Raw genomic sequence first — 130212 nt, 5'->3', positions numbered from 1 at the left:
TTTAGAAATACAATTAAAAAAATTTAAATTAACGGAATGAATATATATAAAAATACTATTTTTCTTTTATTTTCGTATTAAATAAATTTAAATAAAATATGACACGATTTTTTTTATTTTTCTTAAAGTAAGATTTCTTTTTTCCTTTTTTGTATTTTTATTTTTGAACAAAGAGCTAAAAAACTAATTCGAATGGAGAAAGTAAAATATTTATAAAATATTATTCTTTTTTATTATCATATTAAATAAATTTGGATAAAAATTAACTTGATTTTTTCTAAGTAAGAATTCATTTTTGCATATTTTTTTTAAAGAACTAAAAGATTAGTTTTAATTGGAAAAATTGATTATTTACAAAATATTATTCTCCTTTTTTTTTATTTAGAATGGGATAAATTTAAACAAAATTTGAATTTAATTTTCTGTATAATATTCATTTTCATATTTTTTAATTTTAAATAAAGAATTAAAAAAATTAATTTAAAATAGGGAAATAGATTATTTAAAAATATCATTCTTTTTTTTATTTGATTAAATTTAAACAAAATTTAATTTAATTTTTCCTTTTTTAGTAAAATATTCATTTTTTTATTTTTAAATAAAGAATTAAAAAATAATTTAAATTGGGAAAATAAATTATTTATAAAATATCATTTTTTATTTTTCATATTAAATAAAATTTAACTTGATTTTTTGAGTAAATATTTATTTTTTTATTTTTATAAAGAAACATAAAAATTTAATTTGAATTGGGAGAAGGGATTAATCATAGGATATTATTGCTCTCTCTTTCTTTTTTTTCCTTTTTTACATTGTTTGCATTGATAAAAATAGTCTTAAAACATTTTTTTTATATTATTTACTTATTCCCTTTTTTTTATAAATAAACATAAAAAATTTGTTTTCTTTTTTATTATTCTGAATTGCTCATAGTTTAATTTTTTTTTAATAATTGAAACCTGAAAAAAATAATTTTTTTTTTGGACTTGACGGGTTAGATTCTCGCTCCTACATATCCTCCATGTGTAACGTAAGAATTAAAGCAGTCACATAGTTCTTTTGAAAATTAGGTTTGAATAAGTTTCAAAAGTGTTATTTTTTTAGCTTGATTTTTACTTTGTTATTATTTTTTGTAAATTCACTCTTGCACGTTGTTCAAGTTAGTACACGACTACTCAATAAACTCTTACGATCCAAGTCATGTTGAAGGTAGATCCACCACTCTATCAAAATCACTTGGCCATTGCGTGGATTTAAAAGACTCTTTTTTTTTATAACCAAAATGTCTTATTAATATTGGATTATATATATATATAAGAAATAAACGAGAAATATATAGAACAACAAAAACAAACACAAGCAAACAAAAACAACAAGAAAATAATTATTGTTTGATTTAGGAATTAGTTATTTTTGGATTTGCAAAGAAATTGAAAATTTTAAGATTTACAAAGAAAGAAAGAATTTTAGGGTTTGGAAAATTTATACTTTTATAATTTGTGAAATAGTTAGAGTTTAAAAAAAGGCTATTTTTTTAGGTTTTGTAAAAAAGAAATACTTGGGATTTTAAAAAAAAAATATTTTTAGGGTTTTAAAAAAAATAACTCTTTTGGGTAGAACATGTTTTAGGGTTTGCAAAAAGATACTTTAAGGTTAAAAAAAATGTTTAGGGTTTGTAAAAAAAAGAATACTTGGGATTTTTTTAAAAATTATTTTTAGGATTTGCAAAAAAAAGACACTTTTAGGTAGAAAACGTTTTAGGGTTGGCAAAAAGGCAAAGCAAACAATGCCCTTTCTTTTTAGATTTTTTAGGGTTTGGGAAGACTAGGGTTTGCAAAAAGAGACAATTTTTATTTTTTTTAAAAAATGATACATTTAGTGTGAACAAACAAAACAAGGAAAAAAATAGAAATGTAAGCAAAGTACACATAATAAAACAAAGATTTTTGTTTAGAAATGAAAATTTAGATTTTTAATATGAACAGAAGGAAGAAATGAGAGTAAAATAATAAATGAAGTGATATTTCATTTAGAAACAAAAACTCGAGACTTTTAATATAAATAAAATATACAAGCAAAAAGAAGAGCAAATAATAGATGAAAAACAAGTCACAAAAGGAAATCTTACTTGTTTCGGAGAATTTATCCTTCAATTTTTTTGGTTTATTCTCTGTTGAGCTCGAGTGTGTCTTAGTATACTCTCAGTTGATTTTTCTTTTAGCTCCCTCCTCATTTTCTTCGTTTCCCGAGCTCTCTCTAAGATTCTCTTTTTTTTTTCTCCCTATGCTCTCAAAGTGTCACGTAAAAATATGAAGTGTCTAGGTCACTCTCTAAAGACCTAATCTTCCTATTTATAGCCACGACTCCTAACCCTAGATCCTATTTTATTTATTTATTTATTTATTATTTATTTTTATTTTAAAAAAAGGGGATCCACCTTCCTATTTTTCGATGGCCACCTCTCACATTTTTCTTAAATATCTCACTCACTTCCCTTAAAATCTATTCATTAATCCACTAACCTAAATATCAACATATTTAAAATTTAAAATTTAAAATCTTAATCTCTTATAGACCTAAAATTTAAAATCTTATCTAATTTTTATTTTATTTTTATTATTTATGTATTTATTTATTCATTTATTTTTTAGATGAGACTCGGATAAAATTGGGTATTCACAATTTTAAAAATATAATAATAAAATTACCTTGAAATTCTTTTACAATAGTGGATGTGAATATTGCAACATTACTTTTGAATCCTTAAATGTGTTATCTTTTATTATCTCTTCAAATAGTGTAATATAATCATCCCACAGTGTTACTTTCACTCTATTTCCCCTGCAAATGATTTAACCAAAATTATAAGATTTTTCAATTAATAATAACTTTAGAATAATTGTTTATACCTCATGTCTTGCAATTGAAGCGTCATGGCACTAGACTTTCCTTGAACAGTTATTTTTTCTTCAACAGAACTTCTATACATTACCACTCCAATCACATATATTAATAAAATAAATAATTTTAATGAACTAGCTGATAAATTAAATACAAATTATATAATAAATTCTAATAAAGTTTTACAGCAAAATACCCGTTAAGACATTATTTTCACAACGACTGTTCAAATTTTCAAAGTTCACAAGCTCAAAGATATGAAAAGGATTATGTTATCATCATTTACTTCCTTAATAATAGTTGTGGCATAGAATTGCAATACGAAAGGATTGTTTTCAACCACAATAAATCTATCTTTTTTCTTTATCACTGTAAAATTTGTTATGGAGTATATTTTTCCTTCCTTTAGTTAGTATACCTTTGAACCTGTAAGAAATACCTCGTCTTGTGGAAGCATGTATGTAATTGTTCTATAAAAAAAATTAATCAATTAAAAAATTTAGAAATAAATTTAGTTAGTTATTATAGAACAACATATAAAAGACAACATAATTATAACTTATAAAAAATAATAATTATTTTATAAGAAAAAACAAATCTAATACCTTTTAATCAATCAGTACCATATCAGTACTAATTAACTCTTTCTTGCGATTTATGTTTAGTGTATCCCACAGTCGTGATATTTGCACTTTTATTTTTCAATCATCTATTGTTAAATTCAGATTGTTAAGAAAAGTCTATTTATCTTCATTGGAACTTATTGTTTTTCTACAAAAGCATGAAAAACATCAAAGTAAATAATTACATGTGATGAATATTAAAAAATAATAATATATTTGATACAAATTAATTATTTAAAAATAAAATTCAATACAGAATATCAAGGCTAAAACAATAGAGCTTTATACTAACTTAAAAAAATAGATTGAAATATACTACTCATTTCATAGTTCAATAAAATAAAAAATATCAAACTCAAAAACACATGTACTTACGTTGATAGGTAATTCTTGATTGATATGATTGCAAAATACAAAGAAAAAAGATAATAATAGAAAGAAAATATCAAACTCGAAAATACATGTACTTACGCAGATAGATAATTCTTGACCGTTGATATGATTGCAAAATACAAAAAACAAATGACAATAAAAAAGACGGTGAACAAGTTTTTAAAAATTGTGTAAATAACTAAACATGACTTATATAAGTAAAGATGAAGTCTTACTTAGAAGTATATGAAAATTCATAAAATAAATATAATATAATAAAATTTGTCCTTTCATTTACATAATAGTTAATAATAAAATATAATATATAATAAAATTTTTAATAAAATAATTTAAATATATAATTTTTTTGTTAGAAATTTAAGTTAACAATTTTTTTACTTCAAAGTAAATTTTAGTTTTTGAAATATATATTGAACTACATATTATATTAAACTAATTAAATTGATAATTTAAATATATAACTTATCTTTTCATTGAAAATTTAATCTAACAATAATCTATAATAAAAGTAATTTATTCATAAATATGTTTTTTTTAATTCAAACTACATTTCATAAAAGTAATTTTTTTATAAATAATTTGTATGTAAAATTTAATTTAACAATTTATAATAAAAGTAATAATCTTATAAGTGTAATTTTCTATTAAAAATGTAATTTAACAATTTATAATAAAATTAATAATCTTATAAGTGTAATTTTTTAATTCAACTCATACTTTAGTATTTGAAGTATATATTAAATTATAAATTATTTTAAACTTACAAATCAGATATAATTTTAAATCATAAATTATAAAAAATATTATAATTATTTTTAATAGATGATAATTTAAAGCAATTTATAGTCACCCTTATTAGATATAATTAAAAATTTGATTTAACAATCTATAATAAAAGTAATTTTTTTATAAATGTGTTTTTTTCTTAATTCAAACTACATTTCATAAAAAAAAATTGTTCATAAATAATTTTTTATTAAAAATATAATTTAACAATCTATAATAAAAGTAATAATCTTATAATTGTAATTTTTTATTTTGATTTTAATTATAAAAAAATAATTATTTTGACATTACTCAATAAATTTTTTTAAGTATTCGTTCATTTTTGAACTAATTAAGTATTTTCTATTACAATAAAAAAATATTCTAATATAATATAACTATCAATTCTAATGAATATTCTTTAAATACAATTAAAAGATAATAAATATGTTAAATATAATTAAAAGACAATAAGTATGAATAAAATTTAATTTAAATACGTAAGTTGTACGTTTCAAATTTTAATGCATAGGATAATAAGTAATTGCAGTCAATAGGAGTGACTTTATAGGTTTCATTTTTTAAAGCAATAAAATATTATTTTAATTTAAGAACATATATTATAAACTAATAATTAAAAAAAATAATTATTGTGAGATTACTCAATAATTTTTTTAAAGCATTCGTTCACTTTTAAGCTAATTGAGTATTTTCTATTACAATAAAAAATTATGTTAAACTAATTAATAAAACAATTTAAATATGAAAATTTGTCTTTTATTATAAATTTAGTTTAATAACATCTATTATAAACTAATAATTTTGTAAGTTTAATTTTTTTAATTTAAAATATATTTTAGTGTTTGAAGTACATAATAAAATATAGATTAAATTAAAATACATAATAATTTTAATTCGTAAATTATGAAAAATATTATAATTAATTTTAATAACAATAATTTAAGCTAATTTATAGTATAAATATTTATGTTGCAGTTTGTAACATAATATATAGGGATGGCAATAGGTAGGGTATGGGTAGGGTACTATGGTACCCATCCCCATATTCGCGTTTTAAAAAAATACTCGTACCCGGCCCCATACCCGCGTGGGTATGAACATTAATCCCCGTACCCTCTGGGTACCCGCATACCCGTCTTGTACCCATTACCAGCGCTTGTTTGAGAAAAAAATATTTATAAAGAAAAATATGTTTATATAATTTCACATAAGTAGCTAATAATATAAAAATTCAATATATAGTTGTCGAACAAGGTACAAATATAGATAAAAAAACAAATATTCAAAGATCATAAATGTTAAATGTATCTTAATATAATAATTTTCTAAACTAAAATTCTTAGAAACAATAAGCAAAACTAAACACACAAGTTATTTGTCAGTGATAATCCTATCTTATATGAGATTTGATTGATTGGTAATGTCAGAACGACAACGAAATAGATCTGTACAATGATTGTCCCTTCGTGTGGGATCACTTAGTAACCTCTTGGGACGACATTAACAACTAACTCTAATGAATAACATTTCATAGTTATTAAGTTTTAGTGAGACAAACATTGAGAATTAGAATAGAGTTAGAGTAGAGAAGTTCAATACTAACAATAGAAAGTTGATACATAAAATATTTTTTTTAACTTTTGAATTTGAAATTGTAAGAAAAATAATAGATTTAATTAAAATAATATAATATAATTAATATATATATATATTAATACAAGTATTTTTTAACTCATATACTATACGAAAGTATTTTATCAAAAATATAAATTTTGGAAAAATTATTTTAGTGAATTAAATATTTATAATGTATATAAATTAAAAAAAAAAGAATTTGAATAAAAGATAAATAGTTACAACAAAATTTTATAATAAAAAAATATACGTGTATATTAAAAAAATTATACTTTTTTATCTTAAAAAAATTAACAAATAAAAATTAACAAAATTTTTTTATATTTATATCTTTTCAAAAACTTCTTTGAATGTGAATAAATAGTAAGAATAATATTATTTAGATTCAATAGATTATAGTTGTGCTTATAATACATATGTTGCATAGAAAAATATTATTTTAAATTAAAATATAAAAATAAAATTTAAATATTATTAATAAATAATAAGTTTACAGTAATAGTAGGTGATTGTAAAATTTATAAAATATTTATAATATATTTATTATTTATCATTCACTTTATGATTTAAACATCAATATGATTTTATTAATTAAAATATTTGTGTAAAAAATATTTTATGTGTCATATATAAATAATATTTTAAAAAAAAGTCAATCTCATATTAACAATGTAATAATTAAATTGTGTTAGCCTAATTAAATGATATAAAATAGTAAATAAATTTTTCTATTAAAAATATAAACCAAAATAAATTTTTTGGTTTACTTTATTATTAAATATATTTTTATATTAATCTTATATAACTTCACATAAGCAATATAATAATACAAAAATTCAATTCATAATTGTAGAATAAAGTTCAAGCATATATACATACATACATATATATATATATATATATATATATATATATATATATATATATATATGCGGGTATAGGGCGGGGTAGGTACTTAGATACCCATACCCGCACCCATCCCTATTAAAATTTGCGAGTTTTTACCCACACCCATACCCGTACCCGTATAGCGGGTAAATACCCTACCCATTGTGGGTAAATTTTGCAGGTGCCCATCGGGTACTTTACCCATTGCCATTCCTAATAATATAACCATCAATATTAATAAATATTTTTTAAATACAATTCAAGCTATATATACTAATAAATAGTATATAGGTAAAATGTTGTCGTTTGTAACGTAATATAACCATCAATACTAATAAATATTCTTTAAATACAATTCAAATATAATAAGTGTGAATAAAATATTATTTTAATTCATCAATTATACGTTTTAAATTTTAATATACAGAGTAATAACTAAGTGGAGTCAATAGAAACGACTTTATATATTCTGAATTTTAATGTATAAAGTAATAAGTAGATGAAGTTACGTTTCAAAATTTAATATACTCAGTAATAAAGTAGGTGTAGTCAATTTTACACACACACACATATATATGTGTATATATATATATATATAGATTTTTTTTAAGCATTTGTTTTTTTTTAACTACATAATATATTAAACTAATTAAATAGATAATTTAAATATGTAAACTTATCTTTTCATTAGAAATTTGATCTAAAAATCTATAATAAAAGTAATTTTTTCATAAATATTTTTTTTAATTTGAACTACATTTCATAAAAGTAATTTTTTCATAAATAATTTGTATGTAAAATGTAATTTAACAATCTATAATAAATGTAATAATCTTATAAGTGTAATTTTTTAATTCAACTCATACTTTGGTATTTGAAGTATACATTAAATTATAAATTATTTTAAACTTATAAATCAGATATAATTTTAAATCGTAAATTATAAAAAATATTATAACTATTTTTAGTAGATGATAATTTAAAGCAATTTATAGTCACTCTTATTAGATATAATTATAAATTTGATCTAACGATCTATAATAAAAGTAATTTTTCTATAAATGTGTTTTTTTTAATTCAAACTACATTTAATAAAATTAATTTTTTCACAAATAATTTTTTATTAAAAATTTAATTTAACAATCTATAATAAAAATAATAATCTTATAAGTTCAATTGTTTATTTTGATATTAATTATAAAAAATAATTCTTGTGACATTACTCAATAATATTTTTTAAGCATTTGTTCATTCTTGAACTAATTGAGTATTTTTTATTACAATAAATAATTATGTTAAATTAATTAATCAAACAATTTAAATATACAAAATTGTCTTTTGTTATAAATTTAATTTAACAACATATATTATAAACTAATCTTGTGACATTATTCAATAATTTTTTTTTAAGCATTCGTTCATTTTTGAGCTAATTGAGTATTTTATATTACAATAAAAAATTATGTTAAACTAATTAATAAAATAATTTAAATATGTAAATTTATCTTTTATTATAAATTTAATTTAATAACATCTATTATAAACTAATAATTTTGTAAGTTTAATTTTTTAATTCAAAATATATTTTAGTGTTTGAAATACATAATAAAATATAGATTATATTAAAACACAATAATAATTTTAATTCATAAATTATGAAAAATATTATAATTAATTTTAATAACGATAATTTAAGCTAATTTATAGTATAAATATTTATGTTACCGTTTGTAACATAATATAACCATCAATACTAATAAATATTTTTTAAATACAATTGAAGTTATATATACTAATAAATAATATATATATAAAATGTTGTCGTTTGTAACATAATATAACCATCAATACTAATAAATATTTTTTAAATATAATTCAAAGATAATAAGTATGAATAAAATATTATTTTAATTTATTAATTATATGTTTTAAATTTTAATATACAGAATAATAAATAAGTGAAATTAATGGGAATGACTTTATATATTTTAAATTTTAATATATAAAATAATAAGTAGATAAAGTTAAGTTTTAAAATTTAATATACTCAATAATAAAGTAGATGTATTCAATAAATTACTAGTTATATAAATATGGGTTCAAAGCCCTACATTTGAGTAAAAGTAAAGTTTAATTATAGACAAGGGGGTCAAAATTATTTTATCTTCAATGTTCTCTCCTTGCTCCCAACTGCCTCCTCTCACCTTCTGTTATCCCTTCTCCACTGACTCCACCTCCTATATCACTATTTTGCCCCAAAAATCTCTCACCACTTCTCCCATCTCTCTCTACATTAGAGTAATTGTTGTAACTATATCTTCAATTCTTCAATGGTGGTTCATGTCCAAGAAAAAATGAAACTCACTTGTGATTTATTGCTGGTTTGTGTGTATTTTATTCATGATAAGTATGAGTGAGTATGGGCGTTTAGTTCGTAGCGGAGGGGTTGAGGAGGATGAAATGAGCAACAACTTTGGCCTACAATTTGCAGGCTCTTAGCATTCGGATGAGAATCCTATGTTTCGAGTCTTGATGGTGGTTGAGGAAGATGATAGGAACAAAGAACAAGGAGAGGAGGTTATGGGACAGAAGGACGTATCTCTGTGAGAGGCTTAGATACAGTGGCGCGTGACTCCAAGAAGGGTTAGAGAAAGAGAGGTGATAAAAGTTTTAAAGGTATTGACCACTACAAAGTGAGGGGTAGAGAGAGAGAGAAAGGGAGGTGGGGGATTTAAGGGCACCAACCACTTTGAGCAATATGACTCCAACGAGAGAGGAAGAGAGAGAGAGAAGAGAATACGTGAAACAATCTGGTTTTAGAATTTATGTATTACTCAACTACAAAAATTAACATCTTTTAAGCATCTATTAACAGTGAGGACTTAAATGTCTAATGACTTATGTAAAAGATTGGCAAAACAATTTAAATAAAATACTAATATGCACGCACTGCTATTATAGAAGGAACTAATTTGTATCTTTAATATATATATGTTATGTTTCCAATTTATAACAATAATTGTTATAATTATATATTATTTTCCTAATTTATAACAATAATTATTTTAACTTAAGTCTTAAGTAAAATATTATCTCGTTGTAGGAGTGGATGTTGGCTAATCAAATTTGGTGACTCTGAAGAACTATCAAAATAATTTTGACTACTAATTTCACCTGATTCAAAAACAAGAATAATTTAAAAGAGCATTATCTTCCAGTTGTTAATGTGTTGCTTTTCTTTAATTTTGATTGGTAAAACGTAAAACAAATTTACGGATGATCTAATGAAAACTGCAGAGAGATCCAAGCCCTTAAACCATTTGGTTATATTATAAACCCATAAATGACAAGCTTATCTTATAATAAACATGGACAATTGGATGAGAACTGCATGCACCTCTGTTCGGTTTTTTCAGAAATGTTAGTGAATCTTCATCCAAAATTTACAATCACGAAATCTAAGACTCCCTCACTGTTACATCCTCCCATTTCAACTGGGGAAGGGCAACCTGAAACGACCAAAAAACTTGTTAACATATACTAATTGGTAATTATATGTAGCAAATTTTTGCGGCAATAAATAGTTGATTGTCAAGGACTCAAATCACTTGTTACCATTTCCGATCCCCATCAATGTTTGTCCAACTAAAAACCCACATCTCAATAACAATAATAATAATAATAATAAGAAGAAGAAAACTAACAATAAAGAGAAAGAACATTATATACTTATAGTAATTTGTCATTTTTCAATGTACAAGTAATGAGACAACAAAAAGAATGCATGGGAACAAGTGATTTCGATCCAATTAACAATAAGGGTCAACACGGTTCAATCAGGCTTACCCTAACTTAAGAAATGTGTCAGAGGAATCATCCTCAAGAGAAGGGCCACTATTGCAGCTACACACGTTTATAGAGTCTGATGACACAACTTCTTGCATGGTAATATCCGAGTCCACCAGTAGAGAACTTTTTCCCTTCCACAGCATAGCCGTCTGCGACCCAGTTAGCTAATTTATTGTTGTAGAGTCAATGAGAACAGACCATGATCATACGAAAACAAAATAAACTGCAGAAAATTAAAAATACACAAATAAATCTAAATCATGGTATCTCACTTCTCATATACCTTTTGCTTTAGCTTCCTGTTCTCTTCTTCTAACTTGATTCCCTTTGTTGGCATATGGTTAAAAAGAATACACAACAAATTAAGCAAAATCCTCAGAATATATTCAATCTGATGTGACTGTAAAACTTTAAAAAGAAAAAAAGATCTTTGACCAAAGTCATTAGTTCACTAAATTATAATGATATCCCAAAACTGAAACATATGCACACAATATAATTTGACCTCGTACATATATACATTATGAGGAATAAAGTCAGTTTCATGTTATACGTGAAACAAAAATATATAGGAAGTATATATATAGGTCTGCCGTTACTCGCCAGTTTTTGTGATGAAGTCTGTCATGTAGAAGTACTTGGATCAGTGTTCAATTTCTAAGTAACTCTACTTGATTACTTCCAATTACATTAATTAATAATTCAAACCCCACTTAAACACAGACATTTTTCATTTTTATAAAAACTTGTGTGCTAAAAATAATGATATCTCCAATTATAATCTCTTTAGTGTAAAATATATTTTTTCTCACCAGAGAGAAGAAAATCTTAGTCATAGAATAAAAATGGATGGTAAAGAAAATATTTAAATAAAACAATATAAACCATTTTTATGTGATTCTGAACTCTTGCTTTCACTTAACATATACCCCAACAATATTCATACGCACGGATGCTTGCAAGTGCGCACATAACTACGAAACTAGACAAGAAGCTTAGCCTTTTAGAGGGGTCAAAAGCACTATGTACTAAGGCAAATTATAGTTCTATTATTTTCATTAAAATTATTATTATCAGAAATACTCTGATTAACATCATCATCATCATATAAGCTATCAACAAACCTTTTGCTGAAGTGCAATGATCTCACCCATAATACGCGTTTCCTGAATGTAAAAATCATGCATTGCATTATAGTATATGTAATCAACATGCACCAGGCCTTTGTCCAAATTAATCAAATCACCCCCTGCATATACCTTAGTCTCAACCACGTGCTCGAGTCCTGTTTCAAGTGTTTTCTCCAGTTGCTTTAAGTCATCTAAATTTAGCCCTTCAAAATCCTCACCACTCATCTGCCTGGTCAAAATATATAAACATTGGATTTTACTCAAAAACTATAGGCATTTTATTTTTCTTATATTTTAATCACTTTAAGAATATTGAAAAACCTTAGTTGTTGGGTTTTATCAGCTACTTCCTTGCTCAATTCAACGTAATGCTCTAGCTGAAATCAACGATAAAAGTGCCAATTATTAGTAAATTCTATGTCATATATAAATTAGTTAAGTTACTTCACAGAATTCATAACTATTTTAAATGAATAAAAATATTTTGTCTATAATTTTTTTTAAAAAAGCTTATATTTAACTTTACTAATTCATTTAAAATAAATTATTTAGCCCATAAAAAAACTTAGACAAACTCATCATAAATTAATGGTCTTGAAAGCATAAAATACACAAACATTAATAGCATGTTTGGTTCCGCAATAGAATGCTTCAATGTTAATAATTGTAATTTCTATGTTAAATCTACGTTTAGAGATTTCTAACATGTTTTCAAACAGCAAAAATTTGATCACGCAAGTCACTGTCTCACAAACCAAAAATAGTTTAAGAAAAAGATATACAAGTGCATAAATAAATATGATGATAGACATCTCAGCTAAAAATAAATTAAGGCAATTATGTCAAGGTATTACAATTACAGTTTAGACTTGAGTATATACGTTAAATTTAGAAAACAAGCCCATTTTATAATTAAATAAATATTTTTTTATAAATTAATAAGTATTATAATACGTTACTTTATTTTAAAGATATTATATTTTTAAAATTAAGTAAATATTAAATTTTAGATAACATATCTACAAATATTGAAATTGTATGAGATTTGATATACATAATTATAAAAATAACATAATATAATTTAACAGTTAAATTAGTTAATTTTGTATTTTATAAAAAAATATTAAAAAATATAAATATAAAATTTAACACTTAGTCTCACTAAATTCTATTTCACTGTAAAATTACCTGCAGCTTTTGGGATCTGTCCGATTCGTTGGTGTCATGTAAGTGCTGATTATACCTTGTAATTATGTCCTTCATACTTTACCAAACCAAAACAGTAAGGTAAAAAGCCACGCACTTGTTGAATCCCAAATTGCACACCATTTCAGTATGTAAATTTAGATTTGGATTCCATCTTATTATTTTGAGTAAAAAGACATAATTATGTTAGAGAGAAAGGTAAAAAGATAAAATTATGTTAGAAGGAAAGATACAATTTAATTACAATGGAGAAACGTAGGAACACGGTAGTTCTAATACACCCTGTAAATAAAAATATAACTAAGAAATCGTAATAATCATTTTTTTAGGTCTTTTCTACCATCTTGATATAAGAGAGGATTGAAATCCAATAGACCTAGCCAAACTGAAAACCTAATAGAATTGATGACTTTTAATAAAGCTTTAAAAAAAAAGTAATTTATTTAGCTATCCTTCTTGGATAAACTATCAATTAAAATAGAGGAGATAAATTTCTTAGTCTAAATCCAGATTAAAATTTCGTCAGCTTCAATCCATATTTCTGATCATCATGGTTTCATTGCAATAGATGCATTCATGCTTAATTGCAAAACTTTATAATGTCAGTGGATTAATTCATAATAGATCAAACCATTGTTCAATACAGTCTTTGTATCAAGGAAGAGGAGGATGTTGATCAACTATTTTTAAAGTCTGACATAGTTAGGTTAGCTCACAGAAGCGGGAGGAGAGTTAATAACACTCTTATCAAATTATGCGCCGTGATAACAGAAATTGGTGGCGTTTTTTATGCTCTCTTTTACAAGCATGCCATTTTTCGGTGGCGGCGCTATAACAACCATTAGGCACATGGCAATAATGATGATCATGGCAGAAAAATGGCGGTTTAGCCAAAATAAAATAAAATATATCATCGCCTCTCTTCTTCGTTTCTTATTTCTCTCTTCTTCAACATGTGTTCTTTATTCATAGTTCACCTTCCATCTTCTGCTTTTTGTTTTTATTGAAGTTTTGAGTTTTCTTTAACTCCTGATTTTTCAGCAATTGTTGCTATTGCAACTTCGACACCTAATGATGAAAGCAAAACAGAGATAGACGAGGAAATGGAGCTACCCTCAAATCAGAGATAGAGACATACCCACTTAAAAAATAGAAAGAGATATAGATATTGAAGAAGGAAACGTTAAACAAAAGTGAAGAAGAAAATGGGTTAAAGATATAGCTTGACAAGACTATTTTATCTTTAAAAAGACTTTAAATAATGTTATTTTGATGGCAAAAAAAAGAAAGTTAATTATTTATTAAAAGAGAAAAACCTTTTATACCTTTAAAAATCTTAAAAACTATGGGACAAAAAGAAAAATAGATATTTTTACCGACGCTATTACAGCGTGTGTGAGGACAGAACTCAAAATGGAGTAACATAAGATGAAAAGATAAATAAAAACAAAACAAAGAAGACAACATAACACAAAAACTCAAAGCGGACATCAAAATATGTCCCAATTTAATAGTACAAAAAACATTTTCTTATTCTTTTCTCCTTCAACCATGATCAAATTCTAGTTTAAATGTATTGTTGCGGTACATAATTCAATTTTTAAATGCCTTTGTTAGTGCCTTAGCTCCCTCCATGGTATTGCCTTTGCATGGTTAGTGATATGAATAGGATATCTACTAGGGTGAAGTAGCCAAAAGATATGTCAGTTAGATCCCCTTGAATTGTCTGTCTATTAGAGTAATCTCCACATCTCTTCTACTCTTGTAATTTCTCTATACAAATTTGGTATGCTTTCTATTTCTAGTTTGGGTTTTATAAAATGGTTTGAATTATACATCTCAGTTCACTTATCATTTGGGTCTATTAAAAGGGAAAACTTTAAAGAATTTGGATTATAATTTGGGTGGTTGGTAGTTGGTCAACATGACTTAATTCATAGAACTGAAATAATTTTTAGTGTAGAGCAAATGAATTTGAACAAGGTAAAGGAGGTAATCTAGATTTGAAGTCCTCTTTATTTTCTCAACGGTTTCTTAGTCCTCTTCATTGTAAAGGCTTCTTCTTTAGCTTTTGACGTTGTGTAACGGATTAGAAACTATCCTTTATATATACTTCTTTCATAACATATATAATAAAACTGTTCAGTACTTTAAGCGTCTTTTTATGCTTGTTTTTTTCTTGTTGAGTGGCATTTTTGCTATTCCTATGCTGTTGATTTTTCGCTGCAGAAGACAGGTTTTGTGACTTGGATTTTATAAAATATATTTCCTTTTGCTGATAAAGAAAGTTGCAAATGAAGCTAATGAGTAACAACGTAAAATTAGCATCTAAACTTGTATATATTCTTGCTAGGTGCAAATAATTTTACTGATAAAATATTATAACACACACAACTAAGAAGTTGTGGATGTGACAGACATTCAAAAATTTATATTATTTTAAAAATAAATTTATGCTTACACTATATTACAAACAATGAAAATAATTGTATCATGAAGTTAAAAGAAACTTACGATAACATTTTCAAAAATGTGTAAGAATTCAAACCAGCAAAGCACTAAAAACCATCACCATGCACGCAGAAAAGTACTTGTATGCTAGTTAATACTTCCCAATTCAAAATGGTTAGCTTTTAATTTTTTTATTTAGAAAAAAAAAATCAGGTGATTTTTTTTATCAAGAGAAATTAAGTGCGTGTTTGGATGCCAGATAGAATCACATATACATATGTTTTAGATTCATAAACTACTCACAGCTGCTTCATAAAGTCGCACACACCGACATTGAACCAAATATGCATTAAGTGTATGAGTTGAGAGGATTTTTTTCTCTCCTTTTTTTTTTAATTAAGTATAAGTTGCATGTATATACATACCGGTTTGTCTAACTAATGAAATATTACACATAATATTCATGTCTTAAATTGCATTAAACTTTATAATAATAAAATTTTATTATACAGAAATTATTATTATGTGTAATGTTTTACAGCTAAAAAAAAGTTGGATCGATTAGAGATTTTTTAGAGTTGACCCATCTCCGTTATGTACAAATTTTATTATTAAATAAAATTTATGTCAATTTTCCTAAATGATGTATTGAGAAAAGAGTATATTATTAACATCGTGCATGCAGTATATCTTGATATTGACAACGTTTGGTTATGTACAGAAGACAAAACTAGTTTATTTGGAGTCCATTTGAATGACATTTTAGTATAATTTATTTTGAATGATTTAATATTAAAAGGTTTAATTTTTGAAGAATTGAAAATATTATGTTAAAAATAATATTTTAAAAGTGAACTTAAAGAAATGGATTCTATTCGTATGATATGGTCCAGCATCCAAAATTAGTTATATTCACTTTAAAAAATTAAACATTTTCACTCATCTGAAAAATAATTTTCTTCACCCAAAAGTTAAAAGAGGTCTTGGTTGTTATATATCAAGAATCAAATAATCAATTCCTCACACTACATATAAAATTTATGTTTCAGATTAATTTGAATAAATATTATAATTATATTTAATAAGTGGTTTTATTAAAATGTTAATATAAATAGACACCGCAAAAAAAAAATATATTTATCAATTGATTACCTTATCAAACATTAGATTTGTCGTTGTTAATATAACCTTTATCAAATGAAAATTAAATTGTTAAGATCTACTATATATATAAATATACACACCGATGATATACATTGATATGTATTTTTACACACTAATAAACTTATTTGTTAATATAGTGTAATACAGTTAGTATAATTAAATTCATTTAATTATATTTATATTATAGTTTAATTTTATTAAAATAATGACAAAAGTTAATTTATATTAAATTATTAGTGAATAAAGAAATTATAGTAAAGTCTTAAACAAGTTGGTATTGAAAACCATTTTATTCACTAAAAATAGACAAACTATATATTACTGTAGAAAAAACATATTAGTAGAACTATTAATACAATAAAGGCATGTTTAGATGCACATTAAAATATTATAAAATTTACATTTATTTAAATATTTTTATAAGAAAAATAATATGTAGATACTTTTAACTAAAAATAATTTAGCTTTCAATCTGGTATTTAAATTAGCATGGTATATAACTCCTGTATTAAGTTAAGAAAAAACTTATACTAAAATTTGTTATAAAAAAAAGTTTTCAAAACTACTTTAAGTTTACTATTAAACACAATTAATTTTAAAAAACCTACGCTTAAAATGGTAATCCAAACACACAGATCTAAATAAAGCCTGTCAACTGAGGAGATCCAAGTACCTTAGCTTCTAGCTGATATATTCTGAATTTCAATAGAATATTATATGTTTCCATAAAACTATTAAGAGTGTGATACGGGATCGCCATTCATAGATTAGACACTAACACTACATCCAAGATTATACATATGAAACGAAAACTCAAAAGGGTGTGCAATATCATACCTGGAGCTGGCGTATTCAAAGAGCTTCCCAGTAGCTGAGAAAATAATGAGACCAACCTCAGCATCGCACAGTACTGAAAGCTCTTCAGCTTTCTTGAATATCCCTCGCCTTCTCTTAGAAAACGTCACTTGCCTCGCCGTTAAATTATCAATTTTCTTTATCTTTATTTTCTGTCTTGCCATCTCAACTAAATCTGAAAAAGAAAACACAATCAAAATTCATTTTTATTATTATTTTTCCCTCAACCTTTTTCATAATAATAACACACACCATACGTACTAAGAAAATAGTATATACATAACAAAAACTTGGGATTTTGCTAAATATTTCTCTAGTCAAGTTGAAGTCAAGAAACCCTAATGAAAACCCATCTTCAGATCTGGGGAAATCCAGCAAGAGAAAACCTAAAATATAAAAGTAAAGCTAAGATGGAAGCTTGTTCTAGAGTGGGATAGCCCAAAGAAGCTTTGGATAGAAGGGTTTTTTTATTGTGTTGATTGGACCCGAAGTAGCTCGTTGATGCTGGTTGTGTAATCAAAAGCTATCCAAACAAGTGGAAGCCAAAAATGTTTACCATTAATAGAAAGAAAATAATATCCTAAATAATTCGGAGAGAGGACATGGAAGGAGATAAGGAAGGGAGAGAAAACCTGAATAAAATGCTGGCTCGAGTTCAAGAAAGGAAAGGACACTATACTTCCAACTCTCCCAAATATAGCTAAATGATGGAACCTTCTTACCTTATTACAAAATTATCTATCTTTATTCTTTCGGATATTTTGTTAAATAAAAATGGGTATAAGTCTACCTGTAGTCAAACCGTCCAAAATCGAGATTGCGACCCCTTTTTATTCAAATACTTTTCACATCTTTTTTTCTCTGTCTTACATATAAAGATAGAATATGAGAATCGTATAAAGAAAACGAGTGTTAAATTGTATTTTCTATCTTTGATTAAGTAGACATTCCAAGATATATATTATTATGATGGGATTTAATTTCTTTAAAAAGATTATATGTATAAAATGACAAGTAAAGAAAACAATTATTTGAGGAGCTTTAATTTTCAAAATAAATTTACATGTATTTTTTAACAAAATTCTGTAAATTATTGGATAATATTTTTTTAAAAAAATTTAATCATATAAATTAGAAGCCGATCATTTATGAAACATGAAAGTCAATAATTTTTTTCTTACATTACAATAACTATTTTCGTAAAACAAAATATATTTATTATTGTGTGGACGACGACTTTCCGAAGATAGTAACATAATTATAAATCTGCCTAGTGGTGTGTATTATCACATCGTTGCCGTCAAATCACTGACATGTCCAATCATATTTGTACGGCTGTCCTTTTTCACCTTAGATATTACCCCACGTGTCAAGCAGGTTATATGTTTTTAAATGTCTATATGATTTAATTATTTTTTTAACTTCAAATTTTAAGTTTATTTATTTATTTAATATTTTTTAAATAACAAATAATTAAAATAAAGTAAAAATAAAATAATTTTTTTAAGCCGACAGCATATGATATATGTTGTAATGTATTTAACAATGTCTTTCGTCCATAACTTAATATTAAATTTTTTTATACCTAATTAATGTACTTTTATAGTTGCGTTGATTTTTGTGAAATTTTTTTAACTTCTTTTTGAATATAACTTTAAAATAAAATATATTAACAATATAATATTTAAAATTAATATTAAATTTCTACAAATATAATTTCAAAATCTTTTATATTAACTAATTAAAAAATACATTTTATTTCAACATACATAAATATTTATTATACTAATTACACTTATTTAAATAAAAATAACTTAACAAATATTACAATATTTAAAATTAAGTTAAAATACTATTAAATTTCATATTAATTTATAAAAAAATTTAAATTTTTTGTAAATTTCTTTTATGTAAATCTATTTTACATTTTATAAATAATTTTTTTTTAGATAATAGAGTATAACTACATCACTTTTTTTTTTAATAGTAAATAGAGTCAAAAGACCTAGCAAAACAAAACTCAAACTACAATTCTAAAATACTAAGCACCACTAGTATCAAAAGACCTAGCACCATTCAGATTCAAAAAGGAGAGAAGGGAAATAAGGACAGCAGAAAACGCAGTATATGAAGATATCTCCTCAAGACCAAGCTTAGCTAACAAATCGACACACATATTGGTCTCTCTATGAATATCTCTAATCCTAACAAACTGAATGGACCTAGGCAAAAATTAAATTGAATTAATGAGAAATCACAGCGGATGGGATGAAGATTGAGGATGGAGGATGAGGCCAATGGCATCCTTGGAGTCACTCTCAATCCATATCATATAAATGTGAAGATTAACTGCCAAATGGACTCCCAAGAGAATTTCCCAAAGTTTAGCCATAAGAGGAAAATAGGAGGAGAAAGTGTTGTAAAACCCAGCAATTAAATGCCCTTGATCATTACGAAGGAGACCTGCACAAGCAAAAGCATCAACTCTAGAGATGGCCACTGCCCCATCAATATTAAGCTTGAACTGGCCAGTTGGAGGAGGGCACCATCTATAACACCTGTGATTAGAAGCCGATGTAGAAATGGATCTGGAGTTAAACATGAAACAATAGGAAAGGTAGTTAGCTTCGTACAAGGCTTTGAAAATAATTTCTCTAGGCTGTGCAAAATGATTTGAGAAAATGAAATTATTTCTATTAGACCAAAGAAGTCAAACAACATAACCTAAAACAAAGTTCCAATTATGAAAAAAAAAAAAAATAAGGGATGAATTAGATAGATTCATATTTAACCACTCAAACAGGCCTAGACTGAAAAAAAGCATTCATTGAGTTGGAAAAATTAAATGGTCCCAAACCTCCCTAACAAACTCACAATCTCTCAAAACATGCATAACAGATTAAAAAATATCACCACATCTAGGATAAGTTGAAGAGGTAGACATATTCTGTCTGAACCTTTCTTCATTAGTAAGCAGTCTGCTATAAGCAATTGTTTACAGTAAAAAGACAATTTTTGGGGGGGCCTTTCCAGCTCTAAACCAGCTTAAAAATACTATTATAGGAGGGGTGAGTATTAGAGGGAGCAGAGAGTAGTTGGTAAGCAGTTTTAAGAGAAAAGATTCCATTGGTCGTTAAAGAACAAAACACATTATCAGGGCCACTAGAAGATTCAAGGGGACTAACAGGCCTTATAGAGTTACAAATGCTATCAAGAAGAACCTCCTAAATTTTGGGCCAGTCCCAAACTCTATTGGCAATAAATAAAAACACAAGAGAGGACAAATCTAACTTAGAGACAGAATGCTTAGAGTAACTAATAAGATTACTGACTTTAGAGATCCACTCATCAGACCAAAATTTAGCAAATGTGCCATCCTTAATAATCCAACCCAAACCCTTAGAGAAAATAGGCCAAATAGAAGCTATATTTTTGCAAAGATAGGAAACATATTTACTAGACTTAAAACTAGGGTATTGGCCCAGGGTAAATCTATACTTATGCCTAAGAATTTGGACCCAAAGATTAGAAGGAGATGAAATTAATCTCCAGCAAAGTTTCATGAGGAAAACTTTATTAAGAAGCTCAAGGTTTCTGAAACCCAGGCCCCCGCATCTTTAGATTTACAGATTTTCTTCTAGCTAATCAAATTGCATTTTCTCCCACTCAAGGAGCCTCAAATAAACTTCCTACAAAGGCTGTTGATATCATTACAGACAAAGAGAGGAATTAAATTAGATTGCATGACATAGGAAGGGATGCTCATAAGGCTGGACTGAGCCAAAGTCACCCTATCAGCTAAGAAGAGAGTGTTCATCTTCCATTGGAAGAGTTTCTTCCTAATTTTATCAACAAGAAAAGTAAAATTTCTCCTATTAGGTTTAGTGTGGAGAATGGGAATACCTAAATAACTCCCAATCTGGCTAGAAATATTAAAACCTAGGTACTCAGAGATGAACTCTACAAGAAAAGGGTCAGAGTTCCTAGAGAAGACTAGAGATGATTTATTTGTATTGATTTTTAAACCAGAGATAACACAAAATTCCTCAAGAACATTCCTAATCAAGAACATTCATAATTGTCACAATCTGATTAATATCAGCTTTAGCAACCAGAATAAGATCATCAGTATAAAAATGGTGAGAAATTTTAGGACCCTGAGTACCAAAACTAAAAGAGGACCAATCTCTACTAAGAATCCTATCTTGAATCATATGGACTAGTCTTTCTATGTAAAGAACAAAAAGATAGGGGGATAAGGGGTCCCCCTGCCTAAGGCCCCTATAGGGCTTAAAGGAGTCAGTAACCCCATTATTCTAGTTAATATGCATAGAAGGGAAAGAAATGCAGTGAGAAATAAGGCTAACCAGAGAGGATTCTAAACCAATTTGTTGAAGTGTTTCAGTTACAAAATTCCATCTTAGCTTCTCATAAGCCTTCTCTAAATCTAATTTGATGATCATGAAGCTACTTCTACTTTTTAGATTATGAAAAGAATGTATGAGTTCCTGTAAGACTAGGGCATTATCAATTCCCTGCCTGCTAGGAATAAAGCTGGACTGATTAGTAGATATTAGATTGGGAAGAGATTCTCTTAACCTATTAGCAAGAAGCTTAGTAATAATTTTGTAACTTAAATTACAAAGAAAAATAGGTCTAAAATTCTTAATAGAATCAGGGCTATCAACTTTAGGAATAAGAGTGATACCAGTCTCATTAACTGCTGAAATTTTAGTGGGATCATTAAAAATATCCAGAACCACACTTTAAAATAAAGGGGGCCAAGAAGTCCTATTGATTCTTAAAAAACAGAGCATGCAGACCATCAGGGCCATGGGACTGAAAGTTCCTAATATTAAACAAGGAGGATTTGACTTCTTCTAAAGAAATAGAGGTAGAAAGCCTGCACTTATTTGAGTCCCGCAGAGGGAGAAAAGAACTAAGAGTAACCAATCTAGAGGTGGTAGGACAGGGATCAGAGTAAAGGTCCTAAAAGTAATCGAGGGCTAGGGCATGCAACTTAATGGGATCATATTCAAAATTACCTAACTCTTCTTTCAAAGCTTCAATTTTATTCTTTTGCCTTCTAATTCTAGCAGCAGAGTGAAAAAAACTTAGTATTTCTATCTCCAAGGTTAAGCCACCTAGCCCTACAATGGTGATACCAGTAAGATTCCTCCTGGTCAAGGATATGCTGATAGTCCTTCCAAATATTAATCATAAGATTACACAGGAAGGGATTATTCCCATTGGTTAGTTTGCAAGCAATTCCCTCAATCCTATTTAGAAGGCGTTTCTTGTTATTAAAAATATTGTCAAAGTTGGATTTATTCCAATTAGAGATGTTCGATTTGAACCTTTGGATGTTATCAACCCAGGACATAGAGCTAACCCAAGAATTATGGACCTGAGTTTGGAAATCGAGGTGGGAGATCCAAGGAGGAAGAAATTTAAAAGGTGCACTATGATAAGGGGGCATTACTATTTTGAATTCTAAGTCAGAGGCCCATACTGTTAGATTTCAATAAAGAAAGGTGTATAACAGAGCTATACTAAAAGATATTCCTCCATCCCTTATTCACAACTACCCTATCAATTCTTTCCTTAGTATTACCTCTCTGTCAGGTAAAAAAAGTTCCCTTTGAAGCCCAAATCCTACAACTCATAATTAAGGAGGCAATCAAAAAACCTTTGGATTAGACCAAGGTTGGGAGAACTACCTCCAAATTTTTCTATTTCATAAAGAATGGAATTGAAATCTCCAATAACACACCAAGGGTCAGAGATGGATTGGCTAAAATGTCTTAGTTTAGTCTAGCAATCATTCTTAAGATTTTCTTGAGGACTAGCATAGACGGAGGATAACAGCCACTCAACCTGACCATGGCTGCAAATTTGCAAGTGGACCAAGTATTTGGATTTAGAGACAACAAACAATTTAATCCTATTATGGTTTCAGAGGCACCAGATTCCACCTGCGAATCCTACAACATCCACCTTAGTAACACCTTTTAAATGAATTTTGTTAAGGATATTATCAGCTCTATCCAAACCAACCCTAGGTTTAAAAAGGGCTAAAAAATCCAGATTATACATAGCGATCAAGTCATTGATAAGTCTAATAAAAGTCCTACCTTCAACTCCCTATAATTTCAAAAAAGACAATTTATAATGGAAAGGAGGTTATTGATTAGTATTGCTAAGATACTGGGAGCAAAGCAGGCTAGAGTTCAGTTTATCAAAATTAGCAGGGAAAGAGGATTCTTCTATAGGTAAATTATCTTTCAAATTTATATCCATAACATGAGTTCTCTCAGAGGGTCTATCAATAGGGATTTGGACATGATCTTCAAGATTTATCTAGTGTCTGTCAAGGTAATACCTAGCAAGTCTTGAATGGAACTTCCATTAGAGATATTGTTTTTGATATTTTGTTCGAGTATCTTCATTAGAAAAAGAATTTCCCTGTGATTTTGATTATGAGGCCCAGATCTATTTTGTTCAATTAAATTAGGAAGTAGATCAGTATCTTTTATGTTCTCATTTCTAACCTCCCATGATTTGTTATTTTTAGGTTTGAGATTTATTCTATTGTTTTTCTTAGAAATAAAGTTGGGAAGATTGGAAACATAGGAGCTTTTAGCTATAGGCTTAATAGTTAGTGGTTTAGATTTACTTTTTCCTGCAAAATTTTCTAAACTATGCTCAGTAACTAAAGTACTATGATAAGAGGAAAATTTTTGCCCTTCATCTTGAGTAAGGGTACTCAAAATCTCAAATTTAGAACCTAAGGGATACTCCTTACTTTTTTCATTATGGACAGGTGATCCTAAAGCTCTAGGGTCCCAGAATTTTTTTCTCAAAGGTTTCTTGGCTAACATCCATGGGCCAAATTTGCTCGGTTCATTTAAGTTTAAAATATCCTAAGAGTTATAACTATCATGTCCATCTTGGCCTACTAATGTAAAAGGCTCCTCATCATTAGCCATTATCGACACACAAGAATTGGATTCTTGGTTGGATTTATCATAAGGACACTCCACCTTATCTAAGCAGTTCTTTATCATATGACCATACTTACCACATTAAAAAAAAATAGATGCAGGCCCTCGTATTCCACCCTAAACTCCTGCCCCAGGACCTTAAAAGACAGAATTAGTGTTTTGTTTAAGTCTAATTCAATGCTAATTCTTGCAAACTTACCCCTAGACAGAAGGGATGTATAAGGATCAATTTTAAGCATCGTCCCTAAGCAGGCCCCAACTTGTCAAAGAAATTTTTCATTGTATAGTTCAAGAGGGAGATCTGGAATCCTAACTATTTTTCTAGGGCTATACTCCTTAGGTCTAAATAAAGGCTTCAATCGCTGAACTAGTAGATAGTGATCTAAAATAAGCCATGGTCCCTCGAATAAAGCTATTTTATAATCCTCAAGATTATCAAATTTGACAAGAAAAAAGTCATTATTCAAGTCTAGAATATTAAGATGTTCATTTTTACCCCAAATAGTTTTTAATTTTTGGCTAAGAAAATTAAAACTTATTGATTTACCTAGAGGCTTGATAATTAGGGTAAATTTCTATGGATTACACCATAATTCATAATCTTCTAAGGGAATCTTGAGTTCTGGACACAAGTTCTAGGTCATATTCTCCCCATCACTTTTAACAGGTTCAATTTCTTCATTATCTAGAGGAATATTTAAATCCTCCATCATTGATTTAATAATTTCATCATCATTTTAAAGTCAGATTTATGTTATTAGCAGCTAGGACTTTTTTCTTATAAAACATACATATATGGGATTTAGGAATAGAAGACACCTGATTTGCAGGGACTGCAAAAATGTATTCTTCGTGCATGTTAGTGGTCTGATCCTCAAGGCCTGATTCGGGGTCCATCTTAACTTTTTTTCGTGCTGCGAACCATTAGATCCATTTCCTAGGGTGAATGTTTCTCTAGTTTTAGTTGGTCCATCACCTGATCGTGCCTTACTCCAAAGAAATCTTAAAGAGAAGCTAATTTGAAAACCTACAACGCTGTGCCGCCACAAGAATGTTAGGATTAAGAAAACTCTAACAGCACAAAAGTATATTTCTTTCTCCACAAAATAAAGAAAACTAATCTTGGAGAAAGTATTTGAACATTCGCAAAAAAGTATTTTACTACATCATTTTAATTAAATAGTAATTACATGTATTAATATTTACCTAATTTTGTCACGGTCACTAATAAAATTCAAAAAATGTTGTAACATTAATGTAAGGACAGTTTTGTCTTTGTCACAAATTAAATTAATAGAATATTAACACGTGTCATAATATGCAAGTTTTGTCTAAAGTATAAATTTATTATTAATTAATTATTATTAATATGCAAGTAAGATAAAATTTAAAAATCTAAAAATATATTTATTATTATTAATTATTTAAATTCAGTATAAAATTAACTTATTATTTATTATTCATTGAGTTTTTAAATAATTATTAAAAAATATTTATTATTTACTTTAATTATATATGTAGATTCTAACGCTTCTTACTAAGATTTTTTATACGTACTCTTTTATATAATATTATAATATATTTTTTGATAATTTTTTTCTTCATCTAAACTAAAAATATATTTCGTTATCCAAAATAATTTATTCTATAATTTTACAATCATGGCATGTCGCCAAAGATTGCATAGTTTCTAAATAAAACTTTCATTTATGTGTGATTTTTAAAAATTTCTTATTATTCCCTGTAATTTTATAAAAAAAAACATATTTTTATAATTTCAAAATAAAAAAAAAACTAAAAAAAGAAGAGGGCCAAAATTTGCATTTAATGGAGGCAATATTCTTAAAATTCAAAAATAAAAATTTAAATTGGATGGTTGAGAAGCATTGCACATGTGCACCACGTGTAAAATCACTTAGATAATGACATGACAAAAGCTTCCCCTTTATTGCTTCTTTCTTCTACCTTCCCTGTTATCACTTCAATTTGGCATTCTTTGAAGCTTCCCTCCCTCATTCATTAACCATTTGTGTCCATATTCATTGATATTAATATTGTCTATTTAGCAGGCAATACTACATGGAGTTTCCTCAGATTGTGGCTCGTGAAAGTCATCCATATGTTTTGTCTTTACAGTAAGACTTTTTTTTTTATTATTATTTATATGGGATATGTTGGGCTTGGCATGGCAAAAAAGCTAATGAATTATTAATTGTTCTCAAACTTTATTTTATTTATTATGGACACAATTAACAAAAAAAAAACTAAAATTTTAATGATCAAAAAGTTGTTACAGTTGGCAAATAAAATCAAATTTAAAAAATAGGAAATTAAAATAAAAAAATTAAATTAAAAACTAAAGTATTACTTTTACTTAAAAAAATCTAATCCAATCGTGCAATGATAAAATTTAGGTAATTCTTTTGAAAAACATATTATTTATAAATTAAAAATAAAAATTTATTTCTGTAATTTTCAACAACATTAATATTTTATTCGATTGGTAAGATAAGACAAATATGATAGGCTATATTTTTATTTTATTTTATCAAGAGTGTTTACTTCCTAAATTTTATATATATATATATATATATATATATATATTATATTATTATATTATACTTATAGTATTTATTAAACTTATGAAATATGATAACTTGTAATTTTAAGTTATTCTATTCTATTTTTATAATAAAAATTATTATTTTAAAAAGTACAAGTTAAGAAGATTAAAATATTATATATTTTTTTTCTGACTCCCGTCGCATAACTTCTTTATTATTATTGTTGTATAAAATGTTAATTATTTATAAAACACACTTTTAATTTATTTTATAAATATATTATATGAATATTATATTTATAAAAACATTTTTTAAAAATAGTCTTATAAAACATATTTTACTAATTTATAAATATTTTTAAAAATATTTTATTTTGTACAAATAAATTTTAACTGTCAAAAATTGACTTAGAAATATATTTTAATTTTAATTTTAATTTTAATTTTATTTGTATAATTTTTAAAATTTTAAATTTTTCATGTTTATATATATTATATTAAAAATATTAAATTAAATCAAGAATTATTTTTAAAAAATATATTAATTTAGATAAAAGATAGTTTTATCATTTTTGTATAATTTATACCTCATGCTATTATTATCTTTGTTAATTTTAAACATTAAATAAAATTGACACAATGTTATCTGTTTTATCATCATAATATGTTGTGTTAAATATATAATATAATAAAAAAGTATCTTATTTTTATCACATTTTAACTTTATTAAATAATTTTTATAAATTAGGATAATAAATATATATAATTTGTGATTTTAATAATTAATTAATATAAAATAATACAATAAATTATTTATTATGATCATATTATATTTTTACCTAATTTTAACACATTGTATTTTCTTATTTAATAAATAAGTTATAAATTCAAAAATTTTGTTAAAATAAAAAAATCAATTTTAACTATTATTTTTAGTTCTATTTATAAAAAACAAATTATTAATTAATTTATTTTAATTATAAAAATTAAATATTATTTTAAATGAGTTAATCGATAAATTATTTATATAATATTATTTACTATAAAATTTTACTTACCTATTATTTATATATTTCAATATATTTATTTTTAAAACTATTTAATATGAATTTTTTAAAATAAAATATAAATTTATAACATATATTTATTTGTTATTAATATTTTATAAAGATGACAAAAAAAAAAAAAGAATTGGATAATAATAAAAAACTAAATTTTTATTTAAATATAAAATATTGTAATTATTAAACACGTTAAAAAAAATTTAGAAATTATTATGAAATATTTGTCAGACACATACATTGGTACGGTGACAAACATAAATTAAATTGGTACATCAATGGATTAAGATCGGGGAAAGGAAAAAAAAAACGTTTTGGTTAGTATGCGGGCGAGTAACATCGCAGAATCTGCAATCCATTTCGTGGAATCTCACTCTCATCACTCACTAACTCACTCACTCGCGCAGCAAAAGATGCAGAGTGGGACGCGCGCGGAGGCAGAGCGTCTGCTAGGAATCGCAGAAAAACTCTTACACACCCGCGATCTCATGGGGTCAAGAGAGTTCGCCGTCCTCGCTCAAGAAACCGAACCCCTTCTGGAAGGTTCCGACCAGATCCTCGCCATCGTCGATGTCCTACTCGCCGCAGACAAGCGCGTCAACAACCACCCCGACTGGTACGCCGTCCTCCAAGTCGATCGCCGCTCCGACAACCTTGAACTCATCAGAAAACAGTACCGCCGCCTCGCCCTCCTCCTCCACCCCGACAAAAACCGATTCTACTTCGCCGACCACGCCTTCAAACTCGTCGCCGACGCGTGGGCTCTACTCTCCGACTCTATAAAAAAATCCAACTACGATAAAGGCCTCTCCTTCTTCTCCCCCGTCGATTTGTCCATCCCGAGCTGGGTCCAGCAAGATAAATTACCCGTCCGCAGGACCGGCCCAGTGCCTGGGCCCGGGCCCGGGATTGGGCCCATCGATCGCAATAGCGCTTCCGCTAGAGACGAGATTTCGGCGGACGAGAATTCGCGGCAAAGAAACTCTTCTTTCTGGACTGCGTGTCCCTATTGTTACCGTTTGTACGAGTACCCGAGGATTTACGAGGGTTGTTGCTTGCGGTGCCAGAATTGTGAAAGGTCCTTTCACGGCGTTGCGGTGCCGTCGTTGCCGCCGCTGGTGCCGGGCCAGGACGCTTATTATTGCTGCTGGGGATTCTTCCCCATGGGGTTTGTTGCCGGGAGTTTTGATTCGCCGGAGAAAGAGGCTGCGGTGGGGGCGACTCCGCCTCTGCCACAGGCTTCTTCTTCGTTGCCGAATTGGATGCCGGCAAATGGCGGGGCCAGTGCGCAGGCAACGCCGGTGGCGGCCAGGGTGGCTAAAATGGGGGTTTCGAATGGGGTTGCTTCGGGGTCAAAGAAGCGAGGGAGGCCGAGGAAGCATCCTTTGCAATCCTGAGGTGGAAGCGCCTTATGGGTTTTTGAAGATAGAACCTAAAAGTGCTGTTGTTAGGTACTGTTGTGTTTGTTTAGTTTGTTGGTTTTGTAGATATGGTTAAGTGTCTCTTGATTGGTATATTTTACTTTGTAATTTTTCCTCTAGGGTTGATTATAAGCCTTATTGTTGAGGTGGAGAACAATGTTGCGTGTTTGCTATAGTTGAAATTAGATTCACATAAGTTTTCTTAAATCTTAACTGCTAATTTTATTATTTTAAGCGGTTTTCTTAAATTTTTTGGTTTTGAAGTAACCTTTTCTATCATCAGTGATAGTAAGTTAAGTTTGGTGTTTGGTGCTGCGATTATATTTTGATTGTTAAGTGTTGAACGTGATTGAGATGCCTGGTCAAATTAATTTAAACCATAGGTTTTATATTGGAATGTTCGTCCTGTATATGGAATTGATTCTGGGTGCTAAACAAACAAGAACTACTGAAAATATGGGAAAATGCTTGAAAGAGAGAATGAGTGTACCTTCGCATAAAGAGGCAGTTTGATATTTATAGGCTTTGAGTTGAGTGACAGTGATCTTGAGCTGACTAGCCTTTTGCCAGATAGTTACAAGGTCTTCTCCTTGTTGGGCTGTGTTTTGCAACTCAAGCCTTCCTTTTATCATTGTAAAATCAGACAACTTCACAGCAATGGCCATTTACGATGACTAGTTTTGCAGTAATGAAGTGCTATGTAAATGTATGAGTACATTATATAGCTTAATGCATATAAAAACTTAGGCTTTGTTTAGGAGTTTGGAGGGGGAGGAAAGGAAAAGGTTTGAAGGGAGAAGGAGGAGAAGGGAAGGGAGGAGGGAGAAAGAGGTTAAGCCCCTCCCTTGTTTGGATGTTTAATATTAAGACGGGAGAGTGACTATGGGGTTTACTTATATAAATAATTTTAAAATTAATATTTTTATTTTTTAAATTTTTTTTAAAAAAATTATCACTTGAAAAATTAACATTTAAAAAAACAGTTAAAAAAATCTTATTTGTAAAATAATATGAAAGAGTGGGAGAGAGAAAACTCCCAAAATGAGGAAACTAAAAAAATAAGCTTTTAGAGGGTTTAGAAAAACCCTCAAAACTTTTCCCTCTTAATTAAGCAACTCCCAAACAAGATTAATTCCCTCTTAATCCCTCTGCTCCCTTCCTTTTTCCTCATAAACTTAACTCTCAAACATAGCCTTAATGAATATCAATGTTGTATTTGTTATTACCATGTATATAAAAACTTAGTTTCTTATAAATTAGTTGTGTCCTGTTATTAAGCTTACTTACATTGTTCAGAGCATTTGTTTCATTGTAATTTCTGTTACTCAAGAAAATTCTATTTAGAGTACTTCCTTCTACATTCAACCCAAGATTTAGGCATTGAGAATCAGAACCAGCTTTTGAGGATTTAGAGGTTATTCATGAAGCTTGTGTGCTTCTCACTGATAATGAACTTTAGATTTGGACTGACTGACTAGGAGCTTTTGAAGAACTTAACGGAGCTTTCATGCTTTCAAATCCAGAAATCTCTGTTTTGTATCCAGTTCACTGTGTGAAGAAAAACTCAAAATGGTCTAACTCTGTTGCAAAAGGAGAAGCAAACAGGCCCCAAGGTCCCAAGGCTCTCATTAGTAGCACACGAAGTCATTACTTGGGTGTTAAATTACATTTTAGAAACTGATATTATGTACTAGTGTACTGAGGACTAATCAAAATCCATCTCAGTGTAGCTTGATTCTGTGCTGTGCTCAAAAGCTGATAGTGAGATCATCTGGTATTTCCTGTTCACGTTTAAATGAGCAGAATCCACATTTTTCTAAACGTTACTGTATGTAGTTTTGCGTTGTATTCATGTTGGTAGGATTATCAATGTGTTAGGTGTGGTAAGAAGTCATTTGTTTTCTTTCCGTATGTAGAAAGGGGTCATTTGTACACATACAAATTTGTCATAAATAAATATCATACAAGCACGTCGGTACTCGTTCATATTTGATTGTAAATCAGTATTCCTATTCTAATCACTTTTGTCAAGAATGTGATTCTCGGCTGTGGCATTTATAAGAATACAGCAACTCAAGCTCAAATTTCAGCCACTAGAGCACAAATTCTCTTTTGAAGATAATTATTTAATACAAAGAAGTTGCGATCAATATACTTAAAATTATTCATTGGCATAAGGCATAACCCAAACAGTTTTCTGTTGTTTTACTTTGGTGTTGTGGTCATTGAAACCAATCATTGTTGACATGTTGAGGAATTCGGGCGGGGCTAAGGTAAAGAGGGACAATGATTACTGCTATAGTCAGTGACAAGGGAGGTGACTGAGATAATGGTTCCAAGTCTGTTTTGCTACATTTCACTGTCTCTGCATCCTCTTTTAAGTTTTCATTTTTGTTCAGAAACATCATATAGTGGAAATGCCCACTAGTTGAATGAATGAATCAGGAGATTTTATGATTTGTCCATGGAGAGACCTACATGGCCATCCACAATAACGACCGTGGAAGAACCGCAGGCATGTTCAAAATCTTAACACAAATGATTCCACAATTATTATGAATCCAGGAATTACATATTCATGATGAATCATAACTGAATGCCTTGACTGAAATGAAAATCAATTTTGGGTTGGATCAATATTTTATGCTACTTGGTTGACTCTGATTTTCTTTGAATTTGATGAGCGAGGAGGATAAACATGACTCTGTCAAACAACAACCAGCGTTATAGGTATATTTTTATATTATTTTTAATTAAATTAGATTTTTAGATCAGTAATTTATACATTAAAATTTGGTATTAAAGGTTAACGTGAGATACTGATGTAAAATTCTTATTTTAATTAAAGAATTAAAACGCAAGTTTTAATGATTTAAAAAGTGAAAAAATGTTGTTTAATAATATAACTTTATTAAATATTTGCAGAAGAGTTTTATTATGTATATATAATATTTCTCTCTATTTTTCGTGGTTGGGCTTCTCCGTCTTAAGTTGAATGAACAGCAAGAGGTATGATAAACACCGTTGATTTTATAATTTTGGAAGATTGACTTTAACATTTTGCATTTACAGTTGCAAAATTATAAGAGAAAAGTTTCTTTCAAACGCCTTTGAGCCTCTGAAATATAATACATTTGTTACAGTTGAACCAAAAAAAATGCTTAATATTAAACCCCCTGTTTGAGGTAATCAATTTACATGTCTCTTTGTATTTTTTTTTATCTTGTCTCTTTAATTGAAAGATAAATTTTCAAAAAAATGCTTAATAATTAAGGGAGAATGTTATTATTTAAAAGAGATGTATGGAGTGTCTCCTTGCTATACTCTTTCATTTTATACCATTTAATTTTAAATTATTTCAAAAATTTGTTACTTAAAAATATTAAGCATTATTTTTCTGTCAAAAATCTATATGCGGTGGTAGTGGTATCTCGTGCAAATATTTAATTAATTTTCAATTGCATTCTAATTCTTTTCATAATGACATTTTAATAAAAAATTTGTTACAATAATTAGTAATTATTATAAAGGTTATCTAGGTAATTTTTTAATTTTAATTAAAAATAATATTAAAAGTATTTGAAATACTACATTGCATTTCTATTTTTATGCCAGAGACAGGATACGGATATTTTATACGCTTTGTCATCCTTTTTAGTTAAAGATGAAAATATCACTATTTTACTTTTATTTTATATTTTAAAAATATTTATTTTCTTTGCCCACAAGTTTCATTACCGAATTAAAAATCCAACCAAAATTGAAGGACACGCATCCAAGTGGGCTCCTAAAGTTATCTGCTGGGCTTGTAACAATTTCGAGAAACAATATTTTCCTTTACCCCCAAAAAAAAAAAAAACTTTTTTTATTATATTTGAAAAGTCTTAAAATAGACAGGACTAAGTTTCTATTTTAAAAGGCAAATACTAATTAACATTGCAAGGACACCAATTTAAAAAATTATTAATACACTTTGACTATAATTTTTAATAGATTTCATACACTAATTTAATGTAATTTTTAATAAAAACTTTTTATTTATTAAATTTTAACTAATATATTTATATTTAACAAGATCAAATTTAAAATGCATGTACATTTAATTAAAGAAAACTCTGGAAGTCAAATGAATACTTTTGAGAGTATCTCATGCAATAATGCCTTAACATGATTTAACAAACAAGAATGGTGCCAAATAATGGCACGGGTTTCATTTTGTGAATTACAGAGTTAAGAACATAGCATTGTAATCGGTTTCATATAACAATTGCAAATAATAAATTTATACAAACTCTAAAGAGTTGCACCATAGCTATATCAAAGTTAGACCTGTAAAGTTTATATTAACAAATCTAATTCTATTAGATTAAAAATATACCAACAAGAACATTAACCTTAACGACTAACATTTTTTTTTGTCTATGATTTTTTTAACCAAGATTTGACAAGTGTAGTCATAAAATTAATTAAAAAAATATTTTTCAATTTCCAATTTTATACTCTTATTGTGTCTAAACTTTAATTTAATAATTGAATTAATAAAATTTAATATTTATAAAAAATAATTAATTAGAGTATATTAAACAAAATTGACTCTCAAATAAATGAATCGATTCTAAGTATGGATGCAATGTAAACACATGCGCACACCCACATACAAGAAAATTCAAGTTTGGTTGTTTTCTTTTTTAATAAGGTGCTACTAACATAGTTTTTAACATATTATTAATTATTGACTAAAATTTACTAAAAATTATAAAAGAATAAATAAAAGTAATTAAATTAGAAGTGAAAATTATTAAATTAAAATTGAGACTCAATTTTTTTCTTATTTAATAAATTTTAGTTAATAACTAAAAATATTTTTTAAAAAAATATGTTAGAGTGTGTTGTTAATATTTTTTTTTTTACGCTGCAGTTCTCACTGGTTTTTTCTTTTCTTTCCCCATCCATTATTCAAGAAGTGGTGAAAGAATAAAATTTTCTTGGGAATTAGCTTAAGTGCTTGTTTAGGAGTTATTTGAAGGGTTTAGGGTTTAATTAATTAACAAAATTCACAGAGAAATTAATTAAAATAAATTCTTTATACCTTAATATTTTTTATTGAATAAATACTTAGATAGATTCTTTGTCCTAAAGTGCTCTTAATAGATTTCACATTTGAAACAACAACGACTCATTGAAAAATTGAATCCAATCGCCATTGATGCTACACCAGCATCGCATTGAAATTCAATTCACGATGAAAATCACCATAAATTAAAATAGACAATAAATTTTATGTAAACAATAACGAATACCATAATCTAATAGATAATGTAAACAGAAAATAAAAATACATAATAAGTAATAAAGATAGCAAACTAGCAACATCAAATGACAAATGGAAGCAACGAGGACTATAGAGAAAACATTAATTATATTGGACTAGACCTAGCAATGGAATAGGAATTAAACATAATTTTAAATTTCAGCTGTAACAAATGTGTCTGGTGCCTGGTTATTACTGAAATTGCATGTTGTTGCAATTTGACCTTGATGATGTCAATTGATGGTTCCCGGTATATTGATTTCCCAAAAGGTTACCAATGCCAGAATGAGCCATGGTAGCCCTATTAGATGCATCAAGTGAAGGAACTTGGTTATGTTGAGAATCAACCACATCCCTTAAGTACAAATTTTGTGAAGTTTGAGCATGTGGAGTTTTAGTAGGCACACCCCAAGGGTTGGTCATCCCAAATTGGTGCCTTGGGATGGAAGTCTTATGCAACCCTTGGTTACCATAGCTAGGTACAAAATGAGGCCATGACATATGAGGCATAGGGTGCATGTGAGTCCCATGATAAAGGGATGGTGAACCACCAAGGGGGTGATGTTGATGTGCAATGGTTGAGTATGGACAAAAATGAGCACCGAGTCCAAAAGTTCCCATTTCAAATTCTTTATCCATCCTTGAGAGAACTCTTTCACGCCTATGAGCATTTTGGTGTCCACCCAAAGCTTGAGAACTTGGAAATTTCTTATTGCAAAATTTGCATGAGAATTGGCGTTGCTTAGGCTTGAACAATTGATGATTATTGTTTTCCACAAGTTTTGGAGCAAAACTTGATGATGAGCCCTCATGGGCAATCAAGGATTTGCTTGTGAACTTAGATGAGGATTCACCTTTGTTATTTCCAAGACTTAGAGACAGCAACAACTCTGAATCTACTGCATCCATGGCAGGTGACTCATCAATCTTGTGCTTGAGCTTTTTGCTCTCAACATCTCTGACAAATTGTTCTGACATTATTATCAAAGAAATATTCTCCAAAGAAGATATTGGGTACTTCTTAAGAACTTTTTTTTGGGGGTTTATGTGACTTTGAAGAGAAGGTATTTATTAAGAGGAAAAAGAAATTGCATCTTCAATAAAAGGAAATACATCTAGGGTGGATGTATCACATAGCCTTGACATAGCAACAAATTTAATTGTGTGGGAAAAGGAGTTCAAAAGACCTTGAAATGTCAAACTTCAAGATACATGATAGAAATTTCTTGTAATATGCTATAGATTATTACTTATTTAATTTATTGTCCTATGGAATATGACACACCTAATAATAATATGTATACATGATTTGTTTTTAAAATAATCATCAATATCTAAAAGATCACATTAGACCTTGACTAATTTAAGTAGAGTTTGGTAAAACCATTTAAGTGAAAAAAACAATGCTTTTGTTTCCTTTACTGTATATTTGGTGAAACTTCAAGAAAATCAAACTCTTTATCATTTGTACCGCATCATTTTTTATGTATCATTCATTAATATACTTCAACTAATGATAAAAATTTAATTTGTGTTGCATTTGGAATTCAACCACCCATAATTTACCCTAAATTATGAGTTTATTTTTAGTCCATGCCTTCGTAACATTGCATTGTATTCGTAGCCATTTCTTCCATAAAATCATTCAATTACATCATGGCCAGGGGAGGAAAAACAAGTATAATGTATAAATTTTTTAATTTCATATGGTTTGCAAACTCATGGCAAACAAATATATGGTTAGCTGACTATGACTATAGGTTTATTCGATCAAATTCATTAGTCAGTAAACACTCCAAAAAAAAAAAAAAGAATAGTCAACAATTCAAACTTAACTTTTTGCTCTTTATCTTATCATAACAATTAATTAATGTATCCAAAAATCCTTTTAATTTATTTTTTTTGGGAGAAATGAATTATATTATAATTTTCGCTTTTGAAAAATGATTTAATTCTTTTAATCTATTAACCATGCTAATTTGACTGACTAATAGAATTAATGCATTCCTTTAAATGTGCCATGGACCCATATAACAGTCAGTCTTTAATATATATATATATATATATATATATATATATATAATGCCAATTTTTGTAAATAATTACTAAATATAAGCTTACCATTTGAGGTGATTGTGTATACAGGTAAAGCCTCTTAAATATTTGTAAAAAAAAAAGGGATAAACAAAAATTTGGAGCTTGACATTGTCATATTAAATTTTAGCTTGAGAATACCTATTCTTATTGTAATTGATGCATGGAAATGAAAGTGGCACTTAAAGGATAATGAAATTTCATAATGAGATTGATAATTTCTTTAGACAACGATTATTTTAATAAAAGTAATACTATAAACTAATAATTTCTTACAGTTGGTATATGGTTTTTAAATTTTCTAGCAATGTCTGCCTAATAGGTTTTATATTATATAATATTCTATTAAAATTTAATACTTTATACAATCATACACCGGTGACTTTCTTCTGAAATAACAATGGAGTATTCAATTAGCATAAAGTACCTGTGAGTTCAGTCATCATAGTAAAAAATATATTGTTAAATTTAATTAATGCACCAGTGTATATAATAAAATTTATATATAATAATATTTTATTTAAAAATTATAAAATTTTATTTAATTCAATACATTAATGTTATTAATATTCACTACACTAAAAATAAGATGTAAGAGCGATTCCGCTTGAATTAAGAGAGTGGTTAGTGGCACTTTAAAATCACGTGCTATCCAATGTCTTCATTTTTTGAGAGCAGTTATTTAACCGCTTTCAAATGTATATTTTGGAGAGCGGTTACGCAGTTAACCGCTCTCAGAAGTTCACCAAAGAGAGAGGTTAAGCGCGTAACTGTTCTACAAAATATAGTACTTTAGAGAGCGGTTAAGATTGAATCGCTCTCACAAGTTAGACTAAAGAGAGCATAACTACTCTCAAATGTATATTTTGGAGAGCGGTTACCGGTTAACCGCTCTCAGAAGCTCACCAAAGAGAATGATTAAGCGCGTAACTGCTCTACAAAATATAGTACTTTGGAGAGCGGTTAAGACTGAACTGCTCTCACAAGTTAGACTAAAGAGAGCGGTTGACAGGTTAACCGCTCTCTTATCTCAAACTTATGAGAGCGGTTATAATTGAACTGCTCTCAGAAGTACATTTTGGAGAGCGGTTCCCCTTTAACCGTTCTCCAAAGTGAACTTCTTAAAGCGGTTCAACTTGAACCGCTCTCCAAAGTTAGGAAATATTTTTAAATATTTTAATAAAACTAGCATAAAATCTTTTTTTAGCACACCTGGTCAATTATATAGTATTCAGAACCAATTCAAACAGAATATAAAATTCTAATAGACTTTGATATACCAGAATTTTAGAGCAATTGCATATTGTATTATTCAATTACAACTCACATGTACAGATTACAATCAATCAGAGTCTCATATTTACACATTTTGCCTAGCCTTTAGAGAAAATTATCTAAATATTGTAAAAGAACACTAATAATCTATTGTGCTTAATGTGACCTTTAAATATCTATAGTACATATATGAACACTACTCCTTTTGCAATTGATAAATTTTTGTTGTCAAGAAAAGTTGGCATCTGCACCTCTGAAAAGTACTGAAATACAAGGACGGAGAAAACAAAGCTTAATTAATTAAGTGAAATAATAAGCATATGGCAAATGAATTGGAATGTGTAAGATTATTACATTTACTGGGATTACAATTTGTCCATGGTGCAAAGCATCTCCAATGAATAGACACACATAATATCCACAGTCATCATTATTTGTTTGCTTGGGACACTGTTGTGGAAGATAAAAATCAAATAAAACAGCATTAACTAAGAATGATATATAGTGCAATTACGATTTAGGTGAAAATTAAAAACATGAGATATGATATAGTCTTACCTGTACAGTGACCCATTTTGTTTGACTCATCTTTGTACTAGAGGGCTGCACTCCCCTCTCTGCTCGATACGTGATAAGAGCACTAAGAGTCGTGAACCAAAGAAATTAGATATATTTGAACCACTTAACATTAATCATAGTTGGTTGACATAAATGAATGCTTACTTATTAAATAGGTTCTACATGTGTGTTCTCATCTTCAGCTACTTTCGTAGAGGGTCCATATAATAGATAGTCTCGTTAGCAGTATTGATGGCAACCAAGACCCAATGTTGCCTACCACGAGTACAAATATCATTTTAAGATTACTAAGTTAAAAGTTATATGCTAAATTATAAAACATAAAGTAGAGTCTCACTGAGATTGACTTACCCAACATTATAAGGTGCAAATATCAAGTGATCTTCACCCATATGACGCTTCAACATTTCAGCTTTGGATTGAGCGCTTCATCCATTTCATACGGAGATATAAATGAGAATCTATTTGCCATTGTCCCATGCAAATAAGTTTCATACAAATATCTTGTTTTGCAAAAGTAGAATTGAACATCATTAAATAAAGGTTATAAAAGTTATAAATTGACTATGAATTATATAATTTGAAAATTAATGTACCGTATGTAAAGGTTAATGCTAGAGGCACTCAACCAATGTCGACGTATGACCTCTATGATGTTTTCCTTCCCTACAATGTCACAAAACTCTTTACCCCAGTGCTCACTTATCAGTTGAATTGTAGCTGTATCAATGACTTGATCACTTCTCACAAACAACTTCATCATATTCAAGCATGCAACACCTTGGGCTTTTGCCAACTTCAAAATCTCTGATGACACACAATCAGTGTTACCTTTATTGGATGGACCAACAATTGACTCTTTTGAGTATCTTGTCTCTTTCCCTAACCCTTTACCTGATGAAGGGGCAACTTGAAAAGAACAAACCTTTTAATTTTAACATCTAGCAACAGGAACTATAAAGAAACACGTTTACATACCTTGGGTCTTAAAGTGATTAGGGACAATGGCCAAGCAACATAAGTACCAATGACATCTCTCAAGGAATACAGGTTTACTTGTTCATTTGGGACAGGCAGTGCAGAGCCATATTATGTAAGAACTATAGAAACCTTATCATGCTCTGGAGGAAGAGCCATATTATGTAAGGAGTCCCCAGCCATTGTATGATATACTCTACCTCTTGCAACCAGGCGAAAATGTTTGTTCAAGTATAGCATACAGTCATGATCACCCTACAAATGAAAGTTTTTATATTACACAAAAATTAAATCAAAAGCAGTAAACATTAAAAGGTAAATGATGATTTACTGTAGTTTAAATACCTCTAGAATCTCAACAGATGCAATTGGTGTGCAACTGCCTCTATGGCTGGTAGAAGGTGCATCTACATGCGTTTGGGGACCAATATCGGCCATAGGTTGCATTTGAGGAGCAATATTGAAAGGGGGTGGCATACATGGTGGTGGGGAATGAGTGGGGTTGAATGACATCTGACTTGACATGAATGAGGGTAGTCTCTGACCCCCTGTCAACTGTGTCACTACATTGGTCAAATGCGCTATCCAATGCTTCATGTTTTGCCACTCGGTAGATGAAGGATGTGGACATGTAGCTGGCCCAAATGCAGATTTTTGAGTCACCCCAAAACCTACAGCCCTCACGCGACCTAGATGCTCTCTTACACCAAGTGCTTGAGAGAGTATGTCATTTTGGGCTGTTGATTCAGTCTCAGCGTCTGGAGTGACCTGTGAAAGGGTTTCCTACAATAAACATAACAAAAAACCATTAGGAAGGAGAATTCAAAATAAAAGTTAACGTATTTGTCCAATACTAACACATTAGTATTAAGTACTTACAAATTCATTGACCATTTTTTTAACTTCTTCGTTATCAATGCTACCTTGTTTATTTACCCTAGCAACTTTCCAAATGACATGTCGAGGTACTAAGGTCAAATTGGATGCAGATGTAGCAATCTACACAAATTTAATAGTTAAATGCCCTCGTTAATATGTTTAACATAAGACAACACATTAGCATCACATTGTTACATAAGTCGTAAATTTACATACCAACTCTTGCTCCAACTGAGCATATCCCTTAGCTGACCTCCTGTATCTGTACGACATTGCTTTTGCCCTTTGTGCATTAGCCTCACTTTCTTTTTGAAATAAGGCATTCAGAAAACGTACCAAATCAATACCCATTTGTGATGGTGACAGTAATTTGATATAATAATGTGTGACATGGTACCTTGAAAGTTTCTGTGCAGCTTTGGTTGACAAAGTCCATCCAGTGATCAGTGACTGTGATGAATCTTTGATATTTCTTCGAAGGATGGGGAACACAATTTCCATCTTTGTCATAGATATGTTTCCTCAAATGTGTCCGGAATGCACGAAGGTCCCGTCCAACTATAGAAAGAACAAAATCTTTGTGAACAACATCCACTTCAAAAGTTTCCTACATTGGAAACAAAAAACATATTAGATAAACCCTCTTGGGTAAACCAACATAAAATAACTGAAACGATTATGATTGTGTACCTTAACTTGCTCCCAAATGTGTTCTTTAACATTAGTAGGGACATTTGTCCAATCAGAATAACTGATTAACACTGTACTCCTAGTAACAAAGCCAATGAAATGTGCAAATTTTGATCTGTTAGGGTCTATCGGTTGACCTTTTCCATTCTAACCAACCTATATGCAAATATAAATCATAAAGACATTTTAGTGTTACTAATATTAGCATAAAAGATCATTGAATATCATTGCAAAATTCATTTATGGTAACAATTTACCTTAAACTTTTTTCCTAACTTTCTTGATTTGCTAATGGACTTAAGTTTGGTAATCCCTCTACCCTTCTTCTTATTTGCCTCAGCGGAGTGATGAGAGGAACTCCCATCCATGCTATCTAAAGAAGTCATCTCTATAAGACAGAAGGTAAAGTTTAACATTAAATAATTACATTTAGGGATAAAGTAAAATCATAAAAACAAATTATAATCAATTCAAATTTAATATGAAATGCACCTTTTCTTTTTTTAGGAGCCTTACTAAGTTTCTTATGACCTTTTATTGAATGAAATGACGGATTCAACCAAATGCCCTCTTCATGATCATGTCTTGCATAAATACTCTCGTCATATGTTAATGTATCAGCAATTGACATGTGTTCAACACTTCTCAAAGGATCGTCCTCCATATTAACTTCTTCTTCTGTTAATTCTCCATCGGTGAAAGCATTTATTTTATTAGACATTAGGACAATTGACCATGACTTGTCAACAGAATCTACGACGTAGAACACCTGTCGAGCCTGTGATGCAAGGATAAACGAATCATCTTGGTAACCGACCTTTTTAAAATCGACTTTGTCTTAACATACCCTTTTTAAAACTAAATTCCACTGCTTCTATTCTTAACATATCCTTTTAAAATCTTCATATATCTTTCAACGGGATACATCCATCGCATATATGCAGGGCCACACAATTTTGTCTCTTCCACCAAGTGAATAGTCAAATGAACCATGATATCAAAGAATGACGGTAAAAAATATATTTCTAGCTCACATAAAGTTTCAGCTATTTGGTTTTGCAAACATGGTAATCTCCCAGGATCAATCACTTTGCTACATATTACCTTGAAAAAGAAACACAACTTCGTGATTGCCATCGAACCTTCTTCGGTAGAATAGACCGTATAACAACAGGAATTAAATTCTCTATTAATATATGGCAATTATGAGACTTCAATCCTTTTAACTTTAGGTCTTTAAGTGATACAAGACTTTTAATGTTTGATGAATACCCCTCTGGAACCTTAACTGAATAAAGAGTCTCACATAAAGCACGTTTCTCATATCTAGACAGGGTACATGCTGTTGGCGGTAAAAAGGTCTGATATCCCTTCTTCACTGGAGCCAAATCGGATCGTATTCTCAACTTCACCAAGTCAAGTCTTGCATTAATGTCATCTTTCTTTTTTCCCACAATGTTTAATAATGTACCAATCACACTTTCACAAACATTTTTTTCAACATGCATAATATCAACAAAGTGTCTTACGTATAAAGATTTCCAGTACGGTATCTTCTTCCAATCTGCGATTGAAATTTGTTTGGCAAAAAGTTTTCCAAATGTTGTTCTTATATGTTTAACCTCATCAAATATTTCTTTTCCACTCTTCAAATAAGGACATCGTCGTTCTTCACAACTTCCATTAAAAGCTTTTTTCATTTTTCTGAAAGGATGATTTTTTTACAACCACCTACGATGCCCTATGAAAACATTTTTGTGACAATGGTCTAGTCTTACATAATCTATTTTTTTCTAACATATTGGACATGCACATTGACCTTTGATGCTATAACCAGAAAGATTTCCATATGCAGGAAAGTCATTAATTGTTCCATACAATATTGCCTTCACCGTGAAATTTTCATCCCTAAATCCGTCATATACTTCTATGTCATTATCCCACAGCAACTTCAAATCTTCAATTAAAGGAAACAAGTACACATCAATGTCATTTTCAGGTTGCTTAGGACCAGAGATTAACAAAGAAAGCATCATATATTTTCGCTTCATGCAAAGCCATGGAGGTAGGTTATACATTATTAAGATCATGGGCCATGTACTATGGGTGCTACTTTGCATGCCATGTGGATTCATTCCATCAGTTGCTAATGCAAAACGTATATTCCTTGTTTCAGTTGCAAACTCTTCATGGTCATCGTCAAATTTCTTCACTGCGGAAAATCTGCTGGATGCCTAAGCTTTCCATCTCTAATTCGGCCTTCAGCATGCCAAGTCATCTGCTTTGTATTTTCTGCACTACGAAAAAGACGTCTTAACCTCGGTATTAGTGGAAAATACCACACGACCTTCGCAGGTGTTGTGTCTTTCTTTAGGTATCATGATACATTACACTTTGGACTTTTCCTTAGTGATGCATACTCATTTTCGGAACAAAATGCAGTCATTAGGACAAACATGTATCTTTTCATGGGTCAATCCAATGGAAGCAAGTACTTGTTTAGCCTCATATGTTCTCTTCGGTATCCTCCAACAACATCTCATGTAATAAACTTAGCAGCTCTGTGAAGCTCTTATCAGTCCATCCATTCGAGGCTTTTAAGTTATGAAGCTTTAAAACAGAACTCAATCTTGTGAACTTTGTACATCCATTATACAATGGTGTTTCTGCATCATTTTTCAACCTCTCAAACATCTTTGGACAATCTCTAAGATCTTCTTCAACAACATTTGCAATTTGTTCAGCATGATCACTCTCATTTGTTCTAAATGTTTCTGAGTAATTGACACTTGATTCCATGTTAGTTGATGTACTTCTACCTTGTATCTCATCGTACTTTGTCCAACAAGCATATTTTTCATCTACCCATTGTACATTAGATGTTCTTCCAATTCTTCCGCATTTACTTGTAACATATTCAAACAACACCAACAAGGACAGAGAATAAGGTTGACATCAGTTGCATTCTTAATCGCAAATCTAATAAACTCTTTGACTTCGTCTTCGTATTCTTCACTTAAATGATCAACTATCATCCAACTTCGATTCATATTTGCTCCAACTACGGTTACGATCATTATAAATGTGAATGTCTTATTAACTCTCATATGGTAGGGCCTTATCCCATTTGAGAACAAACTTTTTTCAACCTTAATTAACAAATGCTACTTAAATGTTGTATTTTTTACTTGACAAAATTTAGGCAGCATTTCGCATTAGTCTCCTAGTACACAACTTAAAGTATATGAGATGATTTACCTCAATCAAGCATGCACCAAGAGACAATGAGAAATGCTTCAAACTCAAATTTTGTTAAGTATTAAATACAACATTATGAGAAGCAAATGCTAACAAATTAATGAATAAGTTTGTTCACAAACTGTCCAACTTGGACAATTTGAGATTGAAAATAATGATTTATTAAACATTATTTTCAATCTCAAACGGGAGACTATGATTTCACTCAATTTTACATTTGAAGTCATAACCTACAAAGTTTAATCACTAACAATAATCATGCATTCATCACATTCTACAATACAACATCAAATTCATTCATACACAGAGGAAATATATATTTCGGAGGCAAAACAAACAAGAATATAAAAATTTTAAAAATCCTAATATCATAGGTTAACAAACACAACAACATGCTCTTCTATTATAACTAACCAGTGTCCTAATATCATGTTCAACAAATCCTAAAAAACCATTCCAACAACATTTCAGAGGTTAACAAACTAAGATTGAACTTGCCCATATCAACTTTTTTTTAAAAAAAGTAATTTCATGCTCTTTGTTCACGCGGCAGCAATGGTCAACATGTTAACAATATTCAGTTCATACAAATTATAAACACAACAACATGCACTAACTTGGAATTAAGAAAGGAGTGCAAATTTGTCGCAGTTCAGCTAGGACCAGAAATGGAGGAGACGTTGTCACTGTTTAACGTAAAAAATAGAGGTACGTATCAGTGAACAAAGAGAATGAGAGAGTGCGAATGTCCAAACATGGCCACAAAACAAAGAAATGATTATGAATATACCTTCAATTTCTGATTGCGATGTCAAGTGTGCTTGTTCCTCTGCAAAAATTTTTCAAAGAACACTGAACAGAGAGAATTTTGAAGTATAGACTTGGCGGGGTGGCAGGGATAACCAGATTAGGATTTTAAAAAACAACATCTAAGAGCGGTTATTTAATATGGACTTCTGAGAGCGGTTCATTTGGAACCGCTCTCTAATATATACTTCTTAGAGTGATTATTTAACAACCGCTCTCAGAAGTCCATATTAGAGAGCGGTTCCATTGGAACCGTTCTAAGAAGTATATATTAGAGAGCGGTTGAGGCAGAACCGTTCTCTTAGTGTTTTATACAAAGCAGTTATTACTAATCGTTAGCTAAGTAGGCGTTCTAAAAGTCAATTTCTAACATAGTGATTGTAATTTTATAAAAATATCATTTATTAAATTTGTAGCATATATAATGTTATACATATTAAAAAATTGATAAAAATAAACAAAAGTCTCCATTATTCATTTGTACTTAACATAAAGGGAAATAGATAAATGTATAGCAGTTATGGGAACTAGCACCATGATTAATTATTGAGCTTTTTTGTATTTTTTACATACCATTTTAATAATTTGTTTATTATTTTACAAATAAATATTAAATAAAAAATGTTTGTATTTATTATTTAAAAAATATAAAAATATTTAATAATTAAAACAATTTATATGCATACAAGGAAATAAAAACTAAAAATATTCTCAATCATTACATTTTAATAGGACCCTGAACCTTTCCAATGTCCTGGATACAAGCTTCTTCTGCCCAAAGTGCATTTACATTGTTTTTCTGTATTCTGACCTCAAGAATGTTGTTTGGCAAGAATGAAATTATTATTAGCAATACATTTAGCATCCATTTAACTTAAATTTGAATAAAATTAACTTTAAATAATTAAATATGATTAAAATGCATGCTTAAATATATTTAAACATACTTGGCACAATTGGAGAGTGACAAAGATAATGTACAGAAGTGGTCCTAGACACCAAAAAAGTATCTCTAGTGACAAGGGAGAAACAACGTATGCAGCTTTTTTTGGACAAATATGAGACCATCCGTAGGGTTTGTTACTGTGAGAAATTCCATTGCCTTAACAGTCCACCCACTTTGCAGGATCAGTCACCCTTTTGTCTTACCTTTTCCCCCCTTTTTTACTTTATCAATTTTTGAAACCTCAATTTCGGAATTTGGAAGCAAAAGCCTTTGAGGTTCTGTGTTTTGGTTTAGTCCACTCCCATTGTATATATATATATATATATATGGCTATAGCCAAGACTAGAAAGAGGAGAAGACCAAACACTCTTTTCGTCTAAAACTTTTATGTCTGTCACATTCATTTTTCTAAAGCTAAATGTATTAATGTTTTTGAAGTTTGAAGAGTTAGTTTTGGTGATAGGCTAAATATTCTTTAAAAACTATTGTAAATGATGGCATAATAATTAGACGATAAATTTTGAAGCATTCTCTATTTTTTTTATATTTAAAATACATTTAATTAGATAGTACAAATTAATAAAAGTAAGTTAAAATTTATTATTATTTTTTTATTTGTCCAAAGAAAAACAATAATATAGATAAGGAAATATAATTATTTTATTAGTAAATTGCTAAATTTATTATTTAGCCTTTATTAATGAATTTCTTTTTTATTCTTGAACAACTTAAATAATATAAACAATTTATATGAGAAAAAGATAATTAATAAAAGAATAACAACTATTATTACCTAAAATTTTTATATGAACAAATGAGTAGAAATAAAAATAGTATTATAATATAATAATTTTAGTCTCATTTAATATCATTAAATCTAACCTTATTATTAACATTTACTTCTGCAGATTTTAATTAAAAAAGCACTAACATCCTCAGAGGGTTAACAAATTTAAAATAAAAAATATTTTATTAAAAAGCATAAAAATGAACTCACTTTTTGATTTTTAATAAAAAAAATTCTATGATCTATTGATTCTTATTAGACTTAAGAAGTTAACTTCAGTTAACTTGGTTATATTCGAGTGTTTGTAATTTTTCTCTTTTCTTTTCTGATTCTTGCTTTTGTTGATTCTGCAGTCTGCAGTCTACCACACCTTCGTGAATATTGAAGTGAAGCGTTGGCTGATTGAGTTGAAGTTAGTTATTATGTGCTGAAGTTAATGGTAAAAAAAATTAAGAAGGATTTGTATTTGATATATAATTGAAGAGAAGAGTGTGTACCAATGGAGGGATTAAGAGGACAAGAAAAATGATTGCTAACTTAAGATATTTGTACATGAAAATAGAGATCAACTTGTACCATATCATGCAAACATTTCTCAAGTGCAGCCCAATATCTCTTTATTCTCCTTGGTTTATTATTATTGTCAAGGTTGCTAGTGTAGATGAATAGGTGGGGGCTCACCATGAAAGATAAATGAGCAGTAGCAACAAAGTGGGGTCCAATTATTATATTAATCGGGCGTTCGGGACAAATCGAATCGAATTGTGAGCTTGCAGACATGCTCATTGCATCATAGACATGTCAAAATCATAGTACATGCATCCAAACTATTACTATTCAAAGGGAAAAAAAATGAAAAAACACATACATTAGAGAGAAAACAAATGGGGTTAGTAATATATATATATATAAATGAATTTGTGGTTAATTGTATGCAGTTTAAGCAGAACAATTCAGGTGTATGATATGCCTTATGCCTCCTATGGATTGGGTGATACCATCTTAAGTCTCATCTGCTCTTTGCTGGCGGAGCACTGACATAGGATGTTGATCTTTCCTTCTTAGTTGCTCCTCCTTTGTGGGGTCCACCCGACATATTCACATGCATAATGTTCTGGTTCATATTTGTTTATTTATTATTGTTTTCAAAAGTAACCTTAACTGGGTCAGCCAATGGAGAAGGAATGTGGTAAACCAATAGGTGGGGAAGAAAGAATATGTCAGCAAATAATGGAGTGACCAATTGCATTCATGCTTCTAACTTTTTATCTACACTCACCTAGTTAGGATACGAGGCAAGAAATTATTAAGAATGTTTAGGTGCATTATCTTTAATGGTCTGCTGTAGAATAAGAGGAAAAAATGATAGATCCATTGTGCCCCTTCTTAAAACGTATAAGGATGATGAATATTAGGTTTTGTTACTTTATTTTTCTGTTTATCCAACAAAATTAACTTTTTATTTTTTTTCCTATTATGAAATAAAGTTTTTCTTCACTTTGGATTTTCATTTCTACCGATCAACTCTTTTGTGACAAACTTTGATGCAGTGCTACCCCTATAAAAGGTACTGGGTGTTTTCTTGACAATTATTAGATTTGGATGGATGCCAACTAAAGCGAACCTTGCCAGAAGGAATATTATATATCAGGGCAACAACAACTTATTATTATTATTATTTAGGGTAAATGAAATTTAATATATAACTTGAGTGCAAATGCTCTAAGAATTTACGACTTAATCCATAAAAAAGGGAGAAATTTTGATATGAATGCCATCCAAAAAAGGAATTAGTCAAATAATTTATTTTAATTTTTGTAATTTGTGTATTATTTTGTACGGAATAAAAAAATTATATATGATAAATTTTTATTAAAAATTTAATATTTAATACCATTAATGTATTAAATTATATTGATTATGTAATTTTTAATAAAAATTATTTATATAATTTATTACCTGTACAACATTTATACATTGCACACGTTAAAAAAATTCTTTTTGAATTGCTAGAAATTTTACAGTACAGTACAGTTTGTTTTTATCAATGTCTTGGTTTTCATATTGTTTTATTTTATAAACGCATTAATTATGGATCTTTTTCTTCAAGAGCAGAGTTTGGTAAAAAACAAAAAGGTAAGAAGAATCTAGCATACACTTCGACACTCTATCCAGCCAGTCCTTATAATTGATGCGTATAATAATGAAATTGATTTTAGGTAAATTACACTTTATTTCTCTAATTTTTTGTTTTAAATTTATTTTTTAATATCATTAATATTTTTTATATTTATTTTTTTACCTTGTAGTACTGTTACTTTTTTTTTTTATCATTGTGTCTCCATAAGAAAGAATTTATTAATTGGAAAACATATAGAAAACACATGAAATTACAAGGATATAAAGTGTAATTTATCTTTATTTTTGAATAAAAATATTTTAATTTAATCTATTTTTTGGGTTGTGGCTATTTGCTAACAATGGATCGGTAACTTCTTCTACCGAGTGTTACATTATCATGAATGAAGGATCAATAATCCCTTATAATGTATGATATTTTGTTGTTAAGATGCAGAGATTGTCATGGGTTTGTTCTCTATTATTAGCTTAAACACATGATAACTAATATATATCCAATTAACAATAGTGTGAATAGGCAGCCCCGAAAATATACCATGCATGCACGCACATATCCGTGCATAAATGGCTGTAAAACCCTCATTCACTTTTTTTTTTCTCATCGTTTTGATTTTACCCCTCAAGAATAAACAAAAGTAAACAGCGAAATGCAAATTAACAGAAACAGTAGTTCTCTTGTGCAGAAGCGGGTCAGAGCTTTTATCTGAGTATAGTATGATATCCACTGGTATGTGTTTGGAAACACATTAAAAACTTCGAAAGGTAAATTTAGTATAAAAATTATAATCAATAGCATTAATATCAGATCCCCATTCATGTAGTATAAATGGGGGTTTGTTTTGGGGTGATTAATAGAGCATAGGAACAAAAGCGGTTATGTGAAAGCGATAGCATAGGAAGAGGAACGGTGGTGTAAAACAAGTGATGGAAACAGCAAAAGAGGTTGTCGGCTTAGGGCATCACTGAATAGCTGTCGCATTTTGATTCCCTCAACAAAGCTGTCGGCGCCGGCTGCAGGAATGAGTCCACTAAGTAACAGTTTTTTTTTGCCTTTGAAAATGATTGCTTCTCCTTCTTTCCTTTTTGCACCAAACACAACCATTACCTGTACTCCATGAATCTCATCGTCAAGGACTAATATCCTCACATCACTTCTCACTATCCCTTTCTCACCGTATATTCTACCATTAGCAGTTAAATCCATTTTCCACATCTATCTTCTTATTTCAAATGTTTAATCTAAACCATTGCTAACTTATGGAGGTTTATGTTTAATGATAAAAATATATGATTAATTTGAATATATATAACTAGTGAATGTTATTATTAATCTAATAAAATAAAATTGGATTGGTTTTGAGTATAAATTTCATCTCGATTAAATTGTTTTTTTTTTCTTTTACGTTACGGGACCGTAAATATAAATTTTAAAATACAAATTAAAATCCTGTCAAGTATCTCATCTCATCAGTTGAATTCAATTTGTAATGACATTCACCAAAGTAAGCAAATCATAAATCTAGATTATAAATTATTAATAGAAATAAATTTAAAAATTTTACGCATAAGATATTTCATAAATAAAAAATTGTTCATATTGAATAAAAATGGATTAATTTAAAAAAATATATACAATTTTATTTAAGTTCCAATTTAATTACTAGTTTGATTGTGACTATTCATATTAAATTGATTTAATTTATACTTAATCATGTGATACAAATTATGGAAGGTGCAATTTTTTACCTAGTGTTAAAACAACATTCATCATTTCACATGTTTTACTATTATTTTTAATTAAAATAAAAGTTTATTTTAATAATAAACGTTAATCTTGAATATTTCTATATTCTAAAAATTTTAATTTTAATTAAATAATAAAGTCAAAATAACAATTATATTAATATATTTATACAATATTTTTGTCTCTCTTTTACTTTTTTTAATATATTTTTTCTTCTCACAGCATATTATTTAGCACATTTTTACTTTCTCTTATTTTCTCCTCTTTTCACTTCATATAGCACAAAACAAAAGCAAGCTGTAAAACTAAGGTTACTTAATGATTAAAAAATATTTAACTAACTAGTAGTAAGTTTTGTCAATTAAAGTAACTACTAAAATTAAAATTACAGTCAAATTAATTCCAAAAAAATTATTAAATGTTGAAAAGGCTACACCATTTATATATATAATTAATTGTCGAGAGTAGGAAAAAAAATGCTCTTAGTCTCTGACCAATTTTCTGTCTCTCATTGTAGACACATGTACAGGCACTAATTTATTCCCCGGTCTCTCAGAGGTCACACTCACGATCCTTTAACCTTCCTATTTCTCAATTCCCATTCCTTCTCCCACCTTGGGCAGAGCTCCCCATACTCTTCTTATTTTATTCATTTATTTTTAAAAATTTAAAATAATAATTATATTTTTATATTCACATTTTGTACATAATTTATTTTTGAATCCACTTCTTACTTCTTTATTAAGTGTGACAATATAGAAATGATTTTTTTAAAAGTAATTTAATGATAAATATGAAACTTCAAATTTTTTACTTTATACATAACTTTAGTTATAACAATTAAAAAGGTACTGTTCAGTGCTTATTTGTTGGGATCCCATTCTTCCACAACAGTTTAAAGTTTGCTCCCTCATTCTTCACCTTGTGCCCTCTCACGTACACACTACACACTGTTCTACCTAAAAAGCTGCTCAATACTCCGTACGCCGTAGACCTAAACCACCTCACTAGCAACACAGCCTAAACCATAACCTCTCATTACATAACACCTTCATTCCCTCTCCATATCACAAACAATAACACAATGCTTCCCTTCCGAAAATTCTATGGTTTTGAGAGCTGGTTAGACTCTGATGTTCCCACTTCGTTCATAAAAAACGCTGTCCAATTAGACTGTGGAAGATCCAAGACTGAGAGAAAATCAACAGAAGCATGCAAAAGTCACAGGGAAGCCGAGAGGAGACGCCGGCAGCGAATCAACGCTCACCTCTCCACCTTGCGTTCTCTGCTCCCCAACGCTGCCAAGGTTATTATATTAATATTCACATTCATGTTACATTTTGAATAAGTGTTTTTTTTTTTAATATAATAATTATGTTTTAATAAAGTTTCTCAAGTTTCATTACTATCCTTATTTTTTTTAAATCTTACTGCATGGTTTGAGGGCATGGTTGTAAATTCATACTTTGTGCCGTTTTTGCAGTCAGACAAGGCCTCGTTGCTGGCGGAAGTGGTTCAGCACGTGAAATGGTTGAAGAAGCAAGCGGATGACGTGGCATGCGGAGACTCAGCGTCGTCAAGCAGCGGCCAACCAGGTTCGGTTCGGCCTGAACCGCGGCCGTTTCCTGGGGAGTGTGACGAGGCGACGCTGAGTTATTGGGACGGTGATGATGGGGAAGCGAGAAGGATGAAAGTGACGCTATGTTGCGAGGACCGGCCCGGTCTCAACCGGGATTTGAGTCGGGCAATCGGGTCGGTTCGGGCCAAGGCAGTTCGGGCTGAGATGATGACGGTTGGGGGAAGGAGCAAAAGTGTTGTGGTGATAGAGTGGCCTGAAGCTGATGGTGAAGGAAGAGAGGAGGTGGAGGAAGGGGAGGTTCGGGCGTTGGAACGGGCTTTGAAGGCTGTGATAGAGAATCGGGCTTTTGTGGGCTTTGGAATGGGCCCGGTGGTGTTGGGCCAGAAGCGAGGGAGGGATTGTTATGGTTCTCCTAGCAGTGAGGTTGACTCTGCCTTCTTGCTCAAGAATGGGGACTTCTGCTAACTGTCTAACACGTAATTAGTTTAGTTTAGTTTTGGTTTTTTGGGTGCAATAAATATGTACAAGTTTAGTTAGGTTTTTCGATTGGCCGAATTTGACACGCCATTTTTATTTCTAGGTAAGTAGATGATGTTTTTTTAATTTATATATACTAGAATGTCAATAATCTAATGTTTCGCTTGTGAGTTTTCTTCGGCTAACTCAAAAATTTTCAAGCAAATGTTTGTAATAACAATAAAAAAAAAAGTTTGTTATTTAATATGGGATATGGAGAAACCTAGTGATAAGTTAAATGAATTATTTAACTCATAAAAAAAATTCAATTGTACATTTTAGTTTAATTTTGTCTTATTTTAATTGTTCACATTTAAGTTTTATAAATTTTTTATTTTCAAATTTTATTCAATAATTAACAAATATAACAAGGACGTGATTTAGCATAGCAAAGAAAAATTAGGCAACCTGAAAAAGGCTTTGGTTTAATATTCCTGTTTAAATGTTTTATAGTTTTTTATAATAAAAATTTTAGTTGAGTTGGGTCCGAGAAGCTTACTCGGCTTAATACATGTTTTAAGGTTGAAAGAGTGTTTACAAATTGTTCACCAACAAGGTTCTCATGTGATAGTGAAATTCGAGCTCACTTTTTATCATCTTTTTATTCAATATTTTTATTAAAATAATTTATACAAAATAATATGTTACATTTCTATTATATTTTTGTTAATTATATGATAAACTTTTATAGTGAGAGATTTAATTTTAATAGTTTTAAATTTTAAAAACTACATTTGAGTAATTAAGAATAAAAATATTAAACTTATACATAATTTAAAGTATAAAAATTAAAACTGTAATTAAGCCAAAAATATAAAGTTAAAATTAGATAGATATTCATCTTAGTATATTGAACTATGGAGGAAAAAGAAGGAGGATATTTTGGTATTTAGAGAAACTTTTAAAAAATAATCACACAAGAAGTCTCCAGAAATCTATAGAAGAGAAACTTTTAAAAAACACATTTGTCAAAGTTTATTTATTATTTACTTTTTCCTAACTGACTTGAGCGGAAATAGTTATTTAATTTAAAGAAATAAATATCTTTTTACCAGAATTTTCAGAGAATTTGAAAAATCCAATTAGTTTTCTAAATTTAAGCATCAACAAATATGCTATATCGAACTTAAATTCTTATATCAAAGATATCTTAGAATATTTTAAATTAGATTTAAAGAAATAATATATTTGTTTTTTTCATAAACATTATATAACTCTTAGTTTACAAAAAACATTTATCTTCCTTCACCTATCGTCTAAACATATCCTTGATTGAATGCGTTTGGTTGACCCTCTAAGATATGATTGCACAAATTCTAATTGAAATTTGGGGCTTAGCCACAATTTTATAATTGGAAGACTAGCACAAGGAAAAGGAGAAGATAACGTTGCAAAGCCAACAGGGAAAGTGACTTTGAGACAATAATAGACATAGCGTTGATGTGTGGCTACAAGCAAGTCCCACAAAATGGGATAGCTATAGGGAACGTGTAACCAACGGATAAGTCTATATAATTGAGTGTTATCCATGTCATCTTCCCGACGCTTGTCGTTTTGCAATCAAGCCACGTGCATCTTCTCATTCCACAACACAAGACCATAATCAATAATCAAGGTTGTACATCAATTTAATTCACTATTTTTTTAAGGATAAATATGGCATGATTTGTGATGCAGAGGTACTTTGTACTTTTTAGTCACTGTTCATCATTTGTTAGAGAGACGAAGAGATGGCGTTGACAATTAGTTAGTACCACAGTTTTGCTACACCTATCAAAAAATGTAGTAGTTTCTATTTAATGTATTTAAGTTAGTAATGTGTAATTTAATTACTGGATGATCCATTACAGGATCCAGAATGAGTTCACTTCTCCGATCAAAGGCACCATTACCTTTAGTGGGTTCATACGTAAATGGGGATTCATGGTGGTGCTTACCAGTTTGTGGTTCAGCGTCAACAAGGGGTTGCCCAAAATTCGTGAGTTTTTCCACTGTTGTGCTACGTTAAGCTCTGTTGTTAAAAGCTATTAATCGAACACTGTTTTTTTCAAATTTCAATGTTTGGTTCTGATATTGTTTTGTTTTGTTTCTTCTCGTCTTGTTGGGTTTTTAGATGAATTGGGTAAAAATGGATGGTTGCCGTGCTGCAGCATCGTTGCCTTCATTCAAGTAAGTTGAAGTTTGTGATGCCAGCCAACAAGGACTTCAGTTTATTCATAAATTTTGTTGAACCAAAGGGGTTTCACTTTGTGGGATGCTAACTTCTTGTGGAAAGACTTGTTCTTTCCGGCTTATATTTTTACTCACTACAATGAATTTTTCATGTTAGAACTTTAAAAAGTTTTTGTGTTATTTGGTTGGAAATGGTGTTTCTTCTTGGGCTTTAGGAACAAACTTGTTATGCAAAACTATATAATAATATAATTTGATTTCTTTGCTTGAAAGCAAATAACCATAAAAATATTTAGCAAGAAGGTAAAAAAATAAACCACCATAAATTGAATTCCTGGTAAATAACCATATAAATATGGTTTGATGCATTATTGTCTTCTGATTGATGATTAGGACTCCATATTGAAGGTCATTATACCCCATCGGTTTTTTTGCGTGGACATTATTTCCAGAGTGATTTAGATTGATGCCATACCAAATACAAGCTTGCAAAGAATATCCTCGTTTTTTTCTATCAACAAAACAGTGAATTTATAGGCACACTTTTCTTGCGCCAATTATGAATTTGACTGAATTATTTGAATCAAAAGTAACATTTAATTACAATTATATCATTAGTTTTCATTAACTGTAGGGAGAAACAACAAGAGGTTCCAAGTAATTGTGTCAGACCCAGTCGTGAAAATAAAGGTCTTGATGTGAGGTACATGGCCGAAGCTGATGACAACCAATATTTATTTGGTTTGATGAAACAGAGATTTCTGAGTTTCAAGGACCAAAAGTATATGTAAGAGTTGGGTTGCATATTTTTCCGAGTTTCATAGTTGCAAAAATTTGTTTCTTCTTGTTAGTCTAGTATCTTATGTGATATATTTCTTCTAGACAGAAAAGAGTTGGGGCATTTTCAAGCACTTGCTGAAGCTCAATCTCCAAAGGTGATAACATATACAGTGTCCATTTAATTTATTTGTTTCTGAACTGTTCATTCTTTGGCATGAATAATTTCCAAACCATCACATTTTAGCTTAATTTTGTTGGCTTCTTGTATGCTATACTTCTCTGTGTTGTAAATATACTGAGACATTGGTTTTAACTGATAAATCCAAGAACAGTTTATGGTAATTGCTTGTGCAGACTCTAGGGTATGCCCCTCTAACATATTGGGATTCCAACCAGGAGAAGCATTTATGATACGTAACATTGCCAATCTTGTACCTGTGATGAAGGTATTTGCATTATTGCTTCTGATTATTTTTGCCTATGTAGCTAACAGGACCTTCAAACGATTAATTTTTATTTCTCTCATCATTTTTATTATGTTTGAGGGCAGAATGGACCATCAGAGTGTAATGCTGCTCTTGAGTTTGCAGTAACTACACTTCAGGTAAGCACTCCACTTATTTATGAAGTTTTTGTTTTATATGAATCTTACATAGATTTACACTTCAGAATGGAAAAATATATTGATTTCTGAGTAAGCTTCTAGGTAGAAGACTTAGCAAAGAATCTCAGAAAATGCAAATGAGTGTTTAACATTTGAATTTGATTGAAGAAATAATGTTGAATATCCCTTCTCTATGAGACAAGATGCTAGAGAGACTATTATAATGCTAAAGACTATCTATTATATGCTGTGGTAGGCTTTATCTTGTTTAACTGTACAATTCAAAATGGTTGCTGAAACTTTTAGGTTGAGAATATATTAGTCATTGGTCATAGTAGCTGTGCTGGAGTTGAAACACTGATGAGAATGCAAGAAAATGCAGAATCAAGGTATCTGTTGCTAACTGCAATAACTCAAAATATTTTATTTCACCATTAAAACGGTTGTTATTCCTCTAGTTCTCATGATTGTTCATTCATCCTCCAGAAACTTTATAAACAAGTGGGTTATCAATGGGAGAATTGCCAAATTGAGGACAAAAGCTGCCACAGCTCATCTAAGCTTTGATCAGCAATGCAGATTCTGTGAGAAGGTATACTCCATATACTGCATTATGCAGCCAATTCATGTGAAAGTTGCCACTAGTAACATAATCAAATGCACTTAAATTAAGGATAAAACTTAGGTCTAGTTACTTAGGTGTTGCTGGTGTTGTTTATTAATCAAAATTAGAGTTTTACTTTGGTAATGTGCAATAACATTAGATACAAATTTTTTATTGAAGTAAATCTCTAATTTTAATTGATAAACAACACTAACAGCATCTAAAGAACAACACGAGTTTTATGTTTTGTCCTTAAAATAATTCTGTACCACTTGGTAAATTCTAGTTTTGGAAGGCAATTGAAGTGATGATGTCATTCAATTTTTTACAGGAATCTATTAACCAATCATTAGTGAACTTGCTAAGTTATCCTTGGATAGAAGATAGAGTGAGAAGAGAGTTGCTTTCTCTTCATGGAGGGTATTATAATTTCTCCAATTGCTCGTTTGAGAAATGGACTCTTGATTTTAAAGAATGCAATGTCAAAGAAGAAGGAAGCAGTTATGCTGTCAAAGAGCAAGAATTCTGGTGCTGACTCTGTTGCTATCCCAACAGGCTTGAAACTTGTCATTCATGAAGCTGAAGTCAATTGGAGGCATATAACTCAATAAAGCTTATGTTAAATGCCAGAATTAAAGGAATGATTTATGCTAAATACCGTGTCAACTTTGTTCTGATTGTAATATTTCTGGAAGCTAATGTAATGAAGCAAAAGCTGTTCACATTTATATGTACCAGGTTGAACTAAGAAAGTGTACAAATAAAAAACTCAAGATTTAGATCATGTTTGATTTCTATTTTAAAAAAAAGTTTTCTGTTTTTAAAAATAAAATATATCAAACATGCCCTTATTTATTACTAACTTAAAGTAACGGGTAAACTTAATCCACTTTAAAGTGATGTGAGAAGGTGAGTTATATGAAGAGTGCTGAGTTTTATGAATGGTTTTGAGCTTGGTAATCTTTCCATGCAATGATCTTCACATTTGTATATTTTTAAAGAACTATTTAATTCTTTTCTCTACCAACATATTACTGGTGAAAATGAAAACCATTCTAAAAGAGTTTACATGAGGGAATCACGATGTCTTGGATTTGTAAGATGTCTATTTAGTTTCAACAGCAAGAGGAATGAGATACAAAAGAGTTGCACACCATGCATACCATAGAATTTTCTTCACAAAATATGCAGGGCCATTTTGTTAGGAGCAAGAAGAGGAACATGTGAATTTATTTTTTTTGGGTGGTTCGTGTTTTTAATTATTGCTGTAGTAATTACTATTTTATATTGTATAAAAAAGTTGTAAGAAGTAAAAATAATTTTTTAATGAAAAGTATTATAATAAAAGATCTTTTGTTAAATTAAATTTATTATTATTAAACAAATATTTCTTCACTCTAATTTTTTGATCTATCTGAGTAAATATAGGGATTTTTACTTTCTTTTATTTATTTATTTATTTAAAAACATAATTTTACTATATATATATATATATATATATATATATATATTTATATAAAACAGATACGTTTCTATCTATTTCACTTTCTATCCATTAAAGTGTAAATTATTAATGATTATTTTTAATATGTAAGCTAAATTAAAATTTATTGTCGTGTATAAAAGTATGTATATATACTTAAATTTTAATTCTAGTCTATACAAAATACTTATTTTTTTTATTTTAATCTCAATGTTCTTAAAAAAATTAATTTTGGTAAATTTTACTGATATGATTTACAAAAAAACAAAGTTATTGAATTCAGCCTTAAAATAAGAAATTATTAATGATAAAATTTTATTAAAAAATATTTATTGTGATTTTATAATTTAAATTATTTTTTCATAATTTTTTATTTTTAAATGTTAAAATTTAATTCTAAAAACTGAAGTTAACAAAATCTGAAAAATAATGTGATAATATTTAAATTAATTATATTATTATTTAATAGTAATTAGATACTAAAATTAATATTTTTAAATAAATTTTTTAATATATACTTAAAGACATGTGGTAAAAATATAATAAATTTTTATTAAAAATATATAATCTTAAATTCAATTCAATACATTAATAATGTTAAATTTATAATTTTAATAAAAAAATTATTATTTATTTATTTATCACCATATGTTTTCAGACATATAAAAAAATTATTGTTAAAATAATAAGTATTATTAAAAAAATTTATAAAAATAAAATTTAATGTATATTTTTTGAAAAAATTAAAATATAATTAACCCTCTATTCTTTTACATCCAACGAAATAAAAGTCCACAGTAATTATAGAACGAATAAGAAATTATTTATAATTAAAAATATATATACAGCCGTTAAATGCAACGAAGACCGAACTGTTCATAGCTCAGAAAACAATAGCCATTACCATAGGCAGTAGCAGCTGCGTGCATCGAGCGAAGCCATGATCTCGCAGTTCTTCGTCCTCTCACAGCGTGGCGATAACATTGTTTTTCGAGACTGTTAGTTCTCTCTCTACACCACACATTTCCATTGCGATTCTTCTGTTTTTTGTTCTCGGATCTGGTGCTGCTTTTTTTTTTTTTAATCCAATGTATTGATTGATTCATGTTGCACTAGAATGTTTTAGTTTAGCTTGCTGATCCGGGGTAAGACTATCGCTAACTCAATATTCGGTAATTCGAGTTCGCGCTTCCAGATCTTACTTGAATCACATCTTGATTGCGCGCTAATTGCTATTTACTTCCCTGGAAATCAATGAAGACGAGTATTCCGTTGCTAATTTCTTTTAAAGATATCTGAATACTAAGATTTAGATTAGATTAATGCGCTTTTGAATTTTGCTACACGAGCTCAAACACTTTGTAACACATCTGGATCCGTTAGAATTTGGAATGTGTTCGTAGATATGCATTTTAAGAGAAGGTTAAGATTAGTGAGATCTGAATTGGAAGCTGTCCTATAACACACTAAAAATGCGTGTTTTTATCTGCTACTTGTATTCACTGCAAGTTTTGGGAGCCATTGCGCTGCTACATGGATTTTCTTAAACCGTAGTTCGAAATCTAGTTGGTGCTTCTGGTTTTACCTTGTCTCTTTTTCAGTTTTCTCTCTGTGTTTTCCTCATTTTATGTTGCTGCTTGTAGTTTCGGATTTCCCAGGTCAAGGAAATTGAACATTAAAATATGGCTGAATGGAATGCAGACATATGGCTGCTTCTATTCTGCAAGTGTTTTTGGGAAGGGTGGATGGAGTGGGGGGAACATCATTATTATCGCTAGAGATTTATCATCATGTTAGTTTTTATATTGAATAAAATTTTAACCTATCCTAATGCTTGGAACTTTTACTGTCATAGTGAATATTACTAAGTTTATCTTGATTGCAGACCGTGGTGAAGTTCAGAAGGGAAGTGCTGAGATATTTTTCCGTAAAGTAAAGTTTTGGGAAGATGGGGGGCTGCAGGAGGCACCACCTGTCTTTGTAGGTATTATCTTTCGGAATCAGGCAGAGCATATTTAATGTGCTTTAGGCTTGAAAGATTATGTACTCTAATTAATAATTGCATCTTCTTTTTCTCCCCTAGATCACTTTTCTTTCTATCCTATAATATAGTTGTTTTCATTGGGATATCAACCACCATAGAATATCCAATTTCCTACACCTTTGCTTCGCATTTTACAATTGAAAAAGTTGAAGTGTTTAAAATGTTAATGTATAAATGGAAGGGGAAAGGTTTCTGGTCTGTTGATTATTGTTAGATGAATGATCAGTCATGCTAACTATCACTATGTCCTGCTCCTGTTATTGATATTTATTATTTTCAATGTCATCTGCTTATGGTTTTGATAGCAACATAATAATATATAATTTACTCAAATTTAAAATGTGTTTGAATCTCATAAAATCGTTTTTATTGAAGCTGTGAATTTCTATTCACTTTATGTCTTTTGCAATTCTTCTGGTAGAATACACTGATTTCTTGTGTTATTTTGTTTGTTCATTTGACAGAATGTGGATGGTGTAAATTACTTTCATGTGAAAGTTGTTGGCTTATTGTTTGTAGCAACTACAAGGGTTAATATAGCACCTTCTTTTGTCTTGGAGCTTTTACAAAGAATTGCTCGTGTTATTAAGGATTACCTTGGGATTCTCAATGAAGACTCCTTGCGAAAAAATTTTGTGCTTGTGTACGAATTACTTGATGAAGTTATTGTGAGCTTCCACTCTTGCTCTATTTGGTTGTTTACTTCTTTTGAGCCTAATTTCAGTCATATATTTTCTTAACTGCAATGCTTCATTGAATTAAATTAGCTAGCCCCCTTTTTTATTAATCTAATCTTCACACTTGAGGCTCATTTTCCTTGCTATCAAATCTCACTACCATCGGGAAGTAAAATTTTGAACTGTTAATAACAGTAGCATTCAATATACATGACAGATATGTTTGTAATATTTTTCTGGAAATGTAAAACAGAAAGTACAAACTTCTCTAAATTTCTGATGGATGTTGTATCTGTTTTTCTTGTTGAAGAAGAACTGTGAGTGCCTATTTGGAAACATTTTTATGTTTTACTCCTTTGACCTGTGATTTACAGTCAGTCAATTATGTATCCAAAATCTTACTTTTGAGCAACCTGATGTCATTGTTTGAAGGATTTTGGCTACGTACAAACAACATCTACTGAATTGTTGAAGTCCTATATTTTCAATGAGCCGCTTGTAATTGATGCTGCACGTATGTTACCCCTTGGCCCTGCTGCGATGTTTGCGGTATGATGATCTATTTTTTTTATGCAGCACTTATTATTTTTCTGTAATTATCACTTTCACTTATGGTATTATTATTTATTCTTAATTTTGGTTGCATGCAGCAAGGGACTAAAAGAATGCCAGGGATAGCTGTCACAAAATCTGTTGTTGCTACAGAGCCTGGGGGTAGAAGGAGGGAAGAAATCTTTGTAGATATAATTGAGAAAATCAGCATCACTTTTAGCTCTAGTGTTAGTAAATACATCTTAAAATATTAAATGACTCTGAATTTTACTTTGTTGTTCCATTATTGCTTCATCAATCATGCATCCTGAGTATAGATGCTTTGCATATGGTTTTCAGGATTCTAATTGGCAAAGCATAATTATGATGTGCTGAGAGCATGGATATCTGAGATCAAATTTCACTCTTGATTCTTGATTACTTGTCATTTAGTTAATATAAGTAAAGAAACATTAATTTCAATTAAAATTTTATTGACTTACTCTTTACTTAAATACATAATAGAAATGCTTAACTTGTTTAATGAAATAAGTCAATGTAGGATTAATTTTTTGTGATGCATTATAGTAGACTAGCAACGTTTTAGGATTAATTTAAGATAAGATCAGGAATGAACGTATTAAAAAGGAAGTAGAAGTAGCACTCTGAGTAAAATATGGCAGAATCTTGCCTATGATGGTTTGGCCATGTGAGATGCCGACCAATATAAGCTCTACTGAAGATAGCCAATTAGATGCAGAATAGTTGTTACAAACTCAAAAACAGAATCTTGAGTTTTCTGAGAGAAAGGCCAGAGAAAATTGAAAAAGAAAGGATAAAACTGTATGAATTATAGAGAAGGGAATTCTCGTTCCAAATCCAGAGGTTTTCCTTTCAAAATCTTAGCTAATGCTTGGTTCTCTCAATACTAAGAATGCAGAATGAAATCATCTACTCCCCTCCCTACTATTTAAGCTAACTATCTAGCCAATTTTGTAACAAACTACTTTTAACCACCTAACTATTTTTGTAGCTCTATCTTCTGTTTTGCTTTCACATTTTTCATTCCTATGTCCTTGGTCCTAATAATACTCCTATTGATAGTCTAATAAATTGAGGTAGAGGATGTCAAGAAAGACTCTTAAAGATCAAGCACAATCTATAAGTCTTTAGAAAAACTTGGTTTTGGTGGAAATGACATTGTTTAATCAATTTAGCTGACTCTCTCTAGCATGATTTTTTTGTTCTATTTAATTTGTGTTTAAAGTGCTACTCAGTGTGATAGGGCTTTGTTTATTATTGGGGGGTTGTATTTTCAAATGGTTCACTTGTCATATGTTTTGTTCATCGTTCTTAGTATTTTAAATGTGATTTGATCAGGGATATATTCTGACTTCTGAAATTGATGGCACCATACAAATGAAGAGCTATCTTTCTGGCAATCCTGAAATTCGATTAGCTCTTAATGAAGACCTTACTATTGGAAGAAGCCAGGGAGCAGTTTACGGTATCTTTTTCAGTTTTCGTCATTTTTAATGCCCAGTTCTCTGTCAACTAAACATTTATGCTTAGGATTTTATCCTCCCATTTCAAGAAAGAAAATGCATCAACAAATTTGACTATTATATATACAGGTGTTTGATTTTGGGCAGTTGAAACCATATGTTGATCTTATGAATTTTGATTAACAATATGAAGATAAACAACTGTGTATTCATTGATGTTTTTGCTATGAAACTTTCTTTGACATAACTTTGGGAGTATCATGTTAATTTCTTCAACTGTTCATTGTTATTCCTTTTGAATCTTTTTCCCATTGACTTTCTCACTGATTCAAGTATTGTTTCCTGCGGTCTTCCAACATATGTAATGATTTTGATATTTGGAAATGTTTCTAGAGCAGGTAATAGAAGTTCAGCTGGCTCAGGAACAGTTATATTAGATGATTGTAATTTCCATGAATCTGTTCGTCTTGATAGTTTTGAAATGGACAGAACACTATCCCTGGTGAGTACAAAAGTAATCTTGATCATTAAATTTCATAATATAAAGGTACTTTATGGACTTGTTCCTTTTGATTATTTATTATTTCAATGGTATACTGCCAATTTTAGGTACCACCGGATGGTGAATTTCCAGTCATGAACTACCGAATGACACAGGAATTTAGGCCTCCTTTTCGTATTAATGCTTTAATTGAAGAAGCAGGGTCCCTTAAGGTGATTCCTACTTTACAATAGTTTTTGTCCCCTTATTCTTTATCTTTTGTTTAAAACTTGTTTAGGTTAGTCTTTTATCTTTTCTTTATCTTGTGTGTGTTTTCCTTGAACAATAGCAATTTTGGTTGGGGAATAATATTATCATAATTCTCTATATCCTTTTAATAAATTCTTTTTGCACCATTTTGACATTTGAATAATATTTTCAATGTTTTAGAATGTATCAGAACTATCAATTCAAATAAAATGTGTCAAATTATGAAGATATTATCAAATTTTTCCCCTCCCCCTTTTTTTCATTGTGTGTATTTTTGTGTGTTTACTTACAATCCTGTGTCTTTTCTTGCAGTCACTAACACAATTGAAATTGCTATTGCAGGCAGAAGTAATTCTTAAAGTAAGTGCTGAGTTTGCCTCAAGTGTAGCAGCAAACACTATCAAAGTGCAGATGCCACTACCAAAGTGTACCATCAGGTTTTAATCTATTAAATAACCAGAATTTATCTTTGACTCTGATTTTCTTTTAATTGGAAATTTTTGACAGAACTTGTTGATGCATTTAAAAATTGAAGTCTTTTGAATCCTCACTAAAGTTCACCTAAGGAGTTTTTTGCAAAAGAGTAAAGCTGGGTAATAAAATCATGAAGACATTGTTGACTGATTTTACGAGTACTAATTATATAGTTTTAACAATTCCCCTTGGATATATAGGGTTGCTTTTTAACACTGATTATGCTGAAAGGAATTTTGAATACCCTATTAATTGTCAATATTTGTGTGTCACTAGACTCTAAAGTTATCGTCAGATCATCAGTTGTTTGTAATAATTGGCACACTCATGTGGTTCACACTTCACACCACTTAATTTGTTACATATAAAACCATTAATGTGCTTTTGGCCAGTAGCTTAAGCTTTTGGGATACTTAGTTCATTATATGATATTAGAGCCTCTATGATAATGTGGTCTAGATTTTGATCCTTACTGCCAGAAAGGGTGGGCCTGTGGATGCTTCATGCACTGAGGGCTCCTGTTTAAGGGGGTATTACATATAGAACCATTCATGTGCTCTCACCCAACAATTCATGACACAAATGTATGAAATCTGGGTGAGCATGTGTAGTTTGAAAAAAGAGTTCAAGGGAAGACTTCCACTGTGTCAAGTACCATCGCTCTTTAAACCTTAAGCTATTGGCTAAGACTAAACACTACACATGGTAGAATTTTTAAAAAAATATAATCAATAACGTTCTAAAGAATGTCACACAGTATTTTGTTTCTATAACTGTACTACAAAGGTTAGCATATCATGCTTCTTGCCCATTTTACCCTATGGATAAATGATGACTTGTATTATAGTTGCTGATGTAAATTGTTATACGGAATTGTTTCAGGGTGAGTTTTGAGCTGGAACCTGCAGCTGTTGGACAAACAACTGATTTTAAAGAAGCAAATAAGAGGCTAGAATGGAATTTAAAGAAGGTAATATTTCTTGTCATTTCTCAACCTTTTTTTGTGGGTGTCATTGATTGTCACTCTTCAAAGAAAGATTAAAGTACATGATTCTGGTCATTAATTTCTGATAAAATAGTCACTGATAAGTGCAACCAAACAGATTGTTGGGGGATCTGAGCATACTCTACGTGCAAAACTAACCTTTTCTCAGGAATCACACGGTATTTATGCTTATAGTTGGTGCATGCACAAAATGGATTGTTTGCTTTTTCTTTGGGTGAGTGATTAATATATCATATTTGTGCAAATTTGTTTCTTGACAGTTAATATAACGAAAGAATCTGGGCCTGTTAGCATGACATTTACTATACCAATGTATAATGCATCACGGCTTCAGGTAAACTGATTATGTCAACTCGCTGGTTCCTTTCCAGTTTTGATTTGACTAAATACCTTTCCTTTATCAAACATGTGCTACCCTATTAGATTAATTTGATGGTGTTCATTCGGTGATCTCCTTAAAATTGTTCATAATAAAAATTAGTCTAATATTAGATACACTATTGTGATTCTTGTTCTCTATTTGTCATGTGGTTTCTATATGTGCTGTGTTTGAGCAGCCATGTCTCAAAACTTGGTCATGCTAGTAGTCAGTTATCCCCGAACATGGTATATAATTCCTTTTGATGATAATTAAATACTCAACGTGAATGCAAACGCATGTCATTTTTATGAAATAGCGGTACCACCCCTACAACAGCAACAACCTCGTCTCACCCCATTTTCTCTTTCTCAATCAGGTTGGAAAAACACCCATTCGATGTTTTGGGCCAGTTAAACTAATAATTTTGTTAATATCATATGCTAAAATCAAATTTTTGGGTGCCAAATGCCATTTGCTAAAACAGAACATGAAAATACTTTGCCATCTACATGTGTTGAGCATTGCGTGACTGAAGTTGGCATGAATGTTCTGGCAAAACCAAAAGAAGGATTCGTTTGAATGTGAAGTGCTTAATATATTTTCTACATACAGGTCAAGTATTTGCAGATATCAAAGAAATCTGCGACGCATGAGCCATACCGGTGGGTTAGGTATGTTACACAGGCAAATTCCTACGTCGCTCGTATATGACGCCGCAGAGCAACACCCCCCCCCCCCCCTCCTCTTATTCTCCAGGCTTTATTTTTTTTACTTTATTCTTTATCTGTAAATTGCATTTTAAGTGTCGAATGACGTTAACAACGTTCATTATACATACACAAGCTGATCGTTCAACCTGGATGAATTACATCACTATTTTTCCTTATTTTCCCATTCCATAAACTGGTCCTGTTTGTAATAATTTGTTTCATTTGGATTATGTAAAAGAGAACATGAAGTCGTGTATTTATATTAATACTAATCGAGGTAGAAAAGTTAAATATGGAAATAATCGATTTGAGAGAAAATTTGTTGATGATAGAAGACATAAAACCTTAATAAACTAAAATAAAATTAGAGTAATATGTAGACAGCAAAGAACAAATGTGAAATAGTTAAGCAAGAGATAACATCTAGACACAGCTTAACGCGGTTCATCCAAGTTGCGCTATATTCATGGACAATGACAAAATCTCTACTGTGAATAATAAATTAATAATGTACAAAGATTAAATCTCACAGAAACCCTTTTAAAGGACTCAACCTCTTGTAAGAAAGAATCTTATATGAGAAAACTAAAGTATTTTCCTAAAAGAAACTAACAATATGATTGTCCTATATATTCATTAAAGATACGAAATATAAGGTTTTAATCTATAACCAAAGATTTATTTGTATAAGGTATGTCCACGCCTTAACAGCTTATTCTTTTCCGTTGTCTGACAAAAGATCTATTGGACTAAGGAGTATATATGTTTTAACAATTACATCTCCTGTGATAGAACAAAAACTTACTTAAATAAGGTACATTTACATCTTAACGGCGATACCCTTTTCTAGTTTAATAGAAGCTTCATCGCAATAACGCATGTCGAAGCCGAATTGTTAATTCTCTTATTTGATGGAACAAAAACTTTACTTTAATAAGATATTTTTACGCTTAATTGATTATTTTCTTATATGATATAGATTTTTAAGAGAATTTATGTTACATCTTCACAAAATGGGACATGATTTTCTTATACTGGTATAAGTCTAAAAGCTCTTACACTAAATTTGAACTTTTCATTTAATTTATATCTAACAAGTTATAATTTATTACTTTACTAGCCGATAGATATAAGTTAAATGAAAAGTTTAAATTGAGTATAATAGTTTTTAGATTTACACTAGTATAAGAAGATACTTCCTTTCACAAAATATAATCAAAAGTTTCCATCATAATACTCGATATGTGAGATGGACAGGCCTTTTTTAACCATAGAACAAATTTCCATTTGTTTTAGCAAACACACTAACTTAACTACAAAATAAAATACCTTTTCTCTTCTAAAATAACGAATGGAACAATTAGGTATCCAACTTAATTAAGTATTTATTTAATAAATTCTTATTATATAAAGATTTATATCATAAATTTAATTACAAAATTTAGTATAATAAGTTTTTAAAAAAGTTTATTTTGATAAAGTATATCAATAAACTTACTAAAATAAATTAAAAAATCTTATGAGAGTTATAAATTAATTTTTATACACTTTTTTAAAATGTTTTTAAAATCCTACATAATCAAGCGATTCCTAACATTATCTTACTATTTACCTTATTACAATTTTTATGAGTTATATTTTTATAGCACTAACCATTGAACTTAATAACAAAAATTGCTTCCATTTCAGGTTATCCTTATGAATGTGAACTTATATTTTATTTCTAGTTTGACTTTATCTTTTATTAATGAAAAATTAGATAAAGAAAATAATCACCTTAAGTAAGTTAAGTCTAAGCATTGTATTATTTTAACAAGTGAAAGTCAACAGTAAAACTTTATTTGTTTATATAAATCAATCAATCAAAATTGAGTATCTTTCTATTGTGTATTTTTTTAATGTTGATAAAAGACCTAATATAAAGAATTAATAATAATTTTATTTAAAGTAATAACATTTAATGTTAACAATAAATTAAAAATTTATTTTTAATAAAAATTATTTGTTGTGTGTCATTAAATATACATTAAATAATAATAATAATAATAATAATAATAATAATAATAATTTCCTATTTTTTTAATGAATTAATAGTAAAGATTGTTTTTATAAGATTTAATATTAAGCCTCAATTTTTGAAAATATGCTAGCAAAAAGTTTCTAATTATTTAGACTAGTATTAAGATTATATGTGAACAAAGTTTGTAAAGTTGAAGTATAATTACTTAGCATGCTAAGAAAGCATTTGTTACTTTTTTTGTTATTCCTTTAGTCACACGCCCGATTTTCCTAATGAAGAAATGAATCCGATTCCTTGGTCATGTAGAGAACTAAAATCCATCCTGTTCACCATCAATGATCGTTCATTTAGTAATTTGCATTTCCTTTTCGGATGTTTAATTTTACATGTTCATGTTGTATAAAAAAAATTAAAAAAATCAGTTTGTTTGCCTTTCAGAAAAGAATTCGTGTTGCTCTGAAAAGAAAGGAGTTGTTTAATTTCAAAAAATTATTTTCTTTTTATTTTTTAATTACAAAAATGTTAGATTCTTTTATACTGATTCTTATTTATAATTATTTAAATAAGAAGCAATAAAAATAATAAAAAATATTTTCTCTATTTTTATAGAAACATTTAAAATAAATAATAAATTTATAGTTAAAAAAACTTTTTTCTAAAAGCAAACAACCCAAAGCTTTATTCAATAGCTCATGGAGGAAAAAGGAACATAACTTACAGTGTTACAGGTTTCAATGCCTTTTTAATCTTTCCTCTTATAGAAAGTCCATCTTAGCAACTCAAACCCAAGACCCTGTATGTTGAAATGGTTAATCTCTCCAACTTTATTAATGCAGATGATATCAAAACATGGTTAGCAAAAGGGTATTCCCAGAACTGTCAATCAAAATGTTTAACTTTACATGGCTTCAATGTTACTCCAACATCTCCAGTGCATTGCTACATTTCTTGGAAACATTTCAATTAATAAGAGAAAATATTTTATTAATAATTATATAAAATATCATTTTAATTAATTTATTTATTGTTTTTAAAATTTGTAAAAGAAATAATAAGTACATATTTATAATTATCACTTCTTTTACTCCCTTTTAATTAAAGAAACATCGAGCACTAATCAAGGAAACAAAGTAAAAAATAAATTCTTATTACTTTCTTTTCACATTGAAAACGTAAAAATTATATAATGTATTTTTAAGGAATTGAAAAAAATTTAATGTGAAGCAGTAAATACTCTTTAATAAGTGTCCTTAGAATATTGAACAAAATACTTTTTTTTCAATTTTAATTTTCTATTTATATATTTTAAAATTTCAATATAGCATTATTTTCATCAAGGCAAATATTAATATTTTTTAATGAAAAAAATATTATACAGATATTTTATTTATTTATCTATCTATGGATAGATGTTAAAATGTATTCAATACATTTTTATTAAATATTTCTAGTTACTTAAATATTAAATTTAACAAAGGTCTTAATAATATTGATTAGAAACATAAGAATATAAATAATTCATTAAAATAAATTGAAAACATACAAATATTTTTTAAAATGGTTTGTCAACCAGTGCTTTAGTGTATTGGTTAAAGAATAAATAAATATTTTTTATAAAAAAACACATTAATTTTTTTAAAATACTTAAAAAATTTACATTAAATAAAAAAATAAATTAATTATTTAATCTCTATATTAGCACTTGTTCATGGACTAATCCATGTGCAAGAAAATTCGAACTTTTGGTCCTTACATGGAATTAATATCACATTTTCATCCATGTTGTATAGATTTGTCATGATAACATGGTTAGTGACGTGTGTATAATAATCGGATGTAGTACATCAGTCTTCAAATATATTTTAGTTCTTATATGATATTAATCCTACCTTTTAGTCCTTAATAAAGTAAATACCTACATATATACTAGTATTTGGTGTTTACTATTGGCCCATCATAATAGTGTTGGTTGATTAACATGAAGAAACCAAGTAAAAGCTGAAATCAACAAAGGAAAATTGATTATTCATGAGTAGTTTTTATCCTGTACCAAAAAGTGCTTCATAATTAAGTCAATGAATTTTTTGTAGATTATGTTTTGTCTGTTTGTAAGCATCATTATTGCCCAACTCCTATAAAAAGATGTTAAACCTATTAGTTATAGTAAATCTTTTATGAGAATAAATTAATTCAATCTTCTGAAGCAAGAATTATTATTGTACCTTCTATTAGAAGTGGTTCAATGTGTGAACCTTTTTTATTTTACTCTTAAGAGTAAGAATGGGACCTTCCAGAATAGATAAATGATAATTTAATTCATCTTAATCATAGTTCCAAGTATTTTAATCAAATTAAGCAAAAAAGTCACAAAAATTTTGGATATATCTCAATTCATGCAATTAATTTACACCTTCTGCATGTGATACTTACATGCTTATACACCTCAAAGAGAACAGTTTCGAACTTCTCAGTAGATGGAACATAGGCAATATCTACCTAAAACATTCTTTATATTGACTATTATATCCTTTGTTCTAGAAATTTAGTTTTAATTTTTTAATTTATTGGTTTGTGTTATATATAGAACTAAACACATATTTGACAAAAGTATCAGCATTTTTTACTAAAATTTGACCAAATTTTCTCTTCAAGGTTGGGAAATAGGAAAGATTTTTTTTAATGGAATTAATTAAATTAAAAAATTTTCTTTCTTGCATCAAGAAATAGCGATGACCATATTCAAAATTTGCATCTACATACTAAATCAAGTTAATATTTTAAGTAAATTATTGCTATTGTGTTTGAAAGATGACACCTACAGTATCAGGAGAACATGCTTAGCAATATATATAGCAAATTATATAGTTTTTTCAAACTTACATTACTTCATATAATTTATTATTTTTCTTAGGATTACTTACGTACCTTATTTTTCAAATTACATGAAATTAGTTTCAAGTAAAGACTAAAATGTATTATTAGCTTCACATAAAGATTGATTAAAATATACTAATAATTTCCTATAAGAACAACAATGTAGTGTTAATTGAAAAGGAACAGCTTTCATATAACAATTAAAATATAATATTAATTTCATGTAAGGACAACAATAGTAAAAGGAAGAACTTCATACCAAGCAAGATTCGGTTCAATGGATACTTTCATTGAAAAGAGTTTTTCAAAGTGACATTAAGTTTGCACATGCTGGGCATGACATTCATTGAGGACTGTTTGGAACCGTGATTGAATTGCTGTGTTCAAGTTCACTTCTACAACTTCAACGAAGAATTTGGAAGGAGAGAGAAAACAAAACTACATGCTTCCAAGACCAAAAGCAGCATAAAATTGTTTAAATTTGAATTTGTTTCAAAGAAAATATTAATGCTAATTGACGAGATTGATTTTAAATAATTAAAATAATATTTTTAAAAAAGTATATATTATATTCAAATATAATAAACAATTTTTTAATAATTTTTTATATGCTTAAAATTAATGTTAACAAAATTAGGTTTTCAATTATGACTAATTGATTAAATTTAATCACACAATTTAATTATACTTAATGATTTAAAATATTTTTTCAAACTCTAAATCAAACGTGGACGGATTGAGTAAGCTTTCTAAAATAAGGTTTTAGTTTTTATTTTTTACAAATTTAAGGTAAAATTAGTATATTAATTAGTCCTTTAACGTAACTTTATTTTTTTATTTTAATTTGATCATGTAATTTCTTTTCTTTTAATCCTCTGACTGTCAAATGATTTCAAATAGTTTTTTATATGTTAAAAATATTAAACTCTATTAACTTTTTTATTTTACTAATAATCATTATTTATTTCTTTTTTCTTTTTGTCTTCTTTCTTTAATTTCTTCTTCTTCCTTCTCCACTATACCTTAGGTAATGTCAAGTTATTCCCTCACCAAGGGAGAGGTTGTGAATGTTATATAAACAAACAACACCCAAATAATGAACTATTATATTTGGAGCACTTTATCTCTGAACAAAAAACATCACCTATCAATGTTGAAAAGTGTAAATTTATCACTGCATCCTCTCTCAACTGTAGCTAACATTGCACTCAAACTCATCACTGTCACCTCACAATAGTAGCAACGATCGAGAGACCACCATCCTATAAGCCATCACCACATCAATATCCAAACTCATCATCTCTACCACATCATTGGAACAACTACTCCATCATCAAATCACCATTGAAGTCATTACCCAATGGCCATCAATTAGAACTGCTTCACCTCTCACTGCTTCCACACCCCCATCTCTATGAATGTGTGAGACGAGTGAAGGAGGAAGAGCTAGTAGAAGCAAAAGACGATTGACATGATGAATGCACAATGATCAACCCAAAAAAAAAAAGTGAATAAGGTTTAATGTACTTGAAAAAAAATCTAATTTCAAAAATATTAGAAAGGTAAACGATCGCAATGAAAAAATAATAGAGAACTAAATTAAAATAAAAATAAAGTCAGAAAGTTAACCTATACTAAATTTACCTAAATTCGACTAGGGCAACTTAAGTTAGAGAATAATCATGAAAGTTTAACTTAAAAAATTATAATAATTTTAATTAATTAGTAGCATAAAAACTTGTACACTAATAATATACTAAAATTAAACTCTATTAATAATAAATATATTTGAAAAGAATTATAAATATCTTATATAATAAATCCTATTAAAACTTTTTATCTAAATACGATATTGCTAAAAAAGAGCAAAGCACATAAAAGATTTACTCTTAGATATGTGTGGTTCTAGAAGGCATACAAAAAATAATTTGAAAATGTTAGAAGTCGCCAACACAATAAACAAAAAGGATGGAGCCCTAGCACGTTTAATATGAACACTTGGGATATTTTATCTGATAGAATCTATAGTGTGTCATAGTTGGATCCAAAACCTCCATTGAAAACTTTAATGTGACATCAGATTTCCATTTTTATATCCGAATCGATTTCAACTTAGGTTAGATGAAAGAGCAAATTCCATCTTAGGTGCCCAATCAAGCATCGACATTTTTTTACGTTATCTTGTCTTTTGTCTCAATGTGGCTAATATTTTAGTCTTCTGAGACCGCTGCCTCTTCTTTCACCAATCATTACTGCCAAGCATGGTGGCTGTTAACTTTGGAAGATTTCACCAACTTACTATTATATCTTTATATTTCTGTATGATAATTATATAATACAATTTTTATTTATTTATGTGAGTTATGATCGATTATTTTCTTAAGAAATGTAATTATGTTTTTCAAAATATGTTTCAGTAAAAGCATAAAATTTTAATATTATACTTAAAATTCTATATACAATTTATTAATTATTATCATTATACATGTTAATGAATTTTTTTATTTTTAATTATTATTTTTAAGATAATAATTAATAAAATCATCATATAAAATAAAAATAATCTTAAATTTTCCTATAACTCATAAAATAATGTTATATTACATATATTAAGAAAATTGTACAATAAACTACTATAATTATATTCTGATTTTGTTGATTACGCTAAGCTAATTATGTTTGAGGGAATTAAAAACCTTTAAACCGAGGGGAAATCATAGATAAGCACCTTACAACAAATACAACAAATCATGTATTAGCCAATCAGGGGTGAATGACGGTGAGAAGTTAAACCCTAAATTTGATTAGAAATTTGGGGTCCATTCGATGCATATTTTACGCGTACCCTATTCAATTAACACATGTCAACACAGTAGTGAAAAAAATTATAGCCTTCAATCTATTCAACTTTAATGAAATCCAACTGCATTTCTTATCCTTATACTTTTTCTTTTCTTTAATTAGCTAGTAACATTTTCTAAACTTATCTGTTCATGATAAAGCAACAATGATTGATTGATTGATTAAGAATAGTTTACGAGTAATTTTTAAAAAAAGTATAGTAATTTCGGACCTTTGGATAATAGTTTAACAATGAAGTGTAGAAGAAATGTAGTTTAAACAAAATTATAGTTCAAATTATTGTAATTTAATCTCTCTCTTTTTTTGTTAAGTTGGAAGATGTAAAAAAATTTACAAGATAATTTTAACATTAACAAAGTTCAAAGAATAGATTAAATAAAAAATTTTAAAAAATAAATTATAAATCATTTTTTTTCTTCATAGATTATAAATCAAATTTAGAAGATAAAAACTACAACCTTATCATTCAAATATTTAAAACATTGAAATATAATAAATCGTTGTCACTATTCACCACTCCATTGAAGGTGTCATGTTAAGATGAATAAAAAAAATTAAATTATCAAGAAACTAATATTTCAAAGATTAAACTAAATACTATCTTTAATTTTAGTTAGAGAATTTTGATTGCTATAATACTTTTAAATTTTGTCTAAATATTAATTACAAAATTTTAAAAATTAACAAGTTCATTTAACTAACAATATGTTTGATTGAAAGAAAATGAAAAGATAAAAAGGGAGAGAGATAATTTTTTATATATATTTTATTCCGTTTACTTCGAAAATTTTAGAAAATATAACGAAAATAAGAGTGTTAAAATCACTCCCTCACATTTTTAATGTTACATCCAAAATTCGGAGAATTTGAAGAGGAAGAAAAGTGATTTTTTTTATTTAATGTCTAAATTGTTCAAAGATTATTTTTAAAATTTAAATTTGTCCTTATGTTAAAATCTTAGCATCGCGTTCATTGGTGCAATCACAAGTTTCTCATGCATAAATGACTTAGTTTTATTATTTTTTACTTAACAGATTAAGTTTAATTTGTTGACAAACAAGTGCAAAATATAATAGAGTAGTTATTTGGCGTGTTTGGAAAATAATAATCTATTTTACAATAGACTTTTTGTGATACTTAGGTGTTTTTTTTTGGAGAAAATTAAAAGTAAATTTTATCATGATTATTCATAAAAATATTATAAAATATTAAAATTTGAGTTTATTAAAGTTTTGTTGTGTAGTTTATTTGCTTGATTTAGAATGTGGTTGATTATATTGTAGTCATTATAAGATGTGATTTTGCATGCATTAAACCGATGAGTCTATTAAGATATTGTTATGCAGTTTAATCACTTGATTCATAATGATTTTACTGTGGATAAAAGAACAAATACAAAATATGGTTTGGCATACTCATTATAAACCGTGATTTTATGTGTATTATACCGTTGAGTCATCATTATTTTTTATGCTACTTTTATAACGTAAAAACATATTGGATAACTAAAGTAGCATTTGGATAACGTCCTGGACATTGGAGACACATACACTAAGCAATGAAGGACAAAGATACTAATGTTTGTATTTGTATTTGTGTATTATGTTTGGAAGTAAGAACATAATGTGGTGTATTATGTCTTATATTATATTTGAATATAAAAATTATGATGGTAATCTATGCAATTTTTAAAAATTATAAGAAATATTTTTGTGTTTAGAAATAAACTCTATGTGTCTCTAGAGTTGGGATACTAGTATTTCTTTTTTCAGAAAATACACTAGTGTCTTTCAAAGTTGTGTTTTACATGTTCTTTGTGTCTCTGTTTTTCTAACAAAATATTAGTCAAACATAATACGCGTGCTTCTGTATCTTTATGTTGGTGTGTAACAACCAAACATTACCTAGATGAACAAAGTACAAATACTTTTAAGAATTGAGCATGCCGAAAATTCTAACTTTATTAAACAATTTATTAGAATAATGTGAGACAAAAAAGAAAAAGAAAACTCTCATAAGATTTATCAAATAATTCATTAAAAATATTTTATCAATAATTCTCTTGTCATAAAACGTATAATAATAATAATTTTTAAAATTAAATAAAGAAAAAAAATTAAAAGTAAAGATTCTTTCTTCTTTCTCTTTCTTTTATCAGACAATTTGTTTTTAGTTCTCTTCTCACCGTTCGCCCCTTCTCTCCTTTTTATTAAAATCTTTCTTTCTTTTTCCATTGAATTGAACACACTCTAAAGGATGCTTGTCAATATCTTAGCAAAAAATAATAATGAACTTGGCAACTGCAAGCGGACCAACGTATGATTAATGGGTAAGCTGAGCTGAGTCAAAATTGTCTGTGTTTAATTGAGTTAATGAATATCCTCTCATATTTATGAGGGGATCTAGCCCGATTACTGTCAAATTTTAGGTCTTCGTAAAAAAATAATGTGATATACTTGTGTATAGAAATCACCTATTCTAACTCAAGAAAAATAAATTTTTAAAGAACTTTTTAATTACAATAAAGATTTTAAACATATATATATATGATAGACATACAAGGCGCCATAAATGAAGGTTATTTGTCGTAAATGAAATGATGGGGAGTTTGAAAATGCAAAAGTACAACTTAGAATATGTCACATGGAAGAAGGAAGAGAGAAGGGTTTCACGTCAAAACAAGTGACCCAAAGGGTTTTGAATTTATTGTAAGGATGTGTGTGCGCAGGAAAAGGGCATCCCCCCATGACCCAAAATCTATCTATCAATCACAGCAGGGTCCTTATCAGCTCATCCAACCCCCTGTACTACTCAAGACAACAACGGTGAAAATCCCATAATCTTATTTCTTCATTCAAATTTATTCAAATTATAAAAATGAATCAAATTTGTTCTTATAAAAATGAGTTCATATTATAATTAAAAAATGTATGTTATAAAGTGTGTTAATAGAATTTCTCAGAAATAATCCTATATGCCCCTCTCTCTCTCTCTCTCGTGTCTTATCTGTCAACGTGGGACCCCACTCTGCTCCAACCAGCGGTACCATTAGTCTTTACTTGGTTTCCAAGCTCACCCACCTTAGCTCTTCCTTTTCTCTCTCCATTATATGTCTCAATAAAACCCCAAATGACCATTCTTTAATGAACAATTCCAACACCTCTTTTTTCTCTTGTTCTCTTCTCCCACCTTCACTCTCCAAACCCCAAAATCTTGCACCAATCATAAACTCTAAATTGGGTAACCCAAGTTAGAGAAAACACACGTGATGAAAGAAGGGCTTGAAGATCAATAGCCAAACGCTTGAAGCAACATCGCCATGTTCTCAAAACTTCATCCACAACATCATCAACAACAACACCCTTTTCAATTCTCCAGAGAATGTGAAGATGATGACAGCCGGAGTAGTGGTCCTACTTTTGTTGCCGCGCAAAAACAAGTTTCCCCCAGCAGCGGCGATGGGGCCACAATTGAAGTAGTGCGTCGCCCCAGAGGCCGCCCTCCCGGCTCCAAGAACAAGCCCAAACCGCCTCTTATAATAACACGCGAGCCCGAGCCCGCGATGAGCCCATTCATCTTTGAAGTCCCGGCTGGAAGCGACGTCGTAGAGGCCCTAGCCCGGTTCAGTCACAGAAAGAACACGGGCCTGTGCGTTCTAACCGGTTCAGGAACCGTCGCTAACGTCACTCTCCGTCAACCTTCCGCCACACCCGGCGCCACCGTGACGTTCCACGGTCGCTTCGACATCCTCTCATTATCCGCGACGTTCCTCCTCCACGCCTCGCCGGCGAACCCCCATGGCTTCTCCATCTCCCTCGCCGGACCTCAGGGGCAGATCGTCGGCGGACTAGTCGTCGGCCGGTTACTTGCCGCCGGGACGGTGCTCGTGATTGCCGCGTCGTTCAACAATCCGTCGTATCACAGGCTGTCGTCGGAGGAGGACGCGCGGAACAATTCGGTTTCCGCCGGCGGCGATGCGCAGTCGCCGGCGGTGTCCAGTGGCGGTGCAGAGAGTGGGCACGTTCCGGCTGAGTCGTGTATTTATAGCAGTCATCTTCCCTCGGATGTGATTTGGGCTCCAACGGCTAGGCCCCCTTTCTGATGTTAATCACCTTAATCTGTCGTCATTTTGTTAATCATAAGTGCTTTCCGTTAATTTTTCTCTTTCTTGATTGGTTTAGTTGTAAGGTTGCTGTTAGTTTATTTAGCTCTAATCCCAAATAGAACACACTGGTTTACTTTATATTTTTGAGTAATGCTTATTGCTTAATTTCTATTCTTTCCTGGAGCTCATGTTTTTAATTATATTATAATTTCATCCGGTAAGAGATTTGCACTTGATGTTACCATAACTCGATAAAACTTAAGATTTATTTGAAAATTAGCATGAATAATTATTTTAAAAAGTTTTTATCTTTCTGATACTGTACTTGCTTCGTCCTGAGGATTGCTGCTGACATTTTGCTGTTGCTCGTATGAAATTCTTTTTTTTTATATGATTTAGGGTCTGTTTTACAGACTGTTTTTGAATTAATTATAGTCGTAATCATAATGTGCATTGGTTTACAGCCTATAAATTATGATCATTTATTTCATCGGCAAAATTGATTGCACAAACTTCAAACGGCAATTCAAACAGGATAAGGAAAAAATATTCACTTTCTGAAAATAGAAGTTTCACCGCATAAATAAACTAGCTCTTAATTTAGTAAACCTTTTAATAACGGGTTTTAATTTTGCATGAGAATATGTACAAGTTTACGTTTTATTTTAACAGTAGTAACTTTTGTGATAAATTTATGTTTATAAATTTTAACGTATTTTACGTACTAAACCTTTCTTCACGTAAAACTTGATTAATTTTTTAGATCATAAGCGAATTTGTTTTGTTTTAACTTTACTTTTTAACGGAATTAATTAGGATTGAATTGAACGATTTATCTGTATAGTTAGAAATTAAAATGAGAATTTAGAATAATTGGGAATTGAAGTAACCAATAATATAGGGTTACAAGCATTGTATGGTTACTTGACTAGTTGTTTATGTTTGTTATAAAATATTACTTTAAGAAAGAATATAAAAGTACTAGTTAAAAAAACAAAGCAAATTTTAATATACATATAGTTGAATACACAACTTGAAACGTCCAGAATGAACCTTTCTGGTGTGTATGGGACTATATATGGGGCCACATTTGGATTACATAGGTAAATTTAATAATTTAGGTAGTGGGTATTTGAGTGATTTGGAAAAGGGTAAGTGTTGGTGGTTATGAGATAATGGTATTTGATATTTGCTTTGAGGACTGAGACGGGAATATCTGTACACGCTGCTTCATTGCAGTGTAGCAGATGCGTTATTGGATGAAGAAATCTGAGTCTGAGTTGCAAGTTGGTGACTGCTACTGGGAATAGCTTTCTTGATTTGGAAAAAGTGTATGGCAGTGGAGAACGTGGCTAGGGTTGTGCTTGCCAGTTTCTAACATCACCACCTATCTCCTCTTCCTTCTTCCTTGGTGCGTTGCACTGTTCACTAACCAAAATCTCTACCTCACTTTATTTTCTTCCTTTATATCTAATCTATTCTGTACTTGTTTTTGTCTCTTTCTTGGTTTTCTCTATCACTTCACCGGAAAAAAAATATATTCTTTTTTAGTTATTAAACAATACCATATAAGACTTACTATATATACATAAATATATTATCTATTTTAATATAACCGGAGAGAGTTTAATTTAGATCTTTCTTAACTAGGGTAATAAGATGGAAGAGAGAGAATATACGAAAATATTATTATTGTTTAACTAAAGAGAAAGAGAAGCTTGAAAAGGAAAAGGCAAGTGTAACTTGCTATTGAACACTTGCTAGGACTGTGCATTTTCTTTATTGCATCATCACGGGGGAATCTTATTCTCAAGCAGATGGTTCTGAAAATTCCTAAATAGATGACATCGTTAGTGAATTTGAGGTGCATATATCCGTGAAATTTATTGCATCGATGGCACTGATTGAATTGAAGTGGGTCAAATTTTGTGCAATGGATTTCCTGTTAATTTCACATACATGAAATTAAGGGGCTCTCCCTAACCGATTGGTTTTCTTTGTTAATAGTTTGGAATTGGAATAGTTGACAAAGATATCAATGCTGCATGAGTCATCACCTTGCATGTCAAGTGTTCAGTGATGCCTATGTCATCCATAATAGTATGGTGGATCTATCTGTCTTCTATTTTTATGCCGCCATGCTTCTTTATGAGAATTGAGAAGACAACTATATAATAATTCTTCTGTTGTCTCACTCACTGGTTCACATGGGATAGATGTTATAAATGATGTAATGTCAAAAAAGAGATAGAGTCAAATAAAAAGATACCAAATAAATGTTGATATTATTTAGGTGTTTATATTGATAAATTTTCAAACAACGTGTATTTAAAAGGATTAACTTCAGTTTTAAGTTGAGTTTAAATATTTATAAATAAAAAAATTTTATAAAAAAATTCAGTTATTGTATTAAAATTATAAAAATATAATAAATGCTTTTTTTAATAAAATTTTATTATTATTAACAACTTATCTTCCATTTTTAACAAAATTTTATTTAAAATAATTCAATAAATTTAGTTTATAATTTTTTAAATGATAAAGTAAGATTTTTAGAATTATAAAATATAAAAATAATGAAACTTTATTGTATTACTAATGTGGTGTTATATTATTTAATAAATTTAATATAAAGAGTTGGTACAATAGAATAAGTTCAATTATGTTTAAGTATGTGTGGTTAATTTATTTAATAGGAAGTTATATATTTAAATTTTACTTTGTGGAAATTTTTTTAAAATTAATAACAACTACAAACTGCAAATTAAGATTTTTTTTTTGTTTTTTTAAGTTTAGAGATATCTCATAATCTCTAAAGTTAAAAATAATTATTTAATAAATTTAAATTTTACATTAATTAAGAAAAAACGTAAGTGTATTTACGTCTTTTAGAGCTACTAATTCTTAGTTTGGAAGTAAGGTACCTTTTAGTAGATTTTCGAGTGTGCTTCTAAGTTCTTTATTTCAAAAAATTCTTTAAAACACACAAAAGAATAAAAGTTTGTATGATCAATAAAATAATAAATTATAACCTTTTAAATATAAATTAAATAAAATATTTAAATTAAGTGTAAGAATTTTTAAACTTACATTAATGTAAAAAAATTATACCTTATATATAATATTTGCAAAAATTCAATATGCAAAATGTTTATGTCGTTATATTGATTCATTAATAAAATATTATTATACTTTAATTGAAGGTATATATTTACGAAAGTTTTATAGAACTATTGCCGTCGTTTTTTTTTTTTTTTTTCTATCTCCTGTCACAGAAGAATACTATTTATTTATTTACCATTTCAAAGGTTTAAAATAATAATAAATAATCACAAGTTTTCAATATTACTATTTTTAAATATAATTATAATTTTAAGAGAGCTTTACCATAACAATAGTAAAAAAAACGTTAGAGGAAGCAAATCCTATTTGATATGATTTATTTATTTATTTATTTTGTATAGGAAGACTAACGAAAGGAAATTATGAACTTTCAATATAAATTATTTTCAAAATTTTCCCATTGTAATGTTATAGAAACTTCTTAAATAAATTTAAATTCATTAAAATTTTATGAGTAATCAATTAACTAAATAGCAAGTTCTTATAGGAATAAAGAAGAACAGTTAATTATTAATGGGTATGATATACCAAATTTATATTAGTTACATTCTAATATAAATTTGGTACACATAAGAGTGAAAATATTAATTCAAAAGGAAAAGTATCTATATAACATTTATGAGGGGTAGAAAAATTGCTTGAGAAGAGTTGTATAAAATTTGTTTTTTTAAAGTGGTGGACTTTCATTGACTCGAAAAAATTAATGGGATAAATAATGATTTGACCTATCCTAAACTTATGTAATCAAAGCACATTAAGAAAACACATAAAAAGGTACTTCAATAGGGTACCTTATATGAAATAATAATAAATGAAATCATAGCGATTCTTCGTGAAAGAGTAAATTAATTTATCTCTATAATGTAAAATTATATAATTATAAAAATTATAAAATTAATGTAAAACTAAAACTTACCTCGACATAATTTAATTCTTCTTTATATATAATAGATCAATAAAATATTTATATGAAATTAAAATGTTGTTAATAATTAATATTTTTAGTAAAAGAATAAATTTTAAAATTATGAATTATTAATTAATAAATAATATTTTTAGTGATTTTTTAAAATGATTATAATTCCTTTTTATAAAAGAATTTTTTATCTTTTAAATATAGACCTCTCGTATTAATTACTTTTACAAATTTGACTTCTAATTTATTTAGGCCTATATTTATATTGGAATATTTTTTTAAAATAGTATTATTGTTTTATTCATCTCCTTGAAATAAAATAAATGAAAACACAAATGATATTTGAAATTTACAAATTTCTCTGCCTTTGAATGGAGTATTATTCTTTCACCTAAAACATAATTCATAAGAAAAAAAAGTGAGAACAAATAAACAAAAGTGAAAAAATGTATATTCCTTGTAAAAGAAATCTCCTAAGACAAATAATTCATATTTAGTTGTATTAATCGGAATACAAAGTTAACTACAAAATTAAAGGCCTCATGCATAGTTCTTCTAAGTTCTCAGCACTTTTATAACAATTGACCATTTTTGCTTATCCTCAATCCCTGGCGCTCTTCTCTCTGTAGAACTCTTTTTGTTTTCACTTGAAAAATTTGCCAAAGTCAAACACTTTGAGCAATATCTTAACAAGAGTGGGTGGGATCCTCTTTGATATCATTGCCACTATGTCAAATTTTCAAACCCTTAGTTGGGCACTAATACCATTCTCATTTCCTTTCTTTTTACCCTCTGCAATGCCCATTAATGATTCCTGTCTCGTTGTCTCATTTTATTTTGACTTTGTCGCCTTTGTGTGTCACAGTAATTTTGCCTTTGTACTATATTCATATATACAAATTATTAAATGGTAGAATTAAAAATCTAATAATGTTTTAGTATAAACTTTAAATATCAATATTGATAATATAAAATTATATCATCGATTTAACTTTTATTAAATGAAAATATAGTAGAGACTAATTTAATATTTAATTGTTAATAAATGATAATATTTTTAGACCGTTCATTTGGTTTATGCACATTATAGATACTTTGCATTTGGATTAGAAAAGGCAAAACAAAGCAAAAGATATATTTTCTGCATTTACCAACCCACTTTAGCTTTTCTTCTGCTCGTTTACTCTAACTATTGTTTGGTGCGATTCAAAGGTTTGAATCTTCTCCCCACCAAATTAAGAAAGTTGAACCATGGTACACAAAATTGAAAAATTTCAAGGATTTCAAAACATTCAAAAGATATGATATGATATATTATCAACAATAACAACGCTACTACAATAATAACAATAATAGTAATAGTACAATCTCGTGGAAATTTTTGTGGTATAGGTCGTTGCATGAATCAAATCATGAACATGACATAGGTTGCTGGTTTGTCTTATTGGAAAATATTTTCAAACTTTTGTACTCTTCCCATTATAATTATAGAACCAAACATGTATAATTATATTCTTTTAATTTCTAAAACAACCTTCAAAACAAAAATGAAAAACTATCAGATTAAAAAGAATAACTCTTAATTGAAGAAGTAAATTTTTTAAGGATACCAAAAAATTACTCATCTTATTGGTGGGTATCAGCTAATAGGTACTATATAAGTTACGGTCCTTGCACTTTGCACTTATTTATAATTTGAGAGTAAAAGGAACAAAAAGAAAGAAGAAAGAAAAGCTTCTTTATGGCTGATAACGATATATATTCTGTATGTATGGGCGGCAGCAATTGTGTTTGTGCCCACTGCCCACTATTGCAACACATGCATCTTATCCATCGCCTCCATCCATCTTTATTTGCTAATTATTTTCATTTTAGAGTGTTTTTATGTTATGTATGCTTTTTCTTTTCTTCATTTTTTTATGGTGGCAGAAATATGTTTGAGTTTACTGTTTAGGGAATCAAGTATCACTCAGAGTTACTATTCACAGCTTGCTGCTATATCTATATTTTAGAATTAAAATTAACTAAAAATATGTGAATTATATTTTTTAATAATAGTTTTTTTTATTCACAGTGTTATTAATTTTATTTTAAATTAAAAAAATTAAAGTTGTTATTTAACTTTCTCTTTTTATTTTATTATATAATTTTTTTATTAATTTCTCTTGTTCTTTCTCGAAGGCAGAAGCACTTTAGCTAGCCTGTAGCTTTCTTTAGTCAAAATAAATAAATGTACATCCAATCCATGCATATAAACAATGCGTGTATAGTATTTGGCACATTCCAATTCATTGATTCCAAGACTTTCATGCATTTTGGCATAAATTCTAGGGTAAAAAAAAATGAAACTCGGCCAAGTATAGTCGAATTCCACATGTAAAACACACTATTAAGAGTATTGCATCTTCCTATTGTTTTGGAATATATATTGCAAACTAAATAAAATTTTAAATTAACTCTTCAAATTATACACGTTATCATATTATTATTATTTTGTTAATTAACATCATTTTTATAAAATTCAATCTTCAAAAACCAATTCATAATCAAATTAATCACTTCAAAATTGTTTTGTGTTTTCACTTCATTCTTTCATGAAAATGAGTTCGGCATCGATTTTAAAATACTAATTATTTGATAACTTTTTAAACTAATACGATTTGATCGATGAAAAAATTATTTAGAAAATTAACATAAACAGACGTATAATTTTAAAATATTAATTTAAGATTTACTAAATAATAATCAAGAAAAAATAATTCAATAATCTAATATCATTAATTTAACCCAACATCTATGGATAAGAAAGTATCAAACATGTTATCGTGTATATCATTACTACATACATTTTTTGAACAGAAAAACTACCAATCCTCTACAACCTTTGCATAATAAAGCTGTAAACCCTATATATCCAAATGCAACTTTTGATATGACCAAAGTTACAAATCCCATTGTGGAACTATTAATTGTTAACAACTTAATTAAAATCCGGTTCAACATATATCACATCGATGGGGTCAGAGCAAAGACTTATGACAAGATCGATATGTGCAAATGAAAAATTAGTGAATGCACATGTCAATACAGACTCTGACATGAGAATGGAAATAAAGATAGCAAACACGTTGAGGAAGGTCTGTCAAGAGGAATCTTTGTGAAGAAAGAAGAAAGTCCTTCCACTCATCTACATAAGAGATGTTTCAGAGTAAGAGAAATGTCTATAGATGCTCTTATGTACACTCTCTGAAATTACCTATCTTTGTTTCCTACCTTCTTTTATGTTTTCCTGATTGAAAAAGACATGTTTAATTTTTTATATTTTACTTATCTGAAGCAGTCTTAGACCATGTATGCAGGCTGAATCGAACCTGATATGAACAATATTAATTTTAAAAAATAAAAATAAGTATCATTTAGACATTTAACAATACTTATTACATGTTTGACATGTGTTGCACATGCATGTAATGAGTATGACTCTGAGAGTGCGCAACACTTGGGGGAAAAAAAAGTTGGCAGAACATTACCACGTGACAACAGTAGGAGAACTATGATCCTTACACTAAGAAATAAATATTCACTTTTTAGTTTGTTAAGTTTTGTGGAGATGTTATTTTTTAAAATTTAATTTGACGCCTTCTTAGTATATAATGTTATTTTTTACTATCATTTAATTAAAATATATAATAATTATAATTTTTAAACTGTTAATATAAAATTTAACAATTTTAACTAATAGTTAAACCCTAAATTATCAAAGATACAAAGAGAAACATATAAATGAGAAAAAAAGTTTGAAAATTTGGAGAGAGGGAAGGGGTTTAAAGGGTAGGGAGGAGGAGAAAAAATTAATATAAAATCTCCTAATTTAAGAAAGCTTGAAATCATTAACTTAATAGGGTTTTAGATGAATTATAAAACTTTCATATCTTATTTTAAAACTATCAAACAAATATTACTATAATATAAGTTTTTTTTCTTTCTTTTTTTTTCCTCCCAAAAATTAACTCCAAAACAAAATTTAATTAGATAAGTACATTTGAGGTGAAATGTCTCCACAAAGAAATAATACCATGGTTTGATGGATGTACTAAAAGTTGTTAACGCTATTATAAGCAATGCAAAATCTATCCGCAAAAGGCATATAAATATTAAAAGGTAGACATGGGCTAGGGCTACTCATGTAGGTACCAAACCTTAAAAACTTACATGGGCAACTCATCTTTTAATAAACAGTCAGTTAATACTATTGTATTAGAGGTGTATATGGTTAGAGATATAAAAAGGAAATAGAGTATTTGAGTCTCATAAGAACGTTTGCAGCCGAAAAGATCAATTGTCAATAACTTCGTATGAGAAGAATGATTAAGCAAGATTTTATCATTGAACTTGTCTTTGAGTCACTGATTTGTTAGTCATAACTCCCAAGCAAAAAGTTTCCCACTTAATAGACCCGCAATATTCGCTGCTCGTGAGAGTATCCACACTCTTTCGTTTACTTTTTTCCTTTCCTTAATCTTTTCTAATATAAATTGTAGGCATGTTTTTGTTATACTATATAATGTTCTATGTAAAAGTGATTTCTTTCTTAACTGTAACTAATAGATGCACCCGTGCCCCACTTTTAATTTTGAAGACGACAATGATTTTCCTGTGTTGAATTTTAATTTGAAAAACAACACTTCAACTGTACACAATAATTTGGTGTCTCTTGGGCTTTTGACCTTACAAATAGCAGAAAATATATCTGTTAAATTCATTTCGTTTTAACATGATCCAATGAGGTTGAGTTTTAGGCGAAAGATATTAGATTCGATATCGTTTAAACTAAAAATCTCCTTTACACTACACTTTTAATTGTAACACTTTTTTTTTGGTACAGTCATAGAACAACTTAAAATCAGCAAATGGATCCTGATATGCCCTTCCAATATTAAAACAGTTGTTTTAGTTTGCTTTTATTTTCCATGTTCAATTATTTTAAAATGATCTGAATATTGTGTTTGATATTATATATATAAATTTTTATACAAACATCTGAGGATATATAATTCACAATAATTAAAAAAACCATTACCCCTTTTCTTTTCTTTTCTTTTTACCTGGTTTAACTTGCTTAAGAATTTGCAAAACAAAAAGGTAGTGCACGCGTAAGAAATTAAAGAGTGCAGGTATAATGACTAATAGTATTTGTCATTGAGGGTAGATAATACAAATTTTTATTAAAAATAATAAAATAGTATAAAAATATAAATAAAATTAGAATTGTTAAGTGGAAGCAAAGAGATAGGTAAAAGGGTAATTATAGTAGTTGTGGTTATCACATCAAAATTGAAAAGCAAAAATGGGAAGAGATAGAAATGGTAAGCCGAAAAGGAAAAGGCATGGAAAGGGGACAAACTTGAAGTCGTGTCTGTCTGAATGAATAGATGTGGTCGAGAGGTTTCTGTCCCTTTTTTGGGCAAAGCTCACAAATTGGGTCCACATTATCCCTTCGCTTATTCGTTTTGCAAACACATTCACTTCTAACTTATATTACAGGTTTTAGATAATCTAAATTAATAGGTCTTAATATACTTTTTTCCCTTTAATTTAAGTAAAATTTTAATTTTTGCTTTCCTATTTTTTTTTAATTTAATTAAGTCCTTTAATTTTTTAGAATCTTTTAATTTTGTTACATATTTTAATTTAACTAAAATTTTTGAACAGCGATGTTTTTTACAACAGTTTTTTTATTTTACATTTTTTACACGTTTTACTACTAAATTATTGTTTGAAAATTTTAAATTATTATTAAAAAATTCTTGAATTGCTTACAACTTATTTTTTACTAATAACTTTTTTCTTCTTTGTAAATACCTAACAATCGCGATTAACACATCATTTATCAAATCTTATATATATTTAATTTTTATTGCTAATTATTGTCTTCGTTCCGAACTCATTTATATCAACGCTAAAACATTCTCTAAATCAGAAAAAATTTAAAAATAAAGCAAAAAAATAATAATAATTTAGAGGACTACGTTAAATAAAAAAAGTGAAATTAAAAGACCAATTGAAAACTTCACTTAAAATTTAGCTTATAATAATAATAATTCTTTTTAGAAAAGTATAATTTATTTTCTTACATTTTTATAATTGTCATTACAGTTTTTAAAATGCACATACAACATTTTTTTAATTCTAGTTTAATTTTTTTCATTCCACTCAGGAATGTATTGCATGTATGAATAAAGTTCGCACACTCTAAATTTTAGTTATAAGTAAAATTAAATATTTAAGCATAATTTACATTATTATAAAGATTAAATTATTTAAATTATTGCATGTGTAATTAAATATATTCATTTTATTAGATTTAGCCATGACTTAAGAGTGACTAATTAATGTGCTGATCGACTTATTAAAACTAAGGCTAAAGAAAAAATCTCGTTTTATATTTTAGAATCAACTTTTTTTGATTTACTTCATTTAGTTATCTAGAGGAGTTGCCTAGTTTTTAGTTTGTGTTTAGGCTTTAAGCTTTGTTTATTAAAAAAATTTAAAAAAATTAAATTATTCTTTAAATATTAAGTTTAAAACTTTTTAACGAGATCTTTGTGTTTTAAAAATATAAATTGAATCTTTACTCTTAATAATCGTTAAAACTTCATTAAAATTTGTTAAATTATACGAACGCGTTGAAAAATATAAATAAATTATAAAAAATCATTTGAAAAATAATACCATTAAATATATTTTATATTTTATGTGTATTTTCAAATAAATTTTAATAGTTTAGTAATAGTAACATTTATTGAGTACAAATGTTGTTAATTTTTTAAAGTTATAAAGATTATTAAAAAGCTTAAATCATAAAAACTTATTTAAAAACTCAATAACATTTACAGATTAATTTAACTTATTATAAACAAAATTAATCTTATTAAATTCAATTTATTCAAATTTAAAATTGTAAATTATAATCTAGAAACGTACAGAAGGGAGTTGTGTGGAAGATTGGGGTTGTATGATTAGCCCAGAGCACCGAATGATGATCTTGGGCCCATTGCCCCTTACCGTTCACAAGCTTCTTTTAGCCCGATACCAAACCTCATATTCCACTAAGTACACTTCAACTTTCTTTACCCTTTGTTTACCGAAAATAAGAAACAACTTTCTTTACCTTGCCCCAAAAACTTACAACTTTCGTTTACTCAAACAAATGTACTATTCCATTTGAAAAAGGTTGTAAACATGATATTGGATTTTTCTCATAAAAAAATACATGTATTCTTTATGTGAGGCAATGTTGGAACAAGTTCATGCCAATTGATCCACTTGTTAAACCATGCAAACCAATTTTTCAGCCATCAAAAGTGGACGTGTGGTAGATAAAATTAATGTTGAAAGAAAAATTATTTGTTGAATAGTAAAACACATTTACTTAAAATACAATTTATTTGGCTTTTGAGCCTGCTTCAATTAACCAAAAATAATTGTTTCGTCAATCATATAAAACTAAATATTTTGAACTGTTTAAATATCAATTACCAAGCGCGTGACACAGTTGTTTGTTTTATCTTTAATCTCAGTTGACGAACTCTCAAGCAGGATTACTTCTTGCAGAAAATACCAGCAGGTTATGCAAAAATCAGAAGCACGTCAGAGTTAATGGCAACCAAAAGACGAATAGTATTATATTCCTCGATATTTCAAATGTTTGGATTTACCGAAAAATAAAGTTCTTTTGAATTATTTAACAGAAAAACGTGAGGCAATCGTTGAGGAAAGGACGGTGATATTTTGCTGGGGAAAAAAAAGGGCACCCACAGGTATACATTACGTGGAGCTTCCATAGTTATTATTTACTGCTCAGAAGCTCCCAGTATATATTCAATCCGTTCTGTCCCTCGATTTTATACATGATACACCAGAATTTCTTCTCTCATTAAAATGGTTGGATCCTGCTCTCTGTATAGAGTCAGTCTCCCTAAAGCTAATACTCCTACTTGTATCTAACTTTCTATGCTCTCTAATTGTGTCAGGATGCATATGAGAAACAATTCCTCCATTCCTTTTAACATCCACTGGTCTGCTCCTGTACAACAGACCGTTTATCTCCACCCTTGGACCTGGGGGAGGTGGTTGGAGTTGGAACCCAGTTGCAAGTTGGAAAACTGAATCATTTGGGTCAACATCAGAAGAGGGCAAATGTCTAGAGTTCAAGTGAGATGATGACAATGCGGATGAAATGTCAGTATCAGAATTTCTCAATATGCCACCCAAGACACGTCCAGAATCACCAAAAATATAATCGGTAAAGTCATCAGTACTCGTTGAATCACAAGTGCTATCAGTACTGCAAGAACCTTCATCAGAATTGCTGCTGATAAGGGATGAATTATCACTTGATGAGTCTTCTTCCAAAATCCTTTTCAGGTGGTGAAACTTCGAATATATACTCTCTAAGGTGTGTGAACCAGCTGGAAAAGTCGAACTAGTCATATTTTCACCAGCACCAGAAAGTGTAGATACATGTCTCGACTTCTTTGCAACAGTTTTTCCATGGACTTTCCATTTTGAATCTGAAGATACTATACTGTTCCTGATTAATCTTGGGGCCCTAGGTGAGCACCTACAACGTGGTTCAGTTAGTCAGAGAAGCAGATTAGAGATGATATAATTAAAAAGAAATCTTACACAGAAGCAAGAAACAAGATATTACCCAAAAATAACAACCAATAATTAGATAGGTTACCTCGCATAAAAAAGCATGTATGCTCCTTTTGTCAAGACTCTTTCCAATTCAACAGCTGTCACCTGCAAGATAAATATGAGAGAAGATTAAATGTCTAAGTAATTGCTGCAGTGAAAATATCAACAGATAAGAGAGCCTTTGTCATTATTGCAGGCAAACACTTGTACCTATTAAATCCAAAAACACACTCCAACTACAACATTGGTATCCTTCAGTTTAGTGGTCAAACTAAATTTTGTGAATGACTAAATGCGTGTTTGGATTCAAGTTTACATGGTCATGAATTTATATTTATTTCAACACTACTAATTAAAACTGTTACATTAAATCCATGTTTACACGTTTTTTAACATGTTTCCAAACAAAAACTAATGCCTAAAACTAAGTCTTCTATGCAATATAAACACTACAACAGTTTTATCCCACTGGGTGAAGTTAGCTACATAGATCACAAAATATCCTTAGACTCAAAAACTAAATTTTCAAAGATATTATTTATCATGAAATCTCTTATAATGATCTCCTGAACAGGTCTTTCGTGCAATCTATATGATGGGATTTAATATAATGACATTGAAGATTTTGCAGATTTCCTTCTCCATTTTGATTACTTGATTGGTTTAATTGCTTATGTTAATTTCAATGTTTATCTGATGGTGAAAAGGTTCAACCTCGAGGTTTTAACAAGGGTAAGAAGAGAGAGCACTGATCTGCAGACATCTTCATCCATAAAAAATGATTTATAAATCTGAAGAAAAGGTTTTTGACATCAAATTGGCTACAGGATATAGTCACCCTCATTTTATTTGCAACTTTCTGAAATAGTTATAAAATAGTCTATTTCCCCATAATTAATATTTTTTCCCAAACAATAGCCCACTGTGCTAGGGTAGAATTCTGATTTGAAGACATGTTTGCACATTGAACTTTGAAGTAGCTCTGAAGAAAGGGCTACAGAGCAATTTTGCGTGGGGAGCTTTCATTTATGGACTCGGCTGAGGCTGGTAATAGGCATAATGCTATTATTCAAAGTTCTATTGTCATGTCTGACCACCAAAAAACATAGTTCTGTTGTCAACTTTGATTAAAAATTTTGCTTGAAAAAAAAATAATAGAATTATAGATTATGAAGTCTTAAGTCATATTTTATAAAATAAACAAATAATAAAAATCCACTAAGCTTATGTACTTGAAATTTTAGTCAAATGTTGCTGATAAGTACAAATTATCATTTTAGCTTACAAGCTTATTGGTATGGTAGTTAAAATCCTAATTTGAATCATAAAATCCTACAATTTTACGATTTTGGATGCCTTACCAATTTACATTGTGGCTCAGTAAAATTGTTGAAAAATCCCTCAAATCATGGAAATTTACGATTTCACTTGGATTCTGAAAATTCATCGAAAAGCCCCTTCTGTTGAATCCTAATGATGTAGTTGATGCCTCTTTCACATCTCTTTTTTATCAAACCCGATTCTCCTCAAGAAGCTTTGAACCTTAATGCCATTGTCAACATTCAACAGTCCCCCCAGTGTGTGCAGCCTGGTCTGCAACTAAAAGCAGCAGTGTACTGCACTGAGTTCAACCCTAATGCTGCTGTTCTTCTATTTTTTCTGTTTTGGTCTATTTTTTACCCACGTCGATGTATGACATTCTTATGGAATATGGATTATGATTTGTAAGTGCTACTTTATTTAAGTGCTTTTACTGATTTAAAGGTTTTTTTTCTCTAATTTATGCTATTTTATATACATAATATAAATTTATACACACACACACATATATATATGAATTTTATAAAATCTTACAATTCAATTTACGATTTACGATTTTCACTCTCTTTTACAATTTAAAGTAAAATCCTGATTTTAACTAGCTCTGTAGAATCATAACCCTTGGTTAAGGAAAGCATAAATCCGTAGAAATACATTTAAGAACCAAAGAAATCTTCTCAAGATATGCAAGAAAATTGAAACTGAGACTTACCAAACTGTCATCAACCTTGAACCACCTGCTTTGGAAATTCTTCACATAGCACACATAGTGACCCGAAAAAGCAGCATTCATGATATCCAAGTGAACAACTACCCCATATAGCCTGTATATAGGTAAGTCACTAGTCCCACTCATGAATGGTGCTAAGTCAAGTATTTCAGGAAACTGAATAGGTTTATTGAGCTTCCCAAATTTTCCAGACTGCAACACACACAACAAATATTTAATCTTCATAAAAGATATGTGGTAAAATCTTGTCCTTGAATTTGACAGAAATACCTGAAATCTCTTTAACGCAATTGTAAGAACATTAGGTGCCTCTAAAACTGTCATTTTCTTCTTGGCCTTCTCATAAGATTTACACCTGCTTAACATGGAAACCTTGATCAGAAATAGGAAACTTTTTCAACCACAAAACTCGACAGAAAATTTATGCATTAGTAGAGCTCCAAATAATATCCTAAAGTTGACCATACTTAACATATAAAAAAAGCTAAAAAAATGGAGAAACAAGAATGCATATTCTTTTGTAGCAATAGAATCCTGAACATGGTAGCAACAATATAAAACAAGTATGAGCTCATTTGATTTGACAGGTAGACTAATAAATCGATGGCACAAAAGCTGAGTTGTTTTTTCAGTACCTGTAAATTTGTAACACACATTGTGTGAAAGTTTTGAATGCATAACCAAACTAAAATGAAAGATGATGATCATTCAACAAATTTATAAGGAAAAAGAAAGGATTTAAACAAAACACAAGCAATACATTTCAACTTCCAATTTAACCGGTTAGCACTATTCAAAATTCCCAAGGAAGGCAATAACAAGCCACTCTAAACCTCAGCAGGAGTTTAGCACAAGCCACGTAATCAAATATTGGCAGACCTTAATAGAGATACTTTTTCTCTCAAAAAGCTGTTATGAAGTGACACGAATCCATGGTTATGAAAACCAGATCATCCGGTCCAACCAGTTCAACCCGGAACTGGACCAGGTACTGGTCCGGAATAATCACATAACCAACTGCATTAAAAACCAAACATAAACTGGACAAACCAGTTAAAAACAAAAAAAACTGAAAAAACCAATTGTTCAAGTGGGTGTAACTGTTCCTTATTTTGGCTTGAAAACAACGTCTATCAGTTATGTCCAACAAAAGTAGAGTCCTCCCACACATGAAAATGCTGTTCTAGCCAAAATCTCAAAGAAAAATAGCAGAAGGGCACAGTAAGGAACAGTTTGACCAAACTCCCAACCCCAAGTGCTAGTACTTTTGCATCTAGTCCATGTTTCTTTTTGTTTCTCGTTAAATCGTAAATTCCAACACTGGTATACTTATCAATTATCAATAAAGGCTGCTTAATAATTATTATATTATTTGTTATCTTTATTTATATATTTAAGACTAAATATTGAAATTTCTGGTTGAATTTAAATTTAAATATTATATTATAGATGATTTAGTTTTATATATGATGCCTTGTGACATGAAATTGTGAATATTATTTTTTTATTCAATATTATTTATATATTATACATATCTTTTGAAAAAATATATTATTTAATTATTACCAGTTTAACTAACAACAGTTCAACCAAAGCTGGACCATTAAACCTTAAACCAATGCCTTGACCAGTTCAATGACCAATCCGGTTATAAAAACTTTGCATAAATTAGATTCCCTTCTTTTCTTCATAATGTTATATTTTTATTTCATATTTCATTAACATCCATTTAGTTCTTAATAGGTAGTATAAATTTAGCAAACACATTCAAGATGGGGATAAAACATCAACAAAAATTAAAGTACTATTTGGCGGGTTTCTCTCCTATTAACCAGTTAGACACATGATGTGATCAAACCTGAAATGTAGTTGTTCACTGCTCAAGGTTGTGGATCCTAAGCGATGTTGTCAAAATTGTGAGTTGGATTGTTGAAGCATACAATTCAACAAGGTTTGCAGATGTTGTCAAAATTATGAATTGGATTGTTGAAGCATAAAATTCAACAAGGTTTGCAGCCTTCAGCACATCGCACACCTTTGTGCTGCAGTTCCTAGGCTCTACCAGTGCATCAACACGTAAAGTAATGGGAGAAGTGCTCCAAGATGCGTTGAAGCCCACATATGAAGTGGATCAGGTCGCACAGAATAGTTTGCTACCCAATGAAATCTCTATTCCCTCTCTCCCTAACACCTGAATCCTTCTCCCTCTACTTTTTCCTCTCTCAAAACACACTCATTTTTTGTGCATGGTTTCTTCTTGTTTCTTTGTCTTTTCTAATCATTGCTGCATCCCTTGCTGTTGTGGTTTGGTCATTGTTGCATGCTATTGTTGCTATGCACTCTCTTGTTGCAAGCTGTTGGCTTCTTGTCATGCTGCTTCTCTTTAGTATATTGTGAATCTTTAGTTGAAGTTTAATAAACAGGATTAGGGGGCTGAGGGGGTGGTGGTGGTTTTGTGTTTGGGTGGAGGGGATAAGTTAGAAGTGGGACCCACCTAAAAGAAAGTTCCCCTGGGCAGGGGCAGAGCAGAGGGAGCAGGTCATTTGATCTTCTTTTTTTTGTTAATTTTTAATTTTATTTAATATAAACAACCAAAATTTTATCTCAATAGGTGGTGTCGGGTAAATGGATCACACAAAATCATTGACATCAATAAAAAAAATTCTGAGATATTATTTATAGCTAGATCTCTCGTTTCATTCACTCTCTTAACTTGTGTATCTAGTGCCTTCACACGTACTCAAACCGCCTTAATTGATTTTCTGTCATCTTTTTTACGTGTTATTCCAATATTCTGACCTATACAATATTTTTTCTCATAAAATCACTTATTCATCTTAATATTCTCATTTCTACAATTTTCACTCTTTTGTTGTTCGTTAACACACAATATTCTCTCATATAAAATAGATGGTCGTATACCAGTATGATGAAACATTCTTTTCAATTTAATAGGTACTTTATGATCATAAACAATTCCTAATCAATGTTATCAATGGCAGAAGCATGGTGATCATAATAAAATAATAATATATATTAAAAAAAAACAATACAATATATCAAAAAACACTACAGGTCCCAATTTACTGGCCTATATGTAAAAAAGGATAATACCATGGCTGGAAAATGGAAAATGATGGAAAAGACAAAACAGCCTCGAACAAGATCCAGACTGAGTGAGAAACAGAGCACTGTTTGAAGATGAAAAACAAAGCACCAGAAGAAGCAAATAGTCGTAGAGTGTGAAAAATAGAGCACTATTTGAAGCAGAAAACAAAGTACAGAGAAGCAAAACGTAAAATAGATGTCGAAAAACAGGTCCCTCCACTCACAGTCCCCAGAAAACAGCCAGAAAGGATGTCTTCTTCAGCAAAAATGGTGTAGAAGGAGAAGTCAGCTTCAGAGAGCAGGAAGAAAAGCAGAGCACGAGAGCAGGAAGAAAAACGGAGCACGAGAGAAAAAAGAGGTATAGTACCATGTATTAGTATGCTTGCTCGACAGGAGAAGGAAGGAAAAAATTTTAAGTGGGACAGAAAGTCCATTTTGCCCATAAAAATGGCCCAAACGACACTCCATGAGAGAGAAACAATCCACGACAGCAAGTATTTTGCAGCCAACCACTGCTCTGTGCCAATGCAATAGCGGCACTATTGATAAGCATGCTTTGGGGTTCTTGAGTCACTTTGGACCGGGTTTGCATTGGAGGCCCATTTCGTTTTTTTGTTCTCAAAAACTAACATTTTCCACCATGGCCGCCATGGCATGTCCATCATAAATCTGCCATGGTTGTGGCAGTTTGGGCAAAAACCGCCATCAACATCCGCCATGGCACCATCATGGCCATTATTTGATAACACTGTTCCTAATGTCTTTCTCTAATTTAAGTTCCCAACTTATATTTTATGAGTAACATTTTATTAATTTTTCTATTATTTTGTAAAATTGATCCTAAATACCTAAACTTGAAGACCTATAGTATTGTGCCATCTCTAACTCTAACATCTAGCACATAACAATCATCTCTTATTTCTTACTAAAATTGTAACGAATGCACTGTTTTACCTTGTGAGTTACAAAATATTGAAAGTAAAGGTATGATCTGAATATATTGAAAATTTTCAAGAGGCTCCTCAAAGATCAACCAACCTGACACAGTGGTACTTGTTTTCTCCATCCAGAGTCTCAGTGCTTGTAAACTGTTGAAGGGCCTCTTCAAGTGTTGCTATCTCCCCTTCTATCTCAACAGTCAGATCCATCATCCTTTCTTGACGCTCAGATTTCCCCCCACATTTCATACATTTTATCTGCCAACATATTATCAGCTTTATGTCCATTGTCCATCTTACTTGCATCAATAGATGCTATATGACAGGTATAATAGAGTTGTATATTTGAAACACAGGCCAACACTGTATTGCACCTATAATTGTGGATTAAAACAAAATTTCAGTCACAATTTTTCTTCACATAGAAAAATAGTTTACCTTTGATTGAAGGTAGCCTCCAAAAGTTAGGCCCATTAAATTAGTTTCCTCTTTTATCGAGTCTGATGTGTTAGCCCCAGGTTCCATAAGGCAAACAGCTTGCATTGTCTCGACAGCAAGCCTGTCAGATGTTACACGACATATTAACTTGAGGTTTACAAAACAATAATTACAAAATATCAATGTACACAGATTCAATGATGTAAACACCTTAGAAATTCATGTGCATCTTCTTCTCTTCCATTACCAAGTTGACTCCCAATATTTTGTAGTTGAGAGATTATGCCCGTAGGTGAGACAGGAGATTTTGTGTCTTTGGACTTCAAAATCAAACTTTCAAACTCACAGGTGAAACACCATTTTTTATTTGCACCTGAAATTAAAATTATATATTAACGCAAGGGGGAAATTTGGCATATGGCAATTCGAATATGAAACTGAGTTCATACATACATGACTTGGAATGAAGTCCTTGGAGCAAATAAGCAGTCAGGGGTGGTGTAAATGCCAAGCACTGGAGTACAGCATTAGCATAACAGCTGCAAAATGATTGTAAAATTAAGAAAATAAACAAGTAAATCCTACAAGCGGGAAGTGATATTGATTTAAGAAGAACACTCAACAACTTAACAATTCTTATCAATCAATCAACAATATGGCAAGGGAGAAAATAATGCACAGTTGTACTATTAAATTACATAAAAAACATATTACAAATAAATACACATAATGCACAGGTTATCTATTTCTCGTAAACAAATCACTTCTAATTACCTGTTTCCACAATTTATAAGACCAAATGGCTGCAACTCCACTTTGTTCCAGTTATAAAGCTTGACAAACAAATCATACGGAAACAGACCCTGCATAAACTATTAATAGAAAATGTGAGATTATGGCTCCTTTAGAGACAAAAGCACATAAATAGAATGTTGAAGAGTAACCTTGTCACTGTATTTTCCAGTGATATCACTCCCAACAGTTATTGGAGAGTGTTTAGACAAATTTGATCCACTAAACTGATCAGCAACTTGCAGAACAGATGATGTTCTCAGGCCATTCTTAGAATTTGGAGAACAGCTAACAACCTGAGATGAAGTGGCAGTGCCCGATTGGATACCATTATTCCCAAATTTTGTACTATAATGTGAATGCTCTTCAGTTCTAGATACTAACTTAGCATCAGCAAAAGCACGTGGCAGATATCTACTTTCAGCTGACTTCAAGGTGCTACCAGGTTTGCTGACAACATGATTTGATACTGTAGAACCAACCATTTGCAAGTTACGGATGCTCAAAGCATCAGCACAATCTGAAGAATGAACACCCCCATTCTCTGAAGATGCAGATCCTGCACATGGCATACTGTTCACAACAGACTTTGGAGGAGAATCATCAGAGTAGGGTGGAAGCAGATCACTCTTAGAGTCATCTTTTATCCCTGTTGAATCAAGAGTTCTATTCCAAAATCCAGAAGACACTGTAGAAGGCTCAATTGTTGCCCCTTTCCTTATACTCAAACCTGAACTACCAGTTGATGTGTACTTGTTCTCTTCTTTACCAAAATCAGGTCTAACTTGATTTAATTTATGCATTGCAGGACAGTCATCTACTGAATCAACCAAACTAGCAAACATAGGTGACAATGGAGTGGATAAACCAATGCTATTATGATTTGAAGCAGAATCAGTAATTTCATGGGTGGGATCCCCAAAAATATGTCCGTCAGATCTTTCATTCTCATTTGAAGTGATACTCTCACAGAAAGAAGAATCATCAGATGATTCAGTAGCACTAGCAGAAGCTGAGAATCCAGAGAATGAGTTACTAGATAATTCAGAATTTGGGTCCATAATGTTCTCCCCTTGAAGTGACTCAACTCTTACATTATCATCCTTTGCACGTGAGATTTCAGGACAGCTCATATTAGACAATGGGGGTCTCTCAGAGGATGTGGTGCAGTCTGTGCTTTCAATCCGAGACTTCTCATCACGGATTCCATGGTAGTCTGGTTCTGCTGCCGTCTTTCCAAAATCACCTACAAGATCATTAGTCTGGCAAGTTGTGTTGGGCCTTGGAGGATGGCATTCATCTTTGTGACCTTGACGCCAATGAACAATTTGGCACTTGCCAGAACTGAAACACATAAAAACAAAGGTGATTATGGACATAATAATTTTCTAAAAATACAAAAATAGAAATTTGCAAAGGAAAAACAATGGTTTGGGCCATTATTGTAAGTTAAGCCATTCAACAAATTGCGCAAGAACACAATTCAAGCACTAATAGCATGTTTGGTACAGCTTAAATCAGAAATAATTGATAACTGATTTAAAATCTCTCTCAGCTAGCTGGTAAAAAAGATGTTTATCTCTCCAAAATAACTTAAACCAAACACACAATAACAAAGGGTCTTTTAAAAATGAGGGGCCATTGATTCAAAAATTCCAGCTATCATACTTCATTCTCCAAATTTGAAAGAAAACAAAAATTAAAACGTAGCATTTGTCTTCCACAAGGATTATATACGAAAAATAAATTCTCCAACTGCCAACTGCTGTTTTGTCATTTGTCCACACATCACTTACAATACGATTTTGAGTTCCACTGGCAATACCCATCTTTTAGTAGAAATGAACAACCAAGTGATCTCGTGAATGTTGATCATATTCAAGAATTGACTAACTGAAGGATCCCAACCACGCAGATGCAAACCAAGACAAAATATTTTGCATTTTCCTTAGTGGATTACAAGCAAAATTATCATATCGTAGTGTTATTCACAATGGTGGCAACTAAGTTGCAACCCATCACCCAATTCAAACTACCCAAATCTCTTACCACAGGCCGAAACCTAATGGCTTAACTAGACTTGAGTTCAAGCAACAGAGAGAAAAATTATGTAACACAATTTAGCAAAAATAGCAAGTAAATAGAAAAATCTCGAAGCGTGAAGTGATAAGAAGAAACTCAAAATAGAAACCGAGAGCGTACCAGTAGTGAACCGCTTTGCACCGCGCGCACCGCGTCGTGGTGGGGCAGTAACACACGACACATCGTTTTTCCTTCGGAACTAAAACGGCGTCGTACTGGTACGAAGCCTCGCTCTCGGCCCTGGCAGACTCCTCCTCCGCGAGAACCAGAAGCCTCTTGATCTCCTCCGCCCTCGCCGCCGCGCTTCGCCACTTGCGACGCAGCACGAAGGCGATCGCCGGCACGACGCAGAAAACCACCGCGACGAGGAGCAGGCTCGAAAACCCTAGATCAATGGTGACACGCATTTATCCAGCGAAGGAGACGAAACCCTAGGGTGTCACCGCCACAGGGGGCGGCGACGGTGGCCGAGAAAGCGATCGCGGTAAGGGTCCCTAAGTGTTTGGACGGTGACGGAAAAGCGAGTGAGATTAGCAAGGTAAAGCGAGTTTGGTGGTGAGAGTGAGAGAGGCATGTAGCTCGCAGACGCAGTGTGAAGATTGATGACGTGTCACGGCAAGTGTTTGCAATTAAAACGAAGAGGAAGAAGAAGGTGATGTCGAATTGAAACTGTTTTTGGAGTTGGAACAAGCTACAACCCCAATTTCATTCCGAAGATGAACCAATTTTACCGTTTTGGGATTTTGCTTCATTTTCAGGAGAGAGAGAGAGAGAGAGACGCAGAAATAAAATAATGATTTATTATTTTTTTGAGATTGGTCGGTTACGGAATTTAAGAATTTGATGGTTGAGGGAAAGGAATTTCGTTTCCACGGCATCAAAAACAGTGAATTCTAACTTCGCTGGTCAAATGTTTGTGGCGCAATGGCATATAGTCCATGCTTCCACGTCTTTGATCTTAAATATTCATTATTTCATATTACAGCTACTGTTATTTTTCGTGTTATTTATGATTCATTAATTATATTACTTTATCATTTGTATATGTAAAATTCAGATTATAAAATAAATGACATTAATTAAATGCATATGTAGGGAAACGAATTTTAGAGTCTAATTTGAATAATATTAAAAAATATTAGTGTCTAAACTAAAAATAAGTAGATTTAAACCTTTAAATAGAATTCAAAACATTTTACTCTGTAAGTTTATTAAACTAATTTCATTTAAAGGTGTGTTCATAATCTCATTTAATTGACATTTAAAAAGTCATACTAAACCTTAAAAACTATTTATTATTGTAAAATAATGATAACAAAAAAATATAGAGATAGAGAGAAAGATAATTAAAGAGAGACAAATAATAATTATCTTGATTATTCATTCACATATGAAATATTTATATAAACTAATGAACATTAATAAGATAAACTAATAAAATTTTTATTCTATAAAAGTATTTACATTATCCTCTAAAGATCACAATGTTATCAAATAAAAATAAATATATTTAAGTCTTTAAATAGAATAAGCATATAATTTTAAAACATTTCTTCATCATAAAGTGTAAGTTCTTAATCTATTTTATTTAAGGACATGTTTGTAATCTCATTGTTTCATATTAGACCCTTGAAATGTTTATTATTGTAAAATAATACTAATAAAAAATATAGAGAGAGAAAGGTAATTAAAGAAAGACAAATTATAATTGTTTGAATTTATGAAATATTTGCACGAACCAATCAACATTGTTAAGAGAAACTAGTGAACTTATTATTTTATAAAAATATTTGCATTATCTTGTGACGATCATTCTTTTTTCAAATAAAATAAGTAAAGCTATATTAAATCAAATATGATAAATGAAGATTAACATCCATAAAAGTTATGTTTTTCATTGTACTTCATTCGTAGATGACAGAATATATTTGGTTAAAAGCTTACTAACAATATGGTACAAAAATTTAGGCTTTATTTGAAATTTCTGGAGGAGAGAAAAGATAATGGTATAAGGAGTAAAAGAAGAGAGAGGGTAACAAAAAAACTTTTTAATTTAGAGAAACTTAAAAATATAATTTTAAGAGAATTTTATAATATTTATAAAAATTATTTATAATTTAAAAACTTTTAAATAAGATTACTATCAAACAAACTTTCTCCTTTCTTTTTTTTTTCCTCCTAAAATGAATCCTTTTAGTGAAAAAAAAGAAGAAGAAAAAATACAACATTTTTTTAGCACACTATCAAATATTGTCTCAATAAAAAGTTCTAATAAGTAAAATTTTTAGGTGAAAAAAAAAAACATAGTTAAAAAAAAAAGAAAATTACAACGTATTTTAATTGAGATCTGTTGGTCCACAAACTTCAACGTTACATACAAGCTTTTTAAATTTGTAGTAGGAAGAACCCTGGCAAATAAATATAACAAATTATCATTGGAACTAAAAATTGTAAAAAGAATTTAAAAAATGTTTTAAAGTACTGTTAAATTTAAAATAAAAATATTTAATTAAAAATATAAAAACAATTATTCTATAAATTCTAATGCATTCTAATATAATTTTGATAAAGAATAATTACTTATCAAATCCTTAATCAATATACTTATGGTACTGGTTATAGAGAGAGAGAGAGGGACTCAACTTAAAATATTACAAATAAACATTGTCCCGTTAAGAGAAGACTCGTCAGAGAGAGAGAGAGAGAGAGAGAGAGCAACCATCAAATTCAACAATCGGAAGTGAAAAAGTAACACAATCTGGCAGCGATGTCGGAAAGTGGAAACCTTAGTTGCGTGTTAGTGGCGGTGGATGGGAGCGAAGAGAGCATGAAGGCGCTGCGTTGGGCATTCAGCAACCTCAAGCTGCGATCACCTACACCCGATTCCACCCATTCTCCTTCATTCATCATCTTCCACGTCCAGTCACCGCCCTCCATCGCCACCGGCCTTAACCCCGGTCCCATCCCCTTCGGTGGCCCCAGTTCCGTACATTTATTATTATTATTATTATTATTATTATTATCATCTTTAATTTCAATTCAATGTTTTCAGTCTAAATTTAAGATCCATCGTTTTAGCAGATGACCTTGAAGTTCCAGCGTTCACTGTAGCCATCGAAGCTCACCAGAAGCGCATCACCGACGCCATACTTGACCACGCTCTGGAAATTTCCCAACAACTCAATTTCAATGTACCATCTCTTTTCTTTTCCCTAAAATTTTACTTTTACAATACCCTCTCCCTTTATCTTTTAAAGAAAATTTGGTAATTTGCTTTTAAGTTTATCTAAACTATATAAGAAATATTATGAGGATATTTTTATTATTATGCGCCATTTGCCACAGAAAATGTTCGAGTTTGAAATTGCGGGAACGATCTTTGCAATTGAAATATATATTCAAAATAAAGGAATGGGTAGATTTTATTTTTTTACGGCTTTCTTTTTTACGAATTTAAGGATAGTGACAAAAATTAGTCATTATTTTAGAGATCTTTCTAATTTAGTGCTTGTAATATTGTTAATATTAGAATAAATTATTTTAACTAATAGATTTTTACTGGTCAACATTTTTCGTCTCCTCACCTTTATGACTTTTTTGTTTCGTTGAGTTGTCATTGTCCCTTGAATTCATCCTTTTCTGTAGTGAGCCGTGACTAAGGTTGTTTTGTTTGAAAGTTGGATAAAATTAATTTTTTTTAAATTACTTTTAAGTGGTTAGGCGTATATATTTAACTGTGAAAATGCGTTAAAAGTTATCTCCTTAATCATAAATTTTATTTTGGAACATAATAGTGCCATAGTATGAAACGGCAGCGTCGAATGCCACATTTTTGTGTTAAAGTGTACCATTTCAAGTTATTGTCGGTTCTCATAAAATGTAGTTGACTTATCTCCATCTATGGCAGAGTAAGGTCAGGACCCATGTTGTTGTTGGAGATCCAAAGGAAAAGATTTGTGAAGCTGTGCAGGATTTGCATGCTGATGTACTTGTGATGGGGTCTCGTGCATTTGGCCCCATTAAGAGGTACAAATTATATAGTGATAAATCTTGATAATTGCCGGAATGTAACACTTAAATTTGCACACATCACATACTTTATGCTAGTTTTGACAGCACATAGCATAAATGACTTGATGTACAGGCTGGACGATTTTTCCCTTTATAAGAATGTTAAGAAGTGCTAAAACATTGTGGACCCACTTTAATACATTGGAAGAGCTTGGAACTTTCTCACTTACATGCAGTTATACCTTTCCCAATAAAACGTTTCAAACTTTGTTGGCAATATGATTCTAGCAAATAACTAATGTAGCAAAGTGATCTCACCCTTGCTAAACATGCCAGTAAAGTTACAAAGGTCCTCAATACTGTACATAACCAACTTCTGAACCTTTTAATTTGTTTTCTTTATCTTCAGTCATTGTCTACAGCTATAGATAGTTCTGCCTCCATTTGCATTTTAGACATGAGACCAAATGCTCCACATCTTACACAATTACATCAAACCCAGTATTTTTAATTGTTTTTAAAATTTTAAGTAAGTTGAATTTTCAAGAGGGAAACTTTTTTGACAATCCACCCATAATATTGCTTTTTTTTTTTCTTGGCTTGCAGGATGTTCCTGGGAAGTGTTAGCAACTACTGTGCCCACCATGCTCAGTGCCCAGTAATTATTATGAAGGGAAAGGACATTGTCGATGAGAAAAACTAATACTCTCTCTGTGCTATCAGGACTCTTGATGAATAGGTCTGGCCACATTTTTTTATCTTGCATGATCCTTTAAATTGTTTAGGATTTGAGAGAAGAGTATCGTGGTTAATTTTGGCAGAACAACCGAGGGGTCTATCTTATATTTGTTAATCAATATAATTTGTGTGGAGAGAGGATATATGTTTTTTAACTTCTTAGGCCTTATATATGTTTGATAACTTCCCTCCGTATTATGGAACTTTAAAAGTTGAATTAGGCTGTTAGAACTGCTACTGGTCTCTTAAATGAAAGATGGCATGGATTAGATATGGCCTTGATTTATAAGGACTCCCTTATAGGTTTGAAGTGGGAGTGGAAGTGTAAAACTTTGTCTCGGAAGTTGGATTTTTTATGAGTGATGTGGAAGCAATATATTTTGTTTCTATATTTCAGTTATTCTTTTATGTAAGCTACTTGCTAGTAATAGATTTATGTAAGGGATGCCTTGATTTGAAGTACGGTTTTCATCCAATTTAAGGATTCTGAAGGCTATAAGAAATGATCAGTTTTTCTTTCTTGTCCTCCTTGTTTGTGTATTTTACCTCTTCGTCCAAAATTTTTTCTCCATATTTCTCGAGTGCATACATAATCTGATGATCAATTTTTGCCCTTCTCCCTCTCAAATAATGGCATCTCTCATTTGATATACCTTTATGTATATATACATGGAGATTCCTTCAGTAGCCTTTGTTTTTTATGAGGATATCATTATCCTTAGCAACAAGCAATCACTATACAGTCATGCGTCCATTTAATTAAAATATAAAATACAAAAACAACTTGCTGTGTCTTGTATGTAAAGTGAGACGTGACTATTTCTCTTTTCCTTCGATTTAGTTGTTTTTATATTTTCTAGAACTCACTACACCAGAATCCTGCCATCCATTTCAATTAACACAGTAATGCGGTTCTGAAAACATTGATTTCATTTTTTTTGGTAGGATGGTTGTTGTTGGTTTTATGATAAAAAAAGTAAAATAAAATAAAATAAAAAGAAAATGTGCAGAAATTGTGAGAAAAATAAATGAAGAAAAAACTCAATTTTTATTCAATAGCAACAATATATTTATAATAAGTTAAAAAAACATAAATTAATTACATAACCAAAAGATTTAATAATAAATTAAATTATTTTTAAAATATTAAAATTATTTATTAATTATGATACTAGTCAAATAACTGAAATAATAGAAAATAACTTACAAGAGTTTAAAAGTATATTGTTAACCATTGTCAAATTTCAGTCACTGCTGCTGCATCCTCGCTTGCCAAATTAAACAGTTCGAAGGCTTTTTCATGCTTGGGATTGAGATTTGCTTGCTTTGCTAGATTTGTGTTGTACCTCAGCGTTGAAGCTTGCCTTTTCGTTGTGCCATTGCTAATCAGGTCCTGCTACAAGTACATGTTTTAACATTTTGTGGAAGAGGCTGCTGTACGTGTGAAATTGTAGCAGTTAAGAGTGCTTTACACCTGTGCTTTTACGACTTTGATTGTTGTTGCAATTTGTTAAAAGAGAGATCTTTGACTCCACAAAGTTTGTATCTGTGCAAGTTGTTGTTCTGATGTGCAACCAACTCGACGTTAGTCACGATAAATTTTTCAAATATGGAATGCGACTAGTGTCTCTAGCGATATGACGTGTCAAACTTAATATTAACATGATTTATGAAAGAAATTTAGAGTGCATTGGCGGTAGTTGATTAACTTTCTAACAAGAAGAGATACACAAATGGTTCAAGGTCATAAAGGTGAAAATAAAATAAATCATTTAAAGAAATTGAGTCATTTAGATATGATTAATTTATCTCATGTATCAAAAGTGCTATCAATGGACATTACGATAGAATCAGACTATTAAATGAATAGTCATGCTTAGTGGTGTAATGTATTATCACAAAATTAAGTTATCTCAATTTTATCATATTTTTTATATTTGAGTATTAATGATGTTATATGTCAGTTCAATATTTATGGTATAACATTTATATTTAATATTATAATTAAATATTAGAAAAATCTATAAGATTACACATAAAGAATAAATCACTAACAAAGTTTAATTATAATTAAATTGGAACAATCACTTAATCGAGTCGGACTAATAAGGAATAAGCTCAATTACTGATTAACGTTTATTATATATATCTTTTTATAAATATAACATTAAATGCTAAACTCTATTATGTATTAAAATACTTTCTCCTTTATCTACTAATATAGTGATGATAAGAATTTTTAGTAAGAATATTTATGTAAATACTTATAGAGATGTGGTTGTCACTATTACGTTTGTCCTCAATAAGGTATTTTAAACTCCCATGATGTTTGTCCTTAATAAGATATTTTGAACTTCTATGATGTGATTGAATCCTTTGAAACATAATTTTTGTGTGAACATTTACAAAACATAAAATAAAATTGTTCACATAATAAAGAAAAATGAGAACCATGATCGTAGCAAATAACATTGACTATGATTAAAATTGGGATTGGAAAAATGTTATGTCTGATCACATAATAAATGTTGAAAGAGTTGTAGATGAATGTATAAAAGGTGCTGTGAGAGTAGTTTTTATCTTCAAAAAAATTGAGCCACCTACATTTGGTGATATTATAAAGTGTAGAATAGTTAGATAGTCTTATTGAAAATGATGATGAGGAAGGAAGGAAAAAAAAATCCTAAATTCAAAATGCTTGAGGATGATGGTTGCATTTTGAGTTAGGTCAAATTTTCACTTCAATGCCTATTCTAAGGACAAGTATAGAAGAGAATGCCAGGAACAAAAGAAAAATGTGCACTTAGTAAAAATAATAATAATAAAAGGATAGTTACAAAGTACATATCATACACCAATTTTTATTACCAACAAATCAAGGAATAGCTCATACTATCAGGTTGTTAGGTTAGAGGACACAATCACCATTGAACAACACAAATTAGGCAAGGAAACTACAAGAAAATTTAATTTTGGTTATGTCATTGCGCCACCATCATTCGCCATACCACTCAGCCACATTCCACCATTAGATTCAAATCAACTCCTCCGCTGATCACTCCTAAATCGACGCCTATGTTTGCCTCTTGAAAAAGAAAAATGGATTCATTATTTGTTTGATATCGACAATAACTTGGATCAGTATGATCCTCCCTTTAGTTATTGAAGTAATTTACTGATCCTAACTATCACATTTATAATAAAGCAAAGTTTTAGTGGATTTGAATTTAAAGTTAATTTTGTAGCAAAGCAGAACAAAGATTTGCTTCTTGCACCTCAGATTTTTATTGACCCTCTCAAATAAAATGTAATTTTGTCAGTTAAGAATTATGTGTCTCATCAGCTAGTTATGAATGAAACTGAATAATTAGCAATTAGAGATGCTTTAATTCTTATAATCATTTATTTTGTGTTTGATTAGTTGGATAACAAGATTCATATGGTAACAAAATTTTTTAAAACATTAATGAGCAACATTTTATCATGAAACTATAATAATTATAAAGATATACTGTATGTTGTAAATTCTCATCTCAAGTTCATAAAGTTGAAGATAATTTCATTTCTTAAACTTGAAGTATTGCCTAACATTTCACGTTAATTCAATCTAACAGACATTATCACATTTTCGCACACAAATTTTTCCTTATTGAAAATATTCCTAAGTCACTTGATTGCCATTAATATGGAAATTAATAATAATAATAATAATAATTTCTTTTTAATACACTATACATTTCAATTATGTAGAGACTTATAATAAGAAATGTTCAATCCATTAATAACTTGATTTACATTAATATTAATTGATTCTGAATGGTTAAGTTTTTATACTTCTTCAAATAAATAAAAGAGTGTGCAACCTCCGTTTACCAGATAAAAAGTTAAGTTAATTTTCTCTTTCTCTTTCCTTTTCTTCATCATCATCATTAATATATAATGCTGTTAAATCTCGAAGATCACAGCTGAAAATCAAGTTATACCACAAGTATAATAAAATTTTCTTTTAGGTTAGTATTCTCTTTTCTCTGATCCTTACGTTTTATTGTTTTAACATTTTAGTTTTGTTTTAAAAATTAGGTTAATTCTTAAGACTTATTTATTTATTTTATTTACTTGTACCCTTATTTAATGATTATAAAATTTCAATTTGATTAATCACTTCATATTCTCATTATTTTTTTCCCTAGTCTCTTAACAGTAAATTAATGGAGGCATTTTAATCAAAACCTTATCACGTACTGCATCAATTAAGATTTTCTTAATTTATGAATAGAAAAGGGGGGGGGGGGGGAGGAACAACATTTATCATGACAAAATATGTCTTTCCTTTCAATTTTTCAACTAAAATAAAAATATATAAGAGACGAGGGCTTTATAATACGGACTGTGGAATGTAATGTCTCGTGAATCTAGGATGGCCCCATTCGGGGAACTCCAAGAGTAACTTGTGGGAAGTTCATGCATGTTTGGTTTGTGTTGGCTTAATTGTTTCGTTTACATTTAGAAAATTTATTTTTGTACTTTAAAATACACACTTTTAGAAAAAAAATGTGTAATTTAATATATATATATATATATATATATATATATATATGTGTGTATATTCAATTATACTATTTAATTGTTTTAAATTAATTATGCACACATTTCAATTAATTTAATGATTCAAAATTAACATTAATTTTACACAACGTTAGACTAAAGAATATAAAACCTTTCTTACCTTGGATTCCAAACTCCAGCTTTGGCTACGCTTCATTGAACCCGGAAGCATGACAATCGACCGTTAAAAAGGACAACACTAATTTCCAAAAAGAAATAAAGGACATCACATGGAAAACTTATTTTATTTACAATTTGAGGAAGGCTCAATGTTGTTGCTGTTCAGTTAAATTTTATTATTAATATATATTTTTTATTAATCTAATTAATAATTTTAAAAAATATATTCAAAGATCAATTAATGAAAAGTAACAATTACTACATTACACACAATCTTTGGCACGAAGAAGTTATCAAGAAGGGATTAGAAGAACAACTAGAGCTAAAAATATCAACATGCATTGCTGTTCTATTGCAAACAAATGGAAATAATTTATAATTATTTGTTTCTCCCATTTAGTGGAGACCTTGATTTAATCTACACTAGACCTAAATTAGGCAAGCCTTATTTATTTAATATAGGTCAAGTTAAGACTTCTTTTAAAAGCGTACTTAGTTAAAAAAAGGCAAGGCTTCAGACTATTAACATGTCTTTTAAATTTAATAAATTAAAACTTATTTATATAAATATAGATATTTTTATTTTTATTGTAATATATTAAAAGTACATATTTATTGTTAAACTCATTAATTTAGATATAAGTTTAAGTCCATTAATTTAATTTTAAAAGTAAAGCTTGTATATATTTAAAAAAATTAATTACAAAATAAGCTTTTAAATTTTATAAGTTTAGTCAGAATTTTAAAAAGTCAAGAAAGACATTAAAAAATAATCTATATAAAAATAATAATTTAATTTAAGAATTAAATTAAATTTAAATCTTACAAAACTTAACTCGATTCACCCTTTTTACCCTAATGGAAGGTTAGTGAACCTGAAAACATGTTGACTCATAAGGAGCTGGGAATTGAGTGGGTCCATGCATGCATGGATTTTAAGCAAATAAATGAATGAAAGTGTTGAATGGGATTCCCGTGACCGACCACATCCACATCTCATGCACGTCCATCTAAGGACAAAATATGAAGAAATGTTCATTTATTAATCCTCCCTACAAATTAACTCATCCATCAAATTATTGCATGCATCTTACTCTTGTCTAATTCTCATCCATCCACATATTCTTTTCATACAGTTGTATTTGCAACCTCAAATACACATTTTCAATTTCAAAAGAAACTTTTAATTAGGCACGGAAAATTATGGAATGGTCTGAAATCATCAACATTTTAATGATCTTGGTCAATTATTAAGTAACCCGTAGTTAATTCTTAAAAAGATTAAGCACGACCTTTGTTGCATAAAATGAAAAGTCTATAATTAATGGTTGTAGTGTATTGAAGAGAATAGACACAATGCAGAAAGGGAAACATAAAAAGGTTCTAGGGCTCAAATCAATTTTAGGATGTTTCACACTTCAACCTATAGAAAGATGCAACAGAGAAGGGGTCTAGATTCAGTTTAGGGAAACCCTCGATACAAATGCAATGGAAAACGAGAATAACAATAAGTGCTTAAGATTCAATACGACTTCGGATAATTTCATATTGGAAAGACTTTATCTAATTATTCTCGTACTGTTTGCTTTCTAAGTTTAAAAAATTATAAACAGTCTCTAAACCCTTATAAACAATTATAATAACACATAGTTTAATATTTTAATTAAATTTATATATTCCACATAATTATGAAATGGCTAAACAAATAACACACGTCATTTAATAATTAATTCATTTAAAATGGTACTAAAATCCATTAAAAATCAGAGGTACCGTAGTCTGCCTTAGAAAATATAATATTTTAATTTAATAATTGAAACTGTACAAATAGTGAAAAATAATAATGCCTAATAATTGATGGACTAGATATTTAGTAGTATTATAGAAGAGAAACATCTTAATGCATTCGTAACCCTTAAATTTAGAAATATCATTAAACAAAACAATTTTAACAATACCATACAAACTCCTCTCTTGCATTGGGAAACATTTTTCTTAATATAGTTATAATTTAAAAGATTACATTTTATTATTTAACAAAAAAAGTCAGATAAACAAACATATAATTCTATTATTTAAATAATTAAAACAATAATAATATATAAAATGTGTATACACGGGCTAAAATGATACCAAAATTTGTAACTCTAGTATTAAAGGACTCGCCCCATGCATGCACCCTATCTATCACTTGGATACTAACTTCACTCACCACAGAGACAAACAATGGGTGTGAAGCACTTCACCACCACCATCATCTTCTTAATAGTAATTAACCTCTCCACAATAACCCATGCCTACGATGATCCATGCGCGTCTCAACCCGACGATTCAGACGTGACGTTGATTCCCATCTACGGCAAGTGTTCACCTTTCAACTCCAATCCCAACCCCATAACGTGGGAAAACACAATCATCAACATGGCCTCCAAAGACCCAGAGAGGCTCCAATACTTATCCACCCTCGTCGCCAAACGGAGCAAAAAGCGCGTTTCCGCAGCCCCAATCGCTTCTGGTCAGGCCTTCAACATCGGCAACTACGTCGTCCGAGTTAGACTCGGCACACCGGGTCAACTCATGTTCATGGTCCTAGACACCAGCACTGATGAGGCCTGGGTCCCATGCACCGGCTGTTCCGGTTGCCCATCCACCACCGCCTATAACCCAAGAGCCTCCACCACTTTCGGTGGATCAATAGCTTGCTTCGCCCCACGCTGCACCCAAGTCCGTGGCGCCCTCCCTTGTCCCTCCACCGGTTCCACTGCTTGCTCCTTCAACCAATCCTATGCTGGTCATTCAGAAAGGCTCTTCACTCAAATTTTCTTCAACAACATATTTCTAAATACTGATACATTGTTACCCAATGAGAATTAAGCAAAAATTCTAATCGGTTAATCAACAGGGAAAACTTGTTATAAGAAAGTATAATATTTAATTAGTTAATGATGATTTATAAATACTTTAAAAATTTTAATACATATTTAACACTTGTTATTATTTTTAATTTTTTCATCACATCTCTTGTTAAATTTATTGTTCTCTCTGTTTTTTTTTATCTCTGTCTCTTTAGGCAAATACACTAAGCAGGTGCATATAATCTTTTTTCCTTAACTAATATCACATCTAATCTTAATATTTTCAAAAGTTATTTATTAATTCTTTAATAAAAAAAATTAAACCCTCACATTCCATTTATGGAGTGTGAATTATGTAAAAAGAAAAAAAAAATAAAGATGTAATAAACAATAGGATAAAAAGTAAAAAATATTAATATTAAAGTTACTTTTCAATGAGTAAGACTTAATTTATATAACTTTTTAGTAAATAATAACTAAGACTCAAAGTGATCCTGAATTTAGCAGAAGCTAGAACTCACATAAGTTTCCGAATTAAATTGAAAAGAATGTTAAAAAGACAGGATTTTATTTTTATTTTTTTATATTTAGATTGTAATTTGTTTACCTTATACCTTTTCCTTACACGTTTCTTGTAACGCAGGGTCCTCATTCTCCGCCACGCTAGTGCAAGACTCGCTCAGGTTGGCCGTTGACACCATCCCAAACTACGCTTTCGGGTGCATCAACTCCGCCTCCGGTGGGTCAATCCCGGCCCAAGGGCTACTGGGCTTGGGCCGCGGGCCTTTATCGCTACTTTCACAAGCCTCATCACTCTCCTCCGGCGTCTTCTCCTACTGTCTCCCGAGTTTCAAGTCCTACTACTTTTCCGGGTCCCTCAAACTCGGGCCCACGGGTCAACCCAGACGAATCCGAACCACCCCACTTCTCCGAAACACGCGCCGCCCCTCTCTGTACTTCGTGAACCTCACCGGAGTAACCGTAGGCCGGGTCCGGGTCGCTCTACCCAGCGAGCTTCTAGCGTTTAACCCATACACTGGATCCGGAACCATAATAGATTCGGGTACGGTTATAACCCGGTTCGTGGAACCGGTTTACAATGCAATCAGGGACGAGTTTAGGAAACAAGTGAAAGGGCCATTCAGTAGCATCGGAGCATTTGACACGTGTTTTGTGAAGAACTATGAGAGGTTGGCACCGTTGATAAAATTTCACTTCACGGGTTTGGATCTAACTTTGCCGTTTGAGAATAGTCTCATACATAGTAGTTCTGGGTCGTTGGCTTGCTTGGCCATGGCGGCAACACCCAATAATGTGAACTCAGTGCTTAATGTGGTTGCCAACTTGCAGCAACAGAACCTTAGGATTTTGTTTGATACCGTTAATAATAAGGTTGGCATCGCTCGTGAGCTTTGTAACTAACTAGCTACTATCTTGGTAATGGTAGGTGCGTTTGTTTGTTTGTGTCTTAGGTTCTTTTGGTTTTTGGATCTTGTTCTTGCGTGCGAGGATTAGGTGTGGTGAATAAAGCCTTGTTAGGGTTAAGTGCTGTGGAGGTCTTTTGGCTTTGGAAGATTCTCGAAATAAACGTGCTCTTATTTCGTGTGTTTGTTGTTTTGATATTTTTTTGCCTAGCATCGTCGAAGTAAATCATAAATGACAAAATAAATTAAAGATTTTGATTCTTTCAATTATTAAAAATCAATACTGCATGTAATATAGTAAATTGTTTTTTTTTCCTTTAAAATTTCGTCTCTTGTATATATACATGACAAAAAAATCTTTAAATGAGACATCTTTAATCAGTGGTCTATTCTTAATGGTAGACAACATTTTTCATTAAAGAATAGCTATGCGTGATTCGAGATTGAGGTTTCAGAAACTGAAAAATGCATGCCGTCCCTAAATTATTGCGAAAATGGCATGAAAGTAAAGAAAGGAACCATAGGTATATATCTCTCCTTGCCTGATCAACAATGAGTAATTCAAACATTTTTTTGGACTTGTACAGATTGGAGGAGATATAATGTTACTCTTGGAAGAATGCTTCACACACAACTCATATTAAAAGTAAAGGTCTTCATGGGTGGAGTAAAAAAATACTCAAATTGATAAAAATAAAATAAAATTATGGGTTAGGTTGAATTATTTTTGAAAAATAAAATTTTCACCCAATTTGAAGTGACGACCCAACTACAGATGGATTGAGTTAGGTAGTCACATTAACATTTATAGCAATGTATAAAAAAAATTAAGATTATGCATATATGATTAGATGGTCCAATTCTAACCTTTCAAATAATAAATTTAGAATAAGAAGTCATGCATTTTAAAACATACAATTTAATATTCATCTTAAAAAATTAAACTTCAACACTTTCTTATAAAACATAAAGTATAAAGTTTAATATTCATCTTATATATACTTAAAACAATACACAATATTTAAAAATTAAAATATCAAATCACTTATCAATTTTTAATTCTTCATTTCAAACAAAATGAAGAATAATCAAAATTGTGTAAGGATAACAGAGAAAAAACTCATGTAATAAATTATTGAATCTATTAAGTTGCATTGAATTTTAACATTATAAACCCACGGTCCATCCTGATTCAATATTATTACTCAAACAGGTTCATCTATCCAAATTAACCTATTAATTTTTAATTGAATTGATCAAGTTCATTACATAAAGAAAACTCGTGCTTAATAAAAAGATTTCAAAACTAATATTCTTGTTTTAGATTTATAGGATATTAATTGATTAAATAAGTTATAGGAAGCATTGAATATACTTCTTAATCAAATATTTATTTAATAATTTCATGCGTGACGAATCATGCTATAACTTTAAATACAAAATTTATTGAAATAAATTTAAAAAAATTATAAATTATTTTCATAAATTTATCTTCCAATCGGTTCTTAATATATTTTAACAACACCTCCGCAAAAATTTGAAACTGATTCAATGTTTCATAAAATTACAAAATGTTAGAGAAAACCCACTCTTGGCAAAATGTCTCAATTTTGCCCCTTTCATGAAAATAAAATAAGAATTAGATAAAAGAAATGGAAGCTTTTCAATGTCTATGTTTTATATAATATAGATAATCATACTATAATCCAAATTGTGATAATAATCATAAAAGAAAAGAAGAAAGCTGTAGCATTTTTTCGTTTTGTATATTTCGTGATGTTCATTGTTTCCATAATCTCCGCATGAAGTACAACTTGCAAAAACATCCACAAAATTGACAAAGAAACATCCAAACAATTTAAAACACAATCCATAAAAAAAAAAAGGAATAAATGTAAACGCGACAAAAGGGAAAATAAACTAAAACTCTCTTCACCTCCACTTTGGAGTCTCTCTAACTCTCTTCACCCTGAACACATTAAGCCTCTATATATCTTCATCTACACCATTCTCTACCAAACACAAATCCAACACACCCTCTTCTTCATGCTTCAATTCTACAAAACTAAAATCAATTAATTATCAACCCCACCACTGATGCACCGCTACACCTTCATCTCTCAACTTTCCATACAAAGCCAAACACTCCCAATAAGCCCTTCTACTCCTCCTATTCCCTTGCTTCACACGTTGTGGCTTGCACTCCAAGAAAAGCTCATCCACCAACATCATGGCCTTTCTTCTCATCATCTCCTCCACCACCTCAGCCTCAGCTTTCATCACTACATACTCTTCCTCTCTCACATTCTTCCTCAACCAATCAGACATCTCTATTTGTGAACCACCTTCCATCACTGTCTCTATCTTATACATCTCAAAATTCTTGTTCCTTGTTGGGTAATTCTTTTAAAACCAGTGAGTTCCACTCCCTCCATCCTTCTCTGCCAATCCAACATCGATGAAAACACGACGAGGGTAACTCTCTAGAGAATCACCCATCATATCAGGTAAGTATCTTGTGCGCTTCAAGTACGCTCTTGATTTTCCCGAAGCTGCTCGTGGTGGCTTAAGAAGCACATCTTCTAGCTTTTGCAATGCAACTTTTTTTGCTTCTGGGACATACCCACATAGCTTTCTATGTGTTCCGATCTTTGGTTCAATTATTGGTTCAATGATTGGTTTTTTTCATGACCATGGCTATCGTATAATGAAACCGCCTCATGTATTTGATGTTGTAGTTTGAGGGCTTGTAAAACGACAAGGAAGGGTTGTCGTTGAGAAGAATGGTTACAAGACCACCAATTTTTAGGGTCCTTTCAATGAATTGAGATGATATAGGGAAGTTATGGAGTTCTGTTTCTCTAAATCGTTTAAGGGGATCTTATCCATGTTGTAGTCATTGACAACTTCATATTGAAACCCTTCTTTTTCTTCTTCATTCATAAAAACAACTTTGAGAGGTTGTTGTGTTTTCTTCATGAGACCCTCGTTGGTTAGGTCTCGGAAGAGAATTGTTACAAGCTGGTCCTTGTTGATGGAATTAGAGTTGATGTGATTAACATAATCGGTTTGTGCTTCTTGTTGGGGAGTTGAGGTTGATTCTCTCGCAACAAAGGACGAACTTATCAATGGAAAGGAAGCTACAACCAAAGCCAAAAGCAACAAAACATAGAAAATTTTCCACATTTTGGAATTAGGGAACCTAATGACAGAATAATTGACTTGTGGTTTCAAAGCAAGTAGTGGAGTAATTTTAGCAGGTAACAAGGGCTTCTTTTTCTTGCTGTGATAATGATAATAATAATATTTGGATCCAAAGGAAGCAATAGCTAAGTCCACTGTCATATGGGTACATGTAGGGGGTTCCAATTCAAGAGAAGGAAATAAGATAAATTAAAATAGAAGATGATGAATAAGTTGAAATGTTGATGAAAGAAGATTCAAAAGAGATCGAGTAGTAATGTATGTAAAAGAAGAATATAGCAGAGATTATAGAGAAGAGATCGACAAGGAGAGAAGTTATTAGCGAGTGCAAAATCTGGCAGCAGTGTGATTTCCACCCACAAGGGAGGCTCTCTTTGTTCCCGGTGATGACCAAAGTAACAACAACTCCTTCATGCGTTGCATCTCCATAATTTTTTCTTGGACTTGTGATCCAAGTCGATGGTGGTGGTGATGTGTTGTGTTAGGAGCTCATGATGTGATATTCAGTCGACCGTGTAAGTAAAGCTTGTTATGTTAAGCGAACACAGCACAGCACAGCACAGCACTACTCACCTTCATGGATCACAAATGCATGGAAATGTGGGTAGGGAGAGAGAGTTTTTGAGCCTTCGTGGGGGTTTTGAACATGAAGGGTGTGTTACTTTTCTTTATAAGGATCATAGAATTTATAATTCTCACATGCACGTTGAAATAGCAAGAGACACTAACCTTTATCCATGAAATCTGATGAGAGTAATTCTTAAATCTCCTTTCTCAATCTATCTCTTTGCCCTTTCGTTCTTTCTCACGTTCGATGGTTAACAGTGAGTTACTTTTTATATTATTGGCAGAGATAGAACCCTTATTCTATTAGATCCACTTCCATCAAGTTGGTTTCTTTCAGTTGTAACTTCCCATAATAATAATCAATTACCAATAGGCCCTTTATCCATAATTATATTTCACATGAGTCACACTAATTAATTTATTAATTTATTTATCAATTTATTAATTTATTTATTTTTTTCTAACATTCTCCCACTTGACTCATGTGATGCCATAACATTTCATGATTTAACAATTACATAAATCATGATGCGCATTAAAACTTTAAATAAATTAGTTCCGTCATTAATCATAATTAAAGATACAGAAATAATAAGAGTCATGGCGGTTACATGTCATTCAATCAACATATTCCCTTCCATGTACTACTATATTACCCTTTTCCTTAACATGACTTTAAACTGAGAAGTCCATAATGGGTTCAAACATAAAGTCATTTTCATTAACAATAACATAATTAGTTTTCCACATCATAATTTGCATGTATGTACATAAAGTAGAAAACATAAATTTCAGAAACTTGTACATTAATGAGCTCAGTGTCAAATAGGCATTAAAGACAACATTAACATTTAACATTCACTAGTAGACATAATGCCCATATTCTCTATATGGCCAGTAAATACTTTGGGCGGTAACCCTTTTGTTAAAGGGTCAGCAATCATGAGATTAGTGCTAATATGTTCTATTGACACTCTATGTTTCTGAACTTCTTCTTTAACGGCAAAGTATTTCAATTCCATATGCTTAGCACCTTTGGAATACTTGTCGTTTTTAGAAAAGAAGACAGCTGTGGAATTATCACAATAAATTTTCAGCGGCTTGGCAATACTGTCAACTACTCCAAGTCCTGAAATAAAATTTCGCAACCAGTTGGCCTGAACTGTGGCCTCAAAGCATGCCACAAACTCAGCCTCCATGGTGGATGCAGCAATGACTAACTGCTTCGCACTCTTCCATGAAATTGCTCCTCCGGCTAAAAGATACACATAACCAAATGTAGACTTTCTTGTATCTATACAACCAGCAAAATCTGAATCTGTATATCCAATCACCTCAAGGTGATCAGATCTCCTATAAGTAAGCATGTGATTCTTTGTTCCTTGCAAGTATCTTAACACTTTCTTTGCAGCTTTCCAATGATCTAGTCCTGGATTACTCTGGTATCTACCAAGCATACCAACTGCAAAGCTAATATCTGGCCTCGTACAAGTTTGAGCATACATCAAACTCCCAACAACAGATGCATAAGGGATATTTTCCATCTGTTTCCGTTCCAATTCATTCTTTGGACATTGTATGAGACTAAATTTGTCTCCTTTTTGTATTGGAACGGGAGATGCTGAACATTTATCCATTCTGAATCTCTCTAAAACTTTGTCAATATATGCTTTCTGAGACAAGCCCAACATTCCTTGTGATCTGTCACGGAATATTTCTATTCCTATCACATAGCCCGCCTCACCCATATCTTTCATTTCAAAGTTGTTAGAGAGAAACTTCTTAGTCTCACTTAATAGACCAAGATCATTAGTTGCAAGCAAGATGTCATCAACATACAGAATCAGAAATGTAAACTTGCTCCCACTGACCTTCAGATATATACACCGATTAACAGTGTTTTCCTTAAATCCAAAAGACATAATAGTATCATTGAACTTAAGATACCATTGTCAGGAGGCTTGTTTAAGTCTGTATATTGATTTCTTAAGTTTACACACCATGTGTTCCTTTCCTTCTTCAATGAACCCCACTGGTTGGTCCATATAAACATCCTCTTCTAAATTCCCATTCAGAAAGGCAGTTTTAACATCCATTTGGTGTAACTCCAGATCATAATGAGCTACTAGCGCCATGATAATTCTGAAAGAATCTTTCTTAGAAACTGGAGAAAATGTTTCCTTATAGTCAATGCCATCTTTTTGAGTAAAACCTTTGGCAACAAGTCGAGCCTTGTAATGTTCGATATTGCCATGAGAGTCACGTTTAGTCTTAAAGACCCATTTACACCCAACTCTTCTACTTCCTTCTGGCAATTCCACAAGGTCCCAAACACCATTTTGTGCCATTGATTTAAGCTCATCTTTCATGGCATCTAACCACTTATTAGAATTATCATCATTAATGGCTTCTAAAAATAAAACTGGATCATTATCAATGCCTAAGTCATTTTCTGACTCTTGTAGATAAACCACGTAATCATTTGAGATGGCAGATTTTCTTTCTCTCTGCGATCTTCTTAATGTTATTTCTTGTGGTTGTTCTACTACAAGTTCATTGTTAACCTCAGGATCATTAATTTGTTGTTCTTCTTGATTGTTATGTGGTTCAACAACATGAGGAACAACAGTTCTTGAAGTAGAAGCACTAGTTAAAGGAACTTGTACTCTAACTTCCTTAATCTCCACATTTGGTGAAGCTTCACTCCTACTGGTTTCACCATTCTCAATGAACCGGGCATTTCCTGTTTCCACAATTCTTGTACTATGGATAGGACAGTAAAACATATACCCTTTTGATTTTTCTGGATAACCAATGAAATATCCACTGATTGTTCTTGCATCCAGTTTCTTTTCTTGCGGATTGTATATTCTAACCTCTGTTTGGCAACCCCAAACATGCAGGTGCCTCAAACTAGGTTTCCTACCTGTCCACAGCTTAAAAGGTGTCTTTTGAACTGCTTTAGTAGGAACCCTGTTTAACAAATACGTGGCAGTTTTTAAAGCATACATCCACATCGATATAGGTAAAGATGAATTACTTAACATGCTCCTAACCATATCCATTAAAGTACGATTACGCCTTTCTGACACACCATTTTGTTGTGGTGTACCTGGCATTGTGTATTGAGCACAAATACCACGTTTCTCAAGGAACTTAGCAAATGGACCTAGATGTTGTCCACTTTCATCATATCTTCCATAATAATCACCACCTCTATCTGATCTGACAATTTTCACCTTTCAGTCTAATTGCCTTTCCACTTCATTTATATAAATTTCTAAGGCATTCACTGCTTGAGACTTCTCATGCAGTAAATAGACATATCCATAACGTGAAAAATCATCAATAAAAGTGATAAAGTACTTTTCTTTATTGAAAGAGTTTACATCAAAAGGTCCACATATATCAGTGTGTATTATTTCAAGAAGCTGAGTGCTTCTTGTGGCTCCTTTCTTTGTGTGTTTTGTTTGTTTTCCTTTAATACAATCCACACATATATTTAGATCAGTAAAGTCTAACTCTGGAAGAATTTCATTCTTTACTAATCTTTGCATTCTTTCTTTGGAAATATGTCCCAAACGCTTATGCCACAAGTAAGCGGAACATTCATTTACTAAACTACGTTTAGCGCCAACATTATGATGCACGGTCATAAGAGTTTCAGCATATAAATTATCAAGATTCAATTTATATAAACCTTCATAAAGTGTACCAGATCCAATCATACAAGTACGCTTATACAAACTGAAACAACCATTCCCAAACCTAAAAGAGTATCCAGCAACATCAAGTTTAGACAAAGAAACTAAATTCCTAGAAATACTAGGTACATAGAAAGTATCAAATAGGTCTAAATGAAATTCAGTGTCAAGGATTAAACGATAAGTCCCGACAGCTTCCACTGGAACCTTCACTCTATTCCCCATGAAGACAAACTTCTCATTTGGGTTTATGGTTCGGGTTGAAAGGAATCCCTGCATCATATTAGAAACATGAGTTGTACATCCAGAATCAATCTACCAAGTATTATGTGGAACTTCAGTTAAATTTGATTCAAAACATACATAAGCATTATGCTTACCTTTCTTTTCGAACCAAACTTTACGTTTTGGGCAATTCTTCTGGAAATGCCCAGACTTCCCACAGAAATGACATTTGTCATCTTTCTTCTAGATTTTAGTAGAGGACTCGCCAATCTTTAATGGTCCTTTGCCCTTTCCATGTTTCTTATCAGCTTTCTTTCTAGCTCCCTGATTATTCACATAGTGAATGGAGTGGTTTCCTTGATTCTTAAGTCTGGTTTCCTCTTGAACTAACATATTGTGCAATTCATGCACATTCCATTTGTCTTTCATGGTGTTATAGTTCATTTGGAAGGGACCATACTCAGACGGTAATGAGTTCAAAATGAACTGCATAAGGAAATACTCATCCACTGTCATTCCAAGAGACTTAAGTCTTGCTGCAATATTTGTCATTTCAATGACATGTTCATGCATAGTACAAGAACCATCAAACTTCATGGTGGTTAAAGTACTCATTAATGTCCCAGCAAGAGACTTATCAGCAGTTTGGGAGCGCTATTCCACATTTTTCATAAATTGTTTTGCATTATCAGTTTTGGGAAGAGCTGATTTGATATTACTTGCTATACTCATTCGCATGAACATTAAGTTCAATCTGTTTGATCTTTCCCAAGCCTTAAAATGAGTTTTCTCTTCATTGCTACTAGTAGCTGTAATAGCAGCAGGCTTATCAACTTGAAAGGCCAAATCAAGATCCAAGACACCTAAGTGAAATTGGACTTGTTCGCTCCAATCAAAGAAATTTAACCCATTAAAAACTGGAACAGACGTAGCATGCGAATGTAAAGATACGGGAACAGATACTGCAATTAACACATGTCTAACATTAACACTTTGAGTCATAAATTAATCATACAATACAGATTCAAATAACAAACAAACATTCTATACATATTAATGTTCTCCTTTGGGTGATACACTAATACGCAAAACATAATGATACTAATAAAATTAACATTATTTGGTAAGACATATGCATTAATTAGAAATACTTATTATCTTTGGATATATAAACAAAACTAATAATGCATACTCACTACCAACAATCATATTCATTATTTAAAAGAACAACTAATCAACCTTTGGGTGATTCATTAATACCTTATAATAATGAATTTCAATTAACCCATAAACCAATTATCTATAATTTAGCATCTATTCTTTGGGCAATCGAAACATAGTTCATCACTAATTTGGAATTAAATAAAATTACAGACTTGATCACTTTGGTGATTAACAAATCTATCATACGTTTAATCCCAACAATTGAATTGCAACAATTATATAATTGATTTATGCCTTTAGAAAGCACAGCGGAAAATTGCATTTAACAAATACCAAATATCGAATTGAAATTAAATTGACGTGACAGGGGCATTCAAATTGCAATCAAATCGCATTCACGTTTTCAATCAATTTCAATGTAAAACTTTCACGTACAAGGGCATTCATAATTGAGATTGAAACATTAGATTGGCAAATCCCAAATCAACAAATGTCGAATGCCTTTGACCATTCAATATTGATATTAATATAATATTCGTAACTTTCAAATGCTCGTAACATTCCAATATTTTATCTTTCATCCAATTTGAAAGTAACGTTACACAGGGAATCAACATGCCTTTCGGTTTCATAAAATTGGGTATTGGAAAAAACATCATTTATGGAGAATCATAAATCCAACAACCTGATGCTCTGATACCACATGTTACTTTTCTTTATAAGGATCATAGAATTTATAATTCTCACATGCATGTTGAAATAGCAAGAGACACTAACTTTTATCCATGAAATCTGATGAGAGTAATTCTTGAATCTCCTTTCTCAATCTATCTCTTTGTCCTTTCGTTTCTGTTCTTTCTCACGTTGGATGGTTAACAGTGAGTTACTTTTTATATTATTGGCAGAGATAGAACCCTTATTCTATTAGATCCACTTCCATCAAGTTGGTTTCTTTCAGTTGTAACTTCCCATAATAATAACCAATTACCAATAGGCCCTTTATCCATAATTATATTTCACATGAGTCACACTAATTAATTTATTAATTTATTTATCAATTTATTAATTTATTTATTTTTTTCCAACAGGGTGAATTTGGGGTTGCTAGGAGAGTGTGTAAGGATTATATGCATGCATGGGAAAGGAATTAATGAGAGAGAAGGAATGCTTTTGCAAATGATTTGGTACCACGAGAACTAAGTTATGCCATTAATTCACTAATGGCTTATAAGCACTAGGTTTACAAATTTATCTTGTCTTTTTATCATGTATTACTCCAAAATGGTGAAGGGTGGAATTGCTCCTATGGAAGCGGGAAACAGGTAGGTCTAGGTTGGCATTTGCTTTGCTTAGTTTTGCTAATCAAAAAGATCTTTGAGATGCCTAATGAATGTGCTATTAATAGGTGGACGGTCAAAATTATTAGTTTTACAGATTATCGCATGTGTCTATCACCTACTCGCTTTGTACACTGAAATCATATATAGTGTTGTTAGTTTTAATTACATGGTTTAATTTGTTTCTTACAACTCAATTTTGCACTCGAAACTACACAGATACAAGATAAAACATTCGAGTGTTGCACATGCTCACTTAAAAACGAAAAAAAAATGGTTTAAATATATACAAAATTGGTTATAAAAGGATTTTTTTTATCGATTTATGATTGACTTTACTGCTAGTGATTTTAATGCAGCGGAAAAGCAATACGTGTCAAACATAGATGAAGTTAAAACTTAAAAAAAAATAGAAAATATAAATACAACTTATTGGGGTTTATTTTTCATTTTTACCTACTTTAATATATACATATACGATTTTTACATTAAAATTTTTTTAAATATGAAAGTCTATATAACATATACGAGTTATTAATTTATTAAAAATCACAAGTCATATTTCAAGACGACAATTTATACTAATTATATAAATAATTTAAAACATATTAAATACATAAGTTTGTAACAAATTACACCAATAAGTCAATAACGTTAAAAAGCCTGCTTTGTTAAAAGTAGGGAAACGGTCTATTTTTCTCCTACGGACTCCAATTTCTTCTCTATGTCCCGTGTGAGAACCAAGTCACTTAATTTGTCCGAAAACAAGATCACTTGATATCTTGCCTTAACCTTGAGAAAGGTGGTACATGTATAGAAGGCTGTTGAGGGTTTAAAAGTTTCAACGTCTCATTTGCTTTCTTCAAAATTAGCTCTCCTTTTATATTTATACGTACTGTTTGTCATTAATGTGATACATTCTTAATCCTGTATTTAAATGGAGACACCTAAGAATGATACAAAGGATGTATTTGATTAATCATTTTAATCACTTTATATAACTTGTTTATAACTTAATTAGTTAACTAATAATTAAATTTTTTAATCAAGATAGAGGTATGTGATAAACAAACTTATTTTAATAACCTATAGTTTTTTCTTATACATAATTTAATATTTTTATAAGGTATATTTAACCAAACTACATAAATTAATAAAAATAGCTTAAAGTTAGTTTGCTTTCTTTACTTTTAAAAAAATTTATAATGTGTCAAATTTGTCCTCAATTAATATCATTTTGAATCTAACCTCACCATCAATATTTACTCTTGGTAATTTAAGTTGAAGTTTTTATCAATTCCATTTATTAAAAGTGAAAATAAAAATATTAATAAATATTTTGTAAAACTTATAAAATGCCAAAAAAATAATAAAACCTTCTAGATAATGTCTTATAGAATATTTCAATATAATTTTTTCATTACTTTTGATTCTATTTATAATAAATAATTGTCAATAATATTTTGTTCTAATCATAAGAAATAAAAATTTACTCTCATGTATATTAATTTGTTAAAAAAAATTATTCCAATGTTTGTTATGATATTTGTGTTAACATATATTTCATATACAAGTTATAATCAATTGATAGTTTAATAATATAAATACTTTCAAAATATAGTATAAATTTATGATGTATAAATTAATTTTATTATTAATTTTGATAAATTAGGTATTTGTTTTTATTATAAATCAAATGTAAAGTAGTATTAATTATATTATTTATTTTAATTAGACTAAATTATTAGATTAATCCTTAACTCTTAGTTTTATTTCAGTTTACTCATATATTTTTTTTCCTGATTTTGATCCCATTAACTTATTGTTTTAAATAAATCTTATTTCATAAAAAGCATTAATTATGTTAAAAAATTATTGTTCGTCTTCTTTCTCCTAATGAACTATCATGAAAGTTTAATATATTATTATATTTGATAAACTTTTTTTATTTTATTTCTCATTTACGCCTCTATGACACATTTTTCTCCTCTTTTAAACTCCAATAAAAATGTTTTTTTTTCTCTTTCTTTTCTTATCCTTCATTTATAGCCCTTCTCCCTTTTGAATTTCAAAAATTTCTTCTTTTTTTTAAGTTTTTTTAGTTAGGTCTTGAGTACATCAGTTATATCAGGCATTTAAAGGTTTCAAAGAATGTTCATTAATATAAAAGGAGTATTGGACCACCTATCACCAGATTTTCCCATCCTTAATTCCTTAGAGAAAATTTATGTCTCCTTTTTTACACTTCTCAAGATGCTCAAAACTTATATTATGTGTGTAGTGATGTATTTGTTATGCCTCAAAGTAGCACTGGAATATGAGATCATAAGGGTGATTAATTTTTAAGAAAAGAAAGAGAGAGAAAACTAAAAATTTTACCAAAATATACTATGTTTTTGCTTAAATATGCAAGAGGAAAAAGATAAATAATGACTTTTTAATAAAATTAACTTTAAAAAAAGACTTATTTAAAACACTTCGATAAATTAAAGAAATAAAATGATTTAAAATATTAGAAAACATAACAAAAGCAAAAATAAAAGTCAAAGAAACTAATTTATTAATTTAAATTTTTACTTATTGCACTATTTATTTTAATTTTATTAAAATATTTGATCTTGAAACAAAGATGATATAAGAAAAAGTTAAAAAAAGCTAAACTATAATTTCTTAACAAATACTTCTCTATAAAATAATCTAATTTATATAAAATTGTTGTATAAACATGTTTTGTATCATTTTACCTCATCAATTACTTTAATAATAAATTATGCTAAATAGTCTTAATTTAATAAACTAATTTAAGGACTTTCAAAATATGGAAGTACTAATGAATTATTTAGTTTTAAATAATATATTTAATATTTTTTAAAAATTAAATTTTGAAAGTGGTTTGTGAATAATTTTTATGTATAAATTTATTTTTAAAAACTAAAATTTGAAATCAATTTACAAATAACTTTTGAAGTTCAATAAAGGTATAAAATTAATTTTGCAATTTAATTTTTACAAATTATTTTAAAAAATTAATTTTTGAAAAGTATAAAATCACTTTTAAAAATAAAATTCTAAAATTTATTTACAAATCATTTTTAAAATTTAATTTTTAAAAGGTATTATAAGGGCGAGGAGTAATATTTTTGGTTGAGTTTGGCCCTAAAAATCCAAATCTAAAACATTTTGATTTTATTAGTAAAGTGGGTTGTTATCTTTTGAAGTCGTTGTTGAGTTGAGCTAATCTCAATTAAGATGGATACTAAGTTAAACATGTGAGTTGAGTTAGCTAAAGTTTTAGTTTAATAAGATAAGAAAATTGAAAGAAATATTTCAAAAACTCAGGTGAAATAATGAGTTCCAACAAAATCTTCTTTTGAACATAATAGACAAAACATGACCTATTTATTCGACGGAGTAGACGAGCGCTTCTCTAGTAGGAGGATGAACTTAGCGGTAGTGTTGTTAACTATTTACATCGGTAATATTCTTGAAAAGGAGTGTGAAGCTAAAATATTGTTCAAAGAAGAAGGATATAGATATAGAGCTCAGAATTAAAATTGGAGTGAGGAAATTTAAGAAAAGAATATAAGACAACTTGAGGGACTAAAACTAAGAGAGACAAACATCAGGGAATCAAAGTATACCATTTAGAATCAAAATTTAATTTCTGATTTTTTATATTTGGGTGGGTCATGAATTTATGACCTCTGATTTTAAACAAATTTCTAAAAATTAAATTAAAAAAATTAAAATAATGGTGCAAATAAAAAAATATTTAAAAAATATTGAACATTTTGTGATAAATTTTTATAAATTTTTTTATTAAAATTTAGTCTCTAAAAAGTTAAGAAATTAAAATTTAGTCACTATTGCATTTCTCTTCAGTTAAGTATTAAATTGACTGAGAACTAGTTTACATTCTCACGTGATACTACGTCACATGTTACACCATTTATTTTATTTAAAAATATTTACAAATTAGTCTTTAAATATATTTTATATAATTACAAATGAGTCTCTCTCCTTCTCTTCTCTCACTTTGTTTTTCACTCCTTTCCTTCCAACACCACACTCATCCCGTCCTAACTTGTTCTCCACTCCATAACCAATACCAATACCTTGTAAGTGTTACTTGAATTGTCATGGCCAAAGCCCAATGACATACATGACTAACTAAAGCATAATATTTGACTTTTTAAGGGTGGAGATATTTGCAATGTTATCCTTGTAACGAAGTTTTAAAATTAAACATAAACTTCATCATATGCAACATTCTTGTCAAATAGGACCATAACCCTCAAAAAGACCAATTCATTACAAGTTTTGATAATGTCGATGGAGTTATCAAACTCGCATGGGACTTCACCTTTATTAATGGTGAAAGATAAGTACTCCAACTAATATTGGACAAGGCTATAATGCATGGAGTTGAGATGGTGTAAAGGAGATTGGAAGGGGTGAGGTAAAAGGGAGAGGTGGAGAAAGATGTGCAACATAAAAGAAAGGAAGGAGGAAGGAAAAAGAGAAAAGACTTTTTTTTTAAATATTAAAAATGTATTTAAAAACTTACTTTTAAATATTAATTTGAAATAAAAAATAAAAAAATAACATAGTATGACATATGAGAATGCTGAGCTCACTTTCCATCAATCAACTCAACACTTAATAAAAGATAATTGACAGCAAATACTAAATTCTAACTTCTTAACTTTTCAAAAACTAAATCCTAATAAAAATTTTTATAAAAAATTATTATTACAAAATATTTATTATTTACATGAACTAATAACATCATTAAGCTTATTATTAAAAATAAAATAAAAATAATACAAAATTTCATATATAAATAAACTCTAAGTAATTACTATTTAGATAACAAAACTAAAAAATAAGAAAATAAATTTTCAATAATTCTTAATTTTTGTAACCTTATTTAAAATTTTCATTGGACTTAAGAGTGTCAAAACTAATAAACTTGCCCTACCTCACTAAAATTAAGATATTCCGTTCCTTATTAAAATTGAGATATTCTATTC

General features: G+C 29.9%; 10 protein-coding genes and 1 pseudogene across 17 annotated transcripts; 7 read left to right on the top strand and 4 right to left on the bottom strand.

The window, feature by feature from the left end:
- Positions 1 to 10582: 10582 nt before the first annotated feature.
- Positions 10583 to 18621, bottom strand: LOC113846656 (MADS-box protein AGL24-like). Its single transcript, XM_027475148.1, has 9 exons — positions 18514 to 18621; positions 17864 to 18056; positions 13394 to 13469; positions 12527 to 12582; positions 12335 to 12434; positions 12200 to 12241; positions 11359 to 11400; positions 11073 to 11224; positions 10583 to 10735 (listed from the first exon to the last, which is right to left on the bottom strand). The coding sequence occupies exons 2-9, from the start codon at positions 18043 to 18045 to the stop codon at positions 10717 to 10719; spliced, it is 669 nt and encodes a 222-aa protein (XP_027330949.1). The 5' UTR covers positions 18046 to 18056; positions 18514 to 18621; the 3' UTR covers positions 10583 to 10716.
- Positions 18622 to 28805: 10184 nt separating this feature from the next.
- Positions 28806 to 30126, top strand: LOC113846655. The gene has a single exon (XM_027475147.1). The coding sequence runs from the start codon at positions 28833 to 28835 to the stop codon at positions 29904 to 29906; it is 1074 nt and encodes a 357-aa protein (XP_027330948.1). The 5' UTR covers positions 28806 to 28832; the 3' UTR covers positions 29907 to 30126.
- Positions 30127 to 35433: 5307 nt separating this feature from the next.
- LOC113874385 (zinc finger protein 10-like) lies at positions 35434 to 36219 on the bottom strand. The gene has a single exon (XM_027512607.1). The coding sequence runs from the start codon at positions 36217 to 36219 to the stop codon at positions 35434 to 35436; it is 786 nt and encodes a 261-aa protein (XP_027368408.1).
- Positions 36220 to 52501: 16282 nt separating this feature from the next.
- On the top strand, positions 52502 to 53461 carry LOC113874384 (transcription factor bHLH30-like). The gene is made up of 2 exons (XM_027512606.1): positions 52502 to 52723; positions 52901 to 53461. Exons 1-2 carry the CDS (start codon positions 52502 to 52504, stop codon positions 53459 to 53461), a joined length of 783 nt encoding a protein of 260 aa, XP_027368407.1.
- Positions 53462 to 55138: 1677 nt separating this feature from the next.
- Positions 55139 to 58452, top strand: LOC113846396 (beta carbonic anhydrase 5, chloroplastic-like). Of its 2 annotated transcripts, XM_027474594.1 has the most exons (10): positions 55139 to 55258; positions 55363 to 55490; positions 55626 to 55681; positions 56319 to 56471; positions 56571 to 56619; positions 56797 to 56910; positions 57015 to 57068; positions 57375 to 57457; positions 57555 to 57660; positions 58004 to 58452. In XM_027474594.1, the coding sequence occupies exons 1-10, from the start codon at positions 55243 to 55245 to the stop codon at positions 58205 to 58207; spliced, it is 963 nt and encodes a 320-aa protein (XP_027330395.1). In that variant the 5' UTR covers positions 55139 to 55242; the 3' UTR covers positions 58208 to 58452. The 2 variants fall into 2 exon arrangements, with proteins under 2 accessions (XP_027330395.1, XP_027330396.1); XM_027474595.1 differs by lacking the exon at positions 56797 to 56910 and having other exon boundaries at positions 55147 to 55258; positions 58004 to 58415.
- A 1582-nt stretch (positions 58453 to 60034) lies between these two features.
- LOC113846540 (AP-4 complex subunit mu-like) lies at positions 60035 to 67393 on the top strand. Of its 2 annotated transcripts, XM_027474937.1 has the most exons (14): positions 60035 to 60153; positions 60799 to 60947; positions 61041 to 61135; positions 61664 to 61867; positions 62309 to 62425; positions 62527 to 62655; positions 63788 to 63914; positions 64311 to 64414; positions 64522 to 64626; positions 65006 to 65100; positions 66020 to 66107; positions 66241 to 66301; positions 66404 to 66477; positions 67117 to 67393. In XM_027474937.1, exons 2-14 carry the CDS (start codon positions 60851 to 60853, stop codon positions 67213 to 67215), a joined length of 1395 nt encoding a protein of 464 aa, XP_027330738.1. In that variant the 5' UTR covers positions 60035 to 60153; positions 60799 to 60850; the 3' UTR covers positions 67216 to 67393. The 2 variants fall into 2 exon arrangements, with proteins under 2 accessions (XP_027330738.1, XP_027330739.1); XM_027474938.1 differs by lacking the exon at positions 60799 to 60947 and having other exon boundaries at positions 60036 to 60153.
- Positions 67394 to 78138: 10745 nt separating this feature from the next.
- LOC113848305 (AT-hook motif nuclear-localized protein 28-like) lies at positions 78139 to 79072 on the top strand. The gene has a single exon (XM_027477764.1). The coding sequence runs from the start codon at positions 78290 to 78292 to the stop codon at positions 79070 to 79072; it is 783 nt and encodes a 260-aa protein (XP_027333565.1). The 5' UTR covers positions 78139 to 78289.
- A 10146-nt stretch (positions 79073 to 89218) lies between these two features.
- On the top strand, positions 89219 to 105939 carry LOC113846577 (universal stress protein PHOS34). The gene is made up of 6 exons (XM_027475015.1): positions 89219 to 89229; positions 97147 to 97162; positions 103905 to 104206; positions 104307 to 104416; positions 105133 to 105251; positions 105843 to 105939. Exons 3-6 carry the CDS (start codon positions 103993 to 103995, stop codon positions 105937 to 105939), a joined length of 540 nt encoding a protein of 179 aa, XP_027330816.1. The 5' UTR covers positions 89219 to 89229; positions 97147 to 97162; positions 103905 to 103992.
- Positions 90780 to 102151, bottom strand: LOC113874257 (ubiquitin carboxyl-terminal hydrolase 17-like). Of its 6 annotated transcripts, none has more exons than XM_027512491.1 (11): positions 101346 to 102030; positions 99296 to 100487; positions 99126 to 99223; positions 98805 to 98890; positions 98562 to 98724; positions 98352 to 98472; positions 98014 to 98171; positions 94138 to 94222; positions 93850 to 94059; positions 91861 to 91922; positions 90780 to 91737 (listed from the first exon to the last, which is right to left on the bottom strand). In XM_027512491.1, the coding sequence occupies exons 1-11, from the start codon at positions 101630 to 101632 to the stop codon at positions 90996 to 90998; spliced, it is 3204 nt and encodes a 1067-aa protein (XP_027368292.1). In that variant the 5' UTR covers positions 101633 to 102030; the 3' UTR covers positions 90780 to 90995. The 6 variants fall into 6 exon arrangements, with proteins under 6 accessions (XP_027368292.1, XP_027368294.1, XP_027368290.1 ...); XM_027512493.1 differs by having other exon boundaries at positions 90832 to 91737; positions 99126 to 99214; positions 101346 to 102151; XM_027512490.1 differs by having other exon boundaries at positions 90888 to 91737; positions 94138 to 94225; positions 101346 to 101949.
- Positions 105940 to 112925: 6986 nt separating the features above from the next.
- On the top strand, positions 112926 to 114976 carry LOC113874383 (aspartyl protease AED3-like). Its single transcript, XM_027512605.1, has 2 exons — positions 112926 to 113490; positions 114198 to 114976. The coding sequence occupies exons 1-2, from the start codon at positions 112926 to 112928 to the stop codon at positions 114974 to 114976; spliced, it is 1344 nt and encodes a 447-aa protein (XP_027368406.1).
- A 2084-nt stretch (positions 114977 to 117060) lies between these two features.
- Positions 117061 to 118164, bottom strand: LOC113874382 (annotated as a pseudogene).
- Positions 118165 to 130212: the final 12048 nt, after the last annotated feature.

Source organism: Abrus precatorius, unplaced genomic scaffold (assembly GCF_003935025.1).
Source record: "Abrus precatorius isolate BTA unplaced genomic scaffold, Abrus_2018 Scaffold8, whole genome shotgun sequence".
Lineage (NCBI taxonomy): Eukaryota > Viridiplantae > Streptophyta > Magnoliopsida > Fabales > Fabaceae > Abrus > Abrus precatorius.
Note: the sequence above shows the minus strand (reverse complement) of the source record. Positions and strands in the feature narration are given on the sequence as shown.

Bases quoted from the DNA above. Each gene is read 5' to 3' on its own strand.
- LOC113846656 (XM_027475148.1), bottom strand. From the start codon at position 18,045: ATGGCAAGACAGAAAATAAAGATAAAGAAAATTGATAATTTAACGGCG. The intron at 12,435-12,526 runs GTTTTTCAATAT...TATTTTGACCAG, and splicing joins GATAAAACCCAACAACTAAG to GCAGATGAGTGGTGAGGATT. The intron at 11,401-12,199 runs GTTTGTTGATAG...ATGCCAACAAAG, and splicing joins TCATTGCACTTCAGCAAAAG to GGAATCAAGTTAGAAGAAGA.
- LOC113846655 (XM_027475147.1), top strand. From the start codon at position 28,833: ATGCGGGCGAGTAACATCGCAGAATCTGCAATCCATTTCGTGGAATCT.
- LOC113874385 (XM_027512607.1), bottom strand. From the start codon at position 36,219: ATGTCAGAACAATTTGTCAGAGATGTTGAGAGCAAAAAGCTCAAGCAC.
- LOC113874384 (XM_027512606.1), top strand. From the start codon at position 52,502: ATGCTTCCCTTCCGAAAATTCTATGGTTTTGAGAGCTGGTTAGACTCT. The intron at 52,724-52,900 runs GTTATTATATTA...CCGTTTTTGCAG, and splicing joins TGCTCCCCAACGCTGCCAAG to TCAGACAAGGCCTCGTTGCT.
- LOC113846396 (XM_027474594.1), top strand. The intron at 56,472-56,570 runs GTAAGAGTTGGG...TCTTCTAGACAG, and splicing joins TTCAAGGACCAAAAGTATAT to AAAAGAGTTGGGGCATTTTC. The intron at 56,911-57,014 runs GTATTTGCATTA...GTTTGAGGGCAG, and splicing joins ATCTTGTACCTGTGATGAAG to AATGGACCATCAGAGTGTAA.
- LOC113846540 (XM_027474937.1), top strand. From the start codon at position 60,851: ATGCAGACATATGGCTGCTTCTATTCTGCAAGTGTTTTTGGGAAGGGT. The intron at 61,868-62,308 runs GTGAGCTTCCAC...CATTGTTTGAAG, and splicing joins AATTACTTGATGAAGTTATT to GATTTTGGCTACGTACAAAC. The intron at 66,302-66,403 runs GTATTTATGCTT...GTTTCTTGACAG, and splicing joins CTTTTCTCAGGAATCACACG to TTAATATAACGAAAGAATCT.
- LOC113848305 (XM_027477764.1), top strand. From the start codon at position 78,290: ATGTTCTCAAAACTTCATCCACAACATCATCAACAACAACACCCTTTT.
- LOC113874257 (XM_027512489.1), bottom strand. From the start codon at position 101,632: ATGCGTGTCACCATTGATCTAGGGTTTTCGAGCCTGCTCCTCGTCGCG. The intron at 99,224-99,295 runs GTTACTCTTCAA...TTCTATTAATAG, and splicing joins CTGGAAAATACAGTGACAAG to TTTATGCAGGGTCTGTTTCC. The intron at 98,172-98,351 runs GTAAACTATTTT...ATATGTTGGCAG, and splicing joins GAGGCTACCTTCAATCAAAG to ATAAAATGTATGAAATGTGG.
- LOC113846577 (XM_027475015.1), top strand. From the start codon at position 103,993: ATGTCGGAAAGTGGAAACCTTAGTTGCGTGTTAGTGGCGGTGGATGGG. The intron at 104,417-105,132 runs GTACCATCTCTT...CATCTATGGCAG, and splicing joins CCCAACAACTCAATTTCAAT to AGTAAGGTCAGGACCCATGT. The intron at 105,252-105,842 runs GTACAAATTATA...CTTGGCTTGCAG, and splicing joins GCATTTGGCCCCATTAAGAG to GATGTTCCTGGGAAGTGTTA.
- LOC113874383 (XM_027512605.1), top strand. From the start codon at position 112,926: ATGGGTGTGAAGCACTTCACCACCACCATCATCTTCTTAATAGTAATT. The intron at 113,491-114,197 runs GTCATTCAGAAA...CTTGTAACGCAG, and splicing joins CTTCAACCAATCCTATGCTG to GGTCCTCATTCTCCGCCACG.